The following is a 144,179-nucleotide window of genomic DNA, read 5'->3' as shown; positions in this document are numbered from 1 at the left end:
TGCACCTCTGAATCAGGCCAAGTCCAGGACTTTTCGCATGCCGGACTTTTCGCCGCCATCGCCAGTTTTGCCTCCGGAAAAGTATTGTGCTCGTCCTCGTGATTCGCCCTATTCAATTGCAAAAGACGCGAGAACGCGTCCCGGTGAAACTTAGATCGGCAAAAAGTCTTGTCAGTTTGGGGAAAGCAGCCTGACACCCCCCAAAAGATGAACTGACATGGGGGATTACTATGGATACCCCCGAATAGCCCTGCTGAAGGTATTTGGGGTACTTAAATGGTCTCAATGGGTGCTACTTAGCGTATTTGCATATGGGGTGAAGAATAGCATTTAGCAATTTTTTTTTCAGCAAAATAACTAGTCCCAGCAAATTTGGGGTACCTGAAAATGGGGGCTAGTATGTTTAAAAGTTGCTAAAGTGAAGTTTTAAAAATCATGGAAAAACTACCTGCCGCAAACACCTGCAAAGGAAAAAACACCTGGGGCATACTTGGGGACCCCCCTAGAGTCTATTTCGCTAGTTTTTATGTTGGTCCCCCAACTTAGCACTTTTTCGCCCCCAAAACGAACGTACTTTTTGGGGGTGTCCTAATGGATTTTTTAAACTTTTTTTGATGCAGTTTACCTTTGGAGGACTGTCCTAACACTGCACGGGGGTTCCCGCAACTTTGCACCCCAAACCCCAATTCTTCACTTTTTTCCCCCTCCTTTCAGTGGCAAATCTTTTCCACCTATCTGAATGCATTTCGCTTAGGCGAAAAGTCACACAATTGAATTGGGCGGAAAGTTTCCGAAAGGCAAAATGACGTCACTGGCGAAAACTTTTCACCGAGAACGACTTTTCGCCTGCAATTGAATAAGGCCCTCAATATATATATATATATATATATATATATATATATATGTATACATACTCTTTATACAAATGCGTGTATATATATATATATATATATATACACACTCACACACATGCATATATAATATATATATTTATATATATATATATATATATATATATAATATAATGATTTTGTCTGCAAGCTCTTTCAGATATCTGTTCATCATAATGTCTATTATACACAAAATTGTGCTTTTTATATGTCCGGTACTTTGCATGCTGTGTATTTGTTATACAGCATGCATTTGTTGTACAGTGCTGCCAATTTTGGTGGCACCTCATCAGTAAACAATAATCATTATCATTTTTACATGATATCTGGTTATTACTTTCTACTTGTTTATGTAAAATGTTTATTGCAAAATGTAATAAATAGAATTGTCAATAGTGCAGTAAACAGAAATATGTAACATGACTTTTCTCTTACATTTTTCAGATACATAGATTTAAATTTCAGCTTTTTTCTAATTCATGTGCCTAGTAAGAACAATGTGTTATCTTAGTTTCCGGTAGTGACAATATCCAATTTGCTCTGTGCACTAGTGATAAGAGCCACCTTTAAGCTACAGTATCATAAAAAAAATAGCTGACTGGTTAAATGTTATCTCTCAGTGAAGCCCATGAGCTTAGTCCTTGGATTCCAATCTAGCATAATGGATTGCTATATTGTTATATTGCTGGATAGTAAGTAAATATTAGATGGAGTTCTTCTGTCATATGTCAAAAACAAGCAGATTGTTTGTCTTATTAAAATGAACAGATCTTTAGACATCAAACTGCATTTAAGTGCAACATAAAAATTGCTTAACATGTGTGAATCCTATGATTGTCTAGTAGTTATCATCATAACTATTATTTTCTGCATTCATTTAGGTTTTGATTCACCAATTCACTTTTTAATATATTTGTTCTTCCAGTGGTCTCAGTTGGCACTCTCATTCCCGTGCTGTGGAACAAGTAAATCTACGGTGTACAGAGGGTTCATTGGAATGGATGTACCCAACTGGAGCCTTGCGTGTTATCCTTGAGCCAAACTTGGTCAACAGCAAACATAACACCATCTGCATTAAGCCTTACACGCAATTTCAAGGTGCCAATATCTACGTGGAAAAGAGTAGAGAGCTGCATCTCCTGGTCAGTGAGGGTGATCTAGTGCCAAAGGTGCATTGCTTTGGCACTGACAGTTTTCAGAGAACAGCTCTGTTCCTACAGGCCAGTCCCCAGAAGGATTTAGGAAGGAGAACAGCAGGTTTTCAATATGAGCTTCTAAACAACCACAGTTCAGGATCTGTATTCCAAAACTCCAGACTAGGAGAAGGTAAGATACTTGTAAGTTTTATCAATCAAAGATCTATAATATATATTTACATGTACAAAACACTCAGACTTTTGTCAAAACTCTTAAAGGGGGTGATACATATGAAATGGTTGTTTATACAGCAATGTGTGTGAGTTTAAACAGGTTTTATTTAAAAAAAAAATGGTCAGCTGCCTATAAATCATAATTAATGGACCCATGGCAGATCATTCAAAAGTCCAAAACAGTCAAAGTTCACCGCAGAATCAACTTAGGTATTGCCGTGCTTCACAATTTGCACAGTGCACCTGGATTTATGCTATAGCACATAATAGAAGTTTGCTCAGGAGGTGGGGAGTAGTTGGATAGCATTGTAGAGATTGAAATAAGATAAACAGGTGAAGAGGCTGCATTTCTAAGTACATTCCTTGCTGAGAAGTTACTGTAGGTGCATTGCAGAGCTTACTGCCATTGTGGAGATGTATCAAGCCTTGGAGAGAGATAGAGTGGGGAAGTTGCCAAAGAGCCAATCAGCTTCTGTCATTTATCTAGCAGAGTCAATGAAATGACAGAAGCTGATTGGTTGCTACAGGCAACTTCTCCATTTTATTTTTCTCAATGGTTTCATACATCCACTGCCACAACTAGGGATGTGGGAGTAGTGCCATCCCCCAGGTTGCACCATGGCAACTGAATTTCACTTTTAGATACCTCGCAGCCAGTATTGTTGTTGCAGAGTTGCCCAGAGTGTCTTTGGATGTTCCGGCCATGCACCCTGTACAGCCGCTCGGAGCGTCGTACATCTCCCGCACCCTGTGCAGCTGCCCAGTGCCTTACTTACAGAGCTTTTGGTCCTGCCCTCTTGGTGTGATGTCATGTCATGTATTCAGGAGGCGGGACCTGAATAGGAAACCATGCCACCCTCCTCCAGCACTTCAAATAAAGATGCAGCATTTTGTCCTCTTTGCGCACTTTGATAGAAGAGCATTTTAAGGCAGACTCAGAGTATTATATTAAAGGCTACTCTCACTCACAATAAAGGCAGATGTAATACAAACATTCCTGCTATCCTCACTGTAATGATGCATTTTAAATAAATGTTTAATCTAATAAAAGGGGTGGTTCTAAAGTGTTAGAAGGGTGGACTTATTACAAAAATGGAATTGCTATGACAGTGCTCCTCTACAGATTTTTCTAAATTTTAGCACAACTGGGTATGCTTTCATATACGCTGCACAAAATGTACAGCCAATACATTTGTAATGTGCGTCCAGTGTATTTCATACATGTATTTCATACATGAGACCCATCTTTTATCTAAATGTGAATTGTACTGTCATTTTGTCATTGTATCCTGTTTATTGTGTTGAGTTGCATGTACTTTTTTCTATTTGTTTATTGGTTGCATGTTAGTCATCCGAGTTTTTTTTCATGTCTTTTTAGTGCTGTTACCTAATGTTCAACTCTATTGTCTTATTAAATGAACATGATTTATATTCTCTGCTTTTTCCATTTATGTCTGTTCTTAAAATTTCTGATTTATTTATAGCATTGTATCAAGTTCAACAGATACAAGATAGAGTTGTGTATTGCTAATGTTGCATTATTACTATATAAGGAAAGGAAATATAGTCAGTATTTCCACATTAGTTAAAAGCATACATACACTGACACAATTTTATAGTGCAGCCCAAGATCTGCTAGTAATAATTCCTCAGTGCTTTCATCATGGCATATTCCTGGTTAAGAACTTGAAGTTGATTGATCAGTACTATTATATACAGGGAGATAGTAAATCCATGGAAATGTTTGCTTCTGCTGCTTTGAATACTGTAATGTTTATAATTGTGTTATCCATGAATGAGAAGAAAGATCTACAGTACCAAAATGCCATCAGTGATTGTTTAACCAAAAAAGTGAGTTAAATAACGTTTCTATGTCTAGATGCTTGTCGACCATGTGACAATGATGCACTTCTCATGGCCGTTTGCAGAAGTGATTTTGGTAAGTGGCAATTTATCTATACAATTGATCAATATTTTAGCATAAAAAAAAAACTGAATTGCAGGCAAACGCATATGGCATGTAGCTATTGACAATCCAGGATATTCATAAAATAATTACTAAATGTGTGTGTGTGTGTTTTACTGTATATATTATACCAACAGTTGTACAGTAGTATGGGTAATAAAACTTAAGCATGTATCCATGTATTGCTATATTTTCTCAAATTAAATATAATAATTTAAATGCTAGAATTGCAAATTAGGTCAATCTACTTAGAACATCAGTTATAGCAAATAACGTTACAGAACAGAAATTACATTAGCCTCAACAAGACCCACAGTGTTCAAACACAAGTTCTTTGTTGAGCAATGAAGATTAATTATTTGCAGTCAAGAGAGGAAATAGTATACTGTACTGCAGTTCTGGTTTGGTTACATGAGGTTAAAACTATCAAAACATGGAAAAAAAAATTCCTGCAGCCTTGAAAATGCCATTGTTATATGAGTAATGCATTAATGTTATAAAAACTGTTGACACTACTATATCTTTATCCAGTCAAAAACATAAAAGATCATGTAGACAAGCTATAATAGACCCACCAAAGGAAGATAAAGATACAAACCAAAATAGTTTTTTATTATTATTATTATTATTATTATTATTATTATTATTATTATTATTATTATTATTCCTTTACAAGCTGTTATTCCTATACCTACTATAAAGTTTACAATCTCCAGTATTTAGCAAATAAAGGCATCAGGAGCATTATGGAAGAATTATGGTAGAATTCAGTTCTATAGTAGAGCAGGCTTATTTAGAAAAAACACAGACAAGAACTAAACACAAAGATGACTTACTGTACCAATTTTCACTTACTGACCCTATGTTCTTTATTTATTTTATTTAACAAGTGGTAAGAGGCTCAATCAAGAGTGTCACCCATGACAAAGAGTCCAGTATATCCTGGGTGGACATCACTGCTGTAAGAGTTTACAGGCAGAGAAAGAGCATATTCCAGCCAGACAGCTTCACTGGTACATGGACTGGACCCATCAGAACTTTACTGCAGTGTGGAGTCAAGAAAGGAGGGGGTAACTTTCTGTTCACAGGCAGTGAACATTTTGGAGATGCATGGCTAGAATGTGCCCCTCGTTTTAAAGACTTCCTGCAAATCTACCAGAAAGCCAAAAAGCTAAAAGTTAACCCTTGTGATTTCCAGACATGAACTAGACCTTTCAATAGGATGCGATTTATTCATAACTGGGACAACAGAAAATGTTTACAGCTTATGGACCAAATAAAGTTGTTTGTTTTTTTATTTTAGTTTTCATACAGCTTATGGACCAAATAAAGTTGTTTGTTTTTTTATTTTAGTTTTCATACAGCTTATGGACCAAATAAAGTTGGTTGTTTTTTAATTTTAGTTTTCATACAGCTTATGGACCAAATAAAGTTGGTTGTTTTTTAATTTTAGTTTTCATACAGCTTATGGACCAAATAAAGTTGGTTGTTTTTTAATTTTAGTTTTCATTGTGTGATTTACTACAAAAGTAAATGTGATATTGATTTGCTAGTTAGGTTGATCTATTTCTAATTCAGTAGTCAATTGCTGGTCTCACATATTAACCTCACATCTTTCCCACGGGCAGGGACAGACTACAACTGTGATTCTGCCCCATCATACCACTTAATGCACGAAAAAAGGGGGAGACTACACCTCATGAGGGCGTGATGTGAGTCACAGAGTGAACTTGCGGCATACCCCGTCTCTTTGTATGCCGACAGAGCAGAGCACCAGGAGGCACAGCTGCCCAGACTGTCTGACACTGCCCATGGGAACTGTATAATGGACTGGACATGCATTTTTTTACATTTAGTGGTCTTGTAAAGTGCACTTCAGTAAACCAGCAAATGCACTCAAGTTTTAGCACCTCTGGACAGACATGCTGTGCCTTGCAGTTCCACAATATGCAAGAGTCTGAGGCACTGATAAAAGTAAAGTGTCACCCACCATAAAGATTATATTCTAGCCCAGGTCTGGCCAACTGTGAGTCACCAGCTGTTGTGAAACTAAAAGTACCAGCATGGTGTACCTGCTGATAGGTGGGAGAGTATGATAGGACTTGTAGTTTCACAACATCTGGAGAGCGACAGGTTGGCCAGGCTGGTTCTATCTAGTGTAGGGGCACAGAGTACATTCATGTGGGAAACGTGTAAAGTACTTATGCTATGTAATCACATGATATTGTAAGATGCACTACATTTCATTTTTAATGCAACATAATATTTGTATAATAATAATACAACGAGCAAATGGAATATTATTTAATACCAGACTCTATAAAATCAGCTTTAAAATTGTGGCTCTTTATTTTATTTTTTTTAATTCTGTATTTGCAAGTTTCTGTGCTAAAAGCACCATCAGCCTCCATCTACTGTATATATTGATGCCCTCCTGCATCCCATGCCTCCATCTACTGTATATATTGATGCCCTCCTGCATCCCATGCCTCCAGCTACTGTTTATAATGATGCCCTCTGGCCTCTCATGCACACATGCAGAATGAGCAGGAAAGCACTAAGAATTACCTCATATAACAAGAGCTTTTTAGTTGTATTCTGCAATGACAGACTGTATGGCAGCAATCTGATTTCCTGCCAGGCTGTCTGTCGCAAAAAAATACACGTGAAATAAATAAAAAGGGCATTAGGTGAGTTGAACATATTGTGGAGCAGTGGCATCAGTCTGTGCTGAGGTGGCATCTTTCAAAAATCTCTCAGATTAGATTGAGCAACATAATGCTTGCATCAACTTGTGCTCTATGTGTCCTTGAATTTCCTTTACAAAGGTTGTCATTCAGATTTGGATGTAGATGCAAGTTTGTGGCTTTATTTGTCAGGAACTCGCTCTTTTAGTGCACAAGTGTCTTTTTGTGATGCACATCTTTTTTTGCCAGGCAACTCGGGCCAAGATAGGTGTTGGATATGGCGTGTAGACATGGCCAAAGTACTGTAAGGTCATGGTGTTAGCGTGTTGATGTGAATAGTGGACCACGATGACCGGCATAAGGACAAAATCACCTTACTTGCAGCTACTCACACCATGGCAAACCCTGGAAAACTAATGATGATGATGTTTAGAGCAGGTCATGTCTGAGTGGTCCAATGTGTCTAATACCACTTTCAGACAGCATTTCCCCAAAAATCCGGCTTTTATCTGGCATTTGCCTGCAGGCTCATTTTGCCGGTCCCTGTCTGAACTCCCATTCAGAAAGAAGAACAAATTACCGGGTCAAACATTTCAACCCGGTAAGTTGCTGATTAACACGGGTCCTTTTTCTGTCTGAAAGTGTCAACCCGGGTTGAAATTCCCGGGTCTCCGACCATTGTAAATTCCAGGGTCAAAGTCCTAGGAATTTCGATCCGGGTTGACCCTTTCAGACAGAAAAAGGACCCGTGTTAATCAGCAAATTACCGGGTTGAACTGTTTGACCTGGTAATTTAGTTTTTTGTCTGAAAGGGTATTAGACATATTGCCATATTATTATTTAGTGCCATTTCAAAGAGACATTATTATACAGTTCACTAACTTTGTACTGATAAAGATCTGAGACAGAATTTATTTCAGGAAATAAACTTTTACAGTTATTCCATTGTAACAGGACATTCATTCCTATTTGAATGGAATAACGTAGTAAGGGGTCTATTTACTAAGCAGTGTTAGGAGAAGTGAAAAGTGAAGTGTGAAAAGTGATAAGGTGCCAGCCAATCCGCTGCTCACTGCCATCTCACAGGCTGTGTTTGAAAAATGATAGTTGGGAGCTGATTGGCTGGCACCTTATCACTTTTCACTCGTCACGTTTCACTTCTCCTAACACTGCTCAGTATATAGACCCCTAAGTATTAATGTTGGTATGATAATGTATTGTATAGTTTATATTAGTTTGAATATAAAGCACAACATTTGTGTAGCACACTATGGGCCTCATTCTGAGTCAGACATTATACCGATATTCACGCAAATGATTGATGTTTATTTGTCAGATTAGCATCCCAATTTTGTACATACAGAGTCACAGTACTAAAAACTGCAGCTAAAAAAGAACATGGAGATTTTGCGTCTTATGGGAGTGTTGGAGGTGTGTCGCATGCGTGTGCCACTGAAAGCAGCTGTATACAAAGACGTTAAACCCCTCACATCAGAGACCATAGTCAGACAGAAAAATTACACTGGTGCAAGTATCGATGGTGTGACCAATCACTAGCGCATGCAGGGGGGGGGTTCTAAGTAAAAGAAAGAAAGAAATATGAAGAGTGAGAATTATCAGTGAACTCTAGGGACTGTTGAGTAAGGCTCTGATCCTTTTGGTTAAAACTTAACCTTTAATGACCTCTTAAAATAAACTATGCAAACAATTATTAAAAGCATACACTGAATAGAATGGTGATAAAGTTGGGAAATAAAGTGATATAAAATTAAATAAAATAACCTTTGTGTCATTTATTTGTGTTTCAAGTCTTCCTTATCAAAATCACCCTAAGTTTTTTATTTTTATTATATAAGGGTTTATTTTATGATATTTTATTCCCAGTCTTATACGACCTTTCTTAGGGCAAGGACAGATTTTTTGTTTGTCAGTGCGATGTTCTTTATTTGAATAGAGAGTGTGAGCTATTATGTAGCAATATTCCCCGCAGAGCTGTTATATTCTCTAATATGTGGTTATGTATCTACTCCTCAGCCAACACTGTTGCAATTAGTATATCTACTACATCTATAATGCTTAGAATAATATATACTCAATTTGTATGAAGGAAAATAAAATGGTAATATTAATAATGAGAGGAAAATAAGAATAGGAAAAGAGTTTCTAAGTACCCAGAAACACCCCCTGACCACCAACCAAATGTTTTTTTGCAGAGATGGAGACAGCCTTGTCTCCATCTCTTCATCATCCTCGAGCCACCCATAGTCGGCCATAGCTCTGACGCTGCCTGTTCAGCTATCAGCGCTTCCGCGTCAGGTGGGTTTCATACCACCTGATACGGAAGCTCTGGCAGCTGAATCGGCAGTGGCCAGGCAGTGCACCGCGATCACAGTCCTCCCAGAGGGAGCTAGAAAGAGGGAGGCTCACGGCTGCGACCGCCCAGCAGCAGCAGCCCGGCACATAGGGAGTGTGTAAGTATGCTATGTGTATGTATGCTGTGTGTGTATCCCGTGTATGTATGTATGCCATGTGTGTATGTATGGTGTGTGTATGCATGTGTGCTGTGTGTGTGTGTCTCATATATATATATATATATATATATATATATGGGTAGACATATATAATTGAAACCCCTCCCTAAGAATCTTGCATTGGCCCCTGCCAATGTTGCGTTTAAAGAACGTACACGTACACTGACAGTGGGTGTCTCGCTCATTGGACATTCAGATACCTGGATCTTCACCAGGGAAAGACCTTGTAGTGGCATTAGTATATACATGCAACTATGGCAAAAGCAGCAGCTTCATTTGCGTCCCTCTCAGAATCAGATACAATAAGTTACTATGTAGTCATTATCCTAATTATATGATTTATACCTATTTAGGTACACTTTGTTCTGGACTCAAGTATGTTTTCAGAAAAACCAAAGCAATGGCATATTTTAAATACAAGTAGTACTTTAAGGCTGCACAAACAATATTATATTAGTTGGAGCAAAAGTCTTGGTATAATCTAATACAATATACCTACCTGCACAAGATTATATATATATATATATTTATATATACACACACACATGTACATATACACACACGTATAATCAGCCATCACTTTAAAACCACTGACAGGTGAAGTGAATAGCATTGATTATCTTGTTACAATGGCACCTGCCATGATGTGGTATATACTAGGCAAAAAGTTTACACTAAATTCTTGAAGTTGATGTATTTGAAGCAAGTAAAATGGGCAAATATGGATCTGAGAGAATTTACATTTTTGATGGCTAGACGACTGGTTCAGAGCATTTCCAAAGGGGCAAATTTTGTGGGGTGTTCCTAGTATGAGGTGGCTAGTACCTACCAATATTGGTCCAAATAAGGACAACTGGTGAATCGGCGACAGGGTCATGGGCACCCAGAACTCATTGGTGCTTGTAGGGAACGAAAGCTAGACCGTCTGGTCCTATCCCACCACAGAGGAGCTACTGTAACACAAATTGATGAAAAGGTTAATGCTGGCTATGATAGAAAGGCGGCAGAATTCACAGTGCATCACAGGTTGCTGTGTATGGGGTTGCATAATCATAGACAGGACAGAATGTCCATGCTGACTCCTGCAAGTGCCTACAATGGGCACGTGAGCATAAGAACTGGCCATGAAGCAATGAACGAAGGTTGTCTGCTATGATGAATCATGTTTTATTTTACATTATGTGGATGGCCAGGTGTGTATGCATGGTTTACATGGTGAAGAGATGGCACCAGGATGCAAGATCGGAACAAGACATGTCAGTGGATGCAGTGTGATGCTCTGGGCAATGTTCTGCTGGGAATTCTTGGGTCCTAGCCAGAGGTGGATTTAGGGGTCAGGCTGCCCCTAGGCATAACATTATTGGCAGCTGCCACCCCCTTCACAACTGTCTCAGCCTCCATGGTCATGCATAGCTGCAGAGCCACCCAGCAGAAGTGACAGATGGCTCTGCATAGACATCATGATAGTGTCAGGCACTGTGCACTTCATTCTGACTGGGGCCAACTGGTCCCAAAGCTGAAGCCTCCTGGCAATTAGGCAAGTAGCCCTAACCTTTCCCTTACCTTTTGCATGCAAATCACTGTCTACGACACCTTCCCCCTCCTTTTGTTGGTTGATACAAAATTAAAGGATCAATGGCTCTGATGCTGATGCCACCTGTGCTATCCCCAGCAGGTGGTGTCCCTAGGCATGTGCTTCATGTGTCTAGTGGAAAATCTGCCACTGATCCTGGCATTTATGTGGATGCTACTTTGACATGTACCAACTGCCTAAACATTGTTGCAGATGAAGTACACCCCTTCCTGGCAACGGTATTCCCTGGTAGCAGTGGCCTCTTTCCGCAGGATAATGCACCCTTCCATATTGCAAAAGTTGTTCAGGAATGGTTTGATGAATTTGACAAAGAGTTCAAGGTGTTGACTTGGCCTCCAAATTCCCCAGATTTCAATCTAATTGATAATTAGTGGGCTGTGCTGTAAAAACAAGTCTGAGCCATGGAGACCCCACCTCGTAACTTACACTCCTTTTACACCGGAGCTAAAACCCGGGTTATTGCAGGGTTAACCCGGGTAGCTCCTTGGTGTAAAAGGGGAGAGGGTTGGATCGCCGGGTCAAGTGACCCAGGAAATCCAACCCAGGTAACTAGCAGGGTTTAACACAGGAGTAACCCGTGAAACCCTGCAGTGTGAACGGCGCGCTCCGGGTCATGATGACCTGGAGCGCGCTGCATGCCGGCCGATTGGTCCAGCTTCAGTGGCGCTTGGAGATGACATAATCTCCAAGCGTCCACTACAACGCCGGAAAAGTCGGGCCTATGCAGACCCGGCTCCGGTGTGAACGGCGCCGACTTGGGAATATCCTGGGTTGGCGCAGGCTAAACTCCGGGTCTGATTCGGATTGGAACCCTGTTCCAACTCTGGGTCAGACTCTGAATTTAGGTGTAAAAGTGGTACTACAGGACTTAATGGATCTGCTGCTAATGTCTTCAGAGGTGAAGTCCATACCTCAATGGGTGAGATAAGTTTTGGTGGCACGAGAGGGATCTACACAATATTAGGCTGATAATGTAATGTATATATTACTTTAATATGCATTTAATGTTTAGTAGAAATTTTTCATCCATGTTTTTATTTAGCAGTATTTGAACTAATTAATACTAATGTGTAACGTATATCCAAGAAAGTGCAATTCTATAAGTTATATCTTTTTGTATTGCTTTATATTAAAACACAGAGAAAGGGGCAGATGTACTAAGCACTAGAAAGTGATTAATTGGAAAGTAATAAACTACCAACCAATCAGCTCCTGTCATTTTTCAAACACAGCCTGTAACATGACAGTTAGGAGCTGAGTGGCTTGTAGTTTATCACTCTCCAATGTATCTATTTCCAAAGCTTAGTACATCTCCCCTAAAGTGTTATAATTATTATGAACTGCAAGATTATTGAAGTGTAAAAAGAGAGTTATTTCATTTTGGTGAAATAACTGCAATAAATAATAAGTATAACACTATATTAGACAGAAATTTGTGGGAGTAACATATTTTATTGTTTATTCTAACCCAGTGTTCAAAAATCTACCTCTCATGTCTTAATGATTTATTTAAGAATGCACAGGTGATTTAGAGACATAAATCCTGAAACCATGAGCTGCTGAGGGTGGGTGAGGACCGGATTTGGGAAACACTGATTCAACCCTTATGTCTAATTGATTGCCACTTTCTCATTTCCAATGGGACAAGGACTTCTGTTTATGTAATTCATTAGCTAAGGCTATTGAAGTAGACAGCAGAGTGTGACACAGAGGGCCATCATGTCATTGTGGCAGTCAGCTATGGAATGCAATAAAAAGGTAAAATTAGCATATCTACATGGCTTTGTGTTATGTTGGCTTGTGCAGGTCACCCAGGGGATAATTGATATCCTAGGCTAATTAGCCATGCATTGCCTGCTATTGTCAGGGATGAAGGAAGATAAATGTCTCATGCAGTGCTTGGAGTTTCTAGTGAGTATTGAGTACAGGCTGCAACTCCCTTGCCAGTTATTTTCTCAGTATCAGTCCATTCTCTTATTGAATGGTCTACACTAGCAATAGAGTGAAACTGGTGCCCTGAGAGTAATTGTCTCCTCCTACAGCTGAATGGTATCTGTAACCTTAATACTCATCCCCATCTGTTATCACTGTGACTCTGTAATAGTCTACTGTTCTCACACTATAGATTTCATTAGCAGAGTTTTCTATTTTAGTGACCTCACAATCAAAACAATAAAATCTTGAAATGACTGATTAATTTGAAATTCATAAGTTAAGGGATTTGCTATCTGTTAAATATCTGGTATGAAATCTGCTGCTGTTGGGTCTTCAGAAAAAATGGGAAGTCAATGACCATGTAAGTGAAGTAAGTGTACATTTGTAGAAGTTGTATAATATTATGGCGTCACACTGTTTCTGGGAAATATGAACACTAATGGACCTAACATCCATAGCAGAACTAAAAGTTCTTATGCATAGCAGTTGTGTGAGGACCAATGAGAAAAAAACCTCTAGAAAGTTGTAGTTAGACCATTACTAACACATAAGACTGACGTATTATAGAGTACCATGAAAGCATATAATTTCTTCATCATTTCACCATAGGTAGTTTGCTTCATACAGACCACAATCATTTTTGCAATTTTTTTGTTGCATTTAGCAATAAGCATGTGATTCTCATTTGACCCTGGTCTAAGCACATCTTTTTTAAGAGACATGACGTTCATTTGATAATATATTAGATTAAATATGTTTTTATTTTATGACCAGACAAAAATACTATTTACTATAAAGCAGCATTAACTATTTTCTGTCACCAGTGATACTGAGTTCCGTGGCAATAATATTTGGTAGCTGTAAGAGGAGTTTTACCCATTCCATCAGCTAGTCCAGCCAGGGACACCAAGTTGGGGTAGGAGGGGATCAGGGCCATAGAAAGAGGGACAGGACCAGGTACTGGTGGGGGAGTGGCCAAATATTGAAGGCAGAGCCGTAACTAGACTTTTTGGTGCCCTGTACCAGAAAGAGCATTGGCGCCCCCCTCATTTTTCAAAAGGGACATAATGCCCCCAAAAAAGGCAATGGCCTCATGGGGAAGGGTCAGGGAAGAGATAGGGGAGGCCAGGAGATGCTGGGGATGAAATAAGAGGAAGCTACAAGTGAGAATGATAATGAACAGAAATTTGACAGGCCCAAACAGCACCCCCTGACCTGTGGTGCCCTGTGCCATGGCACTGGCCGCACTACCCTAGCTACAGCCCTGATTGAAGGCATGTCGACACCCCCTACAACCAAATAATAAATGCCCCTCAGTCATGGGTATATCAAAGGAGGGAAATCAAAGCGATCAGACTGAGGGTATGATTCAGCTTCAGATGGAATTGCAAAGCTGCTCGCAAGCAACTTTGCAATTCCGTCTGTGCTGATATGATAATGCACAGGATGCATCACACCTCCTGCTGCATTACGTATCCGAGCTGATTAAAATGATATGCAGCATGCCTATGTTCTCTGTACATCTGCGGGTGTATCTGCATGTGAAACGCTACATTACTGTGTTACAGCTACTGACACTGAAACAGTGTGTTTCGCATGCAGTTACACCCGCAGACGCACAGAGAACATATCATTTTGATCAGCAGAAGCTGATTGTGCTATCCAGTCACAATGTTGTGCTAATAAGATGCATTTGAAGGTAAAAAGATGCCCAAAAATATGCTTGGCACTACCGAGTCACGCCATGGAATGACGTGACTAGAAGTGCTGTTTAATGCGCAAGGAGGCTAGATGTATGAAATACCAATGGCTTAAAAGCTGTTGGTTTAGATCCCAACCCTGAAAGCCCTACATATCATAATCCAGATGCCAGCTGGTAAGTATATTCAACCCTCCCCTCTCCCCCCCTAACCCTCCCTTGGGGGTGCCTAACCCTAAGACTCGGGGGGTGGTGCGTAACCCTAAGTTCCCCCCTGGTGCCTAACCCTAACCCCCCCCCCTCCCCACACCCTAAACCTAACCCTCCTGGGGGGGTGCCTAACCCTAAGTCCCCCCGAGGCTGGCTAAACCTTACCCCCCCCCCCCAGAGGCTAACACGTCGCGACGCCCGGCTAACCTGTGTTCGGTATGCCGAGCGTCGGGATTTCGGCATGGGGCTAAAGATAGGTGTCGGTATTTAGATGCCTATCTTTAGTCCCATGCCGGGCTTTGAGTGTCGGTATTGTGGTGGTTGGCATTTCGACCACCGGCATCCTGACTACATCCCCTTGAAACAATACCTGCCTTATGGCTACTGTAACCTAAGTACCATAATAGTATTATCTCCCCCATGATAGCCTATTAACAACAAAGGGGCCCTATGTCTGACCCCTATTGTGTAACACAGGAACTACAGATTTGGGTATATTAAAAGTGCAACAACTCCTACACAACAGAAAAAAGAAACAATACACAATAGTACAATGCAATGCAATGCTGTTTGCTAATGTGCAGCTAAGGTATATCCCAGCAGCCAATAGATACAATAATGATTTCATCTCCAGGTCCAAAATCGAATGCTCGTACTGTACTGTATTAAATAGATTTTGATTTCAACTATACACTTTCTATGAGCTTTCAATAAATATATGTATTCATTACATAGCACTGGACTCCTTTTTATGTCTGGTTTAATCCATGCCAAAGCAAAGTCTCACCTATACATCAGCAGTTGCCTTTAATGGGGCCTCATTGCTGAGACTTGTAGTGGGTTGGTGACAGACATTACCACAGCTTAATTTGTTAGACCTCAATCAGTGTTTTTATGGTGGAGAATGTGCATGGGTGCAGCACATTTGTTAAAGCCTTATGCTCACTTTTGGAGCAGTGCTAGTTTCTGACTCTTTCAAAGTTTGATTATATATATTGTCCTAGACCATGAAAATATTTAAAATACATGTATTTTATGGTTTCCATTTCATTAACATGCAGTGATCTTCACTGTTGTGCACAAATTTCATTAAAGTGAACACTTTTTTATAATGTGAATTTATTTTTGTGGTGAGCAAATATCTTAGAAAAAAAACAAATTTATGTCAGTTAGTGTATGTATGTGTATATATATATATATATATATATATATATGTTTAGAATGCACAAGTGTGCAACATATCCACTTGATCGCACCCTGGGTGATGGATATCCATGCTATACAAATCGGCAGTCTCGTCCGGCTCTCCATGCAGCAAACAGCTTGGGACTCAGCCCGTGATGACACCACGTCCAACGTCAAACACCAAACCACGGCCAACTAGTTTTGGCAACCTGACGAAGTCCTTGGTTGACAAATCTAGTTGGACGTGGTCAGTATCTGACATTGGACGTGCAGGCCCGGCAACAGGGGGGGACTACGGGTATACCGTACCAGGGCCCCGAGATCCAGAGGGGCTCCGAGGCCCAGACGGGCAAAAAGCGGGACCGCGGATGGAAGACCTCTGGTACCCATATCCACTGCCCTGTTTTTTTATACTCTGGCCCAGGCAGCGCTGGGTTGGACTTGCCAGTGGCTCAGACATGACCTGGGCCGGATATGACCTCCTCAGAAACACAGCAGCGTGACATGATAGGTCACACTGCCGCACAGGCACACAGTGGACTGCTGCCGGACTGAGTACAGAGGAAGAGACTGGGGCAGAGGAAGAGGCTGAGTACGGACGAAAGGGCTGGATGTGGAGGAAGGGGCTGAAGACAGAGGAAGGGGCTGAGTACGTAGGAAGGGTCTGGAGGCAGATGAAGGAGCTGAGTGTGGAGGTAGAGGCTGGATGCAGACCGAGTGGCTGATTGTGTAGGAAGGGGCTGGAGGCAGAGGAAGGGGCTTATTGTGGAGGAAAGGGCTGAGTGCAGAGGAAGGGGTAGGGGCTGAGGAAGATGAAGGGAGCTGAAGGCTGGGGAAGCAGGGGACTGAAGGCTGGGAAAGGTGATGGACTAAGGGCTGAGGATGCTGGTGAGGGTCTGAGGCTGAGGAAGGTGATAAGGCACTTTTGGGCTGAGAATGGTGAGAGGCTGAATTTGAGGAGGGTGGTGAGGGGCTGAGGACTAAGCATGGCTGGCTACAGACACCATCCCTTCTACCCCTGAGCCATCCACAGCACTGTGATCAAGAAGACCTGCCTGCATCATTAGTGACAGCGTGGTAAGCCATAGTGTATTTTACTTTATTAAAAGGCTTGCATAGCTTTCAGTTAACATTATCAATCTTCACATATCAAACATGCAGGGGTTTATGTGTAGGTTAGAGGTCAGGGCTGCTGGTGAGAAGGTGAGCCCCCCAGAGACATCAGTAGTGTACCAGGTCCTGAGATTTCTGTTGCCGGCCCTGTGGATGTGGTGTCATCATGAGCTGAGTCCCAAGCTGTTTGCTGCATGGAGAGCACTGCCGCTTTGTATAGCATGGATATCCATCACCCTGGGTGCGATCCGGAGGCACCGGAGGGTTGAGTGTGAGCCGGCTGCTGTTTCCTTTGATGTATGTGAGCTTATTACACTTAGTAAAAGTGATTGTTATTTTATTACTCAAGTGGATGCGCCTTGTCTTCTTCTTTTAGTTTTATATATATATATATATATATATATAATTGCAGTGCCCGCCATATAATAGAGAAAGCATTAGAGGGATCCCTATATAATACAGGGAGCATGGCAATGACCACCAGATAATACAGAGACCATCGCAGGGACCACCATATAATACAGGGAGCATTGCTGTGACCACCATATAATATAGGGAGCATTGCAGTGAATGTGATACAGCAAAGAGCGTCGCAGTGACCACCCTATAATGCAAAGAGCATCACAGTGACCATCATATAATATAGAGTGTGGCAGTGACCACCATATAATGCAGAAAGCAGAGCAGAGACCACCATATAATGCAGAGAGCATGTCAGTGACCACCATATAATGAAAAGACCATCAGTGACCCACATATAATATAGATAATATAAATATACCTCACCCCCACCACAGACCAGTGATGTGCGGTGAGGTCAATGGCTGGGGAGGTACACATGAAGATGGATGTGAGTGCTGGGAGCCTGTCTCAGCCTCTACTCACTGTAACACTTCCCTCACTACACTAAGCTTCAGTGTCCATTGATTCTCATACCTGCATCATTGTGTCTTCTTGTTGCTGAGCTCAAATCTCTAAACACTGTAGTTCACGTCCAGGTCACATGACACATCCAAAGTGTCCATAAGTGCTCAAGACACACACCCCATACTCAGAGGTATGCCTCTATTAGCTCTCTTTCTGTGCAGCTCACTGCCCTTGGTGTGGCCCCGTCCCCAGCTCTGCAAGCAGTGTCTGACTATACAGAAGCGAGGCTGAGCTGTTCCTGTCTCATCTCTCATCTCCCTTCAGTCCCAGGGAGCTCCACAAAGCTGGTGAGTGTTAACTATAAAAATTATTACAATAAGCAAAGATGTTTATATGTTATAGATATCTTTTTTGTATTATTCTTTTATTATCAAATCTCAGGGGTATGTCAGGGAAAGTTCTGCCTCCTCTGTCTACCCTGACTGCACGTCTCTGACACAGAGAGTATTAAAACACACATCAATCCTCCCAAAAAAACAAATACACCCCTCCCCATTGTATAAAAACACAAACCCTCAGATAACATTAAAACATTTCCACACTTCCATTGGCACTTATCTGGCCAGAGGGAGGATCTGTCTGATCCCTGTGGAGCATCTGTAATGCTCCTCTTTGACAGGAAAACAATATACATAGACAGGCTACATGAGAGGTAGGGGTGAGGATTAGGGATGAGTGGTGGGGTCTCAGGCAGGGATAAGAGGAATTAGCATAGTAAAGGAGAGGGGTGGTGGGGACTCTATTTCTCAGGTAGGGAGATGAGGGAGTACTTGGGTATCCACAGCTCCGGCACTGGCAGCTGGTTCTTCATAATAGGAACCAGTGGGCTAACCTGCTGAGGAATCAGGGGAACACCGGTAGGCCCCACTGCCTGAGAGTCTTAGCTTCTACCATTGGGGGGGCAGAGAAATTCCTGCACTGCTCTTTCTGTTGCCACTGTGTGGTACTGCCATCTCAGATATCAGGGTTGGGGGCAGTCTTACTGCCTTGTCTGTAATGAACAATGTATGCCAGATCCTCCAGTCAGGAGACTTGGAAGCATAGACGACAGTTGTTTGCACCCATGGCGATGAGTAATCTCACTATTCTGGAGCAATGAACAGAGTTAACAGTAATTGCAACAGTCACACATTTTGTGGCCCTTTCATGGGTCCTTCCCTTAGAGTAAATGCTGCTCCTTGGGACATATCAGGGAACATAAGTTTCCAGAGTAATGACCTCCTGATAAAGGAATAGCCCCCAGCAAATGGAGACATCTGATTTCCCTTGAGTGTCTCTTTTCCCTTTAGTGATGGGGAGTAGAGAAATAATGTGAAAGGCATAGAATCAGATAAATTCATCAAGGTCCAGGTTAGTTCTAATTTCCTTGAATTGACAGAGTATATGATGGTGCTGGGTGCGCAGTGGTGTGCAAATGGAGGTTAATCAACACAGCAGACAAGTTAACCTGGTGTTGGTTTATTAACCAGAAAGAATCAGGTAACATAGGTTACAGGGTTAATACAGGAATAAGTTGTACATGGTAAGCCAGATGCAGCCTGGAGTGTATAGGGTATGCTGGATGTTGTAGTGCAGGGCTCTGTTGCACTTGCCATGGAGAGAGTAACTCAGGGGCACATCTGGTTATATAGGATGCTGAGGATGAAAGGCGTGCTGTGTACCTGCACATGCACAGAAGGCGCATGGAAGCAGTCAGACCTCCGTTGAGAGCTGCTGGATCCTAGTGCCTGGCAGCTGCAATCTTAAAGGGAACAGAGGTTGTGCAGAATATGTTTTAAATAATAATATAATTAAATATTTACCTATATCAGTTGTCATAGAGTATTTGGTGCAAAAAGCTTTATGATCATATAATATTCATATTCTAAATATATGTATATATAGCTTTTGTACATCATATAACTGGAAAGTGTCCCTAGGTGCACTCTTGCTGTGTGTTCCTCTGGGTTTTTTCTTTTTTGCTCTGGAGGGCAGTACAGCGGCAGGTATCTTAAGTGAAACGAGCACCCGCTCACTACGTTGATGACATTTTTTATCACATTACAGAAAACTAGTTTAGATAGGCACACAGCACTTGATTCTTAATCACACAGAGGTCCAATCTGAATGTGAATGGATTGCATGTGGAGTGGTAATGCGAACGTACATATATTAGAATGCATTTGCATCTATATGATCATGCTGCCCTGCTTTTTTCCATACATGAGAGGTTCAGGAGATCAGTCTGAATTTGGCATCTATAATGCACATAAACAATCCAGAATAGTGAGTAACTACTGTACATGCATAAAACAATTTTGAGACATTCTTGTGCGTGCGTTTGCCTCCAAGAAACCCACATTGAATGGACGCAGGCTAATGTCTGAAATGCATACGACTCAGAATTGTACATATGTTCAAAAAGTTTTCTATGCAGCCTTTGACGCATGTGCAGCATCCAAAAATATTGTTAGATGCAGCAACATTTGGAACTTTGTGCCACAGCAAGTGGTTAGAGAAAATCATGCCACATTTAGACATTGAACAAGTTATATTATCTTGTTACAAGTATTATATGCTGAATAAAATAAAGATAGATGGCCAAATGTAATAGGGTGTCTGATTTAGTAATAGCACAAACTCACACCTTCTTGCATTTTTTAAAGGTGCAAGTTTGTGCTGCAACTCGCAAATGTAATAGCCTGTGAACTTTTTAGCTCAAGGCTGCTACATATGCAAATTTAGGCGAGTTAAGGACTATGTAAACTGACACCTTTTAATGTGACTAGCATTAAAGGTGCAAGTTATACAGAAGTCATCAAGGATCAGTGAGATTCATGACGGCTTCTGTGTATTTTTTTAAAAAAAAGAGGTGCAGCCCCCCCCCCCCCCCCACCTCCAAAAGTATAACCAGCCCTGGGCTTTCTAAAGCCTGTCCTTGTTCTAAAAATACAGGGGAAAAAATGCATAGGGGTTCCCTGTATATTAAGAACCAGCACAGGGCTTTGCTGAGCCGCCCCTGGTTGTGGAAAAACAGGACACAAAACTAGTAGGGGTCCCCAATGCTGGTTGTGTTACATACGGGGGACTTCTATGCTTTTTGTCCCCTGTATTTTCACAACCAGTACTGGCTATGAAAAGCCTGGGGCTGGTTGTGTTTTAGGGGGATCACTTCACACAATCAACCCAGCAACCACTGCCCAGGGGTGCTGGGGACAGCCCTGGGCTATCAGCCAAGGCCTGGGGTGCCCTGGAGAGGGGGACCCCTTTATTGGGGAGGTCCCCAGCTCGCCAGGGATCCCCAGGGTGTGATGGCATACCATATCTGTATTGCGCAAGGAACACATCCATTAAGGCTTCAGCCTTAATGATAGGAATTTCATTGCTTTTTTAAGTTTTAGTGGCAGAAATTCACTAGGTTTTGTGAAAATTCAGATCATGTCTAAGAGGCCATAATGAAACCATAAGGTTTTTTGTCTATGGAATATATATATATATATATATATATATACATATATATACAGTACCAGTCAAAAGTTTGAACACACCTTCCCATTTTTTGTTTTTGTTTATTTAAATAATTTTCAACATAGTAGATTAATACTGAAGACATCAAAACTATGAAATAACACATATGGAATTATGTTGTAAACAGAAAAATGTTAAACAAATCAAAATATGTTTTATATTTTAGATTCCTCAAAGTAGCCCCCTTTTGCTTGGATGACAGTTTTGCACACTCTTGGCATTCTCTCAATCAGCTTCATGAGGTAGTCTCCTGGAATGGTTTTCCAACAGTCTTGAAGGAGTTCCCAGAGCTGCTGAGCACTTGTTGGCTGCTTTTCCTTCACTCTGCGGTTCAACTCATCCCAAACCAGCTCAATTGGGTTTATGTCAGGTGATTGTGGAGGCCAGGTCATCTGACGCAGCACTCCATTACTTTCCTTCTTGATCAACTAGCCCTTACATAGCCTGGAGGTTTGTTTGAGGTCATTGTCTTGTTGAAAAACAAATGATGGTCCCAGTAAGCGCAAACCAGATGGGATGTCATGGTGCTGCAGAATGCTGTGGTAGCCATGCTGGTTAAGTGTAAATAACAAAAACTAATGATAAAATTAGAAGGGTTTCAAATTATATGCGCTTCTATAGCAGCCAAAAGGACCTCCTGATTCTAAAAAATGGAAACACCTAATCCATACAAATACATATATAACAAAAAAATTAAACAGGAGATACACAAGTAGGCACTGTAGTAAATGTATGCTTAAAGTATTAGGTCAAGAACGTCCCTTTTAGGAGTGTTCAATATGTCTTTTTGATTGTTTTCTTCCTTTTAAGCCTCAAATCTTTCGCTCCAGGGAGTTGAGTACATAAAAGAGGAACAACATACACAGTGCTACTGGTATGTAACACAATCAAGGTAATGCTTTAGAAAGAGTTTCACACATAGGGATTTCAAAATAAGGTATAGGGCATACCCCGACTCACTGAAAGAACACCGTGTTGACTCCCATAAAGGTATCTTTATAAAGGTAAAAGTTTCACCAAGTAGTGTGTCAAACAGAAGAGGGTATTGCGTACCATAAACTCACTATAAAGTAGATAGAACAGATATATAAAAGGTTTCTTTCATATGGGCGTACCCCACTCACTCAGTGTTATATATCCTTGCACATCTTGGTTTCTTTAGATAGAATCCATAGCTTAAAAATCCACTTGCACAATATGCCACAAGAGTAAGGGATATGATAGTCCAAAATGTTGCAAAAAATATTTATTTATGAACAATCCAAAAAACAGTTAATGCTCCAAAAATAATGAGTTCATCCCAAAGATAAAATCCAAGATAAAAAAATTAATATATACAATAAAAATACAAAAAATAAGTCATGTACTGATCACAGAGGAGAAAAAAGTAAGCAAATAAACCGAAAAACTTCTGGAAATCCGTTTTTTCCAAAATTATAAAAAAGTATTAAATGCAAATTTTGTTTTTTCGTTTTTTTGTTATATATGCTGGTTAAGTGTGCCTTGAATTTGAATAAATCACCAACAGTGTCACCAGCAAAGCACCCCCACATCATCACACCTCCTTCTCCATGCTTCACAGTGGGAACCACACATGCAGAAACCATCCGCTCCCCTTCTCTGCATCTCACAAAGACACGGCGGTTGGAACCAAAAATCTCAAATTTGGACTCCCCAGACCAAAGTACAGATTTCCACTGGTCTAATGTCCATTCCTTGTGTTTCTTGGCCCAAACAATTCTCTTCTTCTTGTTGTTCATCCTCAGTAGTGGCTTCTTCACAGCAATACGTCCATGAAGGCCTGATTCACGCAGTCTCCTCTGAACAGTTGATGTTGAGCTTTGTCTGCTACTTGAACTCTGTGAAGACTTTATGTGGTCTCTAATCTGAGGTGCTGTTTCTGAGGCTGGTAACTCTGATGAACTTATCCTCTGCATCAGAGGTAACTCTTGGTCTTCCTTTCCTGGGGCGGTCCTCATGAGATCCAGTTTCATCATAGCGTTTGATGGTTTTTGCAACTGCACTTGAGGATACATTCAAAGTTGTTGAAATTTTCCGTATCGACTGACCTTCATGTCTTAAAATAATGATGGACTGTCGTTTCTCTTTACTGAGTTGAGTGGTTGGTGCCATAATATGGATTACAACAGTACTCAAATAGTGGTGTCCACTAACCCTACCTCTGCACAACACAACTGATGGTCTCAAACACATTAAAAAGGCAAGTAATTCCACAGATTGACTCTTGACAAGGCACACCTGTTAATTGAAAACAATTCCAGGAGACCCTCAAGAAGCTGACTGAGAGAATGCCAAGAGTGTGCAAAGGTGTCATCAAAGCAAAAGGGGGCTATTTTGAGGAACATATTTTGATTTGTTTAACACTTTTTTTGTTTACAACATAATTCCATATGTGTTCTTTCACAGTTTTGATGTCTCCAGTATTAATCTACTATGTTGAAAATAATTTAAATAAACAAAAACTATTGAATGAGAAGGTGTGTCCAAACTTTTGAATTGTAATATATATATATATATATATATATATATATATATATATCACTACAATGGTGTGTGTATATTTGGAGTGACACACTTAGATGGATAATCTGCACCTAGCAGATGTTGCATCTGATGGTAATGTCTAAAGACAAAAGTGGGTGTCTCAGTCCTTGCACATTTGGACGCATGGCTGTGCACCATGCAAAGGGTTGGTAGTAGCCACAACTGCATCCAATTTTGAATCAGGCCCTATAAGAGGGCGTATCCTATTCCCTCAGCAGTCTCTGCCCTCTCAACAGAGCCCATCCCTATCAGGGTGCTTCCAAAAATTTCCCGGGCTGGTTTTCCATCCCAATCCACCCCTAGGGGTACCTATAATAAAAAATCCATACCCACTTCTCCTATGTGTAGTTCAGGTCCTCTTCGTTCCAAGTAGGCATCCAGGGGGTTAAAAAAACAAAATGCGAGTTTACATGAACTAACACCCATTTACATTGGAGAGTTGTAAAAAAGTGCGAGTTTAGCACAAAACTCGCAATTTACTAAAATAGACAACCTAATACATTTGACCCAAAATATATACTTTAGATATTCTAGTATCTCAGAAATCCACTAAAAAATCAAACAACATATTTAAGATATTCTCCAGAAACCACAGATACAGGTTAACATTGATATCAAAAATGTATTTATACAAACAGTAAAATACAATAATACACACAAAGCATATAATAATACACAACACAGAAACAAACAGAAATAATTTAAAGAAATATTCTAGATTTCTCAATAATTATATTGAAACAAAACCTTATAGTAATGCAGAGAGGAAAAGTCAAGGCTTGTATTTTTTATGATTAGCAGCAAGTTACACTACTTTGGGCCGGATTGTGATTCTCAAAGAGACGCGGTCTTTACGCTAATGCTACGGACAATTTTTTTTATGGCTGGTGCAATTTCTCCATTTGGTATGACTATAATCCACACTCCCTGCTTCCAAATTCATGTTCCATCTTGGTGTGGTAACAACTAGGGCACACGCATGCACAGATGCATGCTCAGCACTTAAAACATCGGCCAACTGCGCTCATATCAGCATAGCTTACGACTATGGCCCGTTTTCAATTAGACGCGAAAATTTGGAAACCATATTTATACAGTAAATACCGTACTGAACCTTTGTTATAATCTGCTGGTTCCACTAGATAAGAAACTGCCTCCTAATTTTGTAGTCTGTAGGGGATGCGGTTAATATACCTACGGCCAGGATGCCGGCTACCAAAATCCTGGTGCCAGAATCCCGATCAGCGTCAGAAGACCAGCGCCAGAATCCCGACGTGGATAGAAATGCCGATACCGGAATACCGACGGCCGGCATCCCGATTGTAAGTATAGCGGGGCCGGGTAGGTGTTAGCATTCCGTGTGATGCATAAGGGAGGAAGAAATATGTGCATATTAGTTTAAACATAAAGACTTCCATTATTAAAGGTAAAATATTGAACTCACTAAGTATGTGACATTCATGTCACATACTTAGGGGCGTGGGTCCCCCTGGATTGCCTTTGTTGATCTGTTTCAGGGCACCGCATTATAACACATTTTTCTTTTATAACACATTTTAACCCTTCACTGTTTGTTTATTATATATGTACCTCACTTTTTATTTTCATTCTTTATATGCAGCAGTAGCTGCTCCTAACTATCTCTTTCACACTGCACTTTTCTTACTATGGTGGTGCCCTGGGGTGGCTTAGCTGGGCTAGTTAGGGGGTGTCCTGTGCTCTGGATTTGAATCGTAGTATGTTAGGGACCTACCCTACAGAGGTTACCTGGATATGGTGGGTAGGCCCATAACCTTGGCCAAGATTATGCTAAAAACCTCTATTGATTGCAAAATTGTATTGCATTTATATATTATTAATAATTTGGAGTTGTGCACCTGAGATTTGTCTGTTTTTGTGCCTGCAATTTGTCTCATCAGGTAGCACCTCCCATTATATATATATTCAGGGTGTGCAGTCCAGAAATCTTTCCCACATACACCTGAGGGAAAGGAGACGCCCTCAGTCTGGATTAGCACCCCTACCTTATTGGTTTAAAAGCATGGAGTCTTGTAATGAATATGCACACTATTAATAGGCACAATTCTTGGTAAGTCCTACAAGTTTTACATACTGTAGTGCAACTTTGGTTCATTTTTGGGGCGTGGGTCCCCCTGGATTGCCTTTGTTGATCTGTTTCAGGGCACCGCATTATAACACATTTTTCTTTTATAACACATTTTAACCCTTCACTGTTGGTTTATTATATATGTACCTCACTTTTTATTTTCATTCTTTATATGCAGCAGTAGCTGCTCCTAACTATCTCTTTCACACTGCACTTTTCTTACTATGGAGGTGCCATGGGGTGGCTTAGCTGGGCTAGTTAGGGGGTGTCCTGCGCTCTGGATTTGAATCGTAGTATGTTAGGGACCTACCCTACAGAGGTTACCTGGATATGGTGGGTAGGCCCATAACCTTGGCCAAGATTATGCTAAAAACCTCTATTGATTGCAAAATTGTATTGCATTTATATATTATTAATAATTTGGAGTTGTGCACCTGAGATTTGTCAATTTATACAAAATGGCAGCCATCTTTGGTAAGACATTTTTTATTTGATTACATACTGTAAACATAGGATTGCCAGATCATTTCTTTAGTTCGGAACACATATTACACAAGTATGCATCCGGCATCCCAGAGGGCGGGATGCTGACGCTTACATTACCAGCGCCAGAATACAGAGGCCAGTCAGAATCCCAGTGTAGGTAAATAACGGGGTGGGAGGGAGGGTAAGGGTAAGATTTAGGGGTTAGGGATCCCAGCATCGGGATTCTGACCACCAAGATCCCGTCTGTCAGTATTTCATAATGATTCCATTACACAGATTCTGTGCCTGGCTGATGTCAAGTTTAAATTTCACCAGGTTTGAATCAGCCATATATATATATATATATATATATATATATAACTATATTATGTCCGACACTCCAGTGAAACTCAAGACAGATTACCCGGTAATCATCCCAACAATTACATACACAGCATAGATGTGGATGTCACTCAGTGACTGTCAATCTCATAACAAAGATACACAGACTCATATGGTCCATGTCAACATTTGAGGGAGCAAACACTTTTATCAAGTCTTGAGAAAAGGGTTTGCACCATGAAACATTGACACGTACCATTTGAATTGGTGTACCTTTGAGAGTATCTGAGTGATATCCATGTCTATGCTGTGTGTATGTATAGATTTATATATATATATATATATATATATATATATGTATATATATACAGTCAGGTGCATAAATATTGGGACATTGACAGAATTTTCATATTTTGGCCTCTATTCACCACCACAATGGCTTTGAAATGAAACAAACAAGATGTGTTTAACTGCAGACTTTCAGATTTAATTTGAGGGTAATTACATCCAAATCAGGTGAACGGTGTAGGAATTACAATGGTTTCTATATGTGCCCTCCCACTTTTTAAGGGGCCAAAAGTAATGGGACAAACTAAACAATCCTAAATCTAACTTTCACTTTTTAATACTTTGTTGCAAATCCTCTGCAGGCAATTACAGCCTGAAGTCTGGAATGCATAGATATCACCAGACACTGGGTTTCATCCCTGGTGATGCTCTGCCAGGCCTCTACTGCAAATGTCTTCAGTTCCTGCTTGTTCTTGGGGCATTTTCCCTTCAGTTTTGTCTTCATCAAGTGAAATGCATGCTCAATTGGATTCAGGTCAGGGGATTGACTTGGCCATTGCATAACATTCCACTTTTTAGCCTTAAAAAACTCTTTGGTTGCTTTTGCAGTATGCTTCGGGTCATTGTCCATCTGCACTGTGAAGTGCCGTCCAATGAGTTCTGAAGCATTTGACTGAATATGAGCATATAATATTGCCCAAAACACTTCAAAATCCATTCTGCTGCTTTTGTCAGCAGTCACATCATCAATAAATACAAGGGAACCACTTCCATTGGCTGCCATACATGCCCATGCCATGACACTACCACCACCATGCTTCACTGATGAGGTGGTATGTTTTGGATCATGAGCAGTTCCTTTCCTTCTCCATACTTTTCTCTTCACATCACTCTGGTACAAGTTGATCTTTGTCTCATCTGTCCATAGGATGTTGTTCCAGAACTGCAATGGCTTTTTTAGATGTTGTTTGGCAAACTCTAATCTGGTCTTCCTGTTTTTTTGGCTCACCAATGCTTTACATCTTGTGGTGAACCCTCTATATTCACTCTTGTGAAGTCTTCTCTTTATTGTTAACTTCACATATACACCTACCTCCTGGAGAGTGTTTTTGATTTGGCCAACTGTTGTGAAGGGGTTTTTCTTCACCAGGGAAATAATTCTTCTATCATCCACCACAGTTGTTTTCCGTGGTCTTCCAGGTCTTTTGGTGTTGCTGAACTCTCCGGTCCGTTCTTTCTTTTTAAGAATGTTCCAAACAGTTGATTTGGCCACACCTAATGTTTTTGCTATATCTCTGATGGGTTTGTTTTGATTTTTCAGCCTAATGATGGCTTGCTTCACTGATAGTGACAGCTCTTTGGATCTCATATTGAGACGCGACAGCAACTGATTCCAAATGCAAATGTTGCACCTAGAATCAACTCCAGACCTTTTACCTGCTTAATTTATAATGAAATAATGAGGGAATAGCCCACACCTGTCCATGAAATAGCTTTTAAGTTTATAGTCCCATTACTTTTGGCCCCTTAAAAAGTGGGAGGCACATATAGAAACCATTGTAATTCCTACACCATTCACCTGATTTGGATGTAATTACCCTCAAATTAAATCTGAAAGTTAGAGCACATCTTGCTTGTTTCATTTCAAAGCCATTGTAGTGGTGAATAGAGGCCAAAATATGAAAATTCTGTCAATGTCCCAATATTTATGCACCTGACTGTATATATTAGAGATGTGCGCCTGTTTTGGTTTTGATTTTGGACATGTATATCCTTCAAGGTTTTGGATCTAAATTTGGTTTTGCAAACCCACCATCAAGTGTTTTGGTTTTGGATCTGAATTTAAAAAAAAAAATAGATAAGATTTAAAAACAGCTAAAATCATGTAATTTATGCAATCCAAAACTCAAAATTCGGATTTAAAAATCTGAATTACGAACTGCAAAAAGATCAGAACCACGACCCAGATTTACCCGGATCTCCTCAGCAAATCAGAACCGCGACTCTTATTTACCTGGATTTCCGAAATTCGGATTTCTGGAGAACCGAACCACACATCTCTAATATGTATATATATATATATATATATATATATATATATATATATATAAACAATGAAAGTCCGGCAATCAAATATAAAAAGAACTGTAGAAGACTCAATTATATATGTATATATATATATATATATATATATATATATATATATATTATATATATATATATGCATGCAAATAGCCAGCACAGTTTGTTCAATGTTTCAGCCAACCAGACTTTTATCTAGAACGCTCTTGATAAAAACCTAGTTGACTGAAACATTGAACAAATTTACACAGTTATGGTGTAATTCTTCAGTTCAAGACCAGTGAGTGCCACTGCTATTTTTGCATATGTATGCATATAAGTACTGTAGATGGAAGAAGGTGGCACACAGAGGCTTGAAATGCGGTTACAAGAACGTGGCCAGGACATATACACACACAAAATATATATGTACTGTACTGTATATATACATTAGTGGCCAAAATTGTGGAAACCATTAAGAAAATGTGTGTTTTTAATGTTTAATTGCGTGATTTTTGAGTATAACTGCATTATTTTTAAAGAAAATCCTATAATTTCTTGAAGCAAGCTGTGTAACTTATTTAGTAGGACAAGCAAAGTAAAAAGAGTTGACTGGTCACCTAGAAAAAGATACAAAATAATTACTTTGAGTGAAGAAGGTAACAACAAAATTATAAGAAAAGTATGGTGGCAACATAACCAAAGAAGGAATTTCGATACTGTGGAATAAGTATCAACAGTCTATTCAAAACCAAAATGGTAAAGGTAGGAAAAGATCCACAACACCATGCTGTGATAGAACGATGAAAAAACTGTGCTTGAATGACAGAAGAAAATCATGAGAGAGAATTCAAAATGATTTACGTGATTGTGGTGTAAACATCAGTGCCTGGACTGTTCGACACAGACTTCAATATTTTTGATTAAATGCCAGAATTCCAAGTAAAGAGCTGTTGTTATCTCTCAAACAGAGAGAAAAGATTAGAATGGGATAAAAATCATATTAGTTGGTCATCTGGAGTGATAAAACCAGAATATGCGTATATGGTAGTGATGGAATGAACTTTGGGCCTGATTCTGACCCGCTCGCAAGTGCTATGCACTCGTAAGCGGGTCGATGGTGGGGCATTGCTCAGGTGTGGCATGTGCAATGCGCGTGTGCAAGCCCCGGAGCAATAAAGTTGCATGTTGTACAATAAAGGCATTTGTAGCAACCCGGTCCTTTAGACAAAAAAGAGACACTCTGTGCTTGAAGATTGGAAAAATTTGTTATATCCGTGTGTACTATGCCTTCATTGTACAACATGCAACTTTATGGTCACTGGCTCTTTATTTAAACATCCTCATGGCGACCGTGAGTTTAAAATTAGGCACATTCTCTCCTGTACCTCCACATTCATCGTGTATTTGATAGTGTGTCCCTGCAACAAGTACTATATCGGTAAGACAACCTGAATGATGAGGGAACGAATGGCCCTTCATCGTTCTGCAATAAAAGCAGCCTTGTCTGGTAAACAGTCAGAGCAACCACTTTGCGGAAGCGAAACATCCATTATCTTCCCTACGCCACATGGCCATTGACCACATACCCAAGTCTATCAGGGGTGGTGATAGGCTAAGAAACTACTACAGACAGAGGCATGATGGATTTTTAAATTGAATACGGTGAACCCCAATGGACTAAACGAAAAATTTGTATGGAACGTATTTTGTTAAAGGGAAGTGTACGTGCACCTGTCCATTGACATGTGTGTAAAACCTTTGGATAAGTAGGATTATTCCTCTTGACAACCAGGACGGTAATATTAGGGCACTGTATTGTATTTTCAAAGATAGGGGTTTTCCCATTGTGGATGTAGGTTGTATATATCTCAGCGTGTAGGTTTATGGAACCATATATATTTAATAATGCTGTGTTTTAGTATTGGTAACATGACTGAATGGTGAGTTAGTTTGTCCGGAATATGCACACACTTGTATTTACAAGAGCGTTTGTATAAGTTTTGTTTTATTGCAATCCTGATTATTAGGTGCTGTCTGTGGGTTATAGCCTTTTCTAAATATCACTTTCTATTTCTTCTTTATTTTCCACGCTCAGTGTACCCTCGCGACGCCGTCTGGTTACCTAGGACACCGTGACCATGGAACCTCCGACGCCGCAACGTCATCACTGAGCGTCTTGGGTAATGGGACAGTCTTCGTGCACCTTTTCACGGGCTTCTGAACCTTCTTAAGGTAAGCTATCTTTCGTATTTGCATTGTATACCTTGACAAAGGGGCGACACGGCCCTGAAACGTTGGATGTTCTAAATACATGCTGTTGACTTTTGCAAAACCCGGGAGTGCTGCTGTTTTCTTTGTATAATATATATATATATATATATATATATATACACACTACTGTTCAAAAATTTGGGGTCACCCAAACAATTTCGTGTTTTACATGAAAACTGACTTTTATTTATCAAATGAGTTGCAACATGAATAGAACATATAGTCAAGACATTGGCAAGGTTAGAAATAATGATTGTTATTTGAAATAATAATTTTGTCCTTCAAACTTTCCTTTCATCAAACAATGATCCTTTTGCAGCAATTACAGCATTACAGACCTTTGGCATTCTAGCTGTTCATTTGTTGAGGTAATCTGAAGAAATTTCACCCCACACTTCCTGAAGCACCTCCCACAAGATGGATTGGCTTGATGGGCACTTCTTGCGTACCATACGGTCAAACTGCTCCCACAACAGCTCAGTGGGGTTGAGATCTGGTGACTGCAATGGCCAATCCATTACAGACAGAATACCAGCTGCCTGCTTCTTCCCTAAATAGTTCTTGCATAATTTGGAGGTGTGCTTTGGGTCATTGTCCTGTTGGAGGTGGAAATTGGCTCCAATCAAGCGCTGTCCACAGGGTATGGCATGGCATTGCAAAATGGAGTGATAGCCTTCTTTATTCAAAATCCCTTTTACCTTGTACAAATCTCCCACTTTACCAGCACCAAAGTAGCCCCAGACATCACATTACCTCCACCATGCTTGACAGATGGTGTCAGGCATTCTTCCAGCATCTTTTCACTTGTTCTGCATCTCACAAATGTTCTTCTGTGTGATCCAAACACCTCCATCTTCGATTTGTCTGTCCATAACACTTTTTTACAATCTTCCTCTGTCCAATGTCTGTGTTCTTTTTCCCATATTAATCTTTTCCTTTTATAGGCCAGTCTCAGATATGGCTTTTTCTTTGCTACTCTGCATAGAAGGCCAGCATCCTGGAGCCGCCTCTTCACTGTAGACGTTGACACTGGCGTTTTGCGGGTATCATTTAATGAAGCTGCCAGTTGAGGACTTGTGAGGTGTCTATTTCTCAAACTAGAGACTCTAATGTACTTGTCTTCTTGCACAGTTGTGCACAGGGGCCTCCCACTTCTCTTTCTACTCTGATTAGAGCCTGTTTGTGCTGTTCTCTGATGAGAGTAGTATACACCATTGTAGGAAATGTTCAGTTTCATGGCAATTTCTCGCATGGAATAGCCTTCATTCCTAAGAACAAGAATAGACTTTCAAGTTTCACATGAAAGTTATCTTATTCTGGCCATTTGGAGAGTATAATCGAACCCACAAATGTGATGCTCCAGATACTCAACTAGCTCAAAGGAAGGCCAATTTTACAGCTTCTCTAATGAGCAAACCCATTTTCAACTGTGCTAAATTAATTGCACAAGGGTTTTCAAGGGTTTTCTAATCATCCAGTAGTCTTCTAATGCACTTAGCAAACACAATGTACCATTAGGACACTGGAGTGATGGTTGCTGGAAATGGACCTCTATATACCTATGTAGATATTCTTTTAAAAACCAGACGTTTGCAGCTAGTATAGTCATTTACCACATTAACAATGTATAGAGTGTATTTCTGATTAATTTAATGTTATCTTCATTGAAAAAGCAGTGCTTTTCTTTCAAAAATAAGGAAATTTCTAAGTGACCCCAAACTTTTGAACGGTATTGTATATATATATATATATATATATATATATATATATATATATACTGTATATTTATATATATAATTTTTTTCTTTTAGGATTGTGCAGTTCAGTTTTCCTGACAACCGAATAAACATGAACTTTGGGGTTACATGGCGAATCCAGTCCTTTTTTGGATCACTTTTGTAGTTCCACTTACAGAAGACCCAACGAGAACTGGTTGCAGCTCCGTTCTGCTGTAAATTCGGAACTCAGATTTAAAAACAAATCTTTGGTTTTCGATTGCATGTAAACAGGTCCAAATTACTGATTTTAGCTGTTTTTAACAATTTAAAAAAAAAACAATCACGTGATTTATGCTCTTTAGGTGGAAGCTGTCCTTTTTTATGTTATGTTGTGCTGGAGTACCTCTTGATAAAGGTCCAACATTGGACCAAAACATTGACATGGATATGTATGTACTGTATAGAATAAAGGACTTTGCATTTTAAAAATTTTCAAAAACCTGTAAAACGTGGCAATGACCAGGTGCCCGCACAAATTAATAAAGCATATTCTTCCCAAACGGTGTAGCACTCCTGGATTTAAAAGACATCACACTGGCAGCGACATGTAAAGAAATGTTTTAGTGCCCTTTTCATTTGTGCTGCACTTTCATTAGGGAAGTGCAGCACAAATAAAAAGGGCACTGAAACGTTGCTTTACACGCTGCTGCCAGTGTGATGTCTTTTACATCAAGGAGTGCCGCACCTCTTGGGATGTATATATATATATATATATATATTAGGGATGTGCAGGCTCGGTTCTACTCGGTTCCGTTCGGTTCTTTTTACCGAATCTTATTGGCTATCCAAAACTCGTGACAGCTGAAACCCAATAAGATCCGGTAAAAAGAACCGAACGGAACCGAGTAGAACCGAGCCTGCACATCCCTAATTTATATATATATACATATATGCCAAACACGGACCGGCACTCTGTTCCTCAATGTAAATAACAACTCCGTTGCCTTCAGGAAAAAATGCCATCCATATGTCCAACACAAACAAGCTGCGGCACTCGGAGATTTTGTGAAAAAAGTATTTTAGTATAAATTACATTGTATCCACATACCACCAAAGTTTCGGGACTCTCCTGTCCCTTTGTCAAGGCAAAAACATGACAGGACTGCACCCAGGGCTATCAGTTAATAAGCACCTGGAAAAAGAAAAAGTTTGTCTTACATTTGAAAAACAGGGTGCCCTAGCAAGTGTGACCACAAAATTTAAACCCTGGGTGCGGTCCTGTCTCTTTAAGGCAGGACCCAGTTTCATGTTTAAAATGTATGCAAGCTTGAGCCCAAGATGGCAGATCAAGTTCATTTACCTAGGAATCAGTGTAGGGACTGGCTAGATGGGAATGACCGTGAAGCGGTGGCCAGCTTAACAAATTATTGCAATATTTTGGAACCAACATTCCCTATGTTCAAAGGGGTTGCAGTTTGAAAAGCATGTGAGTGCCGAGTTTGTATGATATTTTTTATGTAGATGGTGTGGTCACATACCAAGGGCACCCCGAATGGTTGAGTGCCGTGGATTGTGCCTGTCGTTTATTTAAATTTTGTGGTCACACTTGCTAGGGCACCCTGTTTTTCAAATGTAAGACAAACTTTTTTTCTTTTTCCAGGTGCTTATTAACTGATAACCCTGGGTGCGGTCCTGTCTCTTTAAGGCAGGACCCAGTTTCATGTTTAAAATGTATGCAAGCTTGAGCCCAAGATGGCAGATCAAGTTCATTTATCTGAGACTCAGTGTAGGGACTGGCTAGATGGGAATGACCATGAAGCGGTGGCCAGCTTAACAAATTATTGCAATATTTTGGAACCAACATTCCCTATGTTCAAAGGAGTTGCAGTTTGAAAAGCATGTGAGTGCCGAGTTTGTATGATATTTTTTATGTAGATGGTGTGGTCACATACTAAGGGCACCCCAGATGGTTGAGTGCCGTGGATTGAGCCTGTCGTTTATTTAAATTTTGTGGTCACACTTGCTAGGGCACCCTGTTTTTCAAATGTAAGACAAACTTTTTTTCTTTTTCCAGGTGCTTATTAACTGATAGCCCTGGGTGCGGTCCTGTCTCTTTAAGGCAGGACCCAGTTTCATGTTTAAAATGTATGCAAGCTTGAGCCCAAGATGGCAGATCAAGTTCATTTATCTGAGAATCAGTGTAGGGACTGGCTAGATGGGAATGATCGTGAAGCGGTGGCCAGCTTAACAAATTATTGCAATATTTTGGAACCAACATTCCCTATGTTCAAAGGAGTTGCAGTTTGAAAAGCATGTGAGTGCCGAGTTTGTATGATATTTTTTCTATAAATATATATATATATATATATATATATATATATATATAAAATGCCCTTATATTATGCTAAGTATTCAACAATAGCAAAAGAGATTTAGATAAATATAAACTCAAAATTACGTCGCTACACCTTTCTCTATATATCTCTGTTAGACAGATATACAATAGATAAAACACCAGATAGGAGAACTGAAACTATATAAATTTGTATATATTATGAAACAATCGATAATAACAACAAAAGTCCCCGTTTTAGATAAAGTGTGGAAAAAATTCTGCAATCGTAGTGCTCCAATGATCAGTTCTTAGACACAAAGAAAGATTGTAGGTATCCTCTCCTTTTCCCAGATGTTTTGGAGTTAAAAATTCTGTCGATTCTGTCAACAGTGCAGTATGCTGAGTTGACTCTCGCAGTACACTTGAGGAGTGTTATGCCACATTGGGTTTAGACACACCCGACCAGTGGATCTAAAAGTTAAGTGTACTTATTCATCACGTGCCCTACTAGCCGAGTATTGCACTGTGGTTCTTCTGGTTAACATTAGGGCTGTAGACTCAGTCACATGATGATATATTCCTGATGAAATCCCGTCATAGGGACGAAACATGTTGGGTTTCATCTGTTTCTGTGATTTTACAATTGATGTAAGCTACTCCATATGGAATTCATCATTTTTACAAATTAAATATTTTCATTTTTAATACTGTTGTGGCAGTGTTTTATCTACTATTGATAGTGGCCTATTGGCCCTCTTTTTGGGTGTATTTTTGGTGTGAGGGTATCTTTCAGCACCATCTGAAGGAAGGAACGTATATCCTGGCTAAAGGAGTTCTCATCACATTTAAAGATCGACAGAATTTTTAACTCCAAAACATATGGGAAAAGGAGAGGATACCTACTATCTTTCTTTGTGTCTAAGAACTGATCATTGGAGCACTACGATTGCAGAATTTGTCCACACTATATCTAAAACGGGGACTTTTGTTGTTATTATCGATTGTTTCATAATACATACAAATTTATATTGGTTCAGTGAGTGCCCCTTCTATTCTTTGTGGTGTTTTATATATATATACAGTATATAATAAATATATATAATAAATCATCGATGGATATATCCATCAATGATTTCTTTTAGGATTTGTATTTGATATGATTTTTAAAAGCTTCATATAAAATGTGAATTTACTTGTTGTTGAAAGGAGAGCCAATTACACGTTTTAGATGTAGAGCACTATTTATGTAGTGGAGATTACAAGGATTAGGTAGAAGAACACGTAGATAAGAAATTAAGGGTTTGAATGAGATATACTGAGAATCATTGGAGAACTGTGGTTTGGATCCAAGCACAGAGTTTTTGTGACACATTATCTGCCGGGAACCTAAATACTATATTTTTGCATTAATGATTAACTGGGCCTGAAATAAACACAAGAAAATCTATATTATATTACATACAAGTGACATGAATATATCTAAAAAATCCGGTAATATAAGTCAGACCACTGAAATAAACCTTACCTATTACATAGTAGTGGAGGTTCAATGGCTCATTGTAAGTATTCCATAATGAACAACATAATTGTCATTGAAGGTAAACACATACCTATATAATTCTATATTTTACACTAGATACATTACTCTAAAAAATAATTATATATATATATATATATATATATTATCTACAATATGGATATATATTGTTAGACAATCAGTTATGCATACATATATATATATATATATATATATGTACAGTATATATAGTAGGTTGGCAATGTGTGTCATGGCAGAATTGATACTGCTTCTCCCCTTCTTCCTGCATGATTGATCCCAGTCTCTCCCACTACCTTCACTCTCTTTCACTCAATGTCTGCCTGCAGCTTACCCACCCTTCAATCTCATTTGCTATTATGCTTCATTCTTCAAATATGCCTTTTTGTCCATGATCCTCAAAAAAATCCTTTCTTGACCCCAACATCCAATCTCTTTCATTCTCTTCATCTCTAAAACTATCGAGTTACTTTACTACACCCACCTTTCTACCTTTCTCTCAGCAGACACCTTCATTGAGCCCCTCCTATCTGGCATATGCCCCCTTCAAGCTACAGAAACTTTACTGGCTCTAGTCACCATCAACTTCCTCTTCAAATGTCATTTCTCTCCATCCTTCTTGACCTCTCTGCAGCCTTTGACACAGTCAACCATCCACTCTGCTATGTATATTCACTCTTAGTGACACAGTTCTCTCTTGGCTTTCCTCTTCTCTCTCTAACAAATCCTTCTCTATCACAACCTCCAACTCATATTTTCCTGCTCTGTGTAATGGTCCCTCAGAGTTCAATCCTACTTTTTTTTTAACTCTATACAACCTCAGTTGGTGAACTCAACTCCTTTGGTCTTTAGTACTACATCTATGCTGATGACTTCCCAAATCTACATTTCCTCTCCTGATATGTTCTCATGCATTTCAAATTTCTATTTTTCCTAGATGTGTCAAAGCTTTCTCAAGCATAATGTTAAAGACTGAGCTCATTGTCATTCATCCTTCTCATGTCACTACATCTCCCCATCCCTCTATCACCATCGACAATACCAACATCTCCTCAGTTCATTAAGTCTGCTGCCTGGGCATCACCCCGGATACTGCTCTCTCATTCACTCCCCACATTCAGTCACTTACCCACTTCTGTCAGTTCCATCCCAAGAATATTTCCAAGATTCAACCATTCTTCTCCCTCACTGCTGCCAAAACACTTTCTCTCATGCTCTTGTATCTCTGGCTCTTTCCCTGTCAATCCATCTAGTGTCTCCCTATCCCCTACAGAATCCAGTTTAAACTCTTCACCTACAAAGCTCTTTCACTCTGCTCTGCCTCCTATATCTAAAATCTCATTTCCCTCCACATTCCCTCCCACCCTCTCTGATGAGACAGTGGCCCACCGCCTCTCCTCTCCACTGATTACCAGCTCCTACTTCTGCCTCCAAGACCTCCTGCATTGTCCCTAGCTTATGGAATGCTCTCCTCCATTCTATCAACATCCAATGCTTTAAACACTTGACATCTTATTTCTTCACCAAGCCTCCCAAATATATTCCTGATCCAGTCTTCCCGCTTCAATCCCTTGTATCTCCTTAATACTCCTTCTCCTTCTAAAATGTGAGCTCTTGCGAGCAGGTCCCTCCCTCCTCTTGTATCATCACTAACAAAGCCAATAGGTATATGACTTGACTATACCTACACTTGTAATCATGAAAATTTTATACTATTACTTTCTTTCCCCTTTTTGTATCTTTACTATGTACAATGCGGCAGAAATTTGTAGAAATTATTCAAATGCAAAAATAAACCCTATACTTTGGTAGCTGAAATGTTTTAAATGAAATGAATGTTTTCTGCTTTTTTAAATAATGTTCATGTTGACAACATTGCCAAGTGCACATTCTAGAGATACAGTACTTGTACTTAAGCAGTTTTTACTGCTATTACCAAACAGTGTGATTTTCTTGTGTAGCACATTTTTGTTTTGTCGAATCTTTGAAGCTGCAAATTTTTCAAAAAGTTCCGGCACATGGTGGGATTTACCTTCTTCACAGTAACTGTGAACAAACTTTTCTTTATTTGCATGCCAGCTTAATCAGGCTCCAGTATGTGTTGTATAACACTATTCTGTAATAAATTGTTCATATTCATTAGCAGAAAAATTCATTGGGCTGGCCCTCTGCTTTTGGTATTGCTTCAGAATCTACACTGGACCGTGCAGAGAGCAGCCTATTTGATTCGTCAGGATTATGTCTAGTTAAATACTCCCCTTCCGCTGCCTTTGTTTTGTTGCCTGTGGATAGGCTTTCAAATGTCACATAAGTATCCTGTATAGCTTTAGATTTTCGGGTTAAACTTTTTTTACATCGTCTTTTCAAAGCTCCGCAACAGACCACCAAAGTTAGAGGGACAGCAATTACACAAGCCACGCTGATCACGACAACATTTATCAGTTTCTGTGTGCCACCAGCACTAACAGCTTCATCAGTGGAAAAAATAATGCATTGTTCTTTTCTTGGTATTACCCCTTTCACACAAACACAGGCAATGTATTTTGTTTGGGGAATGAGACCATCTATTGTTATCTTGGTTTTGCCAGGCTGCACATTGATCCTTCGCATTTCCCTTTCTCCAAAGATTGCATAAAGAACACTAAATATGGTGATGTTTTTGGCAAGAGGAGCTTTCCAAGCAAGTGACACACTGTGGTCAGTATCTCCAATAACTTTAACACCTCTCACCAAACGCTCGGTCTGTGGCTGTTTTGTTGAAGAGGTCAATAGAATGTTACCGGGATCCTTGATGTCCGGTTTCATGACAGAGTTGGGATTTATATTCTGCACTCCATTGTCCTGCACACGATTACCAGTGACTTTGAGTCGATGCATGTCAATGTTCTCGTCTGTAGACAGATATTTTCCTGAAATAACATAGAGAGGATTTAATTTTTTTTTTAAATAACTAGGCCCCACCTGATCAACATGGCTGCCCAAATCAAAATGTAACTTTTATCTAAATCATTGACTGAACATCTGGAAAATTGCAGTTATAAGTGGACAATAGTCCAGAATAAATCTAGTCCATCTTTTCTTGATTTACACAATGACATTTTCGTCCTCATGGCTCATGGAGAAGGGAATCTGGTGGACAGCATATAGGCGCTAATTCTTTGTAATAAAAGGCTCTGATTGGACCAGATTCAGGATTTAGTGGTGTTAGCTATTTATTAAAATAAAAAAAGGAAATATACCTATTACTTTTATATCTAGGCAGGGTATATAATTGCAGTACGCTATATCAAAAGAGAATAATCCAAGACATGTTCAAAGTAAGAAGGTATTAACCTGTAATTATTATTGGTTAATTATATAGTACCAACAATTTACGCAGTGCTGTAGAGAGAATAAAGGGTATATATTTACTAAAGTGCGGGTTTTTAGAAGTGGAGATGTTGCCCATAGCAACTAATCAGATTGTAGCTATTATCTACTAGAAGGTGCTAGATAAATGTTAAGTAGAATCTGAATGGTTGCTATGGGCAACATCTCCACTTCTTAAAACCTGGAATTTAGTAAATATATCTCTAAGTGTCATCCATATCAGTCTCTGCTTACAGTCTAAATCCCCTAAACTACAAATGTACACACACTAGTCCAATAAATAAATTGTGAGAGGAAAGCGGAGCACCCACACAAACATGGAGAAATATACAAAGGCCACACAGAAAGGGGTGTCACAAGGGGGTGTCACACATGGTTGTCACCTGCCCAAGGTGTGACACCAAAGTACCGACTCCTCCTTAGTGACAGGAACCAGGTATTGCACTGTAGCATTACGTGCAGCATAGTGAGGAAGCCGGCACTGGGCACAGACTGGTCCCCTGGGGCAGTCCGTATCTCCGGGACCCCCGGAGTGACTAAAATGTCAGAGAGGCCATGCTCACTACCTACAAGACCATGCCCATTTTTTGAAGGTGAGCGGCAATCTTATCTGCACCGGGTGTCACCTGGGGGAGGGACGTCACTGCACACAGATACTGTAGGTCATGACTAGGCATTGAACTCATAATCTCAGTGCTGTGAGGCAGTAATGCTAAACACTACACCATATTGCTCCCTGTTGTTGGTTAGTAACAGAATATTGCAGAACACAAACAGCAGAAATACGGACAGGTGCATACGGTATCAGTTTTCTCCATGCAGTTAGAGAACCCCTTTAAGCAAACCTAAAAACATCATTAGCAAGTGCACAATGTTCAGTCTACACATGCGTCTGAGTCACACTGTGCATGCGCCAAAATAGTTACTACCGAATATGGAAGCAAAGAGAGACAATTTCAGTGGGCAGTTCACAATTGCGCTGGCACCGGCGGCCATGTTCCGATGGACATTCTGAGCAACAATAGTGCTGTTCTAATGTCCGATGGTGCGACAGATGGTGCGATTTATTACACAAAGTTACGGATTTGAGTCACAGCCAGTGAGCAGCTCTGTACAAATCCCATTGCCTTAAGCATTAGCATAAGACGCAGTCATGCTGCATAAGAAGATGCATTTGTGGTTCTCAATAACTGTCCACTTCTGAATGAGGCCCTTAATAACATATTAAGTACTATCAGCACTTCCTTGTTACGTACCACTGTCATTTGGTTCGTCGGTCGTATTGGAGTCAGTGACTAGAACAGAAATGAAGGCCTCAGCCATTCCCAGAATGTTTTTAGCTTTACATATATACTCCCCAGAATCCTTATAGGTAACAGTAGGCAAGTTTAGCATGGACCAGCTAATTCCATCGCTTGATATTTCCTGGTGCACTGCAAAATAAAATAAAAACAACCTTATTTCAATGGATAATTACTGCTAATATTACAAAAATTTGTGATTCTTTCAATTAAAAAAATTACATTGATGCATTTCTTTCTAAGGCAAGTGAGGATATGATGATTTCAGAAAATAATAAGTCCCTACAGGTACCCTATTCTATCAGACCGCACACAGTACCACAAATACTAAATAATTGTACAACACCTCTTGGTCAACCAATAATCTTGGCAAGAGGATCCATCTTACAACCTATCTCTATATTCCTGGATGCGTATCTTAAACCATGTGTACAAGCAAGACTAATATATATGGAGTATAACTAACAGCATTTTGATTAAGTTATTAGAAATACAAACACTGCCTCCAAACTGTTTATTATTCTATGTTAATGTACAGTAAGTAGTCTGTACACATGTATACCATACACAGTGGGGCTAGTGTTTACACAAATGCAAATTACCAACAGTCTCCAGTATACAGGCCCGAATCTTAACTTGTTTATGGAATTAATAGAGCAGGTATTGACAGGTTACTATTTCCATTATGATGAATGTTATTACTTTCAAACCTCCAGATGTGTGATGGTGTCAAATGTGGCCCCTTCATATACTAACTCTTTTATGTTCATCATAGAACAAGATGTCTTCTTTTCCAGACCAGAAATCTCTGTTAACAATTTAGCATACTTCAGATTCATACACTATATGACCGTATAATTCTCTGGACAGGGTCCAGAGAATTATAAGATATCTTAATTACAGTCAAAACACAAAGTTCAGCAAAATGTACCTACAAAATTGATTAGGTTGGGTTTGAAATACTGGCGGCTCAGTAGCCGCTGGTTCAATTTCCGTGGCAGCCCGAACATGCAGACTCCCGACGGCAGCTGTAAGTATACTAACCCTCCCCCTGCCTCTCCGTAACCATAACCCTCCCTTAGGGGTGCCTAACCCCACCCCCTTGGTGGTACCTAACCCCCCCTTCCTCCACCCTACCCCTAACCCTCCCGGGATCCTGTTCACTGGCAATATAACTACATCCTAATTGACCACCACACAGTCTAGTATGTAAATCTAAAGAAACCTACCATCAGGAATAATCTGCTACTAGATAGCAGTGCTCATCCAGAACAAGCAGACTTGCCCTAATCTCAGTTTTAAAGAGTCTCTAGAATTAACAGTAAATAAATTGAGACAGAAAAACAAATTGACATTGTGTTGGAAAGATTTGTTGCCAGGGGATACAACCATTCTAAGTTATCACAACAAAAAGCAAAGTACTAGACATTTCTAGAAATACAGTACTGATACAAAACTTAGAGAAAAATACTACCATTCAAAAATTTCCATGGGTTAATCAATTTAACCACTTGAGTTCTGCCATTAATAACAACTGCTAAACAATTATGGCCTATTATTACATCTGACCCTGAGTTGGAACCTCTTAAAAATAGATGCCTTATTACCGCAGAGGTTGTAACATAAAAGATTATATAGTTGGTACAGATATAACCAACTTTGGTAAGAAACAAGGTAACAAAAATGTTCTACATCTTAGACTTGCCCAAATTGTTTGACATATAGGTACACACAGAGGTATTTTTTCATCATCCCCCTTTCAATTTAAAATTGAAAAACACCTCACATGTACCAGTAAATATGTTGGGTGCACCATTTCATGCCCGTGCGGACGCCAATATGTTGGCAAAATAGGGCGCCAGTTTAAAGAGTAAATGGCGGTCCATAGATCTGCCATAAGGGTGCCATAACAAAAGGGTCCAGTAAACAACCAGTGGCCAGACATTTTGCCATGGCAAAACATAAACTTTCTACTCTCTGGTACAGAATCAATGACCAAGTTCCACATCTACCCAGTGGAGATGACATGGGTAAAAAGTTATTACAAAGTGAATAGATAGATTGGGAACACTAACTCCTAGGGGTCTAACCAAGACCTTAGGTCTTCATTGTTTTTGTAATTGATATTTATTGCTAATATACCGGAGTACTAGTATTTGTTTTTGAGATTGTGTTTATATGAGATTGTTTTACTACTAGGGTACACTTATGCTCTTCTTTTTTCTTGTTTATTTGCTAATGCAATCATGTAGTCAATTACTTGGTTCCAACATGTTCATTGAAACAGAGGCCCTGATTCAGAGCCGGACGCTCTGACCAAGCGCTCGCTCTGAATCAGGGCATCTTTTTTTTTTTATGGAGCGGCCTCCTGGGAACGCCTCCGTCTGGGCAGCCACCCCCCCAACCCGCCCACCAAAGGGGGCGTGCTGCCACTCAACATCGACAGCACGTCCCCTTAGGAGCGAGACCCGGAGCGACAGATTGCCCGTCGCTATCCGGGTCTCACATATGCGCACAATGGAGCGGGCTCCGTCATGCGCATGCGCTCTGGGCCACCATCGACCCGGTTGCAAGCGCTCAGCGCTTGTGACCGGGTCTGAAACAGGCCCAGAGTGCCTTAGATTGATTATATATATATATATATATATATATATATATATACATATATCTATAGCTATCTTTGTTACAATGTTAGCTTTCTCTGGAGACTGTAGTATAGTCAACATGATACATTACGTAGTTTGGTCACTATGGTGATTGTTTGCACATTGATGATGTCACATTCCCATGATGGGCAGGTTGGTAGGTGAACGATGAACAAGGTGTGCATTCTGAATGGTGCCTGGAGCTATTTAAGGTAAGACATACACTATGCATGTTTATTGTTCCTGATGAATGTTCTTAACAAAGAGCTGTATGTGTGTGTACATATATATATATATATATGTATATATATGTAATTGCCTGCAAAGGATTTGCAACAAAGTATTAAAAAGTGAAAGTTAGATTTAGGATTGTTTAGTTTGTCCCATTACTTTTGGCCCCTTTAAAAAGTGGGAAACACATATAGAAACCATTGTAATTCCTACACCGTTCACCTGATTTGGATGTAATTACCCTCAAATTAAATCTGAAAGTCTGCAGTTAAAGCACATCTTGTTGGTTTCATTTCAAAGCCATTGTGATGGCCAAAATATGAAAATTCTGTCAATGTCCCAATATTTATGCACCTGACTGTATATATATATATATATATATAATATATATATATTAATATATGCATGTATGCCTGTACTGTATACATGCATATATATATATATATATATATATATATAGTTATATTTATTTTACAAACATATCCTTAATATTCAAACAGACCCTTAGAGAAACATTAGGTGGTTATTCACCATGCGGCCCTCCAGGTGCTGTGGAACTACAAGTTCAAGCATGCCTTGCCACAGTTTTAACATGCCCTAATAGTAAAACTGTGGCAGGGCATGCTGGGATGTGTATTTCCACAGGAGCTAGAGCAAGGGTTCCCAACCACGGTCCTCAAGGCACACTAACAGTCCAGGTTTTAAGCATAGCCACAGTTAAGCACAGATATCTTAATTAGTACCTTAGTTATTTTGATTTAACCATCTGTGCTCAGGCATGGATATCACAAAAACCTGGACTGTTTGTGCGCCTTGAGGACCGAGGTTGGGAAACACTAAACTAGAGGATTGCTTGTTGAATACCCCTGCATTAGGGGGTAGATTTACCCTGCAGTGGTTTTTCAAAGACCATCTGCAGCTTTGACCAATAGTTTTAATAGGGCATTAGGAATTATTGCTAAATCAGGGTTGTTTAGCAATAATTTATATTGTCGTTTAAAACTATCGACCAAAGTTGCTGATGATTAGCGGCTTTGACAAACTGACCATTAGTAAATATACCCATAGGAATTTACTAACTTTAAAAATGTTGTGTTAGTAATTGGTTGCGATAATTGTGACCACATGCCATTGTCAAAAAAAATATAACATTGTGGGGGAGATTTAACAAATCTTGGAGAGATACGAAGTGGAGAGATATAAAGTACCAGCCAATCAGCTCATAACTCCCATTTTACAGGTTGTGCTAGAAATATAATAATAATAATAATAATAATAGTTTTATTCATATAGTGCTTTTCTCTCGTACATCAGAAAACATGGTACACTGTACAAGGGTTTGGTATTGCAAAAAATAGAAAACCATACATAGATAAGTAAAACAGAAGCTGATTGGTTGGTACTTTGGGGGAGATTTATCAAAGCTTAGAAAGTGATAAAGTGAAGAGAGATAAAGTACAAACCAAATAGCTTCTGTCATTTTACAGGCTGTGCTTGAAAAGGACAGTAGCTGATTGGTTGGTATTTTATCTCTCTCCACTTCATCTCTCCCCAAGCTTTGATAAATCTCCCTCATTATCTTTCTCCACTTAATCTCTCTCCAAGATTTGATATATCGCCCCCTTGCCGGTATCACTGTAAACGGAATAAAACTAGTTTAGAGACAAATAAAACTTCCCTTTCAAAAAGAATGGTGGATCCTTTGGCAATTATTAAAAAGATATAGGAAAGATGCTGTTGCTACCTGATCCATTAATCTGATTCCCATCAGATCTCCTCCAGCTCAGTTCAGGGATAGGAATACCCATGGTACCACATCGTAATAGGACAGCACTTCCAATCATTGTTTTGAGTTTTGCAACAGATGTGTGAATTACCGGACTCTGACACTTTCTCAGCTCCACCTGGTTAAATGGTAGTCCTGCAAGGCTGCGTGGTGAGTAGCACTTTAGGCGTGGCTCTATGAATGCTACCAGAGGAGATGGGAAGTTGAGGAAATGAACCATTTCATAAAGGCTGCAATCACATAACCAAGGATTATCCTGAAGACCTGAAATTAAACAAAATATTATGTAAAAAAAAATTCTAAGATACCTTTTCCATGATTTTTCCCTTGGATATATTAGCAAAATTAGAAGCTATCCAACATTTTCAATTAGCATTACCCTCAGTACATGGATACCAAATATGGGTATTTCGTCCCTAGAGCTTTGTGTGCAGGATAGAAACAACTGTTTGTTGCTGATAGGTTACTAGCAACCCACCCCGGCTTCGCACGGGAGCAATTTCTTCTTTCCACAGCTCACTGCATCTCATAATAACATACGCCATGTCACCACCGCCCCCTGCATCTCACCACAACTCCCTGCTTCTCACACCAGCCCTCTGCATCTCACCAGTGTCACCACAACCTCAACTGCTGCTGCCCTGCTGGCTGGGGCCCGGCCACTGGTATGTGTTGAGAAGGACAGGTGATCTTGAATGAGAAATTTGTATTGCAGCTAGCATGAGCATTTTCATCAATGGGGCTGGGTACCTGTGTATATTTCTGCAGCCTCCATGTGCACCCCCCCTCCCCCAGATGCTGAACATGGTGATGAGCAATGTCTTCTTTGCACAATGCATTTCCTGTGCTTCCTTTTGAGCTTCCTCACTATGGTGCCCCTGTCCAAGAACAGTGCTGACTTCCATGAGAGGTGCCTCCTGTTCACTGAGGCCGAGCAGGAACATCATGCTGAAGAGGGAGCACTTCATGGTGGAGGAGTGGTGGGCGGAGCCCATCTGCAGGTTCAGCGTAGGGATGGACATCGGAATCCAATGGTTACTAGCCATCAATGTTTTAGCTCTGATGGTAGAGTTTTTGCCATTTTATGGTGGTGGTCCAATCTTTGCCACCATCAAATGAAATCATTCGATGTTGTTCCAATAATTGTTTTTATTAAAATTCCTGATAGCAATGCCTCACCTAGCTCCTTCCTGGCTACCATGTCTGCATCAGGGTATCTTCTTGGGTTCATTCGAGGCAGTCTCTCACTCTCTGTCTGCCTCAGATGTGACCCTGCTCAGTCCCTGACTCACTCCACTCTTTAGGCTGCTAAGCAACAAGGCACATTGCTATCTCTGATTGGTTCTCATTGTCTGAGAGAGCCAAACAGAGTGTAGCCCTTGGCCCTGCAGCAGCAGTCAGTCACTCACACAGCATAACAGTTTTTCCTGTGACTTGCTTCATTCCAAGCATCAGTTTCATATGCTCTGTTGTTGTTTCAGCACCCTGGCCAGCTACTATCCAGCAGCTTGGTGCAAGATTTTTTTTCTATGACTTGCTTCACCAAAATCATCACTGCTCAGCTCCCTTTTGTCACAGATGAATGGTTCGTACAGCTAAACCTTCCTCGACCAATGCTGTATAATATTAAATACCCCAGCAAAATCCATCCAGTGGTTTAAGAGATTGGCCCAAATGAACAGACAGAACCCTAACCTGGGGACTTTATTTTACAGAGTGTCTTATTGTGCAACTTTTTAGCTTCAAATGCATCCTATTCATGTGGCTTTTCACCTTCAAAGCGATGTGAATACTATGCACAAGCAGCTTCTGCTGATTAAAATATGTAACATGCCTATATTCTGTGTGCAACTGCGGGTGTATCTGTATGTGAAATACTACATTACAGTGTCACAGCCTCTGTCACTGTCAATTAGTATTTCGCATGCAGATACACCTGCAGTCGCACACAAAATATAGGCATGTTACATAGAATTTTAATCATCAGAAGCTGATTGTGCATCCTTTTCACATCACTTTATTAGCACATTGACTCAAGAGCAACAAGGCATTTCAGTTGCAATCAGGAATGGTTTACATCACTGAGCACATGTGATCCTATAACATTCAGAAACAAAGGGTTCTATTTACTACAATCCACATATTGAATACAGATTGTGTGATATTACCTACCGAATTCGCATTGCGAATTCAGGCACTATCACAGGGATTTACTACAAATCCCTTGCAGGGACAGAGCTTGCAATAAAGCTCTGTCCCTGCGAATCCCCTCCGCACTCTAGTCATGGTATTTTCGCAAAAAATACCGTGACAAAGTGTCCACGCATGTGCCGACCGGCCGCCGCTGCTACCCCCGGTACTAAGCTCCTCCCCCTGGTGCTAAGCCCCCCCACAATCTCGGACCCCCCACGACCGCCCCCTCTCCCTTAATTACACTTACCTGCATGATCTGGGGTTCCGGTGATGTCCTCCATACCTCCGATCAGGTGATTTCCCATACTCAATCACCTGATGACCGGGCCGCAGTGCACTATGGGAGACCAGCTGACCGGAGTGGAGACATCACCAGAGGCCCGATCACCGGTCCCTGGAGTCAGGTAAGTAAAAAAAAATGTTGACAATTTTTTTTCTTTTTTTTACAGTAATCAGCTTGCGGTCTGTTTAGCCCACCCAGCTGATTACTGGGACCAACTCCAAGCTCTGCTCTGCCCGTTAGAGCAGAGTAGGAGGCCGGTAACCGGGGGAGACCCTGGATAATGCCACCTCCAGGTGGCGTTATTATCACAGGGCTTTCCCCGATATTTTTTTACAATTTATTTTTAGTAACTTTGGTCGAATCACATTTCCCATTACAATTATGGGAAATGCGATCTGCTTATTAAAAATAAGTGATACTTAGGGGCTGGAGTAGAATTTTACGAATTCTACTCCAATTGCCCTGTAATGACTATAGGTGATACTAAAATAATGTGAAAAGGGTGTGAAAACACCCTTTTTCACTTTATTTTAGTCAAAATAATTTTAATAAATAGAGCCCAAAGTCCATAAAGCCACAAAAAGTCAGGACAATCACAGTGTGTCTGAAACTAAAAGGTGAAACCATAGTCACAGACATCCAAGTTGTGTTATTTGTAACGAAATTGGAGGCAAACCTCAATGTTAACGTATGCAAGTATTGGATCTCGACCTAACATTACACATGCTGTAAGCCGAGTGAGTCAGTTTGCCATTAATCCTGGGAAACAACACTGGACTGCAGTTACAAAACTAAAGGATGTAAAAGGTTTAAATTCTCTGGCACTGTCTCCTCTCTCTATTATATATGCTGGGTACACCTATTGACCTATTGTGACCACTACCCCAATGGGCTATATCAATAGTTTTCTGACACAAAACACAGTTTTAATTGCGCTGACGAAAAATAAGAACTAACTCAAATACATGCCAATATTTTCCCAAAATCCCATGCAACCTCTGGCTTTGCTCTCATCCCGGCTTTTTTTCAGTCCCCGGCCTGCCTCCGTCCAATGTAAGTGTCTGAGAGGTAATCATATTTTCTTCAGTGAAAGGCCAGGCTGCAGGGGTGTATTTCTAATGGGTGCAAGGTGTGCAGTGTCCCACACACCGCACACCCTGCACCCAATTAAATATACTCACAGAGGGTATAGGTATATCTGAGCAAAAAAATATTAGTAAATATACTATAAAAAAAGTATTAATTACCTAATTAATTTATTTAAAATTGACTATTTCTGAAACCATTTTTGAAAAAATATTCACCAGTTAAGTGGTTAATGGTCTTTCCTGACAACTTCAACTTTATAAATAAGTAAAAGTGTACCTATCTAGGGGCCTGATTCAGAGCCAGATGCTCTGACCAGAGCGCTCGCTCTGAATCAGGGCACTCCTCCATTAAAATGGAGCGTCCTCCTGGACGCTCGTATAGCTGTGGGTCACCACCCACAGCATATACGAGCGTCCAAAAAGATGGTCGCGATGGTCTTGACCATCGCGACAATCGGACTTGCAAGTGAAACCCTGCGGTCGGGTTTCCCAGCCACAAGCCCTGGAGTGATTTTGGCTCTATCAGAGCCAAAATCACTCCCACTGACATCACTAGTGATGTCAGTGGGGCCGGCTTCAGACGGTAGGCGTTCCCATGGGATCAACATCGACAGCACGCCCTCTTTGGTGCGAGACCCGGAGCGATGGGAAGCCCGTCGCTCGCCGGGTCTCGCGCATGCGCACGACGGAGCTCCCTCCGTCGTGCGCATGCGCAGTGGGGAACATCGACCCACTTGCGAGCGTACTGCCGCTCGCGAGTGGGTCTGAATGACCCCCTAGATCCTTTGCTAAGCTCTGGGAGGATTCCTTTCTAAACATGGGAGTATTAATATAGAGATCATTTTCTGAAAACCTTCGTTAATTCTGCTGTGTCCCAATTTTGGGTCATTGTTTAACAAACGCAGGACTTTGGGCCTAATTCAGCATGGATTGCTATTGCGATCGCAGCTGCGATTACGCACGCAGTTCTGCTGCGAAAATATGCTAATGTTTGCAATCGATCAGCCAGCATAGAGACGCCCACTACAGCTCTCACACATCCGTAATACATTGCAGTCCTGCATATACATCGGTAGCATCAAGTAACATACGACCCTCATGCAGAATTGCAGCAGGTCTGACCTGTCTCAGACATTGCAAGTCTCGTCACACGCAGTGAGTACACAAGCTGTGTAGGCAATCGCAGTGGCTAATTTATGCACACCCATGCAACCGCGTTCAAACAGACAGGCACCTCTGCGATTCTCCAACCACTCCCCTATCACCACCCCCAAATGCTGACATCCCGTCACTCACTCTGTGATGGCTTTCTCTCTGCATGCGTGATTGACCGATCTGCGTACGCGGTTGCAATTGCGATCCATACTGAATCAGACCCTTTGTCCTGATTATATAGAAACTCAGGATGCATGTCATCACCGTAATCAATGTTTATTTATAAGACTTCAGAAATTCTGCAGTATCGTACAGTCAAAACTAAAAGAATGCAGTTAATACTAAGTGGAGACTAAATATAAATACATGTAAGTAATAACAAGAATAATATATATATATATAAATTAGGGGTGTGCACCGGCCACTTTTCGTGTTTTGTGTTTTGGTTTTGGATCTGGATCTTTCTTCGTGTTTTGGATCTGGATTGGTTTTGCCAAAACCACCCTTCCGTGTTTTGGGTTCTGGGTTTTGTGTTTTGGATCTGTATTTTTTTTTTAAAAAGCATAAAAACAGCTAAAATCACAGAATTTGTTGGTTTCTCTGCTCCTATGCTATTATTAACCTCAATAACCTTAATTTCCACTCATTTCCAGTCTATTCTGAACACCTCACAATAGTGTTTTCATGTCCAAAAGGTTGCACCGAGGTAGCTGGATGACTATGCTAAGCGACACGAGTGGGCGGCACAAACACGTGGCCCATCTAGGAGTGACACTGCAGTGGCAGACAGGATGGCAGTTAGAAAAACTAGCCCCAAACTGTACATAATGCAAAGAAAAAAAAGAAGTGCAAGATGGAATTGTCCTTGGGCCCTCCCACCCACCCTTATGTTGTATAAACAGGACATGCACACTTTAACAAATCAATCATTTCAGCGCCAGGGTCTGCCACACAACTGTGGCTGAAATGATTGGTTCGTTTGGGCCCCCACAAAACAAGCTGGCAATTAATGTGTCCCTGCACAAACTGGCTCTACGGAGGCAAGATGTCATCCTCATCCTCCTCATCCACCGATTCCTCACCCTCTTCAGTGTGTACATCCTCATCCTCACAAAGTATTAACTCGTCCCCACTTGAATCCACCACCACAGGTCCCTCTGTACCTTCTGGAGGCTGGTCTCCCTGGAAGAGCTGATAATTCATTTTGATGAACATCATCTTCTCCACATTCTGTGGAAGCAACCTCCTACGCCTTTCGCTGACAAGGTTCCCGGCTGCACTAAACACTCTTTCGGAGTACACACTGGAGGGGGGGCAACTCAGGTAAAATAGAGCCAGCTTGTACAGGGGCCTCCAAATTGCCTCTTTTTCCTGCCAGTACAGGTATGGACTGTCTGACATGCCTACTTGGATGCTGTCACCGATGTAATCCTCCACCATTCTGTCAATGGTGACAGTATCATATGCAGTGACAGTAGACATGTCAGAAATTGTTGCCAGGTCCTTCAGTCCGGACCAGATGTCCAAACTTGGTCCTGCCTGCCCTGCATCACCGCCAGCGGGTTGCTTAGGATACCTAAGTTTTTTCCTGGCAGCCCCAGTTGCGGGAGAAAATGAAGAAGGAGCCGTTGACGTGTCACGTTCCGCTTCAGCTGACAGTGTGTTCACCAGCAGGTCTTTGCACCTCTGCAGGCTTGTGTCGGCCGGAAAGAGAGACACCACATAGGCTTTAAACCTAGGATCAAGCACGGTGGCCAAAATGTAGTGGTCTGATTTCAACAGATTGACCACCCTGGAATCCTGGCAAAGCGAATGAAGGGCTTCATCCACAAGTCCCACATGCCGAGCGGAATCGCTCCGTCTTAGCTCCTCCTTCACTTTCTCCAGCTGCTTCTGCAAAAGCCTGATGAGGGGAATGACCTGACTCAAGCTGGCTGTGTCTGAACTGACTTCACGTGTGGCAAGTTCGAAGGGCTGGAGAACCTTGCACAACACGGAAATCATTCTCCACTGCGCTTGAGTCAGGTGCATACCCCCTCCTTTGCCTATGTCATAGGTGGATGTATAGGCTTGTATGGCCTTTTGCTGCTCCTCCATCCTCTGAAGCATATAGAGGGTTGAGTTCCACCGCGTCACAACCTCTTGCTTCAGGTGATGGCGGGGCAGGTTCAAGAGTGTTTGCTGGCGCTCCAGTCTTCGGCACGCAGTCGCTGAATGGCGAAAGTGGCCAGAAATTTTTCGGGCCACCCAAAGCGTCTCCTGCACGCCCCTGTCGCTTTTCAGAAAATTCTGCACCACCAAGTTTATTGTGTGAGCAAAACATGGGACGTGCTGGAATTTGCCCAGATGTAATGCCCGCACAATATTGGTGGCGTTGTCAGATATCACAAATCCCCAGGAGAGTCTAAGTGGGGTAAGCCACTGGGCGATGATTTCCCTCAGTTTCTCTAAGAGGTTGTCGGCGGTGTGCCTCTTACTGAAACCGGTGATACACAGCGTAGCCTGCCTTGTAACGAGCTGGCGTTTCTGAGATGCTGCTACTGGTGACGCTGCTGCTGTTGCTGCGTAAGGTGATACATCTACCCAGTGGGCTGTCACAGTCATATAGTCCTTAGTCTGCCCTGTTCCACTTGTCCACATGTCCGTGGTTAAGTGGACATTGTGTACAATGGCATTTTTCAGGACACTGAGGACACTTTTTCTGACGTTTCTGTACAGTCTCGGTATCGCCTGCCTAGTGAAGTGGAATCTAGACGGGATTTGGAACCGGGGACACACTACCTCCATCAATTGTCTAAATCCCACTGCACTAATGGCGGATACCGGACGCACGTCTAACACCAACATAGCAGTCAAGGCCTCAGTTATACGTTTTGCTTCAGGATGACTGCTGTCGTACTTCATCCTCCTCGCTAAGGACTGTTGGAGGGTCAATTGTTTAGTAAAAGTAGTGGTGTTCCTACTTCCTCTCTGGGATGATGAACGACTCCCAGCAGCAGCAACAGCAGCAGCGGCAGCAGTAGGCGTAGCAATGCAGGATCCTCCAGAGGAATCCCGGATAGGAGAGTCAGTCATGCCAGTGACATGGCCTGCAGGACTACTTCCGATCCTGACTAAGGAGGAAATTGACGAGGAGGGAATTGACGGTGTGGTTTGCAGGCGCTTGGATACAACAGGACAACGGGATTTAGGTGTCCCTGGACTGCTTACGGTCTTAGCCAAAGTTTCTGAACTTGACAGTAACTTTTTATGAACGCGCTGCAGGTGCCGTATAAGGGAGGATGTTCCTAGGTGGTTGACGTCCCTACCCCTACTTATTTCACCTTTACATATGGTACATATGGCAAGACAGTTGTTGTCCGGATTTGGATAGAAATATTGCCAGACCAAAGAGGTGGAATGTTTGGTCTTCTGCCCAGGCATGACCGTGATGGGCTTTTTCATCCCACGGACAACAACTGTCTCCCCCGGAGCCTGATTTAAACAAACCACATCACCATCAGAATCCTCCTCGCCAACTTCCTCCTCAGCGCCAGCTACACCAGTATCCTCATCCTGTTGTACTTCAACAGTGACATCTTCAATTTGCATATCAGCAAGTGGACTGTGGGTGCTCCTTTCAGCACTTGCAGGGGGCGTGCAAATGGTGGAAAGAGCCACCTCTTCCCGTCCAGTGCTGGGAAGGTCAGGCATCGCAACCACCACCACACTTGGACTCTCCTTGGGGATTTGTGATATCTTCTTAGAAAGCACAGTTCTTCGCTGTGCTTTTGCCAGCTTAACTCTTTTGATTTTTTTAGTGGGAGGAGGGCTTCCATCGTCATGTGAAGCTGAACCACTAGTCATGAACATACTAGGGATCGACCTTAGCCGTTCCTTGCCACTCCGTGTCGTAAATGGCATATTGGCAAGTTTACGTTTCTCTTCAGCTGATTTAAATGTCTTTTTCAAGGTCATTTTCCTGAACTTTGCCATTTGGGATTGTATGTGCCCTCTACTATGACATTGGGCATCGGCCTTGGCAGACGACGTTGATGGCATGTTATCGTCTATGTCATGACTAGTGGCAGCAGCTTCAGCACTAGGAGGAAGTGGTTCTTGATCTTTCTCTATTTTATTTTTATCGGAGAAAGTTTGGTCCTCCATTTATGTTATATCGATTTGATATATACGTGCGGCTAAACACAGAAAATAATTTTTTTTTTGGTTTGGACTGGAGTGTACTTTGTGGGTTACAGCACCCTTTAACGGTCAAGCCAGCCGGCCCTTATGACACAGGCGCACTCTTGGCACTACTTTGTTGATGCACGTGCGGCTACTGCGCACACAATTCACAAACACAGAAAATAATTTTTTTTTTGGTTTGGACTGGAGTGTACTTTCGGGGGTTACAGCACCCTTTAACGGTCAAGCCAGCCGGCCCTTTACTTATGACACAGGCACACGCTTGGCACTACTTTGTTGATGCACGTGCGGCTACTGCGCACACAATTCACAAACACAGAAAATAATTTTTTTTTGGTTTGGACTGGAGTGTACTTTCGGGGGTTACAGCACCCTTTAACGGTCAAGCCAGCCGGCCCTTTACTTATGACACAGGCGCACGCTTGGCACTACTTTGTTGATGCACGTGCGGCTACTGCGCACACAATTCACAAACACAGAAAATAATTTTTTTTTGGTTTGGACTGGAGTGTACTTTCGGGGGTTACAGCACCCTTTAACGGTCAAGCCAGCCGGCCCTTTACTTATGACACAGGCGCACGCTTGGCACTACTTTGTTGATGCACGTGCGGCTACTGCGCACACAATTCACAAACACAGAAAATAATTTTTTTTTGGTTTGGACTGGAGTGTACTTTCGGGGGTTACAGCACCCTTTAACGGTCAAGCCAGCCGGCCCTTTACTTATGACACAGGCGCACTCTTGGCACTACTTTGTTGATGCACGTGCGGCTACTGCGCACACAATTCACAAACACAGAAAATAATTTTTTTTTAGGTTTGGACTGGAGTGTACTTTCGGGGGTTACAGCACCCTTAACGGTCAAGCCAGCCGGCCCTTTACTTATGACACAGGCGCACGCTTGGCACTACTTTGTTGATGCACGTGCGGCTACTGCGCACACAATTCACAAACACAGAAAATAATTTTTTTTTGGTTTGGACTGGAGTGTACTTTCGGAGGTTACAGCACCCTTTAACGGTCAAGCCAGCCGGCCCTTTACTTATGACACAGGCGCACGCTTGGCACTACTTTGTTGATGCACGTGCGGCTACTGCGCACACAATTCACAAACACAGAAAATAATTTTTTTTTAGGTTTGGACTGGAGTGTACTTTCGGGGGTTACAGCACCCTTAACGGTCAAGCCAGCCGGCCCTTTACTTATGACACAGGCGCACGCTTGGCACTACTTTGTTGATGCACGTGCGGCTACTGCGCACACAATTCACAAACACAGAAAATAATTTTTTTTTTGGTTTGGACTGGAGTGTACTTTCGGGGGTTACAGCACCCTTAACGGTCAAGCCAGCCGGCCCTTTACTTATGACACAGGCGCACGCTTGGCACTACTTTGTTGATGCACGTGCGGCGACTGCGCACACAATTCACAAACACAGAAAATAATTTTTTTTTAGGTTTGGACTGGAGTGTACTTTCGGGGGTTACAGCACCCTTAACGGTCAAGCCAGCCGGCCCTTTACTTATGACACAGGCGCACGCTTGGCACTACTTTGTTGATGCACGTGCGGCTACTGCGCACACAATTCACAAACACAGAAAATAATTTTTTTTTTGGTTTGGACTGGAGTGTACTTTCGGGGGTTACAGCACCCTTAACGGTCAAGCCAGCCGGCCCTTTACTTATGACACAGGCGCACGCTTGGCACTACTTTGTTGATGCACGTGCGGCTACTGCGCACACAATTCACAAACACAGAAAATAATTTTTTTTTTGGTTTGGACTGGAGTGTACTTTCGGGGGTTACAGCACCCTTAACGGTCAAGCCAGCCGGCCCTTTACTTATGACACAGGCGCACGTTTGGCACTACTTTGTTGATGCACGTGCGGCTACTGCGCACACAATTCACAAACACAGAAAATAATTTTTTTTTTGGTTTGGACTGGAGTGTACTTTCGGGGGTTACAGCACCCTTAACGATCAAGCCAGCCGGCCCTTTACTTATGACACAGGCGCACGCTTGGCACTACTTTGTTGATGCACGTGCGGCTACTGCGCACACAATTCACAAACACAGAAAATAATTTTTTTTTGGGTTTGGACTGGAGTGTACTTTCGGGGGTTACAGCACCCTTAACGGTCAAGCCAGCCGGCCCTTTACTTATGACACAGGCGCACGTTTGGCACTACTTTGTTGATGCACGTGCGGCTACTGCGCACACAATTCACAAACACAGAAAATAATTTTTTTTTTGGTTTGGACTGGAGTGTACTTTCGGGGGTTACAGCACCCTTAACGGTCAAGCCAGCCGGCCCTTTACTTATGACACAGGCGCACGTTTGGCACTACTTTGTTGATGCACGTGCGGCTACTGCGCACACAATTCACAAACACAGAAAATAATTTTTTTTTTGGTTTGGACTGGAGTGTACTTTCGGGGGTTACAGCACCCTTAACGGTCAAGCCAGCCGGCCCTTTACTTATGACACAGGCGCACGTTTGGCACTACTTTGTTGATGCACGTGCGGCTACTGCGCACACAATTCACAAACACAGAAAATAATTTTTTTTTTGGTTTGGACTGGAGTGTACTTTCGGGGGTTACAGCACCCTTAACGATCAAGCCAGCCGGCCCTTTACTTATGACACAGGCGCACGCTTGGCACTACTTTGTTGATGCACGTGCGGCTACTGCGCACACAATTCACAAACACAGAAAATAATTTTTTTTTGGGTTTGGACTGGAGTGTACTTTCGGGGGTTACAGCACCCTTAACGGTCAAGCCAGCCGGCCCTTTACTTATGACACAGGCGCACGTTTGGCACTACTTTGTTGATGCACGTGCGGCTACTGCGCACACAATTCACAAACACAGAAAATAATTTTTTTTTTGGTTTGGACTGGAGTGTACTTTCGGGGGTTACAGCACCCTTAACGGTCAAGCCAGCCGGCCCTTTACTTATGACACAGGCGCACGTTTGGCACTACTTTGTTGATGCACGTGCGGCTACTGCGCACACAATTCACAAACACAGAAAATAATTTTTTTTTTGGTTTGGACTGGAGTGTACTTTCGGGGGTTACAGCACCCTTAACGATCAAGCCAGCCGGCCCTTTACTTATGACACAGGCGCACGCTTGGCACTACTTTGTTGATGCACGTGCGGCTACTGCGCACACAATTCACAAACACAGAAAATAATTTTTTTTTGGTTTGGACTGGAGTGTACTTTCGGGGGTTACAGCACCCTTTAACGGTCAAGCCAGCCGGCCCTTTACTTATGACACAGGCGCACGTTTGGCACTACTTTGTTGATGCACGTGCGGCTACTGCGCACACAATTCACAAACACAGAAAATAATTTTTTTTTTGGTTTGGACTGGAGTGTACTTTCGGGGGTTACAGCACCCTTAACGGTCAAGCCAGCCGGCCCTTTACTTATGACACAGGCGCACGTTTGGCACTACTTTGTTGATGCACGTGCGGCTACTGCGCACACAATTCACAAACACAGAAAATAATTTTTTTTTTGGTTTGGACTGGAGTGTACTTTCGGGGGTTACAGCACCCTTAACGATCAAGCCAGCCGGCCCTTTACTTATGACACAGGCGCACGCTTGGCACTACTTTGTTGATGCACGTGCGGCTACTGCGCACACAATTCACAAACACAGAAAATAATTTTTTTTTGGTTTGGACTGGAGTGTACTTTCGGGGGTTACAGCACCCTTTAACGGTCAAGCCAGCCGGCCCTTTACTTATGACACAGGCGCACGCTTGGCACTACTTTGTTGATGCACGTGCGGCTACTGCGCACACAATTCACAAACACAGAAAATATATTATTTTTTTAGCACTTGGGGGGAGCACCCCTGATGGACAGAGCACCCCCTGGACAACACTACAGCACCCCTTTAGGACTGGGACACTGCACAGGACTTTGGAGTGGACACAGCCCCTATGGAGAACTGACTGCACAACACAGTCCAGCCAGCCCCTATGGACTTTGAAGTAGTGGACACAGCCCCTATTAACAACAGCAGCACAGCACAACACAGCCAGCCCCTATGGACTTTGAAGTAGTGGACAACAGCAGCACTACACTACACTACACTACACAGCACTAACTCCCACCCTCCCTCTTCACTGTCCACAGCCGAGTGAGAAAATGGCGCCGACGCGGGTACCTTATATAGGATCCAAAACCCGCGAGACTCGGAAGGCGGGATGATGACGTTTTGCCTCGATGTCAGATCCGAGTCAGGCGGGAAAAGTCGAGCCTGACTCGGATCGGACTCGGATCGGGGGGGCTCGGGGGGGTTCGGATTTCAGAAATCCGAACCCGCTCACCCCTAATATAAATAATAAAAAAACGAATATAAAACACATAATATTAGTACATGTGCAAGCAGAAAGCACCTTACCACAATTCAGCATAAGATATAACTAGGACATACATACAGATGTGTCTTCATACACCTAGCATATACAGTATACGCAATACAGCGGGAAGCACTCTGAGAGAGGGAGCGTACCATATATTTCTTTATACTTTGCATATTATACGCATAGCAGAATCAGTGAACAGCAGCATAGTGTGTGCTAGAGATGCAAGGCTATGACTTCACCACACAGGAATTAGTTTCACACATGTACAAAAATGCAGATTAAGCATAACAAAACTTGGGGGTATATTAACTAAAGTGCGGACGAGGAAACTGGTGATGCACACACAGTTCCCTGACACTAGAACGATCGAGAGATCGGGAGACCTAGAAGTTAGGATGCTGTGGAAGAAGGGTACCGCTGGTGTCTAAGTATACATGCATGCAAATCGTACACATTACGTACATGGTGTGAGAGGAATAAAAGTTGCTAAGTAAGTACTCTCACTATTGTGCACTCCATTTTCTTTATACTTTCAGATTTACCCATAGGAGAGAAACTGAGATAAAGGGAGCAGCGCTAATTAAGGATTTTAAAAGACATGAAGCTCTACTGCGTGATCTAAACTATATCAGAACTAAAATACTTTGTGCTGGACAATCATATTGGTGGTGTATATATATTTATATATTGTGGCAAGGACAGGATAGATCTGACATAGTGGTAAAACTGCAGGTTGCCAGATCCAGGCCAGGGTTTGTGTGTGTAATGCTGCCCATACACGTTATTATCGGGGCGATCCGCCCGATATCCACAGATTGCCCTGATAATTGTAACATGTGTGCGGGTGACCTAGGGTTTAATATCGCTCGGTACAGCATGCTGGATTGTCCAGCGTGCCCGTCTGATGCGATATTTATGAGTTAAAATGTCGGCCGCATCGGGCAGTGTATGACCAGCCGCAGCCGACAGACAGACAATTTCTGTGTTCCTTCCCATGGAAGGAACAGGGAAATGTCTCCTCCACTGGGGGCGGAGCACAGATGTCAGGCTAATACACTGTGAGATATCTCAGTGCAGGCTTGTCGACTTTCTGGCTGCCCCTTCCGGGAGGGAGCAGCCAGATCGGCATTACAGGGGGGCATGGCCATCGCAAGGAGGCGGGGCCGACCAGGTGATTTGTGTTTGTGGGCGGAGTGGGGGGCGTTATTTTGGCCCCACCCCCGCTACACAATGCCGATATTACAGGCATTGTGCAGCAGGGGGCAGAGCCAAAATGACACGATTCGGCGTGAATCGCGTCACAGCCCCCCCCGCTGCAGGAGTTTCTAAGGTAAGTGCGGTGGGGTTAAGAGGGGGGGGCGGCAGCCTGGAGGATTGCCTGCCTTCCCGAGAGGTCGGGAGTGGCACATGATTTTCGGGAGGCTCCCGACCAAATCGGGAGGGTAGGCAAGTATGTCTCAGTGTATGCCGCGGACATCTGCGGGCTGGCAGGCTGCCAGATAAAATATCTGTCGGTCTGACAGGCATTTTATCTGGACGTGTATGCCCAGCTTTAGTTTGTTTCTGGAAAGGCAGCTGATTACTAGGGGTGAGCGGGTTCGGATTTCTGAAATCCGAACCCCCCCGAGCCCCCCCGATCCGAGTCCGATCCGAGTCAGGCTCGACTTTTCCTGCCTGACTCAGATCTGAAATCGAGGCAAAACGTCATCATCCCGCCTTCCGAGTCTCGCGGGTTTTGGATCCTATATAAGGTACCCGCGTCGGCGCCATTTTCTCACTCGGCTGTGGACAGTGAAGAGGGAGGGTGGGAGTTAGGGCTGTGTAGTGTAGTGTAGTGTAGTGCTGCTGTTGTCCACTACTTCAAAGTCCATAGGGGCTGGCTGTGTTGTGCTGTGCAGCTGTTGTTAATAGGGGCTGTGTCCACTACTTCAAAGTCCATAGGGACTGGCTGGACTGTGTTGTGCAGTCAGTTCGCCATAGGGGCTGTGTCCACTCCAAAGTCCTGTGCAGTGTCCCAGTCCTAAAGGGGTGCTGTAGTGTTGTCCAGGGGGTGCTCTGTCCATCAGGGGTGCTCCCCCCAAGTGCTAAAAAAATAATATATTTTCTGTGTTTGTGAATTGTGTGCGCAGAAGCCGCACGTGCATCAACAAAGTAGTGCCAAGCGTGCGCCTGTGTCATAAGTAAAGGGCCGGCTGGCTTGACCGTTAAAGGGTTCTGTAACCCCCAAAGTACACTCCAAAACAAAAAAATATATATTTTCTGTGTTTGCACGTGCATCAACAAAGGAGCAGCGCCAAGCGTGCGCCTGTGTCCCATAAGTAAAGAGCCGGCTGGCTCATTTCTTAAAGGGTGGTGTAACCTACAAAGTGCACTACTCTCCAGCAAAAATAAAAAAAAAATTTCTGTGTTTGTGTGCGCTTTAGCCGCACTTATATATCAATATAACATAAATGGAGGACCAAACTTTCTCCGATAAAAATAAAATAGGGAAAGATCAGGAACCACTTCCTCCTAGTGCTGTTGCTGCTGCTGGGAGTTGTTCATCATCCCAGAGAGGAAGTAGGAACATCACTACTTTTACTAAACAATTGACCCTCCAACAATCCCTAGCGATGAGGATGAAGTACGACAGCAGTCATCCTGAAGCAAAACGTATAACTGAGGCCTTGACTGCTATGTTGGTGTTAGACGTGCATCCGGTATCCGCCATTAGTGCAGTGGGATTTAGACAATTGATGGAGGTAGTGTGTCCTCGGTTCCAAATCCCGTCTAGATTCCACCTGCATCCTCAAAGCAGCAGCGACAAGCGTGCGTCTGTCTGTTAAAGGGTGGTGACACCCTCAAAGTGTGCTACACAAACAATTAAAATATTGTTCTTTTTTTTCTGTCTTTGTGAAATGTGTGGGCTGTAGCCGCACCTGCATCCTTAAAGCAGCAGCGACAAGCGTGCGTCTGTCTGTTAAAGGGTGGTGACACCCTCAAAGTGTACTACACAAACAATTAAAATATTGTTCTTTTTTTTTCGGTCTTTGTGAAATGTGTGGGCTGTAGCCGCACCTGCATCCTTAAAGCAGCAGCGACAAGCGTGCGTCTGTCTGTTAAAGGGTGGTGACACCCTCAAAGTGTGCTACACAAACAATAAAAATATTCTTCTTCTTTTTTCTGTCTTTGTGAATTGTGTGGGCTGTAGCCGCACTTGCATCCTCAAAGCAGCAGCGACAAGCGTGCGTCTGTCTGTTAAAGGATGGTGTAACCCTCAAAGTGCGCTCCACAAACAATAAAAATATTCTTTTTTTTTTTTCTGTCTTTGTGAATTGTGTGGGCTGTAGCCGCACTTGCATCCTCAAAGCAGCAGCGACAAGCATGCGTCTGTCTGTTAAAGGATTACATCGGTGACAGCATCCAAGTAGGCATGTCAGACAGTCCGTACCTGTACTGGCAGGAAAAAGAAGCAATTTGGAGGTCCCTGTACAAACTGGCTCTATTTTACCTGAGTTGCCCCCCCTCCAGTGTGTACTCCGAAAGAGTGTTTAGTGCAGCCGGGAACCTTGTCAGCGAAAGGCGTAGGAGGTTGCTTCCACAAAATGTGGAGATGATGTTCATAAAATGAATTATCAACTCTTCCAGGGAGACCAGCCTCCAGAACGTACAGAGGGACCTGTGGTTCCAGCGGGGACTAATTAATACTCTGTGAGGATGAGGATGTACACACTGAAGAGGGTGAGGAATCGGTGGATGAGGAGGATGAGGATGACATCTTGCCTCCGTAGAGCCAGTTTGTGCAGGGACAGATTAATTGCCAGCTTGTTTTGTGGGGGCCCAAACGAACCAATCATTTCAGCCACAGTTGTGTGGCAGACCCTGGCGCTGAAATGATTGGTTTGTTAAAGTGTGCATGTCCTGTTTATACAACATAAGGGTGGGTGGGAGGGCCCAAGGACAATTCCATCTTGCACCTCTTTTTTTTCTTTGCATTATGTACAGTTTGGGGCCTAGTTTTTCAAACTGCCATCCTGTCTGCCACTGCAGTATCACGCCTAGATGGGTCACGTGTTTGTGCCGCCCACTCGTGTCGCTTAGCATAGTCATCCAGCTACCTCGGTGCAACCTTTTGGACATAAAAACACTATTGTGAGGTGTGAGGTGTTCAGAATAGACTGGAAATGAGTGGTAATTAAGGTTATTGAGGTTAATAATAGCATAGGAGCAGAAAAACCTACAAATTCTGTGATTTTAGCTGTTTTTATGCTTTTTTAAAAAAAAATACAGATCCAAAACACAAAACCAAGAACCCAAAACACGGAAGGGTGGTTTTGGCAAAACCAATCCAGATCCAAAACACGAAGAAAGATCCAGATCCAAAACCAAATCACAAAACACGAAAAGTGGCCGGTGCACACCCTTACTGATTACAGACACCCGTGTGAGGCTGGTAAAAGAACTGCAGAGACACTAGGAAACTGATCCTGACTGTGAAATAGTTATAGACCCGGAGGTAGCTAGTGTTAGGGATCCTGGACCTTTGAGTCCACTAAAAGAACTGCATTGCTGTTTGGAACATAATGTGTACCTTCCTGTGAACACTGGACTATCTTGTATGCCTGCCTATTGTGAGGAAAAAAAGATTCTGTTGGATTTTACCCGGTCTATGTGATTCTTGTCACAATATATATATTATGTATATATCAAATAATGGTAGATGACCGGCACTCCATATAAAAAATACCTTAAACCTGGGTGCCCTCCCAGGAGTCATTCAGACTCCAAGGGGTAAATTTACTAAAGTGAGAATTTTTAGAAGTGAGTTTTAAAAGTGATGTTGCCCATAGCAACCAATCAGATTCTACTTAACATTTAACTAGCACCTTATGGAAGATAATAGCTAGAATCTGACTGGTTGCTATGGGCAACATCACTTTTAAAACTCACTTCTAAAAACTCTCACTTTAGTAAATTTATCCCCAATAGTACAAAACTTCCAACATAGGGCGGCACTCCCCGGATTTTAAAAAAGTTCAGACAAACACCAACTGTATCATGAAGGTTTCAGATGTATTGTCACATCTATCATCAGTTTCAAATCCGAGGAGTGCCGCCCTATGTTGGAAGTTTTATGTATATATATCATAAATATATTATGTGTGTGTATATATATATATATTTATGTATATATATCACATATATAGTATGTGATATATTTGGTACCCAGCCAAAATCTTGCCTCGGGTAACCAAATTAGCTAGGACGGGCTCTGGGACTCACTATGCAACGCAGAGGTTCTCACTTTTCAATTGTGGGCTAATAGTTATCAATTTTAAATAGAAAAAGTGGATGGTTGGGGAATATCTACAGTGCTACAATGGTAAGGGAAAACGGCTGGTGCTTCTGCTCAATCGCTGGTCACGGACCCTGCCATATACACATGCACAGTGCACCTAGCAGGCGCTGAAGGAACTGGAGCCGGCCGGGCCACTGACCGGACTGCTGCACAGGCAGCCCCCTTTACAGAAAAAGGCAGGAGCTGCCTCTGCTCACAACCTTTTACTGTGCATATGTGAAGCCCTGCCTCCGGGCTTCCTCTATTGGCCCTGGGCCTGATTCAGACCCGATCGAAAGCGCTGAGCGCTCGCAACCGGGTCGATGGTGGCCCAGAGCGCATGCGCACGACGGAGCCGGCTCCGTCATGCGCATGGGTGAGACCCGGATGGCAACGGGCAATCCGTTGCTCCGGGTCTCGCACCAAAGGGGGCGTGCTGTCGATGTTGGTGGGCGGGCCGGGGGGGTGTCTGCCCAGACGGAGGCGTTCCCATGAGAACGCCTACTGTCTGGGGGCGGCCCCACTGACATCACAAGTGATGTCAGTGGGAAAGCTTTCGGCTCTGTTAGAGCCGAAAGCTCTCTGGGGCTTGCGGCACGAGACCCTACCACAAGGGTCTCATCGCAAGCCCGATGATCGTGATGGTCATCCTGGCCGCTCACATTAGCTGTGGTTGGCAAACCACAACAATGCGAGCGGCCAGGAGGCCGCTCCATAAAAAAAAAAAAGAAGCCCTGATTCAGAGCAAGCGCTCTGTCAGAGCGTCTGGCTCTGAATCAGGGCCCCTATCTCCTAGCATCATTGTGACTGTCTTCCTTCTTTGCTTTGACTGAATGGATCACATCAGAGACCTGGGTCTGCTCCAAGTCAAGCCTGGCTCACAAGGTACCATCTGCCTTGACACTTTACTGCCCAGCCCACATTCTTCATCTCCATGTTTGTGCCCCCCCAGGTGAAATAATTGACCACACCTCTCCTCACTTAAGAAAAAAAAACATGTAGTTGGTATGTACTCATTGGTGGTCTGGTAGTGTCAACAATTTGAAATGGTGAGGTGTCAAAGCTTATAAATTGCTTTGCAAACAATGCTGTAAAAAACATAATTCAGAACAAAATTGTTCACAAAAATTAGGGATGAGCGGGTTCGGTTCCCTGAGAACCGAACCCACCCGAACTTCGGGGATCCGGGGCGATCCGAGCCCAAGCTCGGATCTCCCTGTCTGCCCCGGATCCCTCTCCCGAGGCAAAACCTCGAGATCTGCTGTCGGATCTCGAGGTTTTGCCTCGAGCGGCCATTTTAAAAAAAATGCCTTTGCCTTTAATGGGCAAAGTGCTGATTGGCTGACAGAGCCGTCTGTCACGGCTCTCAGCCAATCAGCATTATGGTGCTCATTTGCATGTAGCACGGACTCGTGAGATCCGTGCTACATGCATCTGTGTGATTGACAGTGACACAGAGCACAGATGGGTCAGTGAGACCCGTCTGTGCTGCTGTGTATTTCAATGACACAGATGCACGCACGGACCAGGAGATCCGTGCTACTTGCATCTGTGTCATTGACACAGAGCACTAACGGGTCCGTGAGACCCGTCTGTGCTGCTGTGGTAAAAAAAAAAAAAAAAACCTGTGTAAAAAGAGAAAAAAATGGCGTGCCCCCCCCCAAAAAAAGAGCAACCAGCCCCGGGCATTAGTGACCCAGTGCTGGGTGTGCTTAAATACAGGGGACAAACGACATAGGGGTCCCCTGTACTTAAACACAACCGGCACTGGGCTAGTCAGAACCAGAGCTGGTTGCCAAAATACGGGGGACAAACGACGTAGGGGTCCCCCGTATTCTGCGCAACCAGCTCTGGGCTCTGATCCGGTCCTGGTTCTGGAAATACAGGGGAAAAAAATGAGTAGGGTTCCCCTGTATGTTCCAGAACCAGCACTGGACTTTTTCTAGCGGGGGGCTGATGCCACAGCCAGGGGAGCCCTTTCACCGGGCCCCCCAGCCGCAGCATCAGCCCTGACCGCTAGTCAGCCCAGGCCCTGGAGAGCTGGGGACCCCCCCAATAAAGGGGTCACCCTCTCCAGGGCTCCCCGGACGGTGTGTGTGTCCTGTGTTTTTTTAAACATTTTTTTTACAGGTGAACTACAGGTACTAGTGGGCCCTTATTGCCCTGCATGCTGGTACTTGTGGTTCTCCAAGTACCAGCATGCGGGGCAGGCTAGATGGGACTTGCAGTTCTACTTGTAAAGACAATGTTTGATATTCTTTATTTACACCACACCACACAATCAACCCGCCACCCACCACCACCAGGGGTGGCGGGGATAGCCCCGGGCTATCAGCCTGGGCCTGGGGTGCCCTGGAGAGGGTGACCCCTTTATTTGGGGGGTCCCCAGCTCTCCAGGGATCCCCGGCCTGGGCTGACTAGCGGTCAGGGTTGATGCTGCGGCTGGGGGGCCCGGTGAAAGGGCTCCCCTGGCTGTGGCATCAGCCCCCCACTAGAAAAAGTCCAGTGCTGGTTCTGGAACATACAGGGGAACCCTACTCATTTTTTGTCCCATATATTTCAAGAACCAGGACCGGATCAGAGCCCAGAGCTGGTTGCGCAGAATACAGGGGACCCCTACGTCGTTTGTCCCCCGTATTTTGGCAACCAGCGCTGGTTCTGACTAGCCCGGTGCTGGTTGTGCTTAAGTACAGGGGACCCCTACGTCGTTTGTCCCCTGTATTTAAGCACACCCAGCACTGGGTTACTAATGCCCGGGGCTGGTTGCTCTTTTTTGGGGGGGTGCACGCCATTTTTTTCTTTTTTTACACAGGTTTTTTTTTTTTTTTTTTACCACAGCAGCACAGACGGGTCTCACGGACCTGTCATTGCTCTGTGCCAATCACACAGATGCATGTAGCACGGATCTCCCGGGTTCGTGCTACATGCAAATGGGCACCATAACGCTGATTGGCTTCCTGTCTGCCACTGCAGTGCCACTCCTAGATGGGCCACGTGTTTGTGCCGCCCCCTTGTGTCGCTTAGCATAGTCATCCAGCTTCCTCGGTACAACCTTTTGGCCTAAAAACAATATTGTGAGGTGTGAGGTGTTCAGAATAGAGTGGAAATGAGTGGAAATTAATGTTATTGGGGTTATTAATAGCGTAGGAACAAAAAAAGGCCCATTTATGTGATTTTAGCGTTTTTTTTTATTTTTTAAGAAAAAATCCAGATCCAAAACACAAAACCCAGAACCCAAAACACGGAAGGGTGGTTTTGGCAAAACCAATCCAGATCCAAAACACGAAGAAAGATCCAGATCCAAAACCAAAACACAAAACACGAAAAGTGTCCGGTGCACACCCCTAACAAAAATCTTTTGTTTTAAATATAATAAACACAACAAATTGAATAAATGTACATCCAAGCAAATATATATATACAGTGCTTAAAGTGGTCCTAGAGGTGCGCGCTGAAAAAAAGGGCCATGGTCTCAAAAGAAAGGGGTGTGGTCACACAATAGTATTCCCAATTCAAATTACACCACACATTAGCACAATCTGGATTCATCCCTGATTCACATTACACCACATAGTACTGTCCCTTATTCATGTACATGTATGACATACAGCAATGCCCCTTTTACACAATACCCACATTTGTGTCCCTTATACACAATGCCCACAGTAGTAGTGCCCCTTATACAATGCCAACATCAGTAGTGCCCCTTACACTAGTAGTGTAAGGGGCATCAGTAGTGCCCCTTACACTACTAGTGCCCCTTATGCAAATGCAATGCCCATTGTAGTGGTGTTCCTGATGCAGTGCCCCCAGTAGTGGTGCCCCTTATGCAGTGCCCCAGTAATGGTAGTGACCCTTATGCAGTGGTCCCAGTAGTGGTAGTGCCCCATATGCAGTGGCCCTAGTAGTGCCCCTTATGCTGTGCCCTCAGTAGTGGTGCCCATTATGTAGTGCCCCCAGTAGTAAAAGTGCCCCTTATGCAGTGCCCACAGTGGTTGTGCCCCTTATGCAGTGCCCACAGTGATAGTGCCCCTTATTCAGTGCCCCCAATAGTGGTGCCACTTATGCAGTGCCCTCCGTAGATGTGCCCCTTATGCAGTGCCCTCAGTAGTGGTGCCCCTTATACAGTGCCCCCAGTAGTGGCTGTGCTCCTTATGCAGTGCCCCCAGTAGTGGTAGTGCCCCTTATGCAGTGCCCACAGTGGTAGCGCCCTTTATGCAGTGCCCACATTGATAGTGCCCCCAATAGTGGTGCCCCTTATGCAGTGCCCTCAATAGTGGTGACCTTATGCAGTGCCCCCAGTAGGGGTGCCCCTTATGCATTGACCCCAGTAGTGGTGCCCTTTATGCAGTGCCCTCCATAGTGGTGCCCCTTATTCAGTGCCCCAAGTAGAGGTGCCATTTATCCAGAGCCCACAGTAGTGGTAGTGCCCCTTATGCAGTGCCCCCAGGAGTGGTGCAACTTAGGCAGTGCTCCCAAGAGTGGTGCCCCAGTAGAAATGCCCCCTATAATAGTGCCCCTAATAGCAATGCCCCCTGTAGTAATTCCCCCAGTAGTAGTGCCCCCTGTGTAATGCCCCTAGCAGTTATGCCCCCTATAGTGCTGCTTACACAAAAAAAAAACAATAATTACATTGAGCCCGTTCCTGTCTGTCTGGCCGCTCTGAGTCCTCCGAACTATGGGAGAGAAGTCATGACTTCTCTCCCATAGTGCCCATGGGGGAGCGAAGCCGGAGCTCAAGAGTGAGCTCCAGCCTCCGGCTTCTGCTGGCGCTGTGGGTAGGGAGATGGGCGCCCGCTGGTAACAAAATCTCAATGGGCGCCCGGCAAATGGAGCCTCCCTGCGGCGCCAGGCTAAGGTGGGCCGGAGGAGGCGGAACTGGTTCTCTCTCCAAATAGAAGTGAAGGAATGTCTCGTTCTGGCACACTTTAACCCCTGTATATATATATATATATATATATATATATATATATATTAGGAGTGTGCACCAGCCACTTTTTGTGTTTTGGTTTTGGATCTGGATCTTTCTTCGTGTTTTGGATCTGGATTGGTTTTGCCAAAACCACCCTTCCGTGTTTTGGGTTCTGGGTTTTGTGTTTTGGAACTGTATTTTTTTGGAAAAAACATAAAAACAGCTAAAATCACAGAATTTGTGGGTTTTTCTGTTCCTATGCTATTAGTAACCTCAGTAACATTAATTCCACTCATTTCCAGTCTATTCTGAACACCTCACAATATTGTTTTTAGGCCAAAAGGTTGCACCGAGGTAGCTGGATGACTATGCTAAGCGACACAAGTTGGCGGCACAAACACGTGGCCCATCTAGTAGTGACACTGCAGTGGCAGACAGGATGGCAGTTTAAAAACTAGGCCCCAAACAGTACATAGGGCCTGATTCAGAGCCGTTCGCTATTTGCGGTCGTTCGTTCAAAAACAAGGGGTGGCTATTCAAATGATCCGTTCGCAAATTGCAGTCTGTTCACACCTCTAAGTCTGAACGAGCGAGCAAAACATACGCTCGTTTATTTGTTAAAAACGCCCCCTGGCCGCTCGCACCATACGTCATGTCCGCTATTTATTAGATTAATCGAGTACATCGACAAGCGTATGAACTGCTCGCTATTCTTGTGGTTGGTTTTTGCTACCACAATCTTGCGAGCAGTTCTGGCTATAAAATAACCCAGTGACGTGGTCAATGACGCTGCTGTATTAATTATGCACACCCATAAAACGCCCGTTTTGACCTTTAAGCACGCCTGCGTTCGGATCTCCACTCCCCATTTTCAAGCACCTTCCCCTGTTACCCCCCACATACGCCTCATTCTGTCACTCAAAATAGCAGGCATTCGCTATATTGCGAGCACATGAATTTCGGCCGCACTGACTGGTTCGCGCATGCGTATAACGATCCGTACGCATGCGCAGATGTGCGAACATCGCTCGGAACGAGCGTACTGCCGCTAGCGAGTGGCTCTGAATGAGGGCCATAATGCAAAGAAAAAAAAGAGGTGCAAGATGGAATTGTCCTTGGGCCCTCCCACACACTCTTATGTTGTATAAACAGCACATGCACACTTTAACAAACCAATCATTACAGCGCCAGGGTCTGCCACACGACTGTGGCTGAAATTATTGATTTGTTTGGGCCCCCACAAAACAAGCTGGCAATTGATCTGTCACAAACACAGAAAAAAATAATTGTTTTTTTGCACTTGAGGGGAGCACCCCTGATGGACAGATCACCCACTGGACAACACTACAGCACCCCTTTAGGACTACAGCCTATATGGGACACTGCACAACATAGCCCAGCCAGCCCCTATGGACTTTGGAGTGGACTCAGGGCCTGATTCAGACCCGCTCGCAAGCGCTATGCACTCACGAGCAGGTCAATATTTGGCCACTGCGCAAGCGCACGCCAGAGCCGGCTCCCTATTCACAACAGTAGCACAACACAGCCCAGCCAGCCCTAACTCCCACCCTCCCTCTTCACTGTCTACAGCCAGAGTGAAACATGGCACCGACGCGGGGACCTTTTATAGAATCCAAAACCTGCGAGATCCGACAGCGGGATGATGATGTTTTGCCTCGATTTCAGATCCGAGTCAGGCGGGAAAACCCGAGACGGACTCGGTTCCCGGTTTGGATCGGGGGGGCTCGGGGGGGGGGTTCGGATTTCATGAATCCGAACCTGCTCATCCCTAATATCTATCTATATATATATATATATATATATATATATATAATCAGGGACATTCAGGATCAGGTAGATCCTCCTCTGAACAGATAAGGTAAGGAGTAAGTTTACTAAAGTGAGAGAAATAGAGATTTTGCCCATAACAACCAATCAGATTCTACTTGACATTTATCTAGCACCTTCTAGAAGATAATAGCTAGAATCTCCACTTGTAAAAGCTCTCACTTTAGTAAATTTACCCCTAAGGGCGGTATTCAATTAGTTTTGCGTCCGCTGAAAAGTTTTGCCTGTCGGACTTTCCACCTACATCACATGTTTTAGAGGAGCACCATCATCGTGCGCGTCCCCGCTATTCACCTCTCTTCAATTCCAAACAACACGAAAATGGCAAGCTGCGAAGTCAGAACAGGTGGAAAGTGCTCTCAGAATAGGGGAAATCAGCCCGAACCCCCCAAAAAGATGCAGTAACATTAACTATCAATGTAGATGTGTCGGAATAGCCCTAATAAAACTGTTTGGGGTACTTCAGTTGTTTCAATAGCTTTTAACTAGCGTCTTTGCTCAAAGTGGTGAAGAATGGCATATTGCTGTACTTTTTGAAGAATATAAGTAGTCCTGTCAAATTTGGGGTAATTGAAAAAGGGTGTTAGCATATTTTATTGTCTCTAAAGTGAAGTTTTACTAAAAGTGAATTTCCTCCTTCATACAAGCACCTGCAATCCCCAAAATACTTGGCCCCTTCTTGGAGCACTGCCAGAACCTTACTTCGCTAGTTTTTGAAGTTGTCCCCCCCACTTTGTGCATTTTTGCCCCCAAAATGTAAGTACTTTTTTTAGGGTGTTCTTAAGTTTTTTCCTGGGAGTTTTTTAAACAGTTGTCCTGTGGGGAGCTGTCCTAAGGGTTCTGATTGGTTTCCCCACCTTTGCACCCCAAAATAAAAAATGTGCACTTCTTTTCTCCTTCTATTCAAAGGCGAATCTTTTTCACCTATTACATTGTATTGACTTTCCACGTACGCGAAACCCGTCTGGAGTTGAATACAGAGATAAGTTCCAACCACACGAACAGCCGAAACTTTTCTGCGGATAATGACTTTTCGCTTGTACTTGAATATGGGCCTAGGTGTCAATGGAGGTGTGGAAATGTTTTAATTAGGGATGTGCGCCGACCCCCTTGTTTTGGTTTTGTATCTCCTTTGAGGTTTTGGATCTGGATTTAGTTTTGCAATACTGCCCTTGCGTGTTTTGGTTTTGGTTTTGTTTTTTTGTTTTGGGTCTGTATTTTTATAAAATAATAATAAAAACAGATAAAATCACATAATTTGAGCCTGTGCTTGTTCCTACAGTATTGTTTACCTTAATAACAAAAAATGTCAAGCATTTCCAGTCATTATTAACCACCTCACAGCTCACAATATTGTTTTCACTACTTTTTTCACCAATATAGGACAAAGGCTGCAGCGAGTTGGTTGGCTGAAGTAAGCGACAGAGCAGAGACACAAATGCAAGGCAGTTTAAAAAAATATAGGACATCTATGAAACATTACCACATGGCAGTAGCAGATGGCAGTTTAATAAACTATAATAATGTCACTCAGCAATGCCCCAAATTGTGCAAAATGTAAAGAAACTAGGTGCAAGATGGGCACCTCCCACACACTATTATGTGGGATATTAAAAAGGACAAGCACTTGTCCTTTTAATATCCCACATAATATTAACAAACCAAGCACTTTAGCAACACAAACTGACACTTTTGTGGCTGAAGTCTTTGGTTTGTTTGGGCCCTCATAAAACAATTTTTTGGAGGGACTACCTCCAATCATTAAGGAGAAGGTGAGATGATGAGAATGTTGGAGGTGGAGATTGCATGTGCTGGTCCAAACTGCTGGTAGCTGATACTGGACTGCTTGTTATCAATTTACAAATTATTATAATTTTGTTACATAAATTGCATAAACTTGCTGCAAATGATGTAACAGGGAGGAGGTGCCTAGATGTATAACGTCCCTACCTCTACTAGCTTTGGCTCCACAAATGGTACAGATGCCTTCACAACTGTTGGCAGGATTTTGGTTAAAATAATTCCACACCCAAGATGTGGTCTTTTGCCCAGGCATGACAATGGCTTTCTTTTATCATGCGCAAGAACTGCTTCCAGTGGTGGCTGATTTACACAAACAACATCCTCATCAACAACATACTCATTAGCTTCAGATAGGACACAAATAATCCCTCATCCTCCTTTTGCACTTCCTCCACACTATCATCCTCAATTTATTATTATTTCACCATGTAATACTAGCACATCTGTCATGGTGTCAGTGATCCGCTGTGCAACTGGGTGACAGCTGTTATACTTGTTTCCTCTATCAAAGGATTGTTTAACAGTCAATTGTTTTTTAAACTGCTACTACTAGTAGTCTTCTTGGTTGCTTTCTGGAATGAAGATCCAACCCCAGCAGCAGCAGCAGCAGGCCTAGCACTCAAGGATTCTTCTGAGGAATACTGGATAAGGGAGGAGTCACTTAGCCTTATCCTGGATGCAGAACTACCTCAGATCATTAGTGAGGATATTGATGATGAAGGTGTTGGTGGTGGAGATTGCAGGTGCTAGGATCTAGCTGAGAAAAGGGAGCTAACTGATACTTGGACTGTCTGTTGTTATTGTTTTACCACCAGTTTCTAATTTTCCCAAAAATGTTCCATGAACAGCATGGATGCACAAGTGGTGGAAGGAGTCTCCTCTTTAAGTACAGAATTGGAAATGTCAGGCTCACACATGGCACCTGCGGACACACTTAGACTCTCCTCAGGGATTTGTGACATTTCTGAGCAAACAGTTGGTTCCCGAGCCTTAACGATTTTAATTTTTTTGAAACATCTACAGGGAGAAGGGCTTACATCATCATAAGAGGCAGAACCACCAGGCATAAATAAAGGCCAAGGCCTTACCCTTTCCTTGCCACTTTGTCTAGTGAAAGGCATATTGGCAATTTTATGTCTTTCTGCAGCCAACTTTCCCTTTAATGTTTTTTACTTTACCAATGTAAAAGATTGCTTCTTTGATTTTAGATGCCCTGGCTTAAGCCCTGTATGCTCTTGGGCATCGGCTTTAGTAGATGAAGTAGACAGACTAGTATCGTCAAGACTAGTGGCAGTGGCAGCAGCTCCAGCACTAGTATGTGGTTCTTTCTCTCCTCTCAACTGATCATTCATATCAACAAACACGAATGAAGTGAGGAACAGCACACACATCATTTTGTACCAATTTTAAATATTACACTGCGTTATCAATGACCTACAGTGTCACAATATGTTATGAATATCACACTGTGGTATTACTTACCAACAGTGTCACAATACTTATATGAATAATGTTACATTAAGCTACCCCTTACAGTGTCCCAATACATGTATGATTAGTACACTGTGGTCCTATCTATAGTGTCACAATACATATATGCGGTTCCACCTACAGTGTCACAATATGTGTATGAATATTATACTGTGGTTCCACTTACAATGTTAGAATACTTGGATGAAATTGGGGTGCTACTTACAGTGTACCCCAATCCGCATCAGATCAGAGCATTTATTGGATCAGTGGCATTTATTGGGTAGTGTGTACCCAGCTTAAGTGTTATATATAAAATTAATGTTTAGTTTCTATCATCACTTAATCTTTTTACTGTAGAGAATGAGGTACAGACTACACTTTTGAATGCCACAAACACTAGTGACAATAACAGTCACTGTAACACAACATACATAAAATGGAGGCAATTATATAATAAAACCTACACATTTCAAATGAAACTTAGAATATAAAATAAAATCTGTGATCTGTGAATCTTTGATCACAGTTTTTCTTAAAGATTTCTGAAAATGTCTTATAAAATTAAATATAGAACATGAATTAAAGGCAAGCTTGCAAAAGTACTGAAATAAATTATGCCACAACATTTCTAGATCATCCCAGTACTTACCAAGTATTAGCGTAGAATGATCATTTGAAAAATATGAGGCAGAGTGTAGATTTAGCCAGGATGCAATGAGTTCCTGAGGAAGTGTAAGGAGTTTATTGCTGGACAGATCCAGGTAAGTAATGTTTTTCATGTAACGTGCTGCATCTTTAGGTATTGAGGATAGTTCATTATTGTGCAAGTCAAGCAGCCTCAGCCGGGGTGTGCTGGCAAGGGCTTCCCAAGGAAAGAATGTAAGGTCATTGCCATCCAGTCGAAGTTCTTGTAGTTTCCTCAGGCCCCGTAATGTAACCACACTTAAACTCACCACTGAATTATAGGGCATCCAGAGAAACTCCAGGTTTGAAAGTAAATGGAAAGCTTCTCCTTGCACACGTCTTATAGCTGTCTTTTCTATGCAAATTTTAAAAGTGTCTGTTGGAATGTTAACTGGTGTTAAGGTCATCTCCGGGTCATTACAAAGTACTGCCCTGTTTAGAAAACAAAAAAAGTACAATGTAATATAAATTATATTTAATGTAATAACCTCCCCGCCCCCCACAAGAAAACAAAAAAAAAATAATGAATTAAGAATTAATGTGTTGGTTAATTGGGTAAATAGGCCATAAAATAGAGTCTTTGAAGGTTATCAAAGAGAGTGGGTGTCACAATACCTTTGGACAGCATATAGTAATTATTAAACATATTCATGATTTTTACATGTGCAATTTATAAATACTTCTATTTAAAAAATGTATATCAGTTGTATTTCACACAGCTACTGTTTTATATATTACTGATGAGCACATCCTAATTGGTTCTGATACCATAATTAAGACCATTTTTCTTTTGTAAATGAGACCCACAGATTGTGGCATTGCCTATTTTCTCTGCTAGAACAGCTTTCTGGCACCTTTGCCTAATGTCATTGCACTGCAGATAATGCAAATAATGTCTGAGCTCGGAACACAGCACACATAAGTTATAAGTAGGTCACATGTGGTGAAGTGTACATTGGGTAGACTTTGGAAAAATACACGTTAACAACACTGACTTTCTTAAAATGTCATTTAAATAGTGTTTGAATAGAAAGGTGTATATGCACTAAAAAGTCTATGTTATTTGATAATATTGTTTATTATTTAGTTATTACCACTTATTATGTAGCGCACACATATCCTGCAGTGCTTACAGAGAATATTTAATGTTCACATTAGTTCCTGCCCTAGAGGAGCTACAATTTATATTCCCTACCACATGCTCACACACATACACTAATAGTTTTTTTTTTTGGTAGGGGGTGGATCCAATTAACCTACCAGTAAATTTTTGGATTGTTGGAGGAAACCGAAGTACCCGGAGAAAACCAATGCAAGCACGGGTAACATATACAAAATCCACACAGGGCCATGGTGGGAAAAAAAACACAAGACCCCAGTAATGGTTAGCAATATAGCAATACTGTGAGGTAGTATTGCTAACCATTACACCATCTTTGTTGCCCAATATACTACTGCAAGAATAAAATAACCTGATAAAATATACCTGTTTTCTTAATTCATATTCATACAAAATGCCCACTGGTTTCCAGGACACTACCTCTCTTCTGCTATATATCCATAAATAACATCCCCAAGTATAGGATCAAATTGTCTTTATCCACTAATGAAATTAGAGTTTAGAAACTAGAGGTTCATACAGTTTATTTTATGCCTTCTATTAAGTGTTTACTTAATGCGAAGAAAGGTGGTGTTAGTGGATTGGGTGTGAGTGGTGGTGTAGGTGGATAGAGTGTGAGAGGTGGTGTTGGTGGATTGGGTGTGAGAGATGGTGTTGGTGGATTGGATGTGAGAAGTGGTTTTGGTGGGGAATGGGATTGAAATGCCAGCGGCGTTTAAGTCCCGACAGCAGATGGCCGACATGTGGAGATCCCGACTGGGGTAGGTAAGTATACTAACCCTCCCCTGTTCCCCCTAACCCTATTCCTCCCTTAGTGGTGCCTAACCCTAACCTCCCCCTTAGTGCCTAAACCTAACCTCCCCCCAGGGGTTCCTAAACCTAACACCCCCGCCCCGCACCCTAAACCTGACCTCCCCCTGGTGGTGCCTAACCCTCCCTCCTAGGGGTGCCAAACCCTAATCTCCCCCCCAAAACCAAATGCTATCTCCACTAGACTCCCTAACACTAACCCTCTTCCCCGCGGCGAACTCTATGGGTGCCCCAGACTTACCTTCGTTCGGGCTGGTGTCCTCGGCGTTCTGGCATCGGGATTAACATAGGCATCAGTATTTCAACACCTATGTTACATCCCTTGCCGGGATTCCGCTGTCGGCCGATGGTCTCATCACTACATCCCGTTGGTGGATTGGGTGTGAGAGGTGGTGTTGGTGGATTGGGTGTGAGAGGTGGTGTTGGCGGATTGAGTATGAGAGGTGGTGTTGGTGGATTGGGTGTGAGAGGTGGTGTTGGTGGATTGGGTGTGAGAGGTGGTGTTGGCGGATTGAGTATGAGAGGTGGTGTTGGTGGATTGGGTGTGAGAGGTGGTGTTGGTGGATTGGGTGTAAGAGGTGGTGTTGGTGGATTGGGTGTGATGGGTGGTATTGGTGGATTGGGTGTGAGAGGTGGTGTTGGTGGATTGGGTGTGAGAGATGTGTTGATGGATTGGGAATGAGAGATATTTACATAATTTAAATAACTGATAAAATAAAAATTCTAGCAAGTTTATACCTACATACATACAGCAATTTAATTACCTAAATAATACCCCTTTCAGACAGAAATCCAAATTACCAGGTTAAACATTTCAACCCGGTAATTTGGTGATTTACAAGGGACCTTTTTCTGTTTGAAAGGGTCATCCCGGGTCTAAATTCCCAGGACTTAGACCCAGGAATTTACCAGGGTCGGAGACATGGGAATTTACTCCCGGGTTGACCCTTTCAGACAGAAGAAATAAATGTGTAAATTAGCAAATTACTAGGTTTAATTTTTTGACCCAGTAATTTGCTATTCTGTTTGAATGGGGGTACAGACAGAGTATGGCAAAACAACCCGGTACGCAAAAGTCGGAAAAATCTAGGTTTTTTGCCATTTTCTGTCTGAAAGTGGTATAAAGCAGTTAAGATATTATATTTTGCAAAGACTGACAAGATAAGACTAGTGTTTTTTTTTTTTTGCTGAACCTGCAATTTTGTACAAGCAATGCACTCCCCCTCCACAATGTAATATTATAATAGGACATGGAAATAGTCTACTTGTATCATATTTTAAAAATCTTTGGTAAATATTAATGACAAAGCATTAAAATAAATTGTGTTCAGAAAATAGGTTGCATTGTGCAATAGATTACTATTGATAACAGGATTACACCTGAAATGGTCTATACAGATTAGGGACAGATTAAAGATGCCACTGAAATAGTACACTGAACTGAACAAAAAGTTAAATGTCATGAGAAAAGCAGTTATTTATAAAGTGTACAATGTACTGGACGCAAAACTGCAATAGCACCAGAGTTATCCACAATTAGCCAAAATCAGCTTATAGTGAAGAAATCCAGCTGACTGCCCACAGCTGGATATTATTCATTTTGGCCAGTATAACTTAAGGTATGTAAGTATGCGATTTGTCTGTGACAGTGTTCAGGATATCTGGGAATAAAAAGGAAACATGATTCATTTAAATGACCAATCTGTACTTCAAATGCTGTGTGACAAGCATTGAAGAATTTTTTAGCTGGCCTCTTATGATTGGTTGCCAGCAAAGGGTAGCCAAGGGGAATTTTCCTTTGACAGACGGATAAAGAAAATACTTTTTAGTTTTAATACTTAATAAAGATACAAAACAAAATTGTAGGGTTTTTTTGTATATACTATTTCATTTCACTGACCACTGTGGAGGGACCAGCTCTGTGATGACTGGCTTGGTGCTAATTTCCACTACAGCAGGAGTAAAATGTGATATAGAGATGGGAAGTGAGAGGTGGAGTTCTCTATACACTGCACTATCAAGACAAATCCAACCTCTTTCTTGAGTACATATTTTTCAAAACAAATCCCCTGGTGAATCATTTAAAAATCGACCACTCCCCTCCCCACCCCACCTCTGAAAGCTAGTCATGCTTTAATTGTGACTAATATAAAATATGCTTACCATCTCTGGTCATAAAGACTCAGTAATCCAGTACAGAGGTTCCCAAATGCGGCCCTCAATGCACCCCAACAGTATAGGTTTTGGAGATATCCATCGAGCACATGTGGTTAAATCAAATTAACTGAGGTATTAATTAAGTCACCTGTGGTCAACATGGATATCCTTAAAACCTGGACTGTTAGGGTGCCTTGAGGACTGAGTTTGGGAACCTCTGATCTAGTGGTTAAAGTAATATGTAAATTCCTCTACCTGGTGACTATTGTGACGTACATACTGTACCACACTCACAAGCTCTGGCTAGTCTACTAGTATTGAAAGTACAAGAGTACGATACTCACCTCCTCCCACTTTTATCTGAGCACCCTCTCTGTTAACTGCCTATATGGTACTGTTTGAATCAAGGGTGATCATTAAAATCAGTCAAAATCCTGTACTGTTTACTAAGAATTTATGATTGAACAGCAACTAAAGTTTACAGTAAATAATCTCAGCACCACACAATTCATGCTCAGGATTTGTATATACTGTACGTACAGTAGATGACTAATATATGGTAATCTCAGACTACATATAATAATCTATCAGTGAAGCAGGCTAATGTTATACAGACCTATAAAAAGATGAATTTACATAAGAATGAACTATATAGTTGGGACACACAAAAAAACATAATTTTAGTTCTATGTTGTCTGTCCTGCATAATATGTAAGTAGTAAGCTTTGTAGATCTGCATGATGCCAGACAATTTCTAACTAACACTAGACCTGCTGGGCTGAGGGCCAAATCTGTAGCCCATACTGCAGATGGGTTAACAGCAATCAGAATTAATGGAAGTGTAGGCTGTTTTAACCTTCACTTGTGCTCTCTGTAGTAATTAAATGAACTGGTGTCTTGTTTTTAATACAACAAATTGCAATTGTTTATTGAATTACTCTTTGCTACATGTGCCACTGATTTTATCCTGCTATAAATCCATCAGTCACATGTTAAATTAAAACTAGCATAACTGATGATAACATATACATATGTTGAGTCTTGCTCTCATTTGCATCAATGTATGATTTTTTTCAAAATGCCAGGAACACATGTTAAGTTATTTAATTATAATTACCTTTTCAATGCATACATTAGTCTCCTAATACAATTTCCTAGTGTGTGGGATAATTAGTTGATAAGGGATAACAAACAAACAAGACATTCTTATAATTGTAGAATAGTAAGATATATATGACTGTATGTACCATATGAGACAAAGTTGTGCAATAGTTTGACCGTGGTTCTCAGAAAAATAGATGTACTCTCTATACTCACTGTTCTACCTAATAGAGGAGTAACACAAAATATACAAGATTTTTGTAATCAATGTTTCTGTTTTGTTCTTATTAAAGATTTTGCTTTGCATTTGTAGTGCAAGCACATTTTATCATGTACTGTGCAGTTTTTTTACAACATACAGTACAGTAAAGTTTAAGAATACAGTAAGCATTTCAATATTTATTTGTAAAGATACAGTAGACTCCTGAATTTTAGGCTTAGGAGGATATGGCATAGCTTTCCTTTGTCAGATTGCTCTATGATGACTTCATCTGTACTTCTGTCTCACTGTCTGTACTGTATATTATTTCTATAACACCATCAAGCAACATTCCCTACTTTTCTAGTCTCCTGAAATTATTCTATTTGGAACTAAGCAACTAAAAGTGAATAATGTTATATTCATTGCGATTTTGCTAGTTTCAAATCTCTTCTTCAGACATAAGAATTGTCTTCAGAGAAAAGCACTATCACTAGCTCTAACTTGGGATTAGATCAATATGATTCTATGGGATATATTTACTAAAGTGTGGGTTTATAGAAGTGAAGATGTTGCCCATAGCAACCAATCAGATTCTATTTATCATTTATCTACCACCTTCTAGAAGATAATAGCTAAAATCTGATTGGTTTCTATGGGCAACATCTCCACTTCTAAAAACCATCAATTTAGTAAATATACTCCTATAACTGAAAATCTTGCTTATATTTACTAGAATAATGCTGTCCAGGTGTTTCTAAGAGGAGGGCCACATTTCCATTATATGTATTAAAACATTTCACCATCAGAGTAAATTGGAGATTTAAAAGGCAACTATACCAAGGTAAGACCCGGAGACTAGTAAAAATGTAAAAAGAATTTGCCTATAAACACATGACAAAAAACAAAGATTTTTGCCATGTACAAACAAAGTGTGTTACTTAAAATCACTGAAATAAAATATTCTGAGAGTTTATTTGAAAACTAAAATACCAATGAATGCCATGCGGAGATAATTGAACTGAAAATTTTGTATGAAATAATTAACTATAGAAAAGACACATATATAGCAACAACTACATTAGATCTTCAAAGTGTTTTCGAGATCAAGACTAACAGGAAATACATTTCTACAGACCTCTAATAAAATCTAATTAAAAGTAATTAAATGTAATATAAGAAATCCAAAAATGGAAAAGTGTCATGAACAAATTTATATAGGTTGACTGAAAGGAAAGCCAACAAAATCAATCTTTCTTTGTTAAGAGAATACTATATAAAGTATACTTAAATAAAAAAAGTTAGCACTCAACTGAACTAAAGTTAACCAAACTTTTACATTCAATGGCTTTCTGAGATTAGTATATTTAAATTAAATAAAAGGTTTGCTTGTTAAAATATTTTCCCATCTGGCATCAAACAATATGCTTACCACTAAGCATAAATAATGCTATAAATACAATTATACAGTATGTATCAGATTTAAAATGTTGATATGTTTCTCATATTTGTTTTCCAATGTTAAATTATTTTTCTTAATAACAATGTAATTTATTTCTTTGCAGTTTGCAGCTTGTAACATTTTAGCATTGTGTTCCTGCACCTTAAAATGAATACTCAATTCACTGCTTACACATAACATAATTTAATTGCTATTTTACAGCATTTTGCAAAAAAAGCAAGAACATACAATCTATATATTTTCAGCCACTTTTTGGTGATAGGTGCCCACATTTATTACTGATATTTGTTATAATGATGCAGTGTCTGCAGTGCAGAAGGTATTTCAATGCTTTCTTTGAAATCAGATTACAGAAGTTAATCCTTTGCATACAGGAAGCTGTAGCACAAAGTGCATGAAGACAAATCTATAGAGTATAAAATGTGATGCTAGAAAAGGCCACACAGAAGGTGGGTAGGTAGACGATACATGTAGGAGCATAAGACACAAGGGCAGCCATACCTGGATTTTGATCCATCGCCGAGTGAGTGGAATGTGCAGCTGCACTGAGATGGGCAGGAGAAGCAAAAGAAAGGAAGGCTCCCAAACACCAGGCAGGCGAAGATGACCAAAGAGACACACATGGTGAACTGACCATGAGTTTCACCTTTGGGGATAGTGAGATATTCCCAGGGAGACCTGGTCACATCTTAAGTGTTTTCCCCTTCTAGTTGCAGAGAGATGCTTTAGCTGCGGCTCAGTGCATCAGATAAAATAGGATAGGGGATTAGTGAAGGGACTTGGTTATATTCCTGTCGCTGCCTATTGCTTCCTGGTATGTCATAGGAAAGCGTATTTTTAAGCTGCTGCAGAAAGCCACCAAATTACACACAGTTATGCTGCAACATTAACTAGTAAGATAACAACTGAATAAAAAGTCTTTATATGGCATATTTGGTCAAAATTGTCATATGCAAATCTGCTATTTAAAACATAGAGCAAAAAGAATATATTTACTTAGAGTTAATAGTCAGTGCAATGAGCCAACAACCAGTGGTTATATTATTCAGTATGTTCACACTGTAACATTGCTGCAAATACTGTAGCTGATTTATTTGTCAGCATGTCAGACAACTTACACAGTCCTAAATGTATATGTCATAGTATTGGGTCACAAATGCTCATTTCTAGTATTGCCCTAGCCAACAGAGTTCCAACCATGGTCTCTCCCAACATCGTGGCACTGTGTCTCTGTCTCTACCATCTCTTCTTGCGATGTCTTCCTGCACAGGTGTTTCGCAGTGTGTCCATAATGTTTACCAGCTTAGCATTCTGGAAGGGCAGTTTGTTCAGACTAGAGTCCTTCTTTCACACTTGCTCATGGAGGTTTTCATGAAACAGAGAGGACAGTCTCACCCCAAAAAAATGGAATATGGTAGCCTCTGCATTATGGTGGTCTCTGGTATGTAATATAAAGTCTGATACCGATGAGGACTACACAATAAAAAAAAATGTTTTCGTGTTGGATATGTATTAATAAAAGAGAATAAAAACAAATTTAATCAAGGAAAGCAAATTAACCTAAATTAACTACTGTGGGATTTAACATAAGTCTTATTAATGCAATTATTGTCATTGTTTGCTGTAACTGTAAAATCTAAGTCCAAAATATGAGATATAACAGTTGATTATTATTGTTCCACTTCAGCAAACTGTTGCTTGGTGCTGCCATCTTGCTCTTATGTTAATAATCAAGGAATATGCATGCTTATTGCAGAGACATGGGAGTCTATTTACTGTGTGAAGGTTTATAGCACCAAAGATCATGAAGAATCAATAGTTTCTGCATAATGTATGTATTGTAGTTGTTATAAAGGAACAAATGCAGGAGATATAGTAGATATCTCATGCATTAATGTCAGGATTGAAGCACAGGCCTACTATCTGAGGAATTCTATCGTACTACATGAAACACATGAGGACTACTCATTGGAAACACATAGCACTGCATAACTTGCTACGTCTGTGGACACACTAATGGAAGATTCCCTTGGGACAAAATACTTTTTCTATTTTCTACGAGGGCTGATTGAAAAGTAATGAGACTGCCTCTGTTTTTCTCTCCCATATATATATGTGACAACGCTATGCCAGTTATTGTGAAGCTCATACAATGATGTGTCTGAACCTGCCGTTGGACTACCATAGTCTTCTTTGTTTGGTCACAGTGAGTGGAAGATCTTCGTACGATTCGTCATAGTGGATGAGGAAGACATGTCTGTGAGATTACGTCAGAGATGTGTGATTGAATTTTGTGTTAAACTTGGAAAAAGCGGAAATTAAACTCATGAAATGTTACGGCAAGTATACGGTGGAGAAACAATTAGCCATGCTGCAGTATTTTGGTGGTCGAAGCACTTCAAAGAGGGTTATACGCAAGTGACTGACGAAGTGTTTTCTGGGAGACCATCCACCGCAGTTACAGATGTCAACATTGCCAAAGCTACGGAGATATTGCAAAATGACAGAAAGTTAACTTTCCACAAACATTCGGCTTCACTAGACATCACATTCGAATGGTCTCAGTATATTGTGACACAGAAAGTAAAAATGTATCACTTGTGTGCCAGGTGGGTACCAAAAAATCTCACGTGATGACGAGTTGAATCATGCAAAAACATTCTTCCCAATTTTCTGAAATTGATTGTGACGTGACGAATTGTGGATTCATGATTATGATTCCTTTGGCATGTAAAGTCATGCTTCTGCTGTTCTTTGATCCTACAGCACTGAGAACCCTGTGAATAGACAATTAATGGTGACTACTATGCAAATGTCCTTAAAACCTATTTGCGTGGAGCCATGAGGAAGAAAAGGCCACATTTGCTGAAGAAGCAGCAGTTTTTACTCCAAGACAATGTCCGACCACATATTGCTGCTGTTGCATTGGTTGCACTGACTGAAGTGAATGGACAGCACTGGAACACCCTCCATATAGCCCGGACTTAGCACCCTGTGAGTTCTGGGCAACCCCAACCCTGAAAAAACATCTGCATGGAATGAAGTTCTCAACAGTTGATGAAATGAAAAATGTCACAGCTGCAACACTACAAGTGATGTCACAAAACAATCTACTGCACGTCTTTGAATCGTTGTTGAAACACTGCAAAAAATGTAATAAATGTGAAGGACGCTACTTTGAAAAAGAAAAATGTATAGATCCTGTGGAGTCCTCTAAATCTGAATAAAAAATCAGTCTCATTACTTTTCAATCAGCCCTCGTATTCAAACACTCAAAGGAATGCTGTTAGATATGTGCATGAGGGGACTGTCTGCAGTCTGGTCAGAGTAAGCCCAGCAAGTACTTTTGCTCTTGCAGTGCCTGCCAGGTGCTTTGTGAATGCGTACAAACACTGGCTTCTAGGGACTGCATTGGCAGCTGCCCCTAGAAGCTGGCTAGGGCTGATGGAAAGCTTTCTATTGTAAGCAATCTCTGCTAATTGTGGTCTGGACTGGCAGTTCAAGGAGGAGAAAACACCTCCCCCTGGGACTCTCTGTCTGGCATTTGATTAGCAGGCAGCATCTCCAATAGGAAGTCACTACCAGGAAAGACACCCAGTGTAAAGATACACTGATTACTTCACTGTTAGTAGTGGATTTTTACAGGGGGGGGATTTGCTGCAGGGATACAGATAAAACTTGCTACTGGGCATATGTAATTGTAATCAAAATTAAAACCGAATCCCACTCAAATCCCACTCAAAATTGTACATTGGTAAAACATAGATACTTTTACATAGACCAACATACAAATACCTGATTTACTAATATTCGATTTGAAAAGGAACACCAAATCAAACTCCAAATCGAAATTCAAATCCCCAAAATAATAGACCTGCTTTTTAGTGCTGATTTTAGCATGTGCATGTTTCTGTATGTAAGAAAGTTGTAAAGTGTTAAAAAAATAAATAAAAAAATTACGTGGGGTCCCACCCTAAAAGCACAACCAGCACTAGACTTTTCTGAGCCGGTCCTGGTTGTGAATTTACGGGGGACAACAGACATAGGAGTTCTCCATATTTTGCACAATTAACACTGGGCTCAGTGAGCCAGTCCTAGTTTTGGAAATATAAGAGACAAAGAATTAGGGGTCCCCATATTTTCCAAAACTAGCAGTGGACTCTTTCTAGCTGGGTTGTAATGCCACAGCCAGGGTACCCTTTCACTGGGTCCCCCAGCCAAACCATTACCCCTGACCGCTAGTGTGTCAATGCTGGGGATCCCTGTGGAGGTGGAGACCCCCCAAATAAAGTGGATCTCCCTCTCCAGGGCAACCCAGGCCTGGGCTGATAGACTGGGGCTATCCCCGGCATCTCTGGCCGGTGGGTGCCGAGTTGATTGTGTGTAAAAATAGATGAAATAACATTGTCTTTTATAGGAGATCTAGAAGTCCCAGTAAGACTCCCCCACATGCTGGTACTTGGAGAACCACAAGTACCAGCATGTGTGGCATTAAGGGCCCACTGGTACCTCTTGTTCACCTGCAAAAGAAATATTAAAATAAACACAAGACACACACACCATGAAAGTTGAACTTTATTACACTGACACATTCTTACCTACAATGCCTATACACTCCTCTTCTCCATGTAGGCATCCTCGTCTTCCTAAAACAAAAAAAAGCAAATTCCTGAGCCATGGACATAAATACTGTCCTTTTAAGTACATTACTTCCTGAATGACAGCTCAGCTGTGGCATTTCACTTAGAAATTCATGGGCTAAGTGTTCATTGACTGAGAGAGGTGAGCCTCTCTCAGCTAATAAATGGTTCCCTCCATTGACTTCAATGGTGAGAACCGCTAGGTAACCCTTAGCAATGTTTTTACACACAGTAGCATGCACAGATCTCACTGATTTGTGCATGTATTTATGTAATTCACACTTGCTCATGCTAAAAATTCCAGCATGAAGCAGGACTATTATTTTGGGGATTTGAAGTTCGATTTTGTGTTCGATTTGGCATTTGATTGGGCATGCAAACTCGAACAAGAAATCAATATTCAAAATCGAACCAAATTGAATTTGATTTAGAAAAGGCTACCAAAATCGAATTTTAGTAAAAGTGGGATTTCTACAGGGATTTCTACATTTAATATGTTTCGTTTCATGTGAGCTAAATCAAACATAAAATCTAATGCAAAATCAAAGTTTGATAAATATATCCCTAAGGAATGGGCTCAGAAAGACCAGAAAGACCAAAGTACAATATCTCTCATGATTCCATTTGCATGTATGTAACTGTGACACTGCAAGAGAAATGTGGAATGTGCTGCAGAAAATGCATTAGAGAGCTAATTTAAGATAAAATAGGCCTTAGAGATCATATAACATCTGAGCTACATAAGAGAAGGCATAAAAGACTTTCATATAGCAGCATGTCTGTGGTCTCCCAGACAGCTATGAAAACTTGCAACAGCACTTGATACCAGACCAGATAATGAACTGACATTAGAGTATAGTATATTAAAGTAAAACTTGTATATGATTTCAATCACAAGATAGAAAGTGCAAATAGGTATCAAACAGCATTGACAGGATCAAAACTGTACTATTAAAAGCAATAGTCAGAGATCAAAAATATGTAAATGCTTTGTGTTCAGGAAACTGCTCACTTAAAGGCAGATTGCAGTCTGAAAAACCAGTATAAATCAGCTAAAAAAAAACAAGATGCAAAGCAAAAAGCAAAGAGTGCTACAAAAAAGCTGGATAATTCTTTGAACAATGAAGGTGCACAGTGATAAATGCTTGGTTTATTGACTCAAGAGGAAAACCTTGTTTTTAGTTAACAAAATTCACCATCATCTAGTGCATAGAAACCCAGAAGCCATAGGAATACTATCCCATTAACAACATACAAATTGTATAAAGATTGATCCCTGCACCAAAGTAATGAAATGTGTAAGCTGTTTAAAAAGGAAAATTACAAGAAAAAGTTTGGCATAAAACCAGTAACAGCAGCGTTAAGAAGTGTCTAGACCTAATTCATACAGATGTACGTGGACCAATGAAAAATGTGACCCCTGGACAAAATAAATATTTCCTCACATTATTTGATGATTACTTAAAGTACACAATACTTTACTTGCTGTACAGTAAGGATTGTGGGGGATATGTACTAAGCCTTGGAGAGAGATAAAGTACTGTACCAACCAAATAGTTTCACTGTAATTTTATAGGCTGTGTTTAAAAAAATGACAGGAACTGTTTAGTGGTACTTTATCTCTCTTCATGTTGTCTCTTTCCAAGGCTTAGTACACCTACCCCTATGTCTCAGAAAAACTTGAAGAATATCTTGCTCAATTAAAGAACAATTTTGGACATTTTCAAACAACACTGTGCAGATAATGTAATAGTAAATATAAACGGCAAAACACAAGCCATTCTGAAAAGATATGGACTTATGTTCCAGACAACAGCACCATACTATCCAGGGTAAAACGGTGTAGCTTAGAGGATGAATTGGACACTCTGTGAAAGTGGGCGGAGCATGCTATTTGATGCAGATATTACTGGAGAGAAGCAATCATGACAGCCTGTTATCTTCAAAATCATTTATTGATAAAAATAATTGATCATATTCCATATGAACTGTGGAATGGAAAGAAACTGGACCTACAACATATTTGGAAGAAAAGCATTTGTACATGTGCCAAAGGCAAAATGCTCAATATTGGATGATTGTGCAAAGGAAGGAGTGCTAATAGGCTATAGTGAATCACAAACTGGTTCCAAATTCTGCATAGTGAAACCAACCAGGTGACAATAGAAGTTTTGTTATTTATGAAAACTCAGTCTATGAGGGGCCTATTTATCATCACTTAATTTTCACAAAAGCAGGTGAAAATGCAAATTTTCACCTAAATTGTAAAAATTAAGTTATCGGGCCATTCATCAAGAAGTTAAAGCAGGAGATATCACAAATATCTTCTACTTACCTTCCTCTTGCGGAATGGCCCAATGTCCCCATACACTAGTATGGGAACAGGATTCATCAAGCTCCAAAAATATAATATTTTCGGAGCTTGACTGCAGGAGCATTCACCATCTTCAGATGGCGAATGCTCCTGCTCTGGCATCGCAACTCACTCCTTCCCTATGGGAAGGAGGTCCAGGTTGCAATGAGGAATCCTTTAGGATCCCTCCACCTCTGTCCGGCTCCTTCCTCCAGACGTTGGGGCACTTGTGTGCATGCGTGACCTGTAGGTCACGCATGCGCAGTCCCATCACTGCTCCGATGGCTTACGGGGACAGCTGATAACGCATCAGTTGTTACCACGCCGGAGCAATGATGAATTGCTCCGATAGCCACAGCGAATCAGACCCCAAAAATTAACATCATGAATAGGCCCCTTAATCATTTCATGAAGAACAAGCAGAACAACCACCACCAGAGTAAAAGGAAAAATACACTGAGGTTGCTATGGATGAACCAGTTATTGTTGAAGAGGGAAGACCACCTTTGCAATCGGTCAGGAGATCTACTAGCTGCAATAAGATTATACCACCAAAAAGGATATCTTATCTTGCTCAGACAGCATGGCAACATGAGCTAGAATTCTGTAAAGAAGTGCAGAAACTTAAAGTTACCTCAATTATTATATGCAATTGAATGTAAACGGGTTTCTACGACCAAATGTACCTTTGAAGGTAAATTTTACATATTTAAAACAAGATTAGTGACAAAGGTTTATTCTCAAAAATATTGTCAAGATTATGATGCCACTTTTGCACCATTTGTTAATTAGAGTACTTACTGAACCTTAATTGCCATAGCTGCCATGAGAAATATGTAAGTGAAACATTTTGACATCAAAACTACTTTTCTTACTGGTGATATATAAGAAGAATTGTAACAAAGACTAATGGGCCTTGTTATCATCACTTAATTTTCACAAAAGCAGGTGAAATTGAAAATGTTCACCTGTAATTGTAAAAACTAAGTGTTCAGGCCATTCATCAAGAACCTTCCTCTGGTGGAATGGCCTGCTTTTCCCATATGGCCTGCTGTTCCCAAATATATAATATTTACGGAGCTTGAGTGCGGGAGCATTCGGAATCTTTAGATGGCAAGTGCTCCCGCTTGTGAATTGCAACCCACTCCTTTCCTATGGGAAGGAGTCCCGGGTTGCGAAGATGGATCCTTTTGGATCCCTCCGCTCCTGTCCGGCTCCTCCCGCCGGACGTTGTGGCTCTTGAGCGCATGTGTGACCTGTTGGTCATACATGCGCACTAGCATCACTGCTCCAAAAGGAGCAGTGAAAAGATTCACTGCTCCGAAAGGAGCAGTGATACACTTAGGGAGACAGCTGATTTTCACATTGAATTAGAAAGTTAATTATCAGGGTCTGAATGAACCCCAATAATTAACATCATGAATAGACCGCTAAAGGTTATGTCAAAAAGAGCCAAGCACACCTCGTTCACAAATAACAAAAATCGATCTATGGTCTTAACCAATTGGCAAGAGCATGGTATAGTAAAATTAAAGGTTTATTGGAACAATAGTACACAAGAAATAAAGCTGACCCATGCTTATACTCAAAGTTTGAGAAAAGGAAAAAGATGTATCTACTCTTACATCTGGATGATCTAATTATTATATGCCAGTCAAGAAATTGTTTGGTTATGTCAGCTACTACAGGATTTTGGAGAATCAGTAGCTAAATCAACAGTATTATTTGAGCACCATCAGTGGATGTATAAAGCTTGTAAACATTGTAAAGATAAATGCTAGAACCTAACATGTTCATGTGAAGCATCATCAGGGCCAGATTATAGGCAGGGCGACAGGAGCAGTCGTCCCGGGTCCCCCACACATATAGGGCCCACACAAACTGGCCTCTGCCCTAGGCCACTATAACTAACTGAAACCCGCAGTACAGCATGTAGCTTTCTCCACTGCAGTACTCCTCTGCAGCTCAGCTGTTCCCATACAGTGGCCACCGAGGAGCTTCACTACAGTCACAGTGTCATGAGATCATGTTATCAAATTTTTCGAGACTGTGACTAATCAGACCAGGCTGCCTGCAGATATACTCAGCTTCAGCGTTTCCTGTGCCCCAGACAAGCAATAAGCAAGCATTAAAGCTGACAGGCAAGTAAAGGTAGCCCGATGTCTGTATGTAGATATACTATATATATATATATATATATATATATTAGGGGTGAGCGGGTTCGGATTACTGAAATCTGAACCCCCCCGAGCCCTCCCGATCTGAGGCCGATCCGATTCAGGCTCGACTTTTCCCACCTGACTCGGATCTGAAATCGAGGCAAAACGTCATCATCCCGCCTTCCGGGTCTCGCGGGTTTTGGATTCTATATAAGGTACCCGCGTCGGCGCCATGTTCTCACTTGGCTGTGGACAGTGAAGAGGGAGGGTGGGAGTTAGGGCTGGCTGGGCTGTGTAGTGTAGTGTAGTGTAGTGCAGTGCTGTGCTGTGCTGCGCTGTGCTGTTGTTGTCCATAGGGGCTGTGTCCACTCCTCCAAAGTCGATAGGGACTGGCTGTGTTGTACTGTGCTGCTGTTGTCCAAAGGGGTTGCGTCTACTCCTCCAAAGTCCATAGGGGCTGGCTGGACTGTGTTGTGCAGTCAGTTGTCCATAGGGGCTGTGTCCACTCCAATGTCCTGTGCAGTGTCCCAGTCCTAAAGGGGTGCTGTAGTGTTGTCCAGGGGGTGCTCTGTCCATCACGGGTGCTCCCCCCAAGTGCAAAAAAATAAATATTTTTTCTGTGTTTGTGAATTGTGTGCGCAGTAGCCGCACGTGCATCAGCAAAGTAGTGCCAAGCGTGCGCCTGTGTCATAAGTAAAGGGCCAGCTGGCTTGACCGTTAAAGGGTGCTGTAACCCCCAAAGGGCACTCCAAACTAAATAAAAAAAATATTTTCTGTGTTTGTGAATTGTGTGCACTGTGGCTGCACGTGCATCAACAAAGGAGCAGGGCCAAGCATGCGCCTGTGTCCCATAAGTAAAGGGCCGGCTGGCTTGTCCGTTAAAGGGTGCTGTAACCCCCAAAGGGCACTCCAAACAAAATAAAAAAATATTTTCTTTGTTTGTGAATTGTGTGCACTGTGGCTGCACGTGCATTAACAAAGGAGCAGCACCAAGCGTGCTCCTGTGTCCCATAAGTAAACGGCCGGCTGGCTTGTCCGTTAAAGGGTGCTGTAACCCACAAAGTGCACTAGTCTCCAACAAAAATAAAAATTTATTTTCTGTGTTTGTGTGCGCCTTAGCCGCACGTATATATCAATATGACAAAAATGGAGGACCAAACTTTCTTCGATAAAAATAAAATAGGGAAAGATCAAGAACCACTTCCTCCTAGTGCTGTTGCTGCTGCTGGGAGTTGTTCATCATCCCAGAGAGGAAGTAGGAACACCACTACTTTTACAAAACAAGTGACCCTCCAACAGTCCTTAACGAGGAGGATGAGGTACGACAGCAGTCATCCTGAAGCAAAACATATAACTGATGCCTTGACTGCTATGTTAGTGTTAGACGTGCGTCCGGTATCCGCCATTAGTGCAGTGGGATTTAGACAATTGATGGAGATAGTGTGTCCCCGGTTCCAAATCCCGTCTAGATTCCACCTGCATCCTCAAAGCAGCAGCGACAACCATACGTCTGTCTGTTAAAGGGTGGTGTAACCCTCAAAGTGCGCTCCACAAACAATAAAAAAATTCTTTTTTTTTCTGTCTTTGTGAATTGTTTGGGCTGTAGCCGCACCTGCATCCTCAAAGCAGCAGGGACAAGCATGCGTCTGTCTGTTAAAGGATGGTGTAACCCTCAAAGTGCGCTCCACAAACAATAAAAAAATTATTTTTCTTTCTGTTTGTGTGTGAAATGTATGCGCAGTAGCCGCACCTGCATCCTCAAAGCAGCAGCGACAAGCATGCGTCTGTCTGTTAAAGGGTGGTGTAACCCTCAAAGTGCGCTCCAACCAAAATAAAAAATTCTTCTTTTTTTTCTGTCTTTGTGAATTGTGTGGGCTGTAGCCGCACCTGCATCCTCAAAACAGCAGCGACAAGCATGCATCTGTCTGTTAAAGGATTCAATCAGTGACAGCATCCAAGTAGGCATATCAGACAGTCCGTACCTGTACTGGCAGGAAAAAGAGGCAATTTGGAGGCCCCTGTACAAACTGGCTCTATTTTACCTGAGTTGCCCCCCCTCCAGTGTGTACTCTGAAAGAGTGTTTAGTGCAGCCGGGAACCTTGTTAGTGAAAGGCGCAGGAGGTTGCTTCCACAAAATGTGGAGAAGATGATGTTCATAAAAATGAATTATCAACTCTTCCAGGGAGACCAGCCTCCAGAACATACAGAGGGACCTGTGGTTGTGGATTCCAGCGGGGACAAATTAATACTCTGTGAGGATGAGGATGTACACAACACTGAAGAGGGTGTGGAATCGGTGGATGAGGAGGATGAGGATGACATCTTGCCTCCGTAGAGCCAGTTTGTGCAGGGACAGATTAATTGCCAGCTTGTTTTGTGGGGGACCAAACGAACCAAACATTTCAGCCACAGTCGTGTGGCAGACCCTGGCGCTGAAATGATTGGTTTGTTAAAGTGTGCATGTCCTGTTTATACAACATAAGGGTGAGTGGGAGGGCCCAAGGACAATTCCATCTTGCACCTCTTTTTTTTCTTTGCATTATGTACTGTTTGGGGCCTAGTTTTTCAAACTGCGATCCTGTCTGCCACTGCAGTGTCACTCCTAGATGGACCAGATGTTTGTGCCGCCCACTCGTGTCGCTTAGCATAGTCATCCAGCTACCTCGGTGCAACCTTTTGGACATAAAAACACTATTGTGAGGTGTGAGGTGTTCAGAATTGACTGGAAATGAGTGGAAATTAAGGTTATTGAGGTTAATAATAGCATAGGAGCAGACAAACCCACAAATTCTGTGATTCTAGCTGTTTTTATGCTTTTTTTAAAAAAAATACAGATCCAAAACACAAAACCCAGAACCCAAAACACGGAAGGGTGGTTTTGGCAAAACCAATCCAGATCCAAAACACGAAGAAAGATCCAGATCCAAAACACGAAACGTGGCCGGTGCACACCCCTAAAATATATATATATATATATATACACATATACATATATACAGTATATATATATATATATATGTGTGTGTGTGTACATACACACACACATCCCCTTCATGAAGTCTTAAAGGTTAAAGACGAAACGCATTGGGAATGCTGTATCTTGACTACATCTAAATGGATAGATAAGCCCTTATTTTTTATAGTTCTAGTACGTGTGTTTTTTACCATTGTTTGCCACTGTATTATTAAATATTGATTTTAAACCTATTATGACCCTGGAATTAAATTTTTTTGGGACGTGCATGATCCCTATAAAGGTTTAATTGCTTACTTGGTAGTATGAAGAGTGTTAAATGGTGGCATCTCTCTTTCTCTTTTTTACTTAACTTTTTTTTCATATCGGTCACGTGACCAAATAACACCCCACCCCAAATAACACCCCACCAGACAAGTAGTGGATTTATCCGTTTTTCAATTTTGTGTGCAATTTAATTCCTTGACACTAGTAGGTGCTTCTTTTTTTACTATTCACACATATATATATATATATATATATATATATACACACAGCAGGTAAAATAAGTATTGAACACATCAAAATTTGTCTCAGTAAATATATTTGTAATGGGGCTATTGTAAAAAAATTTTCACCAACTGTCAGCAACAACCCATGCAATCCACACATGCCAAGGAATCAAACCATAGGTCCATAAATTAAGTTTCTGTACTGTATGTGTAATAATGTGAAATGACACAGGTAAAAACTATTAGGGTAGGTCTAATCACTGTATAGTGTCATAGACGCTATTGATTTGAAGTAAAATATTTGTATCTTGCCCTCTTCCAGCACTGGAGAATCCTTCTTTTTATAAATAAGAAATATATGAAATGTAATGTATAATACCTCTTGGGTCTGCAAACCTGAAACTTTGCGTTGTTTTCATTGCCAGGAATGTTAAAGCATTAGGTAAAGTATAAGTGATACACTGTAGTTATATGAGTAACCACAATGGCAAATATGAGGATGGGGATAGGGATAAATCAAAAAGTAGATATAAATAAAAGAATATTGTTGGTTTACAAAACATAATTTTTAAAATACTGCTTATCAAAATATAAATACCTAGTCATGGAACAATGGGCACCTGAATAAACTTCCTGCACACCGGCATTGAATAAATATCATACGCCATCTGATTCCTTTCATCTCTCTACAATTAACAGTGCTGAATTCCAAGGGTGGAGAGGCGGAACAGACTTTATGAAAAGCAATTACAGAACATACCCAGTAGAAGCCAACATCTAACCTATAAAGTAGCTATCTTAGCTATTACATTAACAGCTGTGTGACATGTCATACATAAAGTAGGTCACATTGATAGAGACATGAAAGATAAGAAATGCATTATACACACACAAATGCTCCTAGAAACATCAGACATTTGTGGTAGCTACATAATTGTAGGAAGACGTATTTCAGACAGTGTTAGATTAGACACTGCAAACCACACACACTGGCAAATGGAAAAACAAAACATTACTCTGAAATAAAAATCTTAGAACACTTTCCAATATGGAGATTGTAGGGTATGCAAGTGGCAGAGAGGGAATAGAATGTATTTACTCTGTACTAGCATTTCTGCAGTCTGAATAGCTGGGTGGAAAATACATGTAATAGAATGCATACAAAAACCAATGTGTGCCTATGAATATGGTTATGTTTGTGAGAGAATTATTAGTTCATTTTATTATTTGCATCATACCCAATTTCTACTTTTGCTTACCTGTACTTTGCGTTCTGGTCTGTGCACAATAAGGCATATTTTGTTGTGGGGAATGGAGAAGACTATAGCAAAATATCTCAATGCTCCAAAAATACAGCACTAGATTAAAAACTGCCACAATTTTACATTATGCCTACACAAAAAGTTATGCCAAATACTGTACACAGTTTTGCTAACTATACTAAATTTTTTTTTAAAACGTTACCAATTAAATTATCAATGTTATAAAGCTTAATATTTATTATGCAATAAAATATAGAATATGTTACATTAAAAAAAAGTATCCAAACTACTTTTTAAATTTTATTTATTTTTGCGTGTTACTACAAAGAAATTAAGAAATCGGGTCCTAAGCTTTAACCAAATCTGTTTAATAATGTTGTCTTCTACATGCTGGATGAAGGTCTCCACTGCAGCTTCCGGGGACTCAAAACGAATCCCACGCATCTTGCACTTGATTTGTGGGAACACAAAAAAGTCCCAGGGGCCCAGGTCTGTACTTAATGGTGGATGAGCTCCTGGATGAGAAAATCCACAACTGTCGTGGACTCAATCATTGTCATGATTGAGAGGGGCAACATGAGCATGAGTTCTTGGATGGCACCTGGAGAGGGCTTCCAGCACTTGCAGCAGGCATTGGTTGGTGTACCAGATGCCCATGATGGTGTGCTGCTACATGAGTGGTACGGTAGCTACATTATTAGACTGGAAACAAAAAAGCCACCATTTGTTTGGCCTCGCTGTGGTCATGTCAGAATTTCTGTGGTGGTGCACCCCCAACTGGGGTCCACTGGGCCAACTTTTGTTTGGTCTCTCAGGGTCAAAACTGTAGATCCATCAATTTATTGCCTCTGATGATTTCCCAGACAAAGTTTGAGATACTGCCATCAAACCTGGCCAGCAGGATGCAGCAGTAAGTCACCCGAGCTTCCTCCTGCTCACTAGTCAGCTGATAGGGCACCAAGTATGCAAAAATATTGAGTATATGAATACCTATGAGATGCCTATCTCCTTCTCTAACTGGGCCGCAGCCACCCTGGCATCTACCTCAACTATGGCCCATATGGCAGCAATGTTATCCTCTGTGATGGTGTACACAGGTCGGCCTCATCTTTCACGGACCGTCACCCGCACCAAAATTCTGCAAAACACTCAAACACAGTGGATCGCAATGGTGCTTCCTCCCCAAAAGCAGCTCATAGTTGGTCAAACCTCTGGTGCTGTCACAGACCACTCTTGAGCTCCATAACATGTTCGTGAAAAAAGTGCACAAGTTGACTTCTTCTGTGTGCAGTGCTGCTCATATACAGTTCTGTGCCCTGAAAATGTACAAGAACTTTAGTCAGAGATTACAGTTAACAACCAGACAGTCAGATTGTGTCTACTCTACCTATGCACTGCACATCTGGAAACGTTTTGCACATCCACCTTATATAGTAGGCCGTCATTTGCTCCTTCCACGTTCTTTTTACTGTCTACCTATTTGTACACTGACCTGACTTAATATTGATGGTATACAGACACTTGTATGCCAACCTGAGTTACAGTCTATCTGAATATGTTATTAACTTATTTATCTATAGAATTACATCTATTTGTGGAAAACATAAGCTTCACAGATTTAGGTTAGTTTTCTAAACTAGTTTACAATATTCAAAAGTGATGTGCTTTTAAGTATTTACCCCAATGGCATTTGTAATTGTTGACCTGTCATTTAAACAAGGGCCAGAACTAATTAGTTAACAGCAATTTAACATGGCATGTGTCCATGTATTAATGGAAATATGCAGCTGAGGCATTTATTCTGCAAAAGCAGCATCATAACTCATTTGTATTCTCTACACAACATTTAACAATGTAACTCAGAGAAGACTCAGATAATCCTCCCCATAGCCTCACATGGGACCTAACAGGATCTGTTATGTGAACTAGAATCAGGGTACATTAACTCACAGAACTGAGAATGTAGGGGGACCACTTTTGGTATTTTAGGTCACAACACAATTAGATTTCTGGCACCCTTGCTATAACTACTGGCTTTTTAACAGGTTAATACAAGTATTATTATCTTATAAAAGCCTCCTGTTATACATAGTGGGTAGTTTAATAAATATTGTTATTATGCTATAACATAATAACCTCTAGACGGTAAGCTCCATGGACAGGAGACATCTTCCTTCCTCGTGTTCTCATCAACTACTTATTTTGCACACCTGCTACACATCCACTTTGGGATCTCTGCCCCTGGACTCCAATCATCTGTTTTTTTGTTTTTTCAGTCGAACTAGACCCATGTTGACAGCTACAGGTTTATGCTGACACTGTACTAGTGTACAGTGGAGATTTGTAGTTCTATTTGTACTGTACTGTTTTACCCTGTATTATCTTATTGTTTTATAATAATAATAATAATTTTATTTATATAGCGCTTTTCTCCTAAAGGACTCAAAGTGCTTTACATTTACGGTACAAAATACAAAATAAGCTTAAATAAGGGACATTAGTGAAATGCTTTGGTGAGTAGGTGAGTCTTGAGTCTATTTTTGATTTATTCTAGAGTGGAGGCCTCTCAAACTGTGCGGGGAATTGAGTTCCAAAAGGTTGGAGCCACAAAACTGAAAGCTCGACCCCCAGACGAATTCCGGGAGATTCTAGGTACTGTTAATAGTCCTTCGTCAATGGATTGCAGTAATCGAGTGGGATGGTAAGGAATCAGAAGCTGCTTCAGGTACCCTGGGCCATGGTCATGTAGGGCTTTGTAAGTTAGTAAGCCAATCTTGAAAACAATTCGCCATCTGACAGGCAGCCAGTGAAGGGAGTAGAGAACAGATGTTATGTGGCTGGAATGGGGCTGGTTGGTTAATAGCCTGGCAGCTGTGTTTTGTACCATCTGGTGCAATTCTTTTCCTTGGAGACTGAGGTAGAAGGCTCTGCAGTAGTCTAGGTGTGATGATATAAATGCATGTATGACTTTAGGCAGATCTTCTGAGGGAATTAAGTGCTTGATTCTGGCTATGTTCCTCAGATGAAAGAATGAGGGTTTGATTGTGGCTGATACCTGATGTTTAAGTGTCAAGCCACTATCCAGGACAACACCAAGATTCCGCACATGTTTAGTGTTTTGTAATTCTGAACCCCCAAGCGTAAGTCCTGTTGGTTGGCTATGCTGTAGCCCTGTCCTGTGACCTATCATAAGGACCTCTGTTTTATCAGGGTTCAGTCGCAGCCAACTAGCACTCATCCACTCCTGAAGCTCAGCTAGGCAGCCATTTAGGGTTGTTATTGGGTCCTTTGTACCTGGAGTAAAGGACAGATACAGTTGTGTATTATCTGCATAGCAGTGGTAGACCAGGCCATGACGTCTGATTATTTCACCCAATGGTAGCATGTATACTGCAAAAAGCATGGGAGAAAGTATAGAACTCTGTGGTACACCGCATGGAAGTGGCACTGGTGATAAAGAGTTTACTCCAGAAGAAACTCTCTGTGACCTGCCAGTGACAAATGATTTGAACTAGCTAAGGACTGTGCCATCCAGTCCACAGAAATTTTTCAGGCGCTCAATTAGAATCCCATGGTCCACAGTATCAAATGCTGCTAAGAGATCCAGAAGGATTAAGATAGAACAATAACCTCTGTCTTTTGCCATCAGAAGATCATTAAGCACACATACCAGGGCTGTTTCAGTGCTATGTCTTCTCCTGAATCTTGACTGGAATGGATCATAAATATCATGGGTAGACAAGTGGGTTTCCAGTTGCATTGCCACCACTTTCTCAATGACCTTTCCTAGAAAAGGAAGGTTTGATACTGGTCTATAGTTGGTCATGCAGTCGGAGTCTAAATTAGTTTTTTTAAGAAGTGGTCTAACAATTGCTTCCTTTAGTGGTTCTGGAAAAATGGCTGTTCGCAAAGAGCATTGAACTATTTTTGCAATTACAGGGCCAACAATGTCTATACACCCTATGAGAAGCTTGGTTGAGGCAGGGTCCAGATCACAGGTGGTGGGTCGCAATATTCTGATAATTTTAGCAATGTCTTTTACATCCATTATGTCAAAGCTGTTCCAGGGAGACAGGTGGCTTACCTTGGCAGGCTTGGTAGTTTGGCACTCCTTTGATGGCACTGTGGGGATTCCAGCCCAGATGGAGGATACTTTATCTGCAAAGAATTTTGCAAACTCATTGCATCTTGACTGGGAGAGGGATTCATCATGCTGTAGGCATGCTGGTTTGCAAAGCATCTCCACTGTACGGAAAAGCTGAGCTGGCCTATTGTTTGCTGCCTTGATCTCATTTGAAAAGAACTCTGTTTTCTTACGGGTGATTGTTGATTGAGATTGTTGGTTGTTTTGTTCTCTGTACGGCACTACGGAACACTTGTGGCACCCAATAAATAAAATGTAATAATAATAATAATAACTAGAGATGTGCGGTTCGGTTCTCCAGAAATCCGAATCCACCCGAATTTCGTGAATCCGGGTAAATTCGAGTCACGGTTCTAATCTCCTAAGGAGATCCCATTAAATCCGGGTTGTGGTTATGATCTTTTTGCGCTTTGGAATTCAGATTTCCGAATTTCGGGTTTTGGATTGCATATATTACATAATTTTAGCTGTTTTTAAAACTTTGTATCTATTTTTATTTAAAGAATCCAGATCCAAAACCAAAACACTTGAGGGTGGTTTGCAAAACCAAATCCAGATCCAAAACCTTGAAGGAGATACAGATCCAAAACCAAAACATGGGGGTCGGCGCACATCCCTAATAATAACATACAGAACAATTGCAAAGTGCCGATAACAAGAAAAGCTAACTGAAATCAATTTGTATTTAACAAGTTAAATGTGTATAAGGTCCTATTCTTGGTGGAATAAGTTGTGGATCATGGAACAGTCCTGTGTTATTTTTAAAACTTCCCATTAAATACATCATTGCCAATTAGACACTAAAACAAGACAGTATTTATAATCATGCATTTACAAAACACTTGTTGTCAAAGCAATGAATGTCTTTTTTTAAGCCATGGTATGCAAATAAGATTTAGGAAAAAGGTGGAAAAGGAGGGGTGAGGGGAGAATTGCATAGTGCGGGATCCTGCTTTTATTCACATCATTAGGGAATTCTTTGAGGGATTGTGATGTTCAGACATAACTAATGCTGAAAGAAAGGAGGGAAGGAAAATTACATAATGACTTGCATGATGCTTCATGTGAAACAAACCCTTTAAAAAGGAAGTATTTCTAGTGTGTGTGTGTGAAGGGAAGGCAGCAGACAGTTCAGCAGGGTGTCAGCATCAATTTTGCAAACATGGTGACATCTTACCCAGTTCCTGAAGGTTTCACAGAGAATGAAGTATTTGGCATTGGCACGGCTCTTCTGGTTGAAGGTAAGATCTTCATTTTGCAGCTGTCAATTTTCAGAGCAAGACAACACAAATTTCTCTGAGCAGTTATAACAAGCTGCCCTGACATCCTGATGTAGAACAACAACACTAAATGGCAGGAAAACACCAACTGTGACATAAGAGAGGCAAATAAATCCACAAGTGCAATGTCTATAAATTCATCTCCTCTATGTGCAATTAGAATATAAGTTTGTATCTTAGTGTTACAGAGTAGTAATGATTAAATATCTCATAAATATACAATCTATTCCTAAACTAATTCCATTTTGTATATTTTCAAATACCATTCTTAAGCTCAGTGCACAGATATAAAAGGCAATTTCACTTGAACCGTAAGCACTTAGAATGAATCCAACCATAAATAATAAAGAAAGTTAAACTTTACAAAATAAAACAAAGTTGGCTGTACATGTAACTTGGAAAAATATGTTTTTTTTTTTTTTTTTTAAGCCTGGATATTCTCTGTAGTTAAATGCTGTTCACAGTAATGATTTACTAAAGAAGAGTACAAGCTTCATTAGCTGCATACATTATATACACACTACAATTAAACCTGTCACATTGGAAAAGTTGCTTGGAATACAAATACATATTAAACGTGATAACTATTAATATTACATTTGCCCACATTGTTTTGTAGACAACAAAAATTCCAAAAACTTACTGTATATATATATATGGACTATGTATGGTAAATATTTGTATACCAGTGGCATCAATGGTGGCACAATAAGCAATACTTTAAACTGGGGATAAATATATGAAAGAAAGGTAACCCATAACAAGATGATCAATTTTCTTGTTAAAATTCGGAAAATGCAAACAAACACTGAATTGGTTGCTATGGTTACTGCGCGTTTACCTCTGCTCTAGTTTCCATAATGGTCACAGTTAATGGTTACTTTTATTAATCTGTAATGTAATTAGCCTCATGGGGTCAATGTCAATGTCACTAACAGAGGAGATGGGTATTAAAGATGTGGGATTTGTGCTGTCAATATATCTGTTTTTAAGACAGCAATGATGGTGGGAAAGAGATGGGGGAGGGGAGTGGTTCTACAAGGAGCTATGGAATAAACACTTGAATGGTTAGTTAATGATGGAACTGCTAGAAGAGATTCAGTTTATAATACAAACTCATATTTTTATTTCAAATTTGACTGTTATCGTTGGTGATGGCCAATTTGTTTCTTGCAGCTCTGCTTGGGTTCATTTTAAATGGTCTGACAATCCTCTCTTTCTACAAAATCAGAGAGCTGAGGACACCTAGCAACCTGCTCATAATAAGCCTGGCAGTGGCAGACACTGGACTGTGTATCAATGCATTCATTGCTGCCTTTTCCAGCTTCTTGAGGTAAACAATTAACAACTCACGTGCTGTATTATGATTTATTAGTTTTATTATGTATAGAATTAATTAATCAAGTGCATTAGTACTATTAGTAACAATCATTTTTTGAGGATCGAACTTTTCAAAATTGATTTTTTTTCTGTGAAATATACACTTGTTTCCGCATTTGGTTCTGAATTTGGTTGCAAAACATTCACATTTTGTAGGTTAACTGTTTCCAGACTTACGCCAACCACATAATACAGCAGATCGAATTCACAGCAGAAATAAAATGTGCAGAACTCTGCAGAATAGTGAAATAAAAGCAGAACCAAAGGTGTATCCCTGAAACTTCTCACATCTGCGAAAAAAATCTGTAGAACAAATTGCAATTTTGTTCATCTTAGCTTTCTATTTACAACAAATGTAAGGAAAATAAAGTATACTCTTTTGTTGCGCACTCTTGTAGAAAGTAATTATTAATTGAATTAAAATATTACTTTTATTATATACTGGATAAAATAGGGGTCCCACATCTGATCTGTTGGATGTTAAGCATTAAAAAGTAAGATACTTAAGTAAGTAGAGAAACTCCAGTATCACTGAATGTGATACGCTACAATTGCTAGGGATGTAGGTATTAAGAAAAACAAGGATCACTAAAGGACTGGGGTGAAATAATAATGATATTATGTTATGAGTATATCCCTACAAATAGGATCCTTATTTTATTCAATATATAATAAAAGTTATTGTATAATTCAATTAATTTGATTGTTGAATATTATTCGCCAGCAAGATACATTGAGGGTCTATACCTAACAATCCATGTCATATTGTTGGTCTTTTTCTATCATTTATTGATACATGCTTCTGACCAGTTGAGGAATCAAACCTAATGTCTTTCTACCTACAACTAAAGTTGTTTGAACTCAATCTTGGTTTGATAGCCTATACATATAAGAAGGATGTTACCTAGAAAATCTCATTTTCCTCGTATTATCAAAAAGCAAATAATAAACAAATATATTGCAAAATGACAACATTTACTAGTGATGTGTGACTTTAGCCTATGACCACAATTTCACCAAAAACATTTCTCCAACACTTAAAGCAACAACCCCTAAAGAAGAGTTTTTGTTTTCTATTAATAGAACGTAAAGTACCTTTAAAGCATGTATCTGATAATGATTGTTGATACGGATATAACCATTATCTCCTTATCAATGCCTTTATGAATGCAAATCATATACAGTATGTATGTTAAAGGGTCAAAGCTCTCAGCATCAGCATATCATTTGATAGCAGAGGGGGCAGAAGAAAGGGGATAATGTCACAGTGTACAGAGAAGACACTAATTGGTTCAATTAGCTGCATGCTGTACGATATGCCACAGCTGTGGCATGATATAGGCAGCAACGGCACATCAACTCGCCATCATTATGCATTCATCTCATACAGAAATCTCAGATTTTTTTTATTTTATGGATACTGATTGCAACATAGTACATGGTTAGCAGCTATATGAATCAAATCCATTGTTGGGCTGCCAGTGAGTTTGCTACATAGACAAAGGCTCTCAAGCTGTCAGCAAGTTATGTGAAGGTGGATGTGTTAGAAGTTGGAAGGGGGTTACTGTGAAGGAAAAAAAAAGATCTCTGAGGTTATTCCAAAGCTTCTCTGCTCACTATGGGGTATATTTATTATAGATATTTTATGGTATGTGGTTGTTTAGAAATGGACCCCTAAATCATGTGCCATGAGACTGTTATATTAAGAATATATTATTATATTTATGATATAATTATATCATAAATATATATATTTCTACATAGATATTAACTATAGAGCGATCGGCTAGTTGGTTATAACCACAATAAATTGTGTGACTCAAAAACCACGTGATGAAGTCTTGAACTGACGAAATGCGTTGGTCCCTGTTGTTGCCATACCTGCCACATGAACTAATAAGCTGTTACCTCAGATAAGCTGTTCTACCTATTTATATACCTCATTCATTTATTTATTTTTTGTACCAAATCCTGTATCTCTTTGTTTGTTGCATTTTATTCTAACTTTTCAATTGTTGTTTTTAACCTTTACTGGTTGCACTTTTTGAAGTATAATAATTAATATAGAATCACACTGAGTTAGTTTTGAATGTAGCAATTTATTCTACATATACTATCTAACTCAATCTCCTTGTACTTGATGTTATGCACTTATACCTATATATGAAATAGGTTATTTCACATCTTGGCATTATTTTGCACATTTAGCACCATCACTTTATAACTTATTTATTTATATACATATGTCTATATATTTTCACGTGGTTTTTGAGTCACACAATTTATTGTAGTTATAACCAACTAGCCAGTCACTCTATAGTTAATATCTATGTAAAACTATCTATGCTATTAGTAAAAATGACCATTACTAACTACTTATTGACAGAGAGCTGACGCCTATATTTGAAAGGCCATTGTGCAGTTGTTGAAGTTTTGATCTGATTAAAAGTGATGGGTACATTAATTATTGGCGCTTGTCCTACCCATTTTCTCCAAATATATATATATATATATATATATATATATATATAATGTAATATTATATTACATTTATATTTATAAGAATTATAAATCATTAACAGCAGTGTGAAGACCAGAGCCAAAAGGGTTACTATGAAGCCTGCCATAGTGATTTTTGTTAGGGGGTAAAAAATCATGGGGTTGTGGCTGTAATTACTTGCTAGGAAATCAAGACTGAATTTGAAAATATGGGCAATGATTAAGTCAACTGCTGATAACAAATGTAATCACAATGGAATGTAATTAGTGAGAACTGTGCCCCTTTACAGCTGTAGCAGTGATGTTACTTCCAGCATAACACACATGTACAGAGTGATACAGACATGCACAGGATGACCCGTACATAGGAGAATCTATAGACCATTAGGTGGGCTGCATGTAGTGATTAAAATTGTGTCTAATACGAGGACATATAAGAATAATAAATAAATTAGAGAAATGCATTTTCTTTTATCATAGATCTTATTGCAGAAGACGTAATAATTATATCACTGAGAATCTCATTAATATGTTCAATAACATTACAGTCAGACAAATGACAATGTATTTTATGCCAGTGTCTTAGAATTCATTCAACCCGTTACTGCTACTGTATTGTACTGTATTCAGATTGTATATTGTACCAACAATTCATATGTAAGACATCACACACTGAGTATAGATTTTGATGGGATCAACCAATTCATTTATGATATGATAGAAAGAGAAAACTCCAGGCAGCAACGGGGACAACAACAACTGTTACTATATTACAGATATCCCAGATCAACTGGCCCTAAAAATATAATGAAAATACAATGTTGCACAGCAATTTATTTCTTTACTTTCTTAGGTATGTATGCATTTAAACTTAAGGAGAACATTATCAGCAAAGCTGTTACATTTTCCATTGCGGAAAACAAAGCTGACCTATCCATCAGAAAGACACCTTTTTGCACTTTCTAGACAGCCTTTACGCTGGAAAGTTTAATTTCATCAATAAAATGAAAAACATTCAAAAACAGAGATGGTACATGTAATAAAAAGAACCCTAATGGCCCTTTATTCTCTTGGTTAATTTAAGACATCTATATATATATATATATAAAAAAAGTTTGTTTGTTGGCGAATATCTTCCACAGCTCTCAAGGTAAAGCTGCCAAATCCTACATAGTTATTTAGTATCTAAAAAGTAAGCTATTAGATCACTTAGCAACAATACAGCAAATCTTATATATAAATTTCATTGGTCTGGTTGTTTGGTTGTTTGTCTGTCTGTCCGGTTAGGCTTTTGGGCACCCCTGCACCGATTGGAAAAAAACAATGTGAAGCAGTCCAGTTGGATCCTGACCAGATTTTAGGAGGGTTAGGGTCCCGGTCGGACCTCCCGTTGGTGTACACTGGGAAGAAATTTGATCCAGGGAGCCTGTTCTGGGCCTTCTACTCAATGGATTTGGATGAAAACTTCACAGAGGGGTAACATTGGATCCCAGAAGACATACTAAGGGGTTGAGGTCCCAGTTGGACCTCCCGTCAGTTCTATGCAGAACTTTGATCCGGGGATCCTGTTATGAGCCTTCCACTGGATGGATTTCGATGAAAACACAGAGGGGAGGCAATTTGTCTGGGATGCCTAATAGAGTGGTTGGGGTCCTGGTCAGACCTTACGGCGAAGTGTGCCGGTTAGATATTTGACCTAAGCAATCTGTTCAGGCCCGGGGAGCCTATTCTGAGCCTTCCACTGGATGGCTTTGGATGAAAACTTCACAGAGTGGTAACATTGGATCCCAGAAAACATACTAGGGGGTTGAGGTCCCAGTCGGACCTCCCACTCCAATATACTGAAATAGGCAAGTACTTTGTTATTGATGCATAGTGCCAGAAGAGCACAATATTTTTTATGTTAAGCAACTGGGTAAGTGGTCATATTTTATCTACATAATGTTGCACTAATCCATCAGATTTTACCCATAATTGAGATATCACTCTTAACATACCTGAGTAGCCATCAAAATGTTATTTATTTATTTATTGTGGCTGCTCCAGTGAGAATCAAACCAAATCAGTTCCAACAATCAGATCATTTAAAGAAACAGATTATTTCAAAAAGTTTGGTTTTGAGTCCAGAGATGTGCAATGTGTAATAACTTATCAAGTTATATTAAAGTCTTTTTCCAAGACTACTAAACTATCCTGCCTACATTATCCTGTATCAAACAATCACAAACATTGATAGTGCTCAGTGTGCTATCAGAGCAAAAGTTATGTCACTATTACAGCTTAGCACCTAATTAAATACTGTTCTTTTGTCCTGCCTTTGTTAGCGGATAATTCATACCAAAAGTGTTTAGAGCGAGCTAAAAAGTATTGCTATGTCCAAGAAGACTTACGTCAGATCTTCTCAGAAGGACATCATGACATATAGTTACTGAAAAAAGTCTGTGATCTAATATTTGTGACTTAAAAATACCATGTTATTTATTATATTTATTATTTATTTATTATATTACTGCATTATTAAAAGCTCATTGTTATTTATTATTATTATTATTATTATTATTATTATTATTATTATTACTAAATTGAGTACATCTTTGTTTTTCTTTGTATTTTTTTTTTCATTTTAAACAGGTACTGGCCATATGGGTCAGAGGGATGCCAAATTCATGGATTCCAGGGGTTTGTTGCAGCTCTGTCAAGTATCAGTTCCTGTGCTGCAATAGCATGGGATCGTTATCACCAGTATTGTACTCGTAAGTGCTGAGACTAATACCCATCACATGCACGTGTACTTCATAAGTTCTGTACTGTGTATACCTCATAGGTTCTGTAATGAAATAGCTTTTTTTTTAAATCACATTTTAGGATATATCTGTCTATTTTAGGGACCACTTATTATATTTGTCCATTTTCAAGACCACTTATTATATTTGTCCAAGTTAGGGACCACTTATATTGGGCTTAAACATGACTGTCAACTGTACAAGTTTTTGAATATGTGTCCCTCAAACTTGTTTTCCATAAAAGTTGCTGTCTTTTATACTGACACAGTGCAACTTATTTTGGTGCACACATCCTTAAGTTTGTACTTTGTTGAGTGATGGGGTATATTCAAAATACAGCAGAACTGCATTATTGCCGATTTTTCCATGAACATCACATTGTACACTATACTACATATTAATGTGATCTTCATAGAGAAATATGTACAAAATATCAATGTGATCGCTTCCCCCTCCACCCCCGCACAGACAATGGAGACTGCTGCTTACAGTAGGTAAGCAGCAGCCCAACGTGCAAAATCCGGCATCCTACTTAAGGTGCCCATACACGGTGCGGTAAATCAGCCAATCTGATGGACTGGTATGATTTGGCTGTTATATCATACCATGTATGGTCATGATATCGGATAGTGCGCGCACCCATGGGGTCGTACATCGCACCCCTAGATCTGGGGATGTGATGTGAGATCCCATGCAGCGCTATGCGGGTGGGGGAGGGGGGAGCTGACATATTGGGCGGTCGGACACCCGATCGCAAGTGTGTGGGGACCACCCGGATCCCCCGTTGTGTCGCACGTTTCATATCGCACCGTGTATAGCCAGCTTTAGTGCTTGTCGGGCACCATGTAGGAGAAAGGGAGGCTGTGAGGCTGCAGTGCTTGCCTCCCGTGCAGCGTGGGCCAGGGTAAATGTGGAGAGGGTGGGCAGCATCTTTCTTCTGACGGTGGTGGCTCAGACAGGGAGGGCTCGGTAAAAGGTGGAGGGATTGGCCAGCACCTTCCTTCCAGCAGGGGCTGCCTGAAACAGTGATTTGCACTGTGACATGGCCAATAAGTCGCGCTGCGCTGATTTTCTATATAAAACATGAGTGGAGAGCAACTCTCAGCCGCATCACAGTGCTGGGTGACAGGGAAGCTTTGCCAGTTGGACCATCTGAGAAATATAGCGTGGCAAGAACACTGCATAATTAGGAATGATTTTGATTTCTACTAACTGTTATAAAGATGACAGGTGTAATGAACCAAATGATTTTCTTAAATATTGATGTTTGTATCCATCTTCAAAAAAATTTCTTGTTTTGATTTCATAGGAGACTATCTGAAGCCCATGTATAATTTCTATATACTGTAATTTATGCACTTCACATATCAGAAATGAATAAATCACAAACCATCCCCAATATCCTCCTAAAATAATTCAAAGCAGCAATCTGACATAGAAGTGATCATCAGACATCAACTTTTATGTGGGCACATTATTTGAAAAAGGAGACTGCAGCAGCAGCAGAATCACAGGGAAAATGTTGTGGCACCCATTTTACTGGAGATTTGTGCATGCTTAGTAGAGAAGTCACAAGGAACATGATGTGGGTAGCATGTTCCCAGGGAATCGGTATGATTTACTGCAGGACCCATGCCCGGCGGTTGGAATCCCGACAGCGGCATCCCGGCAGGGGAGGAAATCCCGATGGTCCAAGGTAAGTATTCTCTAACCTAATTCTACCCCCTAATCCTAACCCTCCCTTAGGGGTGCCTAGCCCTAACCTTCCCCTCCAGTGCCTAACCCTAATCACCCCTCTAAGTGCCTAAACCTAACCCCCGATTCCCCGCCGCCTAAACCTAAGTCCCCCGGGGGGGTGCCTAACCCTAAGTCCCCCCCCAGGGGTGCCTAACCCTATCCCCCTTCCCCTAGCCTAAACCTAACCTCCCGGGGGGGGTGCCTGACCCTAAGTCCCCCCCCGGGAACCCTAAACCTAACCCTTCCCCCCCGCGCGGCTATCCGCACTCGGCGCCTGGCGTCCCTTTGATCGGTAAAATGACAGGCATCTAGATTTAGACACCTGTCATTTAACCTTTGCCTGGATTAAGCAGTTGGGAAGCTGGCTGTCGGGATAGGTCCGCCGGCTTCTCGACTGCATACCGTTCCCGGAGACCTGTGCATGCAAAAGATTCTGGCACAAAGTCAGCGTCTACAGCATAACAGAGAGGAGGGGGCCAGCATGGAGTCTGCACACAGGCCCCCATCTCTCTTAAACCACCTCTGACAAGTAATTTTGTTTTTATTATTCTTTTTCCACTCACTGCGGAGAACATGGTGATCATTCTCTGCAGTCTTACTGTATATCCAGAGGATGAGCCCTAGTAGTCCTTCACAGTAAAGGGGTAAAGAGCTACAAATCTGAAAATGCATCCCATCCTCAGCCTCTAATCTCAGGGTTTTAATGGAACACGATTGGAAAATAAAATGCAAAATGTGTTCTGCAAAATCCATATTCGGCAACAGCTACAAATGGAGGGAATAATCAATGACCATAAACATATTCCACCTATTGAAGCTGCCATAATTAGCTAGAAGGGAAATGAGTACTTGAAGTGATTGTAACAAACACCTGTATCTGTGCTTACGGGACCATATATATATACATCTCTCTTGAAAGCTGACCTCCCAGCATTGTCATTATATATGATATCCTAGCATATACTGTATACACCTCCAACATTTTATATTCGCTTTTTTCTGGCAAGTAGTAATTCATATATATACATCTGTTTGCATATATTTAACAAATTGCATGGATGGTGGATAGTGCCTTGAGAACCCTACTGTACTGCACCATACATACAATCACTTGTATACTTAGCCCAGATATTTTGTATGGTTGTTCACCCATAATAACCATTGCAGGTAGCAAGCTACATTGGAGCACATCAGTATCGGTAGTAATGTTTGTCTGGGGCTTCTCTGCATTTTGGTCTATGATGCCACTCTTTGGCTGGGGTGAATATGACTATGAACCTTTAAGAACATGTTGCACATTGGATTATTCTAAAGCTGATAGGTAAGTCTCCTTTGGTCAGTGGCTTTATTTCTCTTTATTTTCATTTGTATAGTGAAATGTAATACCTTTATTAAAACAAAAATATATATGTTACAGTACACTGGTGGGAGTTTCTGATTTAACAATGATAATTGGTAAATCCAATAATCTAAGTTTATGTGGCTATAAATATTTTAGGATGTGTTCTTATATGTTAAACCAGTACCACTGTTTTTTATGCAGATTATGTAAAAACAGATTAATAATAATAATAATAATAATAATAATAATAATAATAATCTAGGATAGCTATTCAAGCCAGCAAATTGCCAACAACCCAATCAGAATTGGCATGCTGGTATAATATAGAGACAGTCTTAGAATGGCTTCTCTGTTACACTAATTGTTTGCTGGGAGATGACATACACATTTTCATAGAGTAACCATACTTACTAAATATGACTGGCTGCCAAATCCTTCTGAAATGCATAGGGAAGAGTTCAGACTAATGTTGTCAAGCTTAATTCATACAGTACATGTTTATACTGTAACTAGAAAAAAAAGAAGCATATATTAAAAATATTTTCCAAGCTATATTAGATTATTAATATACTAATCACTGTATTACTATTAGAAATTGTGGGAATGTATATTGTTTATAATATTGTCTAACATTACTGATATTTGGGGGGGGTTGTTATCTATAGTACTGGGAAGTTCATGCTTATGTCACACATAGTTTCATTATTAATAATTTGTTTTTCCTAACAATAACGTCTTTTGACAGAAATTATATCTCCTATCTTTTACCAATGGCTTTCTTTGAGTATCTAATACCTCTGTTTATTATGATGACTGCCTACCAATCCATACACCAGAAGCTAAGGAAAAGTGGCCAGATCAAGGTAATGTTCATTTCAGCCCAATTATATGAAGCACGCTGATCCCCTGCATTCTTGGGGAGGCTCATAATAAGCTTGCTGGGAAAAACACAGATAATCCTCTATGTTTAGTAAATACAATGAATTGTTTCTTTGTTTTAAGTTTTAAGCATTTGAATTTATGCTGATGTAACAACTGGGACACTTATGTAACTTTTTATTTTAAGCTTTGCTTTGAATGTGGCTGTTCACAATTAACTTTCTCTGAGCTGTACCCAGAACTCGATCGCTGACTTGCTGTGTACTCCTTGAGATACTTTGTCTATTCATGTGAAAACAAAAGGATGATCAGAGAATCTAGACATTAAGAAAAAATGGCAAAGAATGAAAGCAGGACTATTTGGTTATTAAATAGCGAATGTTTAAAAGTCATGCCTATTAAATGGTGAATGACCAAAAACAGAAACCCCAAAAAAACACAACGCAACCACAAGTTTAACTATTTTTTACTCATAATCTGAACGTATTTTACTTTATTCATCCTATTTTGCTTTTATAGAATAGATTTAGCACTGTGTATTTTTACATTTACTGCATAGTAAAGAACATTTGGTACTTGTGTACTTTACAGACTCATTGCAGAGAGAACCCAATGAATGTATTATATGGTACTTGTGTACTTACGTACACAAGTACCAAAAGTTGTCCCCACCTAAAGAAGAAAGTTGTCCCCACCTAAAGAAAAAAGTTGTCTCTTTGCGGGCTCACTGCACTCGCCACGCTTTGGGCTTGGTGGCTCGCTACGCTCACCACAACATTATATTCCCCCTCTATGCTCACTTGGATGGTAGGGAATGATGCTGACACTGGGAATGACTCTGGACACTGGCTGATGACATCATGGTCCTCTCCAAGAAGGGGATTTAGACATTACCATGATTGATAATAATAATGAGTGCAGGATACTTGGGTTCTCTCTGCAATGAGGGTCTGATTCAGACCCGCTCGCGAGTGCTGAGCGCTCACAAGCGGGTCGATGTTGCCCAAGTGTGCACGCGCACGACGGTGGCGGCTCCGTCGTGTGCATGCGCGAGACCCGAATAACGACAGGCAAGCCGTCGTTATGGGTCTCGTACCAAAGGGGGCGTGCTGTCGATGGTGATTGACAGCACGCCCCCTTTGGTGGGTGTGCCGGGGGCGTGGCTGCCCAGACAGAGGCGTTCCCTACCGTCTGGGGACGGCCCCACTAACACCACTAGTGATGTCAGTGGGAGTGCTTTTGGCTCTTATAGAGCCAAAAGCACTCCAGGGCTTGCGGCAGCGAGACCCTACCGCAAGGGTCTCGTCGCAAGCCCGTTGGTCGCGATGGTCTTGACCATCGCGACCATCATTGTGGCTGCTCGCTTTAGCTGTGGGTGGTTACCCACAGCTATGCGAGCGGCCAGGAGGCCGCTCCAAAAAGTAAGAGGGACGGCCCTGATTCAGAGCGAGCGCTCTGTCAGAGCGTCTGGCTCTGAATCAGGGCCTGAGTCCGTAAAGCACACAAGTACCGAACATTTAATATATAAGATAACATATTTAAATAATAAAACAAATACCAATAATCATGTGTAGAGCATAAATGGCTACATACAATGTACAAAATATTGCAAATTAAGAGAAAAATATTTTTAATAATGAAAAAGTGTTGAAGATATCTGTCCCTGCAGTGCTGACACACAGGTGTGGCCAGTCATGTGGTTGAAATATTGGCTCTAGAACTCTAGAAAAAAGGTACATGTGAATAGGACACAGTGATGTAAGGCAACATAATATGATAGTTGTGCTGGTGAGTGTAGTACAGTTTGGTGGAATATACAAGTTATTGGGAGATCAATTTAATCAGGAAATAAATCTATTTTACTGGGGTGCCAATAAAGTGTCTCATCTAAAAATGAGAACAAAAAATTTAATTATATTTTTAATATAACTGTATTTCTATTCTGCTGCTACACCTAATTTAGGATATTATATTATGAAAAGCACAGAAAAAATATAAATGGAAAAGGTTGTGCTAGATAGGAATGTGTAGCAGTCAACCAAATGAAGAGATTGGACATCAGTGGTCTTTCCACTTTATATTTGTCTGGCTAGTCATGTCTGCACAAATTGTTTTGTTACAAGTTACAGTACTATAACAATAGATTCTACATGTTCCTTGTAAAAAGTTCATTTGAATAAAGGGATTAGGCGAGATTTGTGCCTCAAAATCATTTTCCTTTCTCTTTGTTAATGTAATAATAATGCAATATAAATTTTCTCATCATTTGTTAATGCCTTATATCCTTAGATGAACACTGGCATGCCTGTAAAATCATTGATCATCTGCTGGGGGCCATATTCACTTTTATGCTTTTATGCAATCATTCAAGATGCGACTATCCTTTCTCCAAAACTACGCATGGTAAGAAAATAACATTGTTTTCTTTTCCATTGAAAATGGGGGATATTCTAAAAAAAAAAATGTTCATAAACTTATGTAGAAACTGCTATTTCAGCATGAATTGTTGCTATGTACTAATAGCACAATGCAGGAGATTTTCCAGAAAGCTCCTGCAGAAGGCTAATTAGCACTGCAGGTAGTAGTCTCCCTTATTGTCAATGGGGACTACAATCTGACCCTTATGTACCAAACTTCAAACAGCTAAACTCTTAGCAGTTTAGCCCCAATATTTTACAACATGTTCAGATTATTAATAAATAGGCCCTATATCTTTTGCACCGTGTGATAACTATTAGCATTACGCTGTGTCATATTCGTTACTTTCATGTGTATGTAATTATATTTGATTATATGATAAACACACATTTGTAGTTCTAACAAATTGATCCCTTAAACCAGGGGTTCCCAACCACGGTCCTCAAGGCTCACTACCAGTCCAGGTTTTAGGGATAGCCATACTTGAGCACAAGTGACTTAATTAGTACCTCAGTTATTTTGATTAAACCATCTGTGCACAATCATGGACATCACTAAAACCAGTACTGTTAGTGTGCCTTGAGGACCGAGGTTGGGAATCACTGCCTTAAACAGATGACAACTCCAGTCCTCAGAGAACCTTAACAGCAATATGGGATTTACCGCTAGGCTACTAAAGTGGCTGCTTACGGCCTGGCGGGTCTAATTGGGCCTGCACTGGTGCTTACACCTGTGCAGGCCCCCTGTGACAATGTAGGGGTCCACTGCTAGGCGGTGCTAATAATGAGTCAAACTGACTCATTATTACTGTACACTGTGGCTGACCATGGGCCTTAATGATGGCTGTCTGGACGGAGGAGAGGAGGGGGCCCCTCCCCTTCTTATCCTAGCTCTACCTGTCACTGACTGCCCAAGACCCAGCCCCTTCCCCTCAGGTCCCCACCCCCTCCTCTCTGTATATTCTACAGTCACCCTCCTATTCCTGTATGATGCTGAGACCCCGCCCCCTAACCCTGAGACCCCACCCCTTCCTTTCCAGTCTAGCCCTATGTCTCTCCTTGAGTTCTTTCTTTTTCTGTGCCTTGGATCCTCAGATAAGTGCCAGTGTCATCTGGGAGGGTGGTATATGTATTCAATTGGGAGGGGTGTATATTTTTGTGGGGGGTTGGAGTGTGGTGGGGGTGGTGTGTCAATGTTGTGTGTGTGGGGTGTATTATTTTCTGTGTGTGCAAGAGGTGTATTCATTTTATCTGTTTTATAAGTTATATGTGGGTCAGTGATGTTCTCTGCATTATATGGCGCTTGCTGCGACACTCTCTGTATTATATGGTGCTTACTGCGATGCTCTCTGCGCTTACTGCAACTCTCTCTGTATTATTAGGCAGTCGCTGTGATGTTCTCTACATTATATGGTGGTCACTGCATCTCTCTTTGCATTATATGGCTCTCGCTGCGACGCTCTCTGCATTATATGGTGCCCACTGCAACGCTCTATGCATTACTAGGCAGTCGCTGTGATGTTCTTTGCATTATATGGTGGTCACTGTGACACTCTGCATTATATGGCACTCACTGTAACACTCTCTGCATTATTTGGTGCTTCTCTACAAACTACACTTCTTTTTCGGTTGCGAACCTTTGGTATGCAGATGGGGGTCTCATTCAGACCCGGTCGCAAGCGCCGATGTGCTTGCAACCGGGTTGATGGTTAGCAATGTGCATGCACAGCGGCCGCACTGCGCGTGCGCAAGCCCCAGAGCGAGAGAGATACTCTCTCGCTATGGAGCTCTCTACAAAAGGGGCAGCTGTCGATGTTGATCGACAGCTCGCCCCATTTTGAAGGTGGGCCGGGGGGTGGTTTCAAAAATGGAGGCGTTCCTTAAGGAACACCTACCATTTTGTGGGCGGCCGCACTGACATCATCAGCGGACGTGTCCCGGCGGACGGGGGCGTGCCCCGCCCCCCTTCTCATGGCTGCCGGTTGTGTGTGTACGGGCGGACTGCAGACCGCCAATACACACCTGCCGATGGACATATATGTCTGCAGACATATCTGTCCATCGGTTGTGCAGCACAGCCAATGCGATATGTCGGTGAACGGCGACGTTCACCGACATATCGCGGGTATACACTTCCCGACGGCCAGCAGATATATTGGGCGATCAATTGATCGGCCAATGTATCTGTCAGTGTGTACCCATCTTAAAGCACTTATGCCAAGAATACTGTGGACAATACAAACATAGCAAAGAACAATAATAGTAGAAGTATTATAAAGACATTGGTAGATTAAGACAACAGTCAGGCTCTGATAGCATGCCCCTGGGAACAGACAGACTTGGATGAAATGACTTAAGGTGGGTACACACCTAGCAGATATATCTGTAGATGATGGTTGTTCATACACACTGAGCAATCATCATTTTCCTTCTGTCCGCAGGTCCCACTGGCTGGGGTTCGCGTTGTGATCCCCTCCCCGCGGCTGCCGCTGCAAGTGTACAGGCGGTCAGCTGATCACCTGTACACACAGTACGATGTACAGATCGGCTGTGCAGCACAGCCAACACGATATGTCTGTAAACAACGTCGTTCACAGACATATTGCTGGTACACACTGGCTCACGGATATACGAAATATTGGCCAATCAATTGATCTGCCAATATATCTGCCAGTGTGTACCCAGAATTTGAAGCATACTAATAAACTAATTTCCTACAATAGCAAATACTGTATGTATAAAATTAAGAAGGGTTATCTACAGTACACCACTATTCATGAAGAAGTTAGTAAGCTTGCCTTCAAACTTTAAATCGGATGTAGTCAGGAAGCCTGCGGTCGAAATACTGACACTGAAAGTCCGGCATGGGACTAAAGATAGGTGTCTAAATACCGATGTCACGCCAAAATCCTGACGCCCGGAATACCGAATGTAGGTTAGCCGGGTGTCGCAACCTGTTAGCCGCACGGGGGGGTTTAGTGTTAGGCACCACAAGGGGATTTAGGGTGAGACACCCACAAGGGAGGGTTAGGGGGGGAGAGGGGAGGGTTAAATATACTCACCAGCTGGCATCAGGATTATGATTTGTCAGGCTTCCAGGGTCGGGATTTGAAGCAGTCAGTATTTCATACCCAACCCGTTTAAATGTCTACCCATTACTAAGCAATATAAAATACTATATATTCCTGCATGTCAAAGCTTAATGTTTAATCAGCATTCTATAATGCTTTGCATTCTGAAGGCCAAGCAGCTGCCTTAAGTATGACGTTGTTCATAATGGATATGATGAAACACCAAAAATATAGGATGGTAACCTAAATCCATTTTGTGCTTTATAGCAGTGATTGTCAAACTGATTCAGCAAAGAACGCAATTGCTTTTATGCATGCAATCAGCTGATTGTTGCGTACTGCGCATGCGTATGCATCGCAGTGAGAATGCGCGTACTAGCCACTGCACTCGGGACTGCGGACATAGAGAATACACAGACCCATGGTAGAGTGATTGACAGGAAGTGGCATTTGTGAGTGGTGATGTGGGGGTGGTCGGGCGAACGCAGGTGTGCCAGTGTGTTGAAATGCCGTTGCATGGGCGTGCAGAAATTAGTCACTGCAAAACCAGACGCCCCGCCTGAGGTCTCATAGCCTGCGCTGAAGTCAGTAATTCCTGAGTAAGGTCTGGGTTTCTCTAACTGCCCGATGTTAATTGATGTTACAGATTGTTTCTCTATATTTTTAAAGTATACGGATGTGAGTAAGGGGAAGTGGGCGAATGCAATCATTTAAATATCACCGCTGATATTAGCAACCCAGTTGCATGCGTGTAAGCAGAATAGTGATCCATAGTGAAGTAGGCCCTCTATCCTCAAGGTACCCTAATAGGGGTGCCAGACTATAGATAGACAGTAAAATGGTTGACAATGTCTAGATAGAAACCAGGGGGTAAATCTATTAAAGAATCAAGTCTGATAAAGTTTTTTTTTTTTTACTCGATTAGCATCACCAGGGCCAAAACTAGGATTTTTGTCACCCGGGGCAAGATAGTAATTTGGAGCACCCCTGGTAATGTCCCCATAGTAATGCCCCCTGCAACAGTGCCCCTATATTAATGCCCCCTTCAGCAGTGCACCTATATTAATGCCCCCTGAGGTAATGCCCCTGTAGTAATGCCCCCATAGTAATGCCCCTGTTGTAGTGCCCATAAAGTAATGCCCCTGAACTAGTGCCCATATGGTAATGCCCCTGTAGTAGTGCCCATATAGTAATGCCCCATAGTAATGCCCCTGTAGTAGTGCCCATATAGTAATGCCCCCATTGTAATGCCCCTGTAGTAGTGCCCATACTGTAATGCCCCTGTAGTAGTGTCCATATGGTAATACCCCTGTAGTACCAATATGGTAATGCCCCTGTAGTGTCGCTTACAGAAAAAAAATATATTACTTACCTTAAACCCTGCTCTGCTATCTGCCAGCGCCCGCTGGTAATAAAATCTAAGCGGGTGTTTGGCTTGAAGCCTCCCTGCGGCAACGGGCTGGAGGACACTGGCAGCCCACCCCACCCTAATTGCGGTCCTGGCATCACCAAAACTCTGGTGATTTGAGGCTCCTGAAACTCACAAATTTACAAAGAAGTGAGTTTAACTGAGAGTGAGATGGCCGATGGTGAAGCAGATCGAGATATCTCCGCCGAGTAGCAAGTTTTGAAGGAGATTACTTACCGTTGATTGCAGTGTTTTCTCTCTGCAAAACTCTCCCAAGCAAGCAGCCTACACATATCAGTGAGATATGTGAAGGCTGCTTGTGTGTTGTAGCTGTAAAAAACGGGTTAAATGTAAAATAAAAATGATGTAGGGTCCCCCCCCAAAAGCATAACCAGCCCCAGACTGCACAGCCAGTCCTGGTTCCTAAAATTACAGGGAACAAGATGTGTAGGGTTCCACTGTAATTTAGGAGCCAGCACCTGGCTGCAGGGCATGTCCTGGTTTTAAATATAGGGGGGAAAATGTGTAGGGGTCCCCCTATATGTAAAACCAGCACCGGACTCAAACCGACTGGGGTATAATGCCACAGCCAGGAGACCATATCACCGGGTCTCCATGGCTAAAGCATTCACACCCCAAGCCTGTCAGCCGAAGCCGGGGATCTCAGGGGAAGTGGGGACCCCACCAAGAAGGCTACCGCTCCTGACTCACTGATCTGCCTCTCTACAGTTAGCAGCCGCTGAATGGCTGCCAGCTCCTGACAGTTCACACTGATCAGTCAGGAGCTGGGTAGCAGTGACTTGTCCATGTGGGAACTGTTAGTTGTCGAAGCCAATCAGCGGCTGCTCTAAAGTTAATGGCCACTGATTGGCTGGTGGCTCCTGACTGTTCTCACTGTTCAGTCGGGAGCCGGTTAGCGCTGTATGTGGTCACACACATACAGCGCTAACGTAAGTGTATGGAGCAGGTGACGGTGACTTCCCTGAATGCAGCGGAGACCATCCCCAGGATCAAGGTTAGTATACAATCTTTTTTGCAGGGCCAGTCATTATGGATTCTACATTGGAGAAGAGGACAGACTGGCTGCTACAGGTAAGTATGTGTGGGTTGGTAGGGGTATGAAATAAAGTTTTGCTAGGCACGGTGTGTGTGGTGTCTTTATTTGACAATTTATTTTACAGTAAGGGTATGGGTGCCGGCTGCCTGCTGGCACTTGTAGTTCCACCCCTGAGATCCCCGGCTTGGCCTGACCGACTTGGGCTGAGAATTCTTTGGCCTTGGAGCCCTGGTAATAGGGTTTCCAGGCTGTGGCATTACAGCCCAGCCATTTTGGGTCCAGTGCTGGTTTCAATTATAGGGGGACCCCTACACAATTTTTTTCTACCTATAATTAAAACCAGGACTGGCCCTGCAGCCTGGTGTTGGATTCTAAATTACGGTGGAAATCTACTCATTTTGTTCCACTTAATTCTAGAAACCAGGACTGGCGAGCAAGTCCGGGGCTGGTTAAGCTTTTGGGGGGGACCCTACGTCTTTTTTTACAAACATTTAACCCATTTTTTACAGCTGCAACACAAGCAGCTTACACATATCTCACTGATATGTGCTGGCTGCTAGCTCGGGAGAGTTTTGCAGAGAGAATACACTGCAATCTCGGGTGAGTAATCTCCAGCAAAACGTGCTACTCGGGGGAGATATCTTGTTCTGCTTCACCATCAGACATCTCACTCTCGGCTAAACTCACTTCTTGGTAAATTTGAGAGTTTCAGGAGCGTCAAATCACCCAAGTTTCGGCGAAGCTAATCAAGTTAAAATAAAAAGCAAACTCATCCAGACTCGATTCTTGGTATATTTACCCCTTAAGGCACACATCCATTAAGCGATTTTATTGAGCGATTGAACGATAACGATATCATTATCGTTCAATTGTACATAAAACGTTTGCACATTGTTTGCAACAATGTCTTGAATGACGAGCAATGCGCGCTCCCACTGGTCGTTTAGATATCTATCATCGTGCAAACATGCTGTACAACCTGACGATATTGTCAGGTTCAGCATGTTTCCAGATGATTGATGTACTTCACTGAATGACTGCTCGTTCGTTGTAGGCACATCACAGACTGACAAATGACTGCACGATTACAATGTTGTAATCATGCAGTCGTTTGCATTTCTTCTAGGGGATGTGTGACTTTAGCATATTTACCCCCAGATGTTAGACAGTCAATACGTCGACTGGGACAAAAGGTCAACAGGGACAAAAGGTCAACACACTAAAGGTTGACATGTAAGAAGGTCGACAGGTACAAATGGTTGACATTGTCAAAAGATCGACATGAAATTCGTAGATGCAAAAAATGGTCAACGTGATTTTTTTTTTGTTTTTAGGGTTAGGTTTAGGGTTAGGGTTAGGCACTTACCAGAGGGTTAGGGTTAGGTACTTACCCCAAAGGTAAGGGTTAGGCACTTACCCCGATGGTTAGAGTTAGGCACTTACCCCGACGGTTAGGGTTATGCACCAGGAGGGAGGATTAGGCTCAAGCACTTACCGAAGGGTTAGGCACTAGAAGGAATGGTTAGGGTCAGGCACCTACCCCGACGGTTAGGGCTAGGCACCAGGAGGGAAGATTAGGGTTAGGCACCAAGGGGAGGGTTAGGGCTAGGGTGAAGATTAGGACTAAAAAATGTGGTGTTGACCATTTTCATGTCGATCTTTTGACAATGCCAACCATATGTTCCTGTCAACCTTCTCACATGACCTTTTGTCCAAGTCAACCTATTGACTGTCTAACATCTGGAGTCTATCTAGACATTGTCGGCCTTTTTATTGTATGCTGCTTGTGCACAGACTGCATAATCAAACTGACTGAGGTACTAAGTAAATCATCTGTGCTTAAGCATGGATATTTTTAAAACCTGTATTGTTAGGGCCTGGAGTGGATTGGGATGGAAAACCAGCTGGGAAATTTCTGGAAGCAGCCCTTTTGGGGGCGGGTCTGTTGAGGGGGTGGGTCTGTTAAGGTGCAGGGTCTGTGGAGGAGGGCAGGATACTCCCTCCTCTTAGGGCCTGGAGGGGCTTTTGCAAGCCACTGAGGGGAGCAGGGCTGGCAACATGAATCTTGGTGAATGACTCACTCTTTTGGGGCCCCCCATCCCTCTGCACTAAGTACAGGCAGTGACGGACAGACCCAATTACAGCTGGGAAGCTGCACATTTTTGTTCATCTCCCTCAGCATTCCCTCTCCCCCCCTCTCCCCTTACTTCACATCGAGCTGGAGGTGAGTGGACAGGATTTTATACTCGAGTCTGCACTGTTTAGGGTGCCTGGTGCACTACACAATATCTTTGCTGTAATATGCAAAAATCTGCAGATCACGCTAAGTACAGCATAGGTGAAAGAATATTATATACTGTAATTAAACGGGTGTGGTTCAATGGGTCTACATTGTCTAGATAGACAGTGTTTAGGTAGACAGTGGAAGATAGACAGGCAACAGATAGACAGGGCCTGAAGGTCTTCCATTGTCTACCTAAACACTGTCTATCTAGACTATGTAGACCTAAAGACTGGATACCAATTAAACAAGGTGAAAATGCAACTGGTATTTAAATGACAAATGTAGAAACAATCATGCGTGATAATATACTGTACAGTATATACACCAACTAACAGGTTTTCTTTGCCCGAAATGAAGTTGTTTGTTTTGTCGTGTAGATGCCTGCTGTCTTAGCCAAGATATCCCCTGCAGTGAATGCTTACGTATATGGACTTGGAAATGAGAACTACAGAGGAGGGATTTGGCAGTTTCTCACTGGACAAAAAGTTGAAAAAGCTGAAACTGATAATAAAGCAAACTAATGTCTCTGAATAAGCTCTGTTTCACCAAGTAATGGACAATGAGAAGTGTTGATGAAAATGTAGGCAACCTGGTTATGCCTTAAACCAATCAGTTTTGCATAACTTTTCCATCCTCCATGTGAAAGTAATATTTCACTTCTGTTTAACACAGTGCCAACTTCTTGTCTCTTGCACTAAATTCGCAACATTAAGTATAATAAAAATGTCCATCTATGTAAAATGTAGCTATCCTGTTATGTTATTTCCCACTACAATGCTAGAAAAGCATAGAATACTCAAAAACATAACTACAGTATCAACATATTATATTTTATTTCACCAATTCACCAACAACATAAACACGTAAGTAGCTTTAGATAGCACAAGACTTTTAATTTACATATTTTGAAAAAAAGAATGTACAAGGTAGTCTGCACATGCATAGGGCTAATCCTATAGTATACTGCACTTAGGAGCCCATTTATCAATGTGTTTTATCATATACAAGGTTCTATTGTATAAAGCTGTAAGGCATGTGTCTCGCAGCTCTCACTGGCAGCTGACTGCTAGACACAGCCACAACTTATATTTCCCTTCCCCCAAACAGCATTGTACCATGCACAGGACTGTTCCCCAAGTCCTGTCAGTTGTGGAGCCAGTAACACCTCCCAATCATGTCCCCGCAGGAGGGGTGTTAGAGATCAGGGAGATTAGGTGGAGGATGGTGACAGAAATGGAGAGAGGGGGGCAGAGATGAAATAGAAATAGAAAGAACCAGATAGGGGGCAGTGTGATGGGGGACAGAGCTGGGAAGGTAGGGAAAGACACCTGTTAGCGATTAGCACATGTGCCCCCAAACTTGCAACACTCTCCACAAACCCTTTCCCACCTGCCTAAATGGGGTATGCGGGACACAGATCAGTGACAGGGAGATGGAAGGGAGTGGAACAGAGATGACAGACAGAGACTCTATTTTTCCTCTTTAAATGACCTCATCAGGTCTTTTTGCCTCCAATATAATCTCTATGCTGATTATACTCCGATCTACCTTTCCTCCCCTGACCTCTCCCCCTCTATCCTCACTCGTATCTCCAACTGTCTCTCTGCTACAGTATCTCTTCCTGGATGTCCCAGCACTTTCTTAAAATGTCTATAGCTGGCCACACACTAGGCCAACTTTCATCTAACTATCCAACTAGTTGATTGGTTGGAATGAAAATCTGGCAACGTATGGGAGTAAATGATGATCAGCAATTTGCTCCTAAATGCCAGAAAACAGATGAAAATGGTCATCAGACAAATTTGTTAAATGTTTGTTCTAAACAATTTGTTCAAACAACAGTTTTTGTCCTTTTTCCGTCGTTTGGGAGCAAATTGCTGATTGTCATTTGCTTTCATCCCTTACCAGATTTTCATTCCAGCCAATCAAATAGTTGGATGGTTGGATCTACTATAAGTTGGTCTAGTGTGTAGCCAGCTTATGACTGAGCTGATAATCTTCCCATCCTCCCGCACTTAACACAATTTCATAATCTATTGAGTCTATCTAGCCTGCCCCTTTTCATGTATCCTTTATTCAACCCTATTTGCTCTTTACATCTCTCTTAAGGATATTCTTATGCCTATCCCAAGCGTGTTTAACTTGTTCCACCATTTTAGCTTCAACCACATCTGATGGAAGGCTATTCCACTTATCCACTTTATATAACTTATTCTGCATAATATACTCCTCTCCTTATTTTTAACCTTTTTGTAATGTATCCCCCTTTTTGTGGATTCTTAGCTGAATATACCCCTTTGTCCCTGTAAATTCCAATAAATGCAATTTACCTTTTTCTATATAACTCTATAAGATTCTTTTCATTAGAATTTTTTATTTAAATTTTAGTTATATCCTCTAGTAAGAGAGTAATATAGTAACTAGTCCTAAACATAGGTATATCACTGGAATTTAATACATATATTCTACATTGGTTTATTCTTTGAAACACTGGAACACCTAAATTGGAATATATTCATCGATTATCCTCAAGAGAATATCTGGTACGCATATAGGAGGGTTACCTGTTGTATGTCTACCCTAATTCACTTAATTTATTACACTATTTATTACACTACCTGCAGCTGGACTCCTGTTCCCGGCAGGGTCACATCGACCCTGTGTGGGGCCTCTCTGTGTGTGGAGGCCCCAGGATTACCCCCCCTCCTTAATCCGGCTCTGGCTCCATGATCCTTTCTCACTATATACCCTACCTGTGTTACTCCTATTAGTCTTCTTCTCCCATTTAAAATGTAAGCTCTCATGAGCAGCCCCTCTTCCCTCATTTGCTTCTCCTTCCCTTACTTATACTATCATTTACTCCTAACTCTCCACAATGGCACCTAACACTTGGTTACTGATGCCCTGCTGCTTATTTAAGTGTCATGATCTCTAATGCAGCAAAGTTTATAAACCATATCATGCATTATTCTGTACAGGTAATAACTGATTTCTTATGTGCTCATTTGCATATGTACTTTGTAAGGTGCTGCGTAACCCTTGTGGCACCATAAAAATAAAGGATAATAATAATAATAATAATAATAATAAAATATACACAGAGGGGTGGCCAAACTGACTAGAGACCTGGTAAATGACGGTTCAAAAATACTAGTACCTATAATGCAAGAGGTTGATTCACTAAAGACCAAAGGATCACTAAACCACAAAATTAAAAATACCTGCCACATCACTAAACAGCGCAGCCAATGGTAAAGACAACTACTGTACCTTGTTCAATTCCTCCACTCTCATACCCCTCTAGGAGAAAGTGCCTTTAACAAACTGACACTGGAGATTGCAGCCTACAGTACATAACAGAGTTTCCCAAACTGATCATTTCAGTCCAGGTTTTAAGGATATCCATGTTTGAGCACTGGTGACTTAATTAGTACCTCAGTCAATTTGATTTAACCATCTGGACACCACAAGCATGGATTTCCTTAAAACCTGGACTGCAATGGTGGAGTTTGGGAAACTCTAATATATAAGGCTCATTCTTGGGGTGAAGGAAGCCCAGTGACTGGAGTATTCCTTGGTCTGCATCAGTCATAGATAGGATTTTCGAGAGTTACTATAGCCTGGAAATATTGTCAATAATATAGATTCAGTACCCTCATTAGCTTTCAATAGGTAATTGATGTATATTGACTATCCAGACAAACAGCGCTTATATAAGAATAAAGAACAATTTATTATACAATAAATGACACAATGTAAAACAAAGAATGAATAGATAAAATACAGCATACATACATTATAAAAAAAGATTAATCACACACGTTATAGAATCCAAACTGGTATATTGTACAGAAATCACTTTTGATTTTAATGAGACACGGTCCAAGTAAGAGATTCACCTCTGCAGAAGGTGTCTCCTATATGTGTCAGTGCTTTACAGCCATTGTATTTCTAGCTCCAAGCAACTCTGGCATAGAGAACTGTGGGGTTGATTCAGACCCGGACGCTAAGCTGCGCTCTCACACAGCCAAAAGGGGCCGGGTATGCAAATGCCGCGATCGCACTGTCTGGTGGAAGGATGCCCTCAATGCCTTAGAGAGCGATGGCAGAGCGAACCCACGTCAGTAAAAAGACGCCCACCTTTCTTTCATAGCACACGTCATATCCTGGAAGTGTGTGATTAATCGGTTACATCGAGACCCATCGGAGCTGCATGCAGCGCTTGAGGTAGACCCTACCCCACTGCAAGCACTGCAATCAGTGTTGTCTAAAATACAACCAAGTGACGTGTACAGTGACGCTTCTTTGCTAATTATGCACACCCATAAAACGCCATTTAGACGCCCTGCACGCCTGCATTCGCACATCCACTCCACCGTTCACAAGCACCTTCCCCTGTTACCACGGGTGATTATCAGCCATAGCTTGCGTCTGCGGCTTTGGGTCCGGGTCTGAATCAGGTCCTGTCTGTGAGATTTTAGATCTCTATTGGACCCTTCCTTGGTGATGAGTAAGTCCAGGTATTATACCGCTGGTAATTATGGAACGTACACAGTCTTATGCACTGGAATATTTAGTGATTGGTCTTAAGGATTGTCAAGAGCAGTGACGGGCCTGGGAACTGGGGGGTGTGGCCAAAACGGTGAGGAGTAGCCATGGACCGTCCCAATTGTTTTTCTTTTAATGTACTGCGGGCCTCATTTACTAACGAGTTTTAGCACCAATACGAGTGATAAATTTCACTGTGTATGATAAATGGTGCTCCAGCCAATCAGCTCCCAACTGTCAACTGTTAGAAAAATGACAGTTGCGAGCTGATTGGCTGGAGCACCAGTTATCATACACAGTGAAATTATTTACCCCCAATTAGTACATATGGGGGTAAATATAATAGCCTGTGACTTGCAGGCATCGGAGGGATCCCGTCTAGTATGCCTTATGTTTTAAAGGGGCAATCATTTGAAAAGGCAAAACCAAACTGGTTTTGCCTTTTAAATGATTGCCACTTTCAAACATTGGGAAGATTGTAAAGAATCACGCATATGCCTGCAAGTCGAAGGATATTACACCCCCCTGTAGTCACAGTTACAATAAAGTAGAATAAATATGATGGGCTAAATGTAAAATCCCACAAACCGGCATTGCTGCGGATATACATACGAGTATGCCTCTATTTTTAAGCAGGAAGCATGTTAAAGGCTCAACCAAGCTGGTTTATCCTTTAACATGCTTGCTGCTTTAAATATACAGGCATACTCGCATGTATTCTCACAGTGGCGCTGACTCGCAAGCTATTATATTTAGACCGGTGTTACCAAATACAAAGCTACCCATTTTGTAAGAATATTTTTGTCTAACATATTACATAGGGTTCGCTAACATAGGCCAGTATGAGAAAATGTCTGTAATAAAAACAGGATGCGCAACATAAAAAACATAATTATAATCCATCCATCTACACTAAACACCATTCAGTTCTAGAATAGTTCATTTAGCATTGGTGACTGGGGATTGGCCATTACAATAAACTGAATCCATAGCCATGCTCCTAAATCCATTCCAAGGGCCAGATGTAATAGGGTGTGATTTTGGCAAAAATGCGATTTTTGTGGTAAAATCACAGATTTTGTACAACTCTCAAATAGGGGTGAGCGGGTTCGGATTTCTGAAATCCGAACCCCGCCGAGCCCCCCCGATCCGAGGCCGATCCGAGTCAGGCTCGACTTTTCCCGCCTGACTCGGATCTGAAATCAAGGCAAAACGTCATCATCCCGCCTTCCGGGTCTCGCGGCTTTTGGATCCTATATAAGGTACCCACGTCGGCGCCATTCTCTCACTCGGCTGTGGACAGTGAAGAGGGAGGGTGGGAGTTAGGGCTGGCTGGGCTGTGTAGTGTAGTGCAGTGTAGTGTTGTGCTGTGCTGCGCTGCTGTTGTCCATAGGGGCTGTGTCCACTCCTTCAAAGTCCATAGGGGCTGGCTGGACTGTGTTGTGCAGTCAGATGTCCATAGGGGCTGTGTCCACTACAAAGTCCTGTGCAGTGTCCCAGTCCTAAAGGGGTGCTGTAGTGTTGTCCAGGGGGTGCTCTGTCCATCAGGGGTGCTCCCCCCAAGTGCAAAAAAATAAAAACAATTCTGTGTTTGTGAATTGTGTGCACTGTGGCTGCACGTCCATCAACAAAGGAGCAGCGCCAAGCATGCGCCTGTGTCCCATTAGTAAAGGGCCGGCTGGCTTGTCCGTTAAAGGGTGCTGTAACCCCCAAAGTACACTCCAAACAAAAAAAATATATATTTTCTTTGTTTGTGAATTGCGTGCACTGTGGCTGCACGTGCATCAACAAAGGAGCAGTGCCAAGCGTGCGCCTGTGTCCCATAAGTAAAGGGCCGGCTGGCTTGTCCATTAAAGGGTGCTGTAACCCCCAAAGTACACTACAAACAAAAAAATATATATTTTCTGTGTTTGTGAATTGTGTGCACTGTGGCTGCACGTGCATCAACAAAGGAGCAGCGTCAAGCGTGTGCCTGTGTCCCATAAGTAAAGGGCCGGCTGGCTTGTCCGTTAAAGGGTGCTCTAACCCCCAAAGTACACTCCAAACAAAATAAAAAAATATTTTCTGCGTTTGTGAATTGTGTATGCAGTAGCCGCACGTGCATCAACAAAGTAGTGCCAAGCGTGCGCCTGTGTCCCATAAGTAAAGGGCCGGCTGGCTTGTCCATTAAAGGGTACTGTAACCCCCAAAGTGCACTCCAAACAAAATAAAAAATATTTTCTGTGTTTGTGAATTGTGTGCACTGTGGCTGCACGTGCATCAACAAAGGAGCAGCACCAAGCGTGCGCCTGTGTCCCATACGTAAAGGGCCGGCTGGCTTGTCCGTTAAAGGGTGCTGTAACCCCCAAAGTACACCCCAAACAAAATAAAAAAATATTTTCTGTGTTTGTGATTTGTGTGCGCAGTAGCCACACGTGCATCAACAATGGGGCAGCGCCAAGCGTGCGCCTGTGTCATAAGTAAAGGGCCAGCTGGCTTGACCGTTAAAGGGTGCTGTAACCCCCAAAGTACACTCCAAACAAAATAAAAAATATTTTCTGTGTTTGTGAATTGTGTGCACTGTGGCTGCACGTGCATCAACAAAGGAGCAGCGCCAAGCGTGCGCCTGTGTCCCATAAATAAAAGGCCGGCTGGCTCATCTGTAAAGGGTGCTGTAACCCCCAAAGTACACTCCAAACAAAATAAAAAAATATTTCCTGTGTTTGTGAATTGTGTGCGCAGTAGCCGCACGTGCATCAACAAAGTAGTGCCAAGCATGCACCTGTGTCATAAGTAAAGGGCCGGCTGGCTTGACCGTTAAAGGGTGCTGTAACCCCCAAAGTACACTCCAAACAAAATAAAAATATTTTCTGTGTTTGTGAATTGTTTGCACAGTGGCTGCACGTGCATCAACAAAGGAGCAGCACCAAGCGTGCACCTGTGTCCCATACGTAAAGGGCCAGCTGGCTTGTCCGTTAAAGGGTGCTGTAACCCACAAAGTACACTCCAAACAAAATAAAAAAATATTTTCTGTGTTTGTGAATTGTGTACGCAGTAGCCGCACGTGCATCAACAAAGTAGTGCCAAGCGTACGCCTGTGTCATAAGTAAAGGGCCGGCTGGCTTGACCGTTAAAGGGTACTGTAACCCCCAAAGTGCACTCCAAACAAAATAAAAAAATATTTTCTGTGTTTGTGAATTGTGTGCGCAGTAGCCGCACGTGCAGCAACAAAGGAGCAGCGCCAACCGTGCGTCTGTGTCCCATAAGTAAAGAGCCGGCTGGCTCATTTCTTAAAGGGTGGTGTAACCCACAAAGTGCACTAGTCTCCAGCAAAAATAAAAAAAAATTTCTGTGTTTGTGTGCGCCTTAGCTGCACGTATATATCAAATCAATATAACATAAATGGAGGACCAAACTTTCTCCGATAAATATAAAATAGGGAAAGATCAAGAACCACTTCCTCCTAGTGCTGAAGCTGCTGCCACTAGTCATGACAGAGACGATGACATGCCATCAACGTCGTCTGCCAAGGCCGATGCCCAATGTCATAGTAGAGGGCACATACAATCCCAAATGACAAAGTTCAGGAAAATGACCTTAAAAAAAACATTTAAATCATCTGAAGAGAAACGTAAACTTGCCAATATGCCATTTATGACACGGAGTGGCAAGGAACGGCTAAGGTCTTTCAATATGTTCATGACTAGTGGTTCAGCTTCACATGACGATGGAAGCCCTCCTCCCGCTAAAAAAATAAAACGAGTTAAGCTGGGAAAAGCACAGCAAAGAACTGTGCGTTCTAAGAAGATGTCACAAATCCCCAAGGAGAGTCCAAGTGTGGTGGCGGTTGTGATGCCTGACCTTCCCAGCACTGGACGGGAAGAGGTGGCTCTTTCCACCATTTGCACACCCCCTGCAAATGCTGAAAGGAGCACCCACAGTCCACTTGCTGATATTCAAATTGAAGATGTAACTGTTGAAGTACAACAGGATGAGGATATTGGTGTAACTGGCACTGAGGAGGAAGTTGGCGAGGAGGATTCTGATGGTGATGTGGTTTGTTTAAATCAGGCTCCGGGGGAGACAGTTGTTGTCCGTGGGATGAAAAAGCCATCATGGTCATGCCTGGGCAGAAGACCAAACATTCCACCTCTTTGGTCTGGCAATATTTCTATTTAAATCAGGACAACAACTGTCTTGCCATATGTACCATATGTAAAGGTGAAATAAGTAGGGGTAGGGACGTTAACCACCTAGGAACATCCTCCCTTATACGGCACCTGCAGAGCATTCATAAAAAGTTACTGTCAAGTTCAGAAACTTTGGCTAAGACCGTAAGCAGTCCAGGGACACCTAAATCCCATTGTCCTGTTGTATCCAAGCGCCTGCAAACCACACCGTCAACTCCCTCCTCATCAATTTCCTCCTTAGTCAGGATTGGAAGTAGTCCTGCAGACCATGTCTCTGGCATGACTGACTCTCCCATCCGGGATTCCTCCGGAGGATCCTGCATTGCTACGCCTACTGCTGCCACTGCTGCTGTTGCTGCTGCTGGGAGTCATTCATCATCCCATAGAGGAAGTAGGAACACCACTACTTTTACTAATCAATTGACCCTCCAACAGTCCTTAGAGAGGAGGATGAAGTACGACAGCTGTCATCCTGAAGCAAAACGTATAACTGAGGCCTTGACTGCTATGTTGGTGTTAGACGTGCGTCCAGTATCCGCCATTAGTGCAGTGGGATTTAGACAATTGATGGAGGTAGTGTGTCCCCGGTTCCAAATCCCATCTAGATTCCACTTCACTAGGCAGGCGATACCGAGACTGTACAGAAATGTCAGAAAAAGTGACCTCAGTGTCCTGAAAAATGCGGTTGTACCAAATGTCCACTTAACCACGGACATGTGGACAAGTGGAACAGGTCAGACTAAGGACTATATGACTGTGACAGCCCACTGGATAGATGTATCACCTTACGCAGCAACAACAGCAGCATCACCAGTAGCAGCATCTCAGAAACGCTAGCTCATTCCAAGGCAGGCTACGCTGTGTATCACCAGTTTCAGTAAGAGGCACACAGCCGACAACCTCTTAGAGAAACTGAGGGAAATCATCGCCCAGTGGCTTACCCCACTTAGACTCTCCTGGGGATTTGTGATATCTGACAACGCCACCAATATTGTGCGGGCATTACATCTGGGTAAATTCCAGCACGTCCCATGTTTTGCTCACACAATAAACTTGGTGGTGCAGAATTTTCTGAAAAGCAACAGGAGCGTGCAGGAGACGCTTTGGGTGGCCTGAAAAATTTCTGGCCACTTTCGCCATTCAGCGACTGCGTGCCGAAGACTGGAGCGCCAGCAAACACTCTTGAACCTGCCCCACCATCACCTGAAGCAAGAGGTTGTGATGTGGTGGAACTCAACCCTCTATATGCTTCAGAGGATGGAGGAGCAGCAAAAGGCCATTCAAGCCTATACATCCACCTATGACATAGGCAAAGGAGGGGGTATGCACCTGACTCAAGTGCAGTGGAGAATGATTTCCTTGTTGTGCAAGGTTCTCCAGCCCTTCGAACTTGCCACACGTGAAGTCAGTTCAGACACTGCCAGCTTGAGTCAGGTCATTCCCCTCATCAGGCTTTTGCAGAAGCAGCTGGATAAAGTGAAGGAGGAGCTAAGACAGAGCGATTCCGCTCGGCATGTGGGACTTGTGGATGAAGACCTTCATTCGCTTTGCCAGGATTCCAGGGTGGTCAATCTGTTGAAATCAGACCACTACATTTTGGCCACCGTGCTCGATCCTAGGTTTAAAGCCTATGTGGTGTCTCTCTTTCTGGCTGACACAAGCCTGCAGAGGTGCAAAGACCTGCTGGTGAAAACACTGTCAGCTGAAGCGGAACGTGACACGTCGACAGCTCCTTCTTCATTTTCTCCCACAACTGGGGCTACCAGGAAAAAACTTAGGTATCCTAAGCAACCCGCTGGCGGTGATGCAGGGCAGGCAGGACTAAGTTTGGACATCTGGTCCGGACTGAAGGACCTGGCAACAATTTCTGACATGTCTACTGTCACTACATGTGATACTGTCACCATTGACAGAATGGTGGAGGATTACATCGGTGACAACATCCAAGTAGGCATGTCAGACAGTCCATACCTGCACTGGCAGGAAAAAGAGGCAATTTGGAGGCCCCTGAACAAACTGGCTCTATTTTACCTGAGTTGCCCCCCCCTCCAGTGTGTACTCCGAAAGAGTGTTTAGTGCAGCCGGGAACCTTGTCAGCGAATGGTGTAGGAGGCTGCTTCCACAAAATGTGGAGAAGATGATGTTCATCAAAATTAATTATCAACTCTTCCAGGGAGACCAGCCTCCAGAACGTACAGAGGGACCTGTGGTGGTGGATTCCAGCGGGGACAAGTTAATACTCTGTGAGGATGAGGATGTACACAACACTGAAGAGGGTGAGGAATCGGTGGATGAGGAGGATGAGGACAACATCTTGCCTCCGTAGAGCCAGTTTGTGCAGGGACAGATTAATTGCCAGCTTGTTTTGTGGGGGCCCAAATGAACCAATCATTTCAGCCACAGTTGTGTGGCAGACCCTGGCGCTGAAATGATTGGTTTGTTAAAGTGTGCATGTCCTGTTTATACAACATAAGGGTGGGTGGGAGGGCCCAAGGACAATTCCATCTTGCACCTCTTTTTTTTCTTTGCATTATGTACAGTTTGGGGCCTAGTTTTTCAAACTGCCATCCTGTCTGCCACTGCAGTATCACTCCTAGATGGGTCATGTGTTTGTGCCGCCCACTCGTGTCGCTTAGCATAGTCATCCAACTAACCCGGTGCAACCTTTTGGACATAAAAACACTATTGTGAGGTGTGAGGTGTTCAGAATAGACTGGATATGAGTGGAATTTAAGGTTATTGAGGTTAATAATAGCATAGGAGCAGAAAAACCCACAAATTCTCTGATTTTAGCTGTTTTTATGTTTTTTTTTCAAAAAAATACAGATCCAAAACACAAAACCCAGAACCCAGAACACGGAAGGGTGGTTTTGGCAAAACCATTCCAGATCCAAAACACGAAGAAAGATCCAGATCCAAAACCAAAACACAAAACACGAAAAGTGGCCGGTGCACACCCCTACTCTCAAATGTAATAGGGTGTGGGTACCATCGAATTTGCACATATTCCGCCCCTACTCAAATCGCAAAGGCAAAATCACATCCAGATGTTTTCCTATAGAAATCAATAGCAAGGTGCGATTTAACGCATTTCACACAAAACTTTATCATAAATCTCAAAAGCAATAAACCAGTTTGAGGCTAGCTAGTGCATGTTTCTGTGTGTTTTAAAAAAAATGTATTTAAAAAAAAAAAAACCATAACCAGCCACGGGCTCTGTACAGCCTGTCCTGGTCCCCAGGAATATCCGGCCTGGGCTGACAAGTGATCAGGGGAAATGCTTCAGCCGTCGGACCCTCTGAAAGTGTTCCCCTGGCTGTGGCATTACTCCACCCACTAGGAAAAGCCCGGTGATGCTTATAGAAAAATACAGGGGAACAAACAAAAATGGCAGCTGCTCAATCAATATAGCAGTACTAATCAAGTGCATAAAAGGGAGGGGTCATACTAAGTAGAAAAAGGAGGGGGATTTAATCCCCTATTGTTCCTCAGCACACTGAATAGTACTTGCAACAATATATGAAGACTATATGGTCATAGAAATTCAGAGATATTAGGTGCATGCATTTGCAAATACATGGAAAGCTGCTAGGCCTCGTCATGGCTTCTCTGTCACTAGCAGTCCCTAACATTAGGAGGTTCACATCCGGGGTGCAGTGCACCCCAAAAAACGTACAGCCCAGGACCCCCCAGGGCATCACATGAAAAATGGTAAAGAGTGACAGTGCAGTGTAAAGTATAGATGTGTAAGACTAATTAATGAGTGTTGAAAAACGGGGTTAAAATATATGTGAAATATTACATGAAAAAAATACAAACATAATATGTGATGAAAAAAACAACTATGTGTATTAAGTGGTGATGCCATGAGGGTGCCCAGCCAGACCAGCCCCGGGGGCCCTACGCCCAAACGCTCACCCCAAATGTAAAATATACCAATTATAAGGCTTCATGATAAAGGCACATATAAATTTTGTCAAATGTAAGGACTCCTGATAAAGGCACATACATAAATGCATCCACATTGAGAGCCAGCTTACCTGGGAGTCACCCCTGGGAACTCCAACTAGCACTACTAGAACCAGCATGCCCTACTAATGCTGGGTCCTTCATGCAACTCATACCAAACAAATAAAAATCTCAGCTGCTCAATCAATATAGCAGTACTAATCAGTACTAAGCAGTTAGTCTTACACATCTATACTTTACACTGCACTGTCACTCTTTTTCCATTTTTCGTGTGATGCCCTGGGGGGGTCCTGGGCTGGACGTTTTTCGGGGTGGACCTCCTAATGTTAGGGACTGCTAGTGACAGAGAAGCCGTGACGAGGCCTAGCAGCTTTCCATGTATTTGCAAATGCATGCAACTAATATCTCTGAATTTCTATGACCATATAGTCTTCATATATTGTTGCAAGTACTATTCAGTGGGCTGAGGAACAATAGGGGGTTAAATCCCCCTCCTTTTTCTACTTAGTATGACCCCTCCCTTTCATGCACCTGATTAGTACTGCTATATTGATTGAGCAGCTGCCATTTTTGTTTGTTTGGTATGAGTTGCATGAAGGAGCCAGCATTAGTAGGGCATGCTGGTTCTAGTAGTGCTAGTTGGAGTTCCCAGGGGTGACTCCCTGGTAAGCTGGCTCTCAATGTGGATGCATTTATGTATGTGCCTTTATCAGGAGGCCTTACATTTGACAAAATTTATATGTGCCTTTATCATGAGGCCTTATAATTGGTATATTTTACATTTGGGGTGTGCGTTTGGGCGTAGGGCCCCCGGGGCTGGTCTGGCTGGGCACCCTCATGGCATCACCACTTAATACACATAGTTGCTTTTTACATCACATATTATGTTTGTATTTTTTTCATGTAATATTTCACATATATTTTAACCCCTTTTTTCAACACTCATTAATTAGTCTTACACATCTATACTTTACACTGCACTGTCACTCTTTTTCCATTTTTCGTGTGATGCCCTTGGGGGGTCCTGGGCTGTATGTTTTTCGGGGTGCACTGCGCCCCGGACGTGAACCTCCTAATGTTAGGGACTGCTAGTGATAGAGAAGCCATGATGAGGCCTAGCAGCTTTCCATGTATTTGCAAATGCATGCAACTAATATCTCTGAAATTCTATGACAATATAGTTTTCATATATTGTTGCAAGTATTATTCAGTGTGCTGAGGAACAATAGGGGTTTAAATCCCCCTCCTTTTTCTATGTAAAATACAGGGGACCCTACTCATTTTGGGCCTAATTCAGGTTGGATCGCAAGGCTGCGTTCGCATGCAGACTCCGATGTTTGCATTCTGCGCATGCGTATAAGACGCAGTGAGTGTGCACGAACTGGCCGCTGCGATCGGGAAGCGATCGCAGTTAGCACGCAGTCTTCACTGAGTGATTGACATAAAGAGACCTTTTGGGGTTGGAGAGTGGGGAGTGGTCAGAGAAACGCAGGTGTGCCTGGGCGTTTAAACGCTGTTAAAGGGGCGTGCATAATTAACCCGCTGCGATTGCATGCCCTGGCAGAGGTCTAGATGGCGACACGAAGTTTGGCAGTTTGTGCAGTAGGGTCAGGTCAACCACAACTGTGCGGATGGTTTCGATGTTACTCGATGTTACCGATGTTTATGCTGACTTGCAGATGCATGTCATGGAAAGTGGGCGGCTTTATACAGTGATGGGCGTCTTGGTATAAAGCTGCGGTTTCTGTGCGAATGCATTCATTAGCATAGTTTTGCAGCGAGCGGGGTGCGTGTGGACGTAGCCTTGCGAACCAACCTGAATCAGGCTCTTTGTCCCCTGTATTTCCACAACCAGGACTGGCTCTCCAAAGCCCTGTGCTGGTTCTTAAAATACAGGGGACCCCTAAGCATTTTTTCCCCTGTATTTTTAGAACCAGGACAGGCTTTGCAGAGTCCAGGGCTGGATATGCTACTGTGGGAGGGGGCACGTATGTTTTTAGTGAGATTCATGAAGGCTTCTGTATAACTCGCACCTTTTAATGCTAGCCGCATTAAAAGGTGTGAGCTTACATAGAAAATATTCGCACAGATTCGCATAGTGTAGTAGCCTCAAACTCAAAAGTTCACAGGCTATTACATTTGAGAGTCCCGGCACCAGCTCGCACCTTCAAAAAACGTGAGAAGGTGCGAGTTGGTTTTTGCCTGAGCACTCACACCCTATTACATCTGGCCCAAAGACTTTCTTATCTTTGTAAAATGAAGCATAATCTTAATAAATAAGTTCCTTTGCAGATGGTCACATTGCTGCCATGAAGAATCACCCCTTCCTCACCATTAGCTGCGTTGTTGGCACCCAAAAGAACTGATCAATGAATTTAGTATGTTGTTTTAGAGGCAAATACTCCCTTAATTGCCAATATGGCCATTTAGCTTCATATGACACCAGTCAGTCTAATATGCCCCATAGTCACCAGCTGCCAACATTATCCAACTAGCCATACTGTATATTATCACATCCCCACCCCATCCCCTGATATTGAATAGCTAATACAGTATTAAATAGGAGTAGTATATAGGAATATATGAGAGCATATGAGGATGGGTTGGGTACAGGATGCCGGCGCACAGAATCCCGACTAGGTGAGAAAGCCTACATCTGCAGATAAGTATCCAGGGGCATATTTATAATGGATGCAAGGTGTGGATCCCTGGGTCCATGGGCGCCCACACATCTCACACCATGCACCCAATTTCATATACTTAACTCTCCGTCGGCCCGCGGTGGCTGCAATTCTGCAGAAATCACCGGGAAAATGGCCACCGTGGCCATTTCCCCGGTGATTTACGCATGCGCAGTAGAGGTGTCCGAGGAACATGGCACGGGCGCCATGTTCCCGGAGACCTGTGAATGCGTAGTAGACTAGTAGACTACTGCGGCTCCAGAAAGGAGGGCCCCCCCTCTCTTAAAGTGCCTCTGTAAGAATCATAAAACTAAACCTACCCCTAAACGTAACCCCCCCACAGCCTAAACCTAACCCTCCCCTCCCTCAGCCTAAACCTAACCCTCCCACTGCAACCTAAACCTAACCCTTCCGCTAGTGCCATACCCCTAACCCTAACCTTCATACTTACCATAAGGATGTCAGCGGTTAGGATGCAGGCGCCAGGATACTGAGCGTCAGCATCCCGACAGATATGAAAAATCCACATGATTCTATGTTGTCTCCTCTCCCATGTCTCAAGTTGCTCATCCCATACAGCTGGAGCTGCAGCAGGTAAGGGCATGGAGTACTGGACAGCAGGAATCTCAGTATGACATCCCTCCATTCTGGTCTTCTTTACCTGACTCTGCTTAAAATCAAGAAAATAGAATGGTGAGGGGGAGGGGGGACTTGTGATACTTGGCTCAGCCAATTAGCTAAACAGTCTCATATTTAAAAGAAAACACAGTGAACAGAATTTAGCGTGACATTGGGCCTCCCTCACTGTCTGACCCCATAGCAGTAGAATGGGCAGCTATGTTGCTAGTTACACCCCTGGTTATGACCCAGTCTTACCACACCCGTAACACATTATACACCCTAGCAATGGTGCTGCCCATTACATTCATACCAACATATACAGAAAAATGGTTTATAAAATCTGTATTCAATGATAATCCAACTCACAGTCTATTGCCACTTTAAAATAGGGCTGGAAAAGTCCATATAACATTGGCTCCTCCACACTCCTTTATTTATTGATTTTCTTGGAATTAGGTGGTTCCTATATGGGTATTGCATAGGCAAATACAGGGGGGGTTCCGGTTGCCTGGAAACCCCCCTCTCTAGCCTACACTATGATGACCACAATAGAAATAGCATATAATACTAGTCGCATGTTTCTAAGATCCCCTCAGTGTCACAAATGAAATAATTAGCACCACCTGTTGATCTTTTAAAATGTATCAGACAGTAATGAATATACTTGTACGCCAACTAGGAGATCTGGAAAACATGCACTGTTAGGGATGCACTGATATAGCCCATCTATAGGGTCAATTATTAATACTATATAATAATACACTATTCAGTACATAAGGAGACCAATCTGTACATAATATATGTCCAGGGCAGTGCAAGGTTCTCTTTCTGCTATGATTCCTGATCTTGCTAAAATGATCCGGAATGGAGCCCATGGGCGGGATGTAATAGAGTTCGAGTTTTTAGACATTTCTAAACTAGAACATTCTCGCACATTTGTTTTGATCGTGTTTCCCATACAACTCACGCGATGTAATAGGGTGCGAGTTTTACGCCAAATTGCAATTTCACGTGTGTGTTCTCACGAGAATACAGATGCAGAAGTATGCGGTTTTTTGGACCACCCGGAATGCGAGTTTCATTTAGTGTTCTGTCGAGTTTAAACAAAGTCTCTCATTGGCCCTCCAAAGTCTCCTGATGCCTACCTCACACACCCTATATAAACCCCTATCCTCCATTTTGTCCTTTGAAAGGTAGTGAGGAGTTTTGTGAAGCAGTGGTGAGAGAGAGTGTAAAAAAAACCTACAATTTATTGTGCTGCAGCATGGCATCCAGAAAAGCAAGGAGGGTGGCCAGGATGGTGGAGGAGGTGGAGGAGGTGGAGGAGGATGAGGAGGTTGTACTGTAAACTGATATTGGTGAGGAGGTGAGCAGTGAGGAAGTGAGCAGTGAAGAGGTGGAGGAGCAGGAGAGTGAGGAGCAGGAAGCGCAGGAGCTGGAATCTGAGGCTGAGGGTAGTGTTGAGGATGAGGAGGCTGAAGCACCCCAGCCCCTAGGAAAACATGGACTGGACGTAATATACGCTTCAGTTATGATGAAAATTGCACCCTGGTCCGTGCAATAGTACCTGTTTTTCCAAACCTACTTGGGGCACAGTCACACCGGATGTCAGCAGCGCGGCAAAAGGAGATGTGGCATAACATCACTGCTGCAGTGAATGCATTGAGTGAATACCGACGTGACCTTAAAAATATCAAAAGCGCTATAATGATATTAAAAGGAACACAAAAGAGAAAATAGCTGAGGAGCATAGACAGCGACGAATGACAGGAGGAGGGCAAGCAGTGAGAGTTCACTTCACTCCATATGAACAGGAGCTGAGGCTGTTTTTTGCTACTAAGGTTTTTCCACATCCACTGACCGGCCAGCAACCCCTAGGCGTCGTGGTGAGTATGCAAACAAATGTCATTACTTTTCACTGTACTTTTTTTAAAAGTATTGTAGATCCCAGACTATGTTTTTGTTTTTAAATGGTCTAGTGTGTACGCACCTGTAGGCACTCCCATAATTAGGCCATATTCAATTTGGAGCGAAAAGCTGTTTTCAGCAAAATTTTTTCACCTGGTGGAATTTTCACCTACATCGCGTGTTTTCTGTGCAGAAACTTTTTGTGTGTCCCTGTGATTCCCCATATTCAAAATAAAGTACACGAAAATGTCACCCGGCAATACTTGAACAGGCGGAAAGTCCTTTCCAAAATGGGGAAATCAGCCTGGCACCCCCCAAAAGATGCACTGACATGGGGGATCACTATGTATACCCCCGAATTGGCCTGCTGAAGGTATTCGGTGTTTTTAAATGGTCTCAATAGAGTTTTGCATATTTGCATAAGTGGTGAAGAATAGCATTTTGTTTTATGTCATGGAGAAAATAACTTGTACCTGAAAATGTGGAGTAGCATATTTGAAAGTTGCTAAAGTATCGTTTAAAAATACGTTAAAAATCCACCTGCCGCAAACACCTGCAATCCAAAAAACACCTGGAGCATACTTGGGGACCCCCCCGGAGTCTATTTTGCTAGTTTTTAACTATGTCCCCCAACTTTTTTTTTTCTTGGCATCCAAAATGAAAGTAATATTTGGGGTTGTTCTTAAGTCTTTTTTAAGAAATTTTTGATGCAGTTGAACTTTGGGGGACTGTCTTTATGCTGCATGGGGGATCCCGCAACGTTGTACCCCAAAACCCCAAATCTGCACTTTTTTCTGCCTGATATTCATAAGCGAAACTTTTCACCTATTACATTGCACTGGCTTTCCGCCAAGGCGGAAAGTCTTTCAAATTGAATACGGCAATACTTTTCCGCCTGGCGAAATGACATCATCGGCAAAACTTTTTCGCCAATCACGGCTTTTCGCTCCAAATTGAATGCAGGCCATTGTTTCAAATTGATTTGTTTTTTGTCTAATCTCAATTTTTATTGTTTTTTATTAAAACACAGCAGCTGCACCATGGAGGTCAAGAACTCCTAAAAGACCTCGCATGGAAAGGTCAATGGAGCAGGCTGGTGAGTTACGCAAACGTTTGAAAAACCCACTTACACATATTTTTTTTGTTTTTTAAGTTTTTAATTTTTATAAAATGTCACATTACTTAATTAGCCTTAGCATATTGACATTAAAGTAGACAATAGAAATGTAGAAATTATGTTCTACACATATTATTTATTTTACAGTATTAATTAAAAGGTAATGATAGAGATGTGTACACATACATAGCCTCCTTGCATGTTAAACAGGCCTTATAATTTTTTTGGGTATTTTCCAGATATTATAGACATTTATTTGTAACAGTGTTTTTTTTGCACATCAATGGAAAAAGAATACACAAGCAGCTTCTGCTGATTCCAATGATATGCGGCATACCTATATTTTTTGTCAGACTGCGGGTGTATCTGCATGCCAAATGCTGCGTTACAGTGTCACAAGCGATGCCACTGTAACGTAGCATTTATCATGCAGATACACCCATTGTGTGTCACTTTATTGCAGTCACTACTGAATGTACCTGTTTTGATTTTATATATGGGAAACACAAACTCCAAAATTAATCCAAACACGCTTTTAAACATTTTAGTTCTACTATATTTTATTTACATTTTTCAGGACCATCAGGAGTTTCTGTGGCTCCACCGCGGACCACACCACCAGCGTCTAGGGTCCCGGGAAGAAATTTTGGCTTGGTGTCCTACACGTCTAAGTAGGAGTCTGAGGCAACAATTCTTCTTAGTCCTGTGGAGGCAACAAGCCAAATTCCACCTGCACAGCACCAACAGCCATCCACACAGCAAACAGCACAGTGACCCACCCCCAGTGCAGATGAGCTGGCTCAGTTGCTGCACACCTTCCGTCAACACCAGATACAGTACATGGAGATGCAAAAAATTCAAATGGACAGCATCACACACCAGCTCAGGAAGTTAAATAGGACCTCCGCAGTAGCCCAGGGGACCCGTACCCGTATGGTAAGTGACTTCAGTAGGCATCTGGTGGAGCTAACACAGGCCGCCAGAGACCAAAATACTGCCATACGAGAGCAAACACAGGCCACCAGAGACCAAAATGCTGCCATACGGGAGCAAACACAGGCCTTTGTGGCATTACAAAGGGAGCTGGTGGCACAAAGGGCCCTTAGGGAAGTTCCATTAGCAGCTACACCCAGCTCACAAGCCACCAGTCCCCAAAGAGCCTGACCAATGAGTCCCTTGAGGCGAACTGTCCGTACATGGGAGGGTGCAACTACAGGGTCAGGGAGAGCTAGAGGCTCATCTTCCTGACAGTAATTTTTGTTGTTTTGAAAATTTTGGGGTTTTTTGGCTGATACCTTACTAGTTAAGTAAAGTAGGTTGAATAAAATTTGTGTCTGTCTTTATTTCTAAACTAAACTTAGATTGTATCCTTTATTTTGAATTATATTTAATTGGAACAGATGTTTGTATTTAATTAATTAGTCACCGATTGTGACTTTTCGCCGGTGTCAAAACTTATCCCCAAGACTTTTCGCCGGTGCGAAAAGTCTATGAAAAAAAATGGGGATAAGTTGTCACCACACAATAGGGGTTGAAAAAAAGTGCAGAATTGTGGTTTAGGTGTGCAGGCTTACAAAAAATATCCTTCACCCCGGGGAGAGTCCCCCTAAAAAAGATCTGTGTCAAAAAAAGAAGAAAAAAATATTAGGGATATCCCCAAAAAAACAAAAACAAATTGTGGGTAAAAAATATAAAAAATATGGGTAACAAGTTTTTAAGTAACTTTATAAATTCAGGGGGGGTCCCCAAGTATGCGGCAGGTGTTTTCTTCTTTGCGGGTAATAGCTGCAGGTGCATTTTTGCTTTTTTTTTTTATTAATTTAGGGACTTAAAAATATGCTTGCACCCATTTTGATGTACCACAAATTTGATGGAAATAGTTTATTTAAAAAATATATATATCTAAGTGCTATTCTTCACCCCTTCTTCTTAGCCGCATTTATGCACCTGCCGCGGCTATTACAAACCCCAACTTCCTTCTGAAGCCAAGAATGGGGGTACCCATAGTGATCCCCCATGTCTACACATCTTTAGAGGGGTTCCAGGGACAATTCCAGAAAAGACCCGTTTTTTTTACCTTACTTACCTTTCTGCTGGGGCCCGTTTTCGCTGATTCCCAATTGAATACGAGGATAAGCAGCACACAAGCGATATTTTTTCGCATG

General features: G+C 41.9%; 3 protein-coding genes across 4 annotated transcripts in view; 2 read left to right on the top strand and 1 right to left on the bottom strand.

The window, feature by feature from the left end:
- Positions 1–5,430, top strand: part of LOC148443224 (meteorin-like protein) — a 6,013-nt gene extending 583 nt beyond the window's left edge. Inside the window, exons 2-4 of the mRNA XM_088463055.1 lie at positions 1,816–2,216; positions 4,140–4,199; positions 5,117–5,430. Of these exons, the coding sequence (XP_088319181.1) occupies positions 1,816–2,216; positions 4,140–4,199; positions 5,117–5,430 (775 nt within the window). The remainder of the gene's footprint in view (positions 1–1,815; positions 2,217–4,139; positions 4,200–5,116) is intronic.
- Positions 5,431–39,463: 34,033 nt separating this feature from the next.
- Positions 39,464–83,463, bottom strand: LRIT1 (leucine rich repeat, Ig-like and transmembrane domains 1). Its single transcript, XM_088463033.1, has 5 exons — positions 83,342–83,463; positions 75,957–76,423; positions 46,615–46,920; positions 41,950–42,126; positions 39,464–40,233 (listed from the first exon to the last, which is right to left on the bottom strand). The coding sequence occupies exons 1-5, from the start codon at positions 83,461–83,463 to the stop codon at positions 39,464–39,466; spliced, it is 1,842 nt and encodes a 613-aa protein (XP_088319159.1).
- RGR (retinal G protein coupled receptor) lies at positions 44,793–123,725 on the top strand. Of its 2 annotated transcripts, none has more exons than XM_088463035.1 (7): positions 44,793–44,851; positions 103,376–103,477; positions 108,655–108,776; positions 111,711–111,864; positions 112,631–112,748; positions 115,054–115,167; positions 123,379–123,725. In XM_088463035.1, exons 1-7 carry the CDS (start codon positions 44,808–44,810, stop codon positions 123,520–123,522), a joined length of 798 nt encoding a protein of 265 aa, XP_088319161.1. In that variant the 5' UTR covers positions 44,793–44,807; the 3' UTR covers positions 123,523–123,725. The 2 variants fall into 2 exon arrangements, with proteins under 2 accessions (XP_088319161.1, XP_088319160.1); XM_088463034.1 differs by lacking the exon at positions 44,793–44,851 and adding an exon at positions 101,922–102,105 and having other exon boundaries at positions 103,321–103,477.
- The last annotated feature ends 20,454 nt before the right edge of the window (positions 123,726–144,179 follow it).

This window comes from Taudactylus pleione, unplaced genomic scaffold, assembly GCF_031769625.1.
Source record: "Taudactylus pleione unplaced genomic scaffold, aTauple2 ptg001314l, whole genome shotgun sequence".
Lineage (NCBI taxonomy): Eukaryota > Metazoa > Chordata > Amphibia > Anura > Myobatrachidae > Taudactylus > Taudactylus pleione.
This window is presented reverse-complemented; position numbering and strand designations above follow the sequence as displayed.

Coding starts and splice junctions, on each gene's coding strand:
- LRIT1 (XM_088463033.1), bottom strand. CDS start 83,463: ATGTGTGTCTCTTTGGTCATCTTCGCCTGCCTGGTGTTTGGGAGCCTT. Junction 46,921..75,956: donor TCATTCTACGCTAATACTTG/GTAAGTACTGGG, acceptor GTTTAATTTCAG/GTCTTCAGGATAATCCTTGG. Junction 42,127..46,614: donor GAATCAGATTAATGGATCAG/GTAGCAACAGCA, acceptor TTTATTTTGCAG/TGCACCAGGAAATATCAAGC.
- RGR (XM_088463034.1), top strand. CDS start 102,027: ATGGTGACATCTTACCCAGTTCCTGAAGGTTTCACAGAGAATGAAGTA. Junction 102,106..103,320: donor CACGGCTCTTCTGGTTGAAG/GTAAGATCTTCA, acceptor TGTTTCTTGCAG/CTCTGCTTGGGTTCATTTTA. Junction 111,865..112,630: donor GATTATTCTAAAGCTGATAG/GTAAGTCTCCTT, acceptor GTCTTTTGACAG/AAATTATATCTCCTATCTTT.